The sequence below is a fragment of the Meles meles genome, chromosome 8 (assembly GCF_922984935.1).
Source record: "Meles meles chromosome 8, mMelMel3.1 paternal haplotype, whole genome shotgun sequence".
In the NCBI taxonomy this organism is placed as follows: Eukaryota; Metazoa; Chordata; class Mammalia; order Carnivora; family Mustelidae; genus Meles; species Meles meles.
The window spans coordinates 114,574,973-114,718,785 of record NC_060073.1 but is presented as its reverse complement, the minus strand read 5'-3'; the positions used below and the strand labels follow the sequence as shown (position 1 = coordinate 114,718,785).

The 143,813-nt window shown below is 42.8% G+C and overlaps 2 protein-coding genes and 1 pseudogene across 5 annotated transcripts; 2 read left to right on the top strand and 1 right to left on the bottom strand.

The window, feature by feature from the left end:
- Positions 1 to 1,314: 1,314 nt before the first annotated feature.
- On the top strand, positions 1,315 to 30,128 carry RAB39A (RAB39A, member RAS oncogene family). Of its 4 annotated transcripts, none has more exons than XM_046015585.1 (4): positions 1,315 to 2,365; positions 25,231 to 25,451; positions 25,625 to 25,779; positions 27,206 to 30,128. In XM_046015585.1, the coding sequence occupies exons 1-4, from the start codon at positions 2,139 to 2,141 to the stop codon at positions 27,362 to 27,364; spliced, it is 762 nt and encodes a 253-aa protein (XP_045871541.1). In that variant the 5' UTR covers positions 1,315 to 2,138; the 3' UTR covers positions 27,365 to 30,128. The 4 variants fall into 4 exon arrangements, 3 of the variants coding, with proteins under 3 accessions (XP_045871541.1, XP_045871542.1, XP_045871543.1); XR_006819979.1 differs by having other exon boundaries at positions 1,320 to 2,365; positions 25,625 to 26,153; positions 27,206 to 27,280; XM_046015586.1 differs by having other exon boundaries at positions 1,320 to 2,365; positions 25,625 to 27,343.
- A 21,598-nt stretch (positions 30,129 to 51,726) lies between these two features.
- On the top strand, positions 51,727 to 142,779 carry CUL5 (cullin 5). The gene is made up of 19 exons (XM_046016048.1): positions 51,727 to 52,151; positions 73,416 to 73,525; positions 89,989 to 90,088; positions 92,657 to 92,833; positions 94,538 to 94,679; positions 96,366 to 96,511; positions 96,596 to 96,676; positions 114,624 to 114,717; positions 116,426 to 116,556; positions 116,857 to 116,964; positions 119,792 to 119,856; positions 127,133 to 127,265; positions 128,089 to 128,220; positions 130,881 to 131,004; positions 132,171 to 132,346; positions 132,899 to 133,060; positions 133,810 to 133,928; positions 134,527 to 134,650; positions 139,230 to 142,779. Exons 1-19 carry the CDS (start codon positions 52,128 to 52,130, stop codon positions 139,422 to 139,424), a joined length of 2,343 nt encoding a protein of 780 aa, XP_045872004.1. The 5' UTR covers positions 51,727 to 52,127; the 3' UTR covers positions 139,425 to 142,779.
- LOC123950078 lies at positions 92,242 to 92,319 on the bottom strand (annotated as a pseudogene).
- Positions 142,780 to 143,813: the final 1,034 nt, after the last annotated feature.

Here is a 143,813-nt window from a genome sequence, read left to right as displayed (position 1 = left end):
AAGATGATTGTTAAACCTTCCTGATAGGCAGGAAAAGCAAAAGAGAAAGAATGAAGGGCAGTATGGCTGCTGGACCCTTATCAGAAAAGCCAGACTTTACCAAATCCCTACTCAAGTTTCATTGGTCAGAATTCTATCACCTGGCCATCCTTACCTGGAGACTAGAGTAGGATTCTGGATAGAAGATGGGTCACCCAATCGGCTTTTAAAATTTTTTTTTTTAATTTTAGATTTTATTTATTTGTCAGAGAGAGCACAAGCAGGGGGAGTGGCAGGCAGAGGGAGAAGCAGGCTCTCCCATGAGCAAGGAGCCTGATGTGGGACTCGATCCCAAGACCCTGGGGATCATGGCCTGAGCTGAAGACAGACACTTAACCAACTGAGCACCCAGTCGTCCCCCCAATCAGCTTTTAACAAAAGCCAGAGGGAGGTGAAGAAGAATGACAAGTAAAGATAGATTGCGGGGGGGGGGGGGGGGGGGGGGGGGGGGTGTGTTGATAGAAAGTTCCTGACAACCCATCAAAACCAGTTTCAGAGGGCACTTGGCTGGCTCAGTCATTGGAGCCTGGGACTCATCTCCAGGCTCTGAGTTCAAGCCTCAGGTTGGATGTAGAGATTACTCAAAAAAAAAAAAAAAAAAAAAAATTTTTTTTTTAAAACAATTTCATCAGGTATGGAGAAGGCTGTTGAAGACTAACTGGGTTGGTGAGAAATGACTACAGATGGTTCTTTCCTAATGTCTGAAAAGGAGAATAATGGAGGAAACAAAAATCTAAAGAAGCATAATGTAGAGCAGCCTTGTCTGGCTTTAGGATTATGATTACTTGAGCGTGTTTACAGGCTGAGGAGTCCAAGCGATTGGAGAGGAGATCAGAGCTATGAATAGCATGACAAAAAGATCAACTATAGGAAAAAAAGTGCAAAGTCCTCTGGGTGACAGGGTTAAATGCTATATGGAAAGCGACTTCTTTGTCTCCAAAACACGAAAGGAAATTAAGGATGAATAACAATAGTGTAGGTTTGGATGTGGGCTTGAAAAAAAGTGGAATTGTCAAAAGCTCTTACTTTGGCAAGAACACACTTTAAAACTGTTGTAAGTTTTAAACGCTAGACCCTGAATGCACTATTGCCCAGTTCTAAGAAGCGCACGAAGGACCGGTAAGATCGCATCGGAATTCAGGTGTGCTCCGTATCTGGCTCCCTGACCTGACTCCGCGAGGTAGACACCCCTTCACGGTCTTCGGATTTACAGAACGGAGACCCAGAAGAACGGGAGCTTTCGTGAGCGTCTCAACATTTAACTCTCCCCCATCCTGTCCTCCGGGCTGGAAGGCTCCCAGAGGATGGCGCGATCCCCGGCATTCTTCTCGCTCTTCTGTGGCTCTGAAAGCAGTGAGGCAGACACGCGGGGGCTGCAGGAGCCACGGCCAAAGCGCTTGCTGGAAGCATCCAGAACTTGCTCTGCAAATTTATTTCGATTCTGTTCTTCGCTCCTTCACCTTGAGCGCGTCGGAGGCGGCGCTGAGCAAGGCTACACTGCAGGACGCCGTCAGCTGGAACCTGCAGCAGTCCGGGAAGGGGCAGAGCTCCCAGGGCCGCTCCCGTCCACGGAAGAACACGCAGCAGCCGTGACCCCGGTTTCGGCCTCTGCGACTTACAGGAGCCCACCCCGACTCCGACAAGCCTGCCCTCTCCCCCCTCCCCGCAAGAAAACGATTCTCACTTTTCATTGGCGGAGTGGAGACCCTGCTTCATTTTCATTGGCTGCCGCTGCCGTCACGTCCTCTCACCACACCCACCTACCCGGCGGCGCCCAGTGAGCGTCGTGGGAGAAAGATTTACCGAGGGCTGCGGCGGGAGTCGCGCGCAGCCAGCCCGGGAGGTCCTCCCTCCCCGCCCCACTGCGCCGCGGCCCCCGCCCCGCCCCCTGGCCTGAGGCCCCGCCCCCGGCCCGGCCGGGTCCCGCCCCTCCCTCCAGAGAGGGCGGGGACCAGGCGGCGGCCGCAGTCGCAGGAATATGCTGGAAGCCGGCGGGCGGACGCCCGGGCGGTGCTGAACGGACAGTTCCCGCCGCCAAACTTGCCCCGCGGCGGCAGGGCGGGTGGGGCGGCCCCCAGGCCCGCGGGGGCACGTGAGCGATGGAGACCATCTGGATCTACCAGTTCCGCCTCATCGTGATCGGGGACTCCACGGTGGGCAAGTCGTGCCTCCTGCACCGCTTCACCCAGGGCCGCTTCCCCGGGCTGCGCTCCCCCGCCTGCGACCCCACGGTCGGCGTGGACTTCTTCTCCCGCCTGCTGGAGATCGAGCCGGGCAAGCGGATCAAGCTGCAGCTGTGGGACACGGCGGGGCAGGAGCGCTTCAGGTAGGGCCGCGGGGACCCCGGGGCACCCCGGGGACCGCCCCCGCCCGGCTCGGAGGAGGCTCCGGCCCTTCCCTCTCGAAAGTGCAAACACTCCATCCTCGCTTCCCCTTTGCCCCTCCTCTTCCAGGGACGACTTCCTCCTCCGCAATTTCTCACTTCTTTCTTTGGCGCCCATTTCCTGCGCCTTTCCTTTCCCGCCCGAACCGGGGGGGGGGTCCCCAGTCGCGGACCCCCTCTTGCCCCGCGCTCTCTGCCCCTGCGGGTGTTGGGATCCCCAGCTCTTCCGCACCCCTTCCCCTGCTGCCTGCTCCCCCAACTCGGCGCCCTTCGCTGCGCACACCCTGACCCGGCCCCCCCGCTTCCGAGCTCCCTTTCTGCACCCCGCTCTGTGCGGCCGGGGAGAACTGCAAAATGGGGTTCACACGTTGGGGACTGATCCCTCCGGCTCGACGGCGAGCGCCGCTCCAGCCCAGCCTGCCGCATGAGCTCACTGGGCACCGTACAGAGAGGGAGGGGGATGCGGTAATGGTTGGAACGCCTCACGGCACCGAATGTGGTCATCAGAAATGCTGGGCCATGTGACCCGTGGGAATGTGTCTTAGGTAGCAGCTGGATGGAACATCTGGGGCACAGGGGTTGGGGGGTTGTCCCTTGTTTCGTTTCGTAAGGGCTGGGTTGTCTTTAGAAGTTGGTCATCATTGGTGGTTTAGTGGAGAGGAGAGAGACACACTGAGATTTTTGTCACGAACTTTTCCTTTATGGTATTTATAATGGGTGCCTAACGTTCCAGGATACTAATACGTCGGAAAATGCGTTCTGAATAGAGAAAGAGGGATCCAAATGAAGAGTCTCAGTCTAAATGTTCACCGAGACCCTTGAAGGAACGGTTTTGCAAAGACAACTCAGGTTATGCAAATAAAAATTAAATGTAATTTGTTCTCATTTCCTGGTTGTTTAAGGCTGAACCGCATGATAAAGCATATTTTGAAGTTCTAGGAGTTGAGGACACTCTTTTTTCTTAGAGGAAGGTAGGAAATTTGATATATTGTAATGTTTTGGATTGTGGTTTTTTTTGTTTTTGTTGTTGTTTTTTTTTTTTTTTAAGATTGCACTGTCACCTGTAACTCACTTAAGCAAGCATTTTGCAATCTTTAGCAAGTACTCTGCTTGTGAAACGCAGTAGTCCATGAGGGGACTTCCCAAACATGGCTTCCCCTCACCAGCCCCAGCCGGTCCCTTTCCAATGAGATCAGCCTCTTCTGTGATAGAGGATGTTCCAACTTTTAAAGTTCTGGCTTCCATTACCAGCTACACGCGGATTCAGACAGATGATAAGTGAACCAACTGCTTAGCTTGCTTATACCTGAGTTTTCTCCTGTGTATGAAGTGGAAAGATGGTAAGACCAGCCTTTCAGAGAGACAGATGTTAAAACTTCCTGTTTGAATTAGAGTTCCATGAAGAATATTGTTTTTCCTTTTTGGGAATCCTTTTTTTTTAGTTAAAATAAGGTTTCAGACATCTGATTCCTCATCTGTAAAATAGGGTCATTATGATCTCTTAAGATTCCTTCCAGTTTTACCATTTGTTTTTAAGATTTTTATTTATTTATTTGACAGAAAACGGGAGAGGGAACACAAGCAGAGGGAGTGAGAGAGGGAGAAGCAGACTCCTCACTGAGCAGGGAGTCCCATTGGGGACTGTATCCCAGGACCCTGAGATCGAGACCCAGGCTGGAGGCAGAGGCTTAACGACTGAGCTACCGAGGCCCCCTCCAGTTTTACTGTTGTTAAGACTGATTGCAAATTCCTGTCCTTGGCATCTCAGTCCGAGATGAAACTTTAGATATTTTGTGGTCCAAAAAAAAAAAAAAAAGCATTTACTAATAGCTCTTGCTTTACCCTCTGAAATGAATATAATAAAACATATTCTTTATGCCTTAAACTCCTAAAAACTAGTGAGTTGCAACTACAAGAAACATAAGTAGTAAAATCTTACTGTATTAAATCATTTCCTAACAAGTTGCCCCTCAACTTATTGACAAGATAGTTAAGGATAATTAATTTGTTAGAGTTTAAAGCCCTTTCTGCTAAATAGATCATTGTTTTTTAATGCCTTTGGGCACATGTAAATAGTAATTCGTTGTATATACATTATTAAAAACCAGACAGTACCTCTCCCATAATAATACAAGGGCATTTAGGGAATGTTTACTGACAATGAGTCATGCTTTGTTTTGTCTGGCTCTTTACCAAAGATATATTCATAAATACATACGTATTTCAGTAGCTACCTCCAAATACTTGCTTTTCTGTTTAGCAGAATTTTTCACCATATAAAACAACCATTGTTAAATCATTCTGTATCTTTATCTAAGAAAAGCAGATACATTTTTGAATAGTAAATATCCTACACATTTTATTTCATAGCAAGGTAGTGGAGTTCGTGAAGATATTAGCCATATCATATCATTAGGAATTCATGGGAAATTTTATATTTGAAGGTTTATTATTGATTGGATACAAATTAGCCAAAAGGAATCTTCTCTTTTTCTTTTTTTAAGATTTTGTTTATTTATTTGACAGATCACAAGTAGGCAGAGAGGCAGGCAGAGAGAGAGGAGGAATTCCGCAGGCTCCCTGCTGAGTAGAGAGCCTGATGTAAGGCTCATCCCAGGACCCTGAGACCACAACCTGAGCCAAAGGCAAGAGGCTTTAACCCACTGAGCCACTCAGGCACCCCAAAAAGGAATCTTCTTTAGATAACTCAGGGTGTAGCTTGAAAGCGTTAAGAAAACAGAACAAAATAATGAGCTGATATTTATTGCCATACTTAGCCTTAGTTTTCTTCCCCCTAGCTTGAGATATAATCTACACATAAAGCCTTAATTTTTCAATGTTCAGATTAACACATGCTAGAAGACATAATTACTTGCAAAAAGTAAGAAGAAACAAAAAATCAAAGCAAAAATGGGCTTACAAAAATAACATGTTGAGTGTACCATAAATTGTAATATTCTTATTAACACTGTGTTAATGACAATAAATGTCAAATTACTGTATTAAGGAGAGTCAAAATTACAGTCCCTTCGTTAAAGATGAAAATTTATTTCTCTTGTGTGTAAAAGTCTCAAGGTAACTGGTCTGTGTTGGTAGAGGGCCTCTACTCTGAGCCATCAATCAGGTACCATTCTTTTGAATTTTCTGCCAGCCCTAAGATATTATCATCTTTGTGAGCACTGTGTTCTGGCACGAGGGAAGGGAAAAAAAAAACCAAAATTCTAAATCAAACAATGTCCCTTTTTTTTTTTTTTTAAAGTAGGCTCCATGCCTAATATAGGGCTTGAATTCACAACCCCAAGATCAAGAGTTGCACGCTCCAGCAACTGGGCCAGCCACCCAGGTGTCCCAGCAATGTTCCTCTTAACAAGTGAGACCACTGTGGTACAGATCATGTTAGCTCTAAGTTCGCTGAGAAGAAGTTAGTTACAAGACCACAGTTAGGCTGAGCCACCGTGTATGTGCCTGTGAAGACGGGAAGGTGGGTCTGGCCTTGTGGGTTTTGCAGGGAAACTAGCCAACACCACTTTCAAATTTTAATCATCACAGTGCACAAAGTTTAGCAGGAAAGGGGGCAAGAATATTCTATAACACAGTGTTAATAAAGATAAATATTAGAAGGTGCTAGAAGGGTGGGAAGCGTCAACTATAAGGATAAAAATGTTGAACTTCCCATGGAAAGCGCTTAAAGCAATATGAAGATAAAACGAGATAAAGAAATAGCTATGTTGGCTTGTAGACATAGGAAATTTCACAGCTTCAATCCAGATTTTGCTTTTTATTTCTTGTTGTCTGATCTTTGGGGTGTTATGGTTACAGCGAGTGATGATAAAGCTAGCTATAAAGAGAATAGGATCCTCCTGGTAGAGTGCTTCTCAGAGTGTGTCCTGCCGAACAGTTATCCCTTGTGATTCTTTTTAAAAAGGAATTCTGTGCCCAGGCAAATTTGGGAATCCCTGTACTCCATGTACCACTCTCTTAGAAACTGCTATCAAAGGCTCTCAGAAGTCATTCAGCAAAGAAGCCCGTTTAACTTTGATTAAACCATCATGTCTCAAATTTTATTTTTAAAATGGAAAAATTTACGCTAACTCGTGGTCGAAGGAGTGTAACCCCAGAGAGGCTCCACTGATGAGCTCCTGCAGTCACATCCTGGGAGCAGAACTCCTGAACTTCTGCTGGGTAGAGCGATGGCGGACCTTCTGATGTTCCTTGACCAGCTAATTAACAAAGGGCGTTAAGTAGTCAGTGCTGCTGAGGGGTAGCCCTGCCCTCCCCTGGCCCCCAGCATCTGCGGGTGGCCTCTACAACCCAGGGAACGTTCTGAGCCTCGCCCCCCCCTCCAAGTGCCTTGTCTTTTTTTCTGTAGCCCCTCTTCTCTGGATCTTTCCGCTTATTTTTCCGCTACGCCCTCCTGTCCGTCCCTCTCCGCTTTCTTCCCACCCTCTATCTTTCTCTGTCCTTCCTTCTCACCGCAGTGTCTCTTACTCGCATTTCATTTTCTCTGTCCAGCGGGCTCCCTTGCATCTCTGCTGCCTCCCTCCCTTCAAAATACGCAGTGAATAATGTTTAAATGTGGCTTAATTTGCCTCTGAAACCAATAATACATGATATGTTAATTCTTGAATTTAAATCTTAAAAAGATAAAAAAGATTAAAGTGGCTTAACTTATGCTTTTTGTTTTTAATTGTTTTTAAAGATTTTATTTATTTATTTACAGAGATCACAAGTAGGCAGAGAGGCAGGCAGAGAGAGAAGGGGAAAGTAGGCTCCCCACTGAGCAGAGAGCCGGATGTGGGACTCGATCCCACAACCCTGAGATCATGACCTGAGCGAAAGGCAGAGGTTTAACCCACTGAGCCACCCAGGCGCCCCTTTGTTTTTAATTTTTTTTTAAAGATTTTATTTATTTATTTGACAGAGAGAAATTACAAGTAGACAGAGAGGCAGGCAGAGAGAGAGAGAGGGAAGCAGGCTCGCTGCTGAGCAGAGAGCCCGATGCGGGACTCGATCCCAGGACCCTGAGATCATGACCTGAGCTGAAGGCAGCGGCTTAACCCACTGAGCCACCCAGGTGCCCCTGTTTTTAATTTTAAAAGGAAGCAAGATGAACCGTTGTTTCTCTTTAAGAGACTTTATTTATTTATTTATTTATTTAAATTTTATTTATTTATTTATTTATTTATTTATATGAGCTCTCAGGCGCGCCCATGAGTCGGGGGAGGGGCTGAGGGAGAGGGAGAGGGGGAGTCCTCAGGCAGACTCCCTGCTGAGGGAGGAGCCCCAGACGGGGCCTGATTCCCCGTCGCATGAGATGGTGATCTGAGCCAAAACCGAGAGCCAGATGCTTGACCCACTGAGCCGCCCCGGGTGCCCCTTAAGAGAACGTTTTGAATGCCCAAACTGAATTGCTTTATTTTGGTTTTGATTCCTTCCCTCTTGATTGCAGTTCATAGTCTTCAAGAGAAAAAGATTTTCCAATCCTGGATCGGTGGGTTCATGACGGCATGTGTCACGGAGCGGAAGTTGTCCGCAATTAAGTGCCGTAGTCATCACAGTCTCCTGTCGGTCCAGGTTTTTAGAAACAGTAAAAGCGACGCTCTGTTTGTGTTGAGTCATCAGATAAAATAATGTCTTGGTTAAAATTATTTGTGCTGTAGGGGTGCCTGGGTGGCTCAGGTCATGATCCTGGGATCCTGGAATGGGGCCCAGCATAGGGCTCTCTGCTTAGCAGGGATCCTGCTTCTCCCCCTCCCTCGGCCCCTCCCCCTCCCTCGGCCCCTCCCCCTCCCTCGGCCCGCCGGGCGATTATGCTCACTCCCACTCTCAAATAAATAAATCTTTTTTAAAACAATTAAAAATAAAAGTAAATGAAAACTGCTACCCCACACACTCTACCTGGCTTATCACAAAACATGTCATTAAGGTAAAAACCACTGTTTTGTGAAAGGAATGTAATAGATGTACTATTACTATGTAATAAAATACTGGTCTAACCTTCAAGAGTCCCTGAAAAACATGAAGCAAAGGTCAAAGCATGTTCTAAATATACAAGTATATTTCTAGTTTAAGCAAATGAAAGAGTTTCGAAATACAGGTGAGCAGTTCTGTACATAAGGGTGACTAAGCAAACATTGATGGCTAGCTCACATATTATTTTAGTTTGGCTTAAAATCTTAACAGTGTTCTCTTGAACATTCTGAAATGTCAAGTTTTTCTGTTTTTCTTCCTATGGTAGCGATTTAGGAACAACTTACTAAGTCCAATCACTGCTTTACTGGCGGCAAGTCTTTAAGACCATTGGCTGGTATCATTAGCAAGGGTAAAAGAAGCCATCAAAATAACTCAGTGCCAACAAAATGCTGAGGTAAAGGGGCAGAGACTTCTTCTTTTTTAAAGATTTTATTTATTTTACTTTATTATTATTTTTTATTAACACATAATGTATTTATTTCTGGGGTACAGGTCTGGGATTCATCAGTCTTACACAATTCACAGCACTCACCATAGCACATGCCCTCCCCAATGTCCATCACCCAGCCACCCCATTCCTCCCACCTCCCTCCACTCCAGCAACTCTCAGTTTGCTTCCTGAGACCAAGAGTCTCTGAAGGTTTGTCTCCCTCTCTGGTTTCGTTGTGTTTCATTTTTTCCTTCCTTACCCTAGGGTCCTCTGCCTTGTTTCTTAAAAACCACCTATCAGTAAGATTGAATGATGATTGTCTTTCTCTGATTGACTTATTTTGCTTAGCATAATACCCTCTAGTTCCATTCACGTCATTGCAAATGGCAAGATTTTGGGGTTTTTGATGGCTGCATAGTATTCCAATATATATATACACACCACATCTTCTTTATCCATTCATCTGTTGATGGACATCTGGGTTCTTTCCGTAGTCTGGCTATTGTGGACATTGCTGCTAATAACATTCGAGTGCACGTGCCCCTTCGGATCACTACATTTTCATCTTTGGGTTAAATACCCAGTAGTGCGATTGCTGGGTCGTAGGGTAGTTCTATTTTCAACTTCTTGAGGAACCTCCATGCTGTTTTCCAGAGCGGCTGCACCAGCAAGGGAGCTGAGACTCCTCTTAGGCTTGTTTCCATGTTACTTATGTGGTGAGTGAGTTGGAGGTCATGTGGGAAATATCTTGTCAGAGCCATGCTCAGAAGGTCACCAGTGACTTTTCTTGGCAAAATGTGATCTTTCTCTATGCCTGTTTTTTTTTTTTTATTCATTTTTTTTTTTTTTTTTTAGTTATCTCTACACCCAATGTGGGGCTCAAACTCACAGCCCCTGAGATCAAGAGCTGCACGCCCTTTCAACGTGGCCAGCCAGGAGCCTTACTAATACTTTTTTTCTCATTTTTATATGATTGGGTGTGGTTTCTTTTTAAATTATCTTGCTGTACTAAGAATGTTCAAGGTGGTTTTCCTTCTGATTTTTAAGTCTTTGTGAATATATTTCCTTTTTGTAGGACTTACTGGGTTACAGCCTCACGCAAGGCTTAGGGACACCCTTAGTAACAGATTCCTGCATCAGAAATACAAGAGAACGGGACCCAAACTGCACCCTCCCTGAGAAACGATTGAGAAAGCATACCCCAAACAGGAGTTAGATGATATGAAGAACTTAATGGCATGAGGAAGAAAAGATTATAATTTCTTAAATTCTAGGTACTGCCTCTTGTTTTCCTTCAGTGTAACATTTTGCAGAGTGATGTTAATAGGTGTAATTCGAGAAGAGGTTTCCTTGATCAAATAATTTGGGAAATGTTGGGCTGTTGCAGGATTTCTCAGAGTTCCTAATCTATGGATATAGTAATACATATTGTGAATCCCCAAGGTAGATGTGCTGTTTCCCTAACCCAGGGTCCTTTTACACAGAGCGTTTTATTTTATTTTTTTTAAGATTTTTATTTGTTTGTCAGAGAGAAGGAGAGAAAGCAAGCACCAGGAGGGGGAGCGGCGGGCAGAGGGAGAAGCAGGCTCCCCACTGAGCAGGGAGCCCAAGGCGGGACTCGATCCCAGGACCCCGAGATTATGGCCTGAGCTGAAGGCAGACACTTAACCGACTGAGCCATCCAGGCGCCTCTATGTAGAGCAGTTTAGGAACTGGTAGGTCAGTAGGTATCTGGAGCACTTTAGGAGACACTTAAAAAAAAGAAAAAAAGAAAGTATGGGCAATTCCTTAAATTTTAGGAATATATTGAGAATCTCTCCCAGTTTCTTTTTTCATGTGATTCTCCATGTCCCTTTTTGCTGGTGCTCCTGGGTATGATGTCATCCGATTTCCCCTTTAAAACTCTTGATGGTTTAGGAAAAATCCAGTACCCCTTCAGAGTCCCCCGGTTTGTGTCCCCTCAGTCAAAAATAAGAGGTGATCTTCCTGACTTATAGCCTTTTGTCACGCTTTCACTCAGATCACATGGGATCTTCGGCATTTGTTTTAAACACAGAACCTCCCAGTGGTAATCACTAGAGAAAATGGAAGAAAGGTAAAGGAGCAAATGGATGAAATGTCTTAATTTCAGATTGTTTAGGTACGAAAGAACTACCGTAGAAAGGCTGTGGGAAAGCGAATGTCAATGACATAGATATGAGGTGAAATTGAAGACTGATTTTGTTTTTGTTTTTGTTTTTTAATATTTTATTTATTTGACAGAGAGAAATCACAACTAGGCAGAGAGGCAGGCAGAGAGAGAGGAGGAAGCAGACTCCCCGCAGAGCAGAGAGCCCGATGCGGGGCTCGATCCCAGGACCCTGGGATCATGACCCGAGCCGAAGGCAGAGGCTTTAACCCACTGAGCCACCCAGGCGCCCCTGAAGACTGATTTTGATAGAGTAGATGGATAGACTGTGAAAAGAGGAATTACGAGTGAGAGAGAAGATGCCTTTAGCTGTATAGCAGACAACCATTGGCAGCAAAGAAAATTAGTGAGAAAGGGGGCCGGGGGACAGACACGTGAAAGAAGCCACAGAGGGGCCTCTAGGAGCTTAGCTGGTTAAGCGCCTGCCTCCAGTTCAGGTCATGGTCTCAGGGTCCTGGAATCGAGCCCCACATCAGGCTCCACATTCAGCAGGGAGTCTGGTGCTCCCTCTGCTCCCCCTGGTCATGTTCTCTCTCTCTCTCTCAAATAAATAAATAAAATCTTTAAAAAAAAAAAAAAGCTGCAGGGGTCAGGCACACGGTGGTCAGCATACTGGCCATTTTACCCGTAAATAACTGTAGCCACAGGACCGGGAGAGAACAGACGGGGTTCTGCTAACAGCAGACTCAGTTGTTAATACTACAGTTAATGTGCAGAACGGCTCTGACTTGCCCCAGAGGTTATAGCTCCTGGGTGGTTTGCTCGAGGACCCCGTTCTCTTAACTCTGCATTCTGAGCTCTTCCTGCTGCACTAGGCCTCCTGTTGTGATGGGAAAGACTTTTACTGCACACCGTGAAGTTTCTGTCCTGAAAAGTACTCTGTGGGCACACAGCCCCCTCCCCCCGACCCCCGTCTTCTCTGTACCCGCGTTAGTTCCCTCCTCCACCCAAACGGTAATCTTACAGCTGTGTTCAGAAAACAGGGGCGAAGTAGCTTTGCACACAGTAGCAGTACTGATCACTGGCAGCAGACAGCTGTGGCTGCGCGGGCCCTTCCCCCGCCTCCATGCAGGGCTCCGTGACTGCACTGCTGCGCTCGGCGGCAGGAACGAGCCCAGTCGCTGCTGTGGACAAGCCTGTATGACGTGTCCCCCTCGTTAGGCAAGGAGAGGCTTCGGGTCCCGGCCAGAGCTAGCTATCAGCAAATGCTGGCCCTGGTGTCCTCTGTTTTCATAAGTGCCACAAAGTAGCTTTCCAGTCCTTCAGCTCTGTCCCCTTTTGTCCTGGAGAAGTTGAAATCAACCAGGATGATTTTGTTGTGGAAATCCAGGCACTGAGTTAACTTAACTCTTTGTCCAGCACTAGATCTAGTAACAGACAGAAACATAAGTAGGAGAGGGGGGTGCCCGGGTGGCTCACTCAGTTAAGCATCCGACTCTTGGTTCCAGCTCAGGTCATGAGCTTGGGTCATGGGATCAAGGCCCGCATAGGGCTCTACGCTCAGGAGTCAGCTTGAGATTCTCTCTCTCTCTCTTTCTAAAATGAATAAATAGAATTTTTTCTAAAAATCAGTAAGCTATAGTCTCACTTTCAAAGTCCATGCTGTCCCTCGACGGTACAGACTATGCTGCTGGAACGAGGAAACTGCCTGAATCTGGCTCCATAAATTTTGCAGGGCTTTTTGCTCCTCCCATAATAGAGTGGACGATCAGGGTGGCTCTGCCTCAGGACCAGCTTCCAGGATTCTTCAGTCTTCGCCGTTTCCCAGTGAGCTGGAAGGAGGGGGAGGAAGCCAACTGCAAATGGCTTCTCCAAGGGGTTGGATGGCAGACTGCACACACTGCTTCTCCTGTCCCATTAATCTGGATTTCGTGACGTGACCATAGCGGACTGCAAGAGAGCTGGGGAACACGGTCTCTCCCAAAACTTGGGAGTTCTGCCAGGAAAGGAAGACAGGAAGAATGCACCCTGAAAGACAGTTGTCTTTCTCGGTGAGTTGTAGCTAGAAAGATAATAATCAAATTTTTGCAGTAAGGGCTGATAAGTACAAAAATAAGTTCCAGTGGCAGAACAAGGGGAGGAGCGAGAGCTCATTTCAAAGGATGGATCAATTCCAAAGAGGCTGGTCCTTGATGCTGGGACGTGAAGGATGTGTGAGTAGAGGGAGAAGTAACAAACGGACCAACTACAGTAGAGAAAGAAGTGGCTTCCGGTAATGATAGCAAATTGAACACCTGTATCCATTCTAGCCTTTTTTCCCTGAGCTCTCACTAAATGAGGATCGCTTTGTTTTGGAACCATAAACCCTCAGACAAGGAGAGTTAGGGAAGGAGACAACAGCACCAAAATTTTGGAAGCAGGAAAGCTGGCGGAGGGATGGTCAGTGGATTAGCAGATTCGAGAAAACGAACTTCTAAGCAACGGAAGGACAAAAGCTAACAACCAGCCCAATATATTCCGTCAAAGCACCAGAGACACAGGGGATGGTTGGCTCCAGACACTGCTGGAAGTAAGAGTGCGAAAATAAGAATCACAGATTGCCAGTCTGGTTAAGAAAGTTCGGGTTCTCACATCCCTACCACCGTTTCCACACACCGGGTAACATCCTCTCCCTCCACGTTGGCAAAAACCGGAAATTTATCCTTGGGAAAGAGTTAAGAGTCTTCAGTTGGAAGAACCAGGCAGAGTTGAAGTCAGGCTGACTTATTAAAAGTAAGGGCGTTTAGTGAATGCGTGCTAGTCGGACGCTAATTCAGTCTAGTTTTCTCCCCTCTCCCCTGCTCAGCTCCCAGAACACTGCCGTCAGCCAGTTCCCCCCACCTTCAAACATCGGTGAAACCATTTCTGTTCTGAAGGATCTGACCCGCCCCAAAGAAGAAACGTAAGATACCAACTTGAGAGATCTGCAACTAAGTGATCCAGCCTCCTTTTCTGGCCATGGTGCTTTTGGTCTCAGTGCAAGATTGCAAGAAATATTGGGGGGCCCCTGGGTGGCTCAGTCGGTTAAGCTTCTGCCTTCAGCTCAGGTCATGATCCCAGGCTGAGATCGAGTCCTGTATCGGGCTCCCTGCTCGGCAGGAAGCCTGCTTCTCCCTCTCCCTCTGCTGCTCCCCCGGCTCGTGTGCACTCTCTCTTTCTGTCAAATAAATAAAATCTTAAAAAAAAAAGATCAGCCCAGATTCTTTATCATTCTTCCCATTCCTATGAGGGGGGCTTGTTAACTACAGCAAGCCTGGTCTATCTTTACGAATACACAAGATAATTATAAACCTAGAAAAGGTTGTGCAGGAAAGAAGAAGTCACATTTACTTCTGGGCTTGGCAACGAGAAGAATGCCTGTGATAGACTAACACACATGCCAAGAAAGGATCTGCCTAGGGGCACCTGGGTGGCTCAGTGGATTAGGCCGCTGCCTTCGGCTCAGGTCATGATCTCAGGGTCCTGGGATCGAGCCCCGCATCGGGCTCTCTGCTCAGCAGAGAACCTGCTTGCTCCTCTCTCTCTGCCTGCCTCTCTGCCTACTTGTGATCTCTCTCTCTGTCAAATTAATAAATAAAATCTTTAAAAAAAAAAAAAAGGATCTGCCTAAAATTATAATGTCATGATACTGGCCGTTGGGGACTGGGGGAAAGTAAGGATGTGTGGTAAGTGCGCGTGTCACTTTGATGAAAACACGAGCTTAAGAAAAACGAGGGGCCCCTGGGGGCTCAGTCGGTGGAGCTGTTGACTCTTGGTTCCGGCTCAGGTCGTGATCTCAGTTGTGGGATTGAGCCCGGCATCAGGCTCTGCTCAGGGGGACTCTGCTTCTCTCCGTCTCCCTCCCTCTTCTCCCCACCCCCATCCGCGAGTGCGAGTGAGCTCTCTCTCTTGCTCGATCTCAAATAAATAAGTAAAATCTTTTTTAGAAAAAGAGGGAAAAGAACATGAATGTAATCTGTTCAAATGCCTTGAAAATGAGAGCCGCATAACTTCAGAGGCAGAGTGAAGTGAGAAAAGGCTGTACATCAGTTATAATTCCGCGATGTGGGGAGATACACAGAAGCACGTGAGACGGAGCAGCACAGAGAAAGTCGTGTGGAAACAGACATAAGTCACAAAAATGGTCGGAGAATTATAACCCAAGAAAAACTACTCTTTTTTTTAAAAGATTTTATTTATTTATTTGACAGAGAGATCACAAGTAGGCAGAGCAGCAGGCAGAAAGAGAGGAGGAAGCAGGCTCCTCGCTGAGCAGAGAGCCCGATGCGGGACTCGATCCCAGGACCCTGAGATCATGACCTGAGCCGAATGCAGAGGTTTAACCCACTGAGCCACCCAGTCACTCCGAAAAACTATTCTTTAGTTGTGTTAGATCACATAATGCTCTGTGTTATATGGAACATAAAATAATCCTGAGAAGATGGTCATCATCTTATTTTTATTTGGCAGAAGAATGCCAGAAAGCGTTGGACGTGCATGCTGAAGTCTTTTATACGTTTTCTGGTAACGCACTGATAGAAAATAAGCATCCTGTCATTATCACCTTGCAGACAATTAGCGAAGCTAGAAACAAACCATTCCCATTCATTTCCAAATAATCTCTTCCGATTTTCACACGTAACTTGTTCTACTTTCCAGAACCCACTGGAAGGTACATTTTGAATCACTCCCAACTGTAAAAGAGCAGTTCCTGAGAAAATGTGGATGATTTCACCTATATGCTTCTAAGTATATGCGGTTATTCAGCCCATTTCTCTCCTTTTGGCTTTACAAATCCCTGCTGTATAAATAGCAAAAGGAGAAAAGCTTTTTGGTATGTCTCTGTTCTTCCGTTTGCTCTGCATTTGCATGCCGCCTTGGCACAGCCTGACAGTAGGAACTTACCCGGCTGTGGATTTCCTTTACAAATACTGCTGGGACTGCTCGTGCCCCGTTCTGTGGTAGACACTGGGGGGACAGCAGTCCAGCAAAACCGACAGCAGTCCTTGCTTTCGTGAAGCTCATCTGCTAGTGGAGGAGTCGGTCCATAACCACATAAGCTGGAAAACTACATAGGGTGTCGGTGTTAAGTGCTGTGGAGGAAACTAGAAGGTAAGAGGTGAATAGAGCGTTCTAGGAGCTGGAAAGACCTCGCCGTCATCAAGCGACGATCTGTCAAAGAAGGAAAACTGAAGGTGGTCGTGGGAATTACATAGAGTCAGAGAGAGACTGTGGCTCGTTAGGTCTTGTCAGTAATGCAGATAGCTTCTGCAACCACACACTTGGTCGTTTATGCAGAGACCCTGGGAGTACACAAAGAAAAAGAGTTCGAATGTTTGCACGTATAAAGAAGGATATCCCAGAATCTCAGGGCAGAGAGGCGCCGGTAGCCTCAGTGATAGTAAAAGGAGAGGAGAAACTTGTGTTTTCGTCTCTTAAGGGCTGTCCTAAGAGCCCGAATCACAAAGCCAAGTGATTTTACCAAGTGAAGCAGGTAAATACAGTATCGACGCAGTGACTGTTTCCAGAAGGGCAGTGGGAACGTGATGTCACGGTAGAAGGCGCTCAGGAGGCTAATGCGTTCGTAGACTGCTTACAGGCAGCAGCGCTGGGCATCAGAGTCCACCTATCCTCTAAATGCCTACTTTACAGCGGGCGGAGCCACACGAAGGGCATTTCCAGGATGGAACATCTGGTTTATTTTATTTATTTTTTTCAGTATTCCAAGATTCATTGTTTACGCCCCACACCCAGTGCTCCGTGCAGTCCCTGCGCTCCTTAGTACCCACCACCGGGCTCACCCATCCCACCACCCTAGTTTGTTTTCCCTAAGTAAGTCAGCAAGTACTCTGTATCTTGTCGCTTTTTTAAGATGCCTGTGCACAACCAACAAAATTCACATTAATAGCATAAAAGGTTTAGATAGTCTGGCCACTTTCAGATAAAATTTTATATTGAGTAAACATAATAGGAATAATCGTGTGCATTCCAGGACCTGTGGACTTTTGTCCTAAATATGACAGCAGCATCTTGTTCTCAGTTTCCTCCAGGAAACTAGATAACTGTTTAATTTGAGATACTTGCATTTTTTAGAATCTCAGTCTCCCATGTCATGTGGGTCAGAAACCTTCCAGATTCCCCGAGGCTCCTCATTCACACTGGATTGCATCGCTCCCGTGTTAAGTACTTCTTTGGAAGTGTCAGCAACCCCCGGTGCTGTCGACATCACTTGTCTGCATCATGTTTTAGGAAAAAGAAAATTAAGAGGAAAATTAACATAAAATAGTGGGCCATTTTTCTTTTCTGAAGCAAAAATAGTGCAAGAATCAACCTTGCAGGGGCACCTGGCCGGTTCAGTCAGTTAAACGTCTGCCTTTGGCTCGGATCATGGTCTCAGGGTCCCGGGCTCGAACCCCGCATCGGGCTCCCTCCTCCATGAGGAGTCTGCTTCTCCCTCTCCGACTCCCCCTACTTGTGCTCTCTTGCTCTCTCTGTCTCTCAAATGGATAAATAAAATCTTAAAAAAAAAAAAAAAAAAGGAATGGTTGAAAGAAAATGTGGTATATACATGAAATTGAATAGTATTCGGCCATTAAAAAAAAGGAGATTCCGTCACAGGCGGCAACATGGGTGGCTCTGGAGGACTTTATGCAAAGTGAAAGTCACCGGTTACAGGACAAATACGGCATGGTTCTGCATCTGTGAGGCATCTGCAGTGATCAGATGCGTGGGACCAGAAAGAAGAGTGGGTCCCAGGGGCTGGGGGGAGGGAGAAGGAAGTGCGTTGCAGTTTGCTGGGTATGAAGTTTCGGTCATGCAAGATGAGAAAGTTCTAGAGATGTGGTGTACAGTCTTGTGCTTACACTTTAAAACAAGAGATGGACCTCTTATATTTTTACCAACTTCATAAAAGAACGAGTTTTGGCCTCCTGTGGATGTGGAAGGTTATAAAACGTTTGTGACTTTGTTTTGTCATTGTTCTCTTGCAAAATACATGTGGACTCTGTCTGTCTGGTCTTTGGTTGCCAGCACCAAAATGGGCTTGAAGAAATCTAAATCTTCACGAAATGGAAGTTTCTGGAAGCATGTCTGAGGCACAGAGACTTGACTGGAAGCTGAAAGGGCCAGACTTGGAATGAATCAGAAGATCCCAGGAGTTCTGGGCAACGAGAACCAGAGGAGGCCAGGGTGGTCCTCACCCTGCTGTCATCCTCTGTCACTTGGCAGCTCACCGCCATAAGAAGCCCCAAATGACCAGCCCCCAGTCTCAGCTAATTCCGTAGACGCATCCCAGCGTTCTCCTGTGAAAGCATTTCTCCCTGGGATACTAAAACCCTGACGTCAGCAGAGTTCAGAGTCACGGGGATTAGAAGCAACAAAAAATTGTAGTGACTCATTAAGTGTCATTGTGAAAGGCCCCATCATCCGACTTCCACACCTTTTGTCTCCCAAACCACAGCCTCTGTTTGTGAGGAAAACACCTCCTACTCTGTCCCTCGCGCGTTTAAAACACGCACGTTCCGAATCCTGCTGGAATCTTCCAAGCCGTTACCTCCTGAACGTAGGTGTAACAGTCTTAACCCGTTCCCCAGTTTTGCAGGGCCAGATGCCTCCCGATGACAGTGACACGGTACGACCAACGCATCCCGCGGCATCTGCCCATTTCCCTGTCTCTCCCTCTGCTAAGTGACATCACTGGTCTGCAGCACAGTGTGGGGTGTCACATCCATGCATAAGGGACCCTGAGTTCACAGATGGGGGTGCTGGCATGGTTTGAGCCCAGATTCCGTGTCTGTTGCAGTGGGGACGCATCGGTGTCCCCGCCATGGTGGTCGCCCCAGAGAAACATACCGTATCCAGTGTCAGTAGCTGCTGCAGAATTGACTTCTGACCAGTGACAGTCCAGGCAAGGGAAAGTCTTTGTCGAGCCCCATCACTGCCTCCATCTCTGTGCCCTGATCACTTTGAGTCTAAACTGGGGTGAAAATACGGACTGAAAATGACACGGCAGGGCATTTTGTTTCAGCGGTTATTAGGAACGCTCCCTGGAGGGGAGGGGGAGTGAGGACTCGCCTAGAACACCTGCATTCGCAGGCTGCAGACGGGCCAGTATACCTCGCGCCCAGCCCCCACCCTTAGCCTCTGCTTATGAATTGGTGTAGAGCCTCACCTGCCTCCTTCCATCTCCTTCTCTGGAAGAAGTACCACGAGACGGCCACCAATGGGAGGGGCTGTCTTTTCCTCGAAACTTCAAGTCCGCTGTTGAGTGGGGCTGACTGAGGCCGGCACGCCGCGCAGAGGCATCTATCTGTAAGGCAGACGTGAGCGTTCTCCCCTTCAGTTATAGGGAAATCCCGCTAAGGCGACAGGTTGAGAGGGTCCTGCAAAAGCCGGCGTGCTGTGTGTGTGAGCCTTGTTACTCTAGGACCCCCGTCCTGCCTGTATACATGCTTCTGCTTGGTGGCCATGTTCCAGCCTGCTGAAACAGGACCCCCAGCTCTCGGGGAGCACTCAGATTACACACTCGCCTGGTGTTCCAGGCAGTTAGTGTCTGTCAAAGCCAGGTTGTAAGTCAAGAACTAGTTCTCAAAAGCATAATGGCTCTTGACAAAGAGCAGAACGTTATTCCAAAATGCCACTCCTGTAATCGCCCGGTGGAACCTTCCCCAGGCTTGACAGAGCATCCCAGTCGGCTGTGGATACTTCTGGCAGGTGCCATCAGATCTGATGGACCATGGGCCATGCAGTCAGGCTCCGTGTATTGTACCTTGGGCCAGCTGAAGGGACTTCTCTTGCTTTCTGCCCTATTAAGCTGATAGCCTTTTGGGTCTCTGACTTAATGGGTCAGAGAATTACATTAAAATATTATACAAGTGTCCTCCACCATCCAAAAAGGCCCACCAAGTATTAAGCTTTTTTCTTCTTGATAGTGGGCATAAGATGCCGCAGTTCATCTTTGGAGAGGTTTTAACACCATTCCTCAGATTAAGGGACCACCCTCGCCCAAGAAACTTCACAGAAATTACTGACTGCTGTATTTTCATGGGATTTATACTTGGGACACATCTATCTGTCTATATTTAATTTATCCGCTCTTCTCTAGCCACTGACATGCTCAAGAATCTCAGCAACCTTGGTATGAGAATAGAACACACTGCTAATAGCTCTCAATATTGGGCACCTTTCTTTTTTTTTTGCACTGCTGGTATCTCTTTCCCTCAAACGTCCTCATTCTCTCTGCCACTTCTCCCGTTTCTCCAGTGGCCGTGTTCATGGCTGTACCAGATCAACCACTTACCTCCTCACTAAGAATGGGCGCCAGGCACTTGAGAATCACTGGATATTCGGGGACGTGGCACCTGCTTACCTTTCACAATTAGCAAACCGATATCCCGAACTCAGAAAGTGGAAGGAGGTGGAGAAGGGTGGTATGCAAGAGTTACTAACCTTGAACACGGTTCATTCTGCCTACCAACCTGAGAAATAGACTCTGACCAAGCGACCGCCATTTTTCCTTCAATGGAAGTGTCCAATAAGAGGAGCGAAGTGTTCCTCCAGTTCTCTTTTGTGGGGAGAAAGAGGTTGAAAGGGAAATCCTATTTCTTCCTATAGTAGAAGTCTAAGTGTGAGGGAATGGAGAGAAGAGTTTCTCCCGGTACCAGCAGTATTCCTTGGTGGTGTTGAATGTCTACTTGGGATTGGTTGTAATTAATTCATGGGGACACCAGCCTGCCTGGTTGAGTGATTTTCCTGGAAACATTCAGCGGCGTGCTGGACTGCTCCAGATAGAAATTTTCCCCGATGAGTGTAGCCGTGGGGGAGGAGCTTGGGAATTTAGATATTTCTAAGAGACCAATAATAGTGATGTCTCACAGAACAACAAAAGAGGTAAAAATAGGAGGGTGTTCATGTAATGGGTAGAGAGTAACAGAGTTCCTCAGCAGATTAAAAATGTGGATACAGTTTTAAAATTGTCACTGAACATGGGCTGCAGAGTGTGAGATTTTGATCAAAAGTAGGGCGTAAATTCACAGATTTGGAAGTGGTGAATTTCTGATAATGGAAAGGAAGTAGATGAGAAAGGAAGAATGGGGGGGGGGTGGTTCTTTAGAAACGAGGAGAGGAAGTCGAGTAGCCGAGGTGACAGCAGACAGTCCATCCAGTGACAGGAGCAGAACGACAGGAATTGAGATGGAAAGCAAAGCAAAGCACTACTGTCTTCAGCACCTGGAGAATGACCTCGCACTTGGCTGATGACAACAGATGACTGCGCCAGATGGCATATGCCTCAAAGGAGCAGAGAAGTTTTGGTTTTTTGGGGTTTTTCTTTCTGGTTTTGTTTTGTTCTGTTCTGTTCTGTTTTTTTATGACACGGGCTGGGAGAGAATTATCTGGAAGTGGCATTGGGGAAGCAGAAACCATCTCCTCCAGATTCTATAGAAAGAGCAACTCAGTCATGCTGCAGGGAAGCCGTGTGGTCAGGAAATGAAATTACATACAGCAGGTGTCAGTAAAGGCAAGGAGGAGGGGAAAACATCCTGCCAGGAGACGAGTCTTTGAATATGGGATAGCAGTCACTCATAATGTAGCTTTCAGGTGTATAAGACCCAGTAGGTTTCTTTAATACTCGAAACCAAACTGGGGTGCCGGCCTTGGGGCTCGATCCTGGGACCCTGGCATCATGACCTGAGCCGAAGGCAGACACTCAACCGACTGAGCCACCTAGGCACCCCAAAAATAAAATCTTTTTATTTATTTATTTATTTATTTGACAGACAGATCACAAGTAGGCTGAGAGGCAGGAAGAGAGAGAGGAGGAAGCAGGTTCCTGCTGAGTAGAGAGCTTGATGTGGGGCTTGATCCCAGAACCCTGGGATCATGACCTGAGCTGAAGGCAGAGGTTTTAACCCACTGAGCCACCCAGGTGCCCCCCAAAAATAAAATCTTAAAAAAAAATCAGATCTTCCACTTGGGAGGGACAAGGATCTGCTGAGTACTTGTGTCCCTGAAGCTGTCCCCCATGATACCAGCATCGTGCTGGATTCAGCAGGCGCCGTATCCCCTTCCCAGTCTTGCCGGAGGGTAACCTCATAACTCTTAATTTTTCTTGTAACACACCTGGGACAAGATTGGAATCCATTCCTTTTTCTCTCCCTTCGTTCTCTTCTTTCCTTCCTTTCACTTCCCCCCTCCCCTAATATTTTTTCCCTTTCTTTAAATCATCCATTCATTCAGTGAAACTTTCAAAGCCCAGAAGGAAAGTGTTAAAGTAACCTGCAGCAAGATGTTGTTGCTTACAGAGAGCTGCTGCTCATCATCAATCTGCAGTTCTTTATGGGGAGGCCGACCTACGGAGTTCTTCTAGGAACTGTACCCTGCTTCCTGTAACACTTGTGAGAACTTTGGAGACCTCACTATGACCCAAGAGAGCAGGTGCAAAGAAAGATAGTTGCTCCTCATCTCCCTTCTGTAAGACCTGCCTTTCAAGTTCCAGTTTTCAGTCTATAGACTTGACTCTTCCCCTTAATAATTGACAGCAGGGTTGCCTAGTTGTTTTAGGGGAGACCTGTCCCCCCGGGACAACCATATCTGAATCTGAAACCTAACCGGATCAGAATTCTAAACCTAATATCTATGCCCACACATAGAAGCTGAAGATCAAGTTATTATATAGAAAATGACAGGGGTGTCTGGATGGCTCAGTGGGTTAAGCCTCTGCCTTCGGCTCAGGTTATGATCTCAGGGTCCTGTGATCGAGCCCCACACCCGGCTCTCTGCTAGGCGGGGAGCCTGCTTCCCCCTCTCTCTCTGCCTGCCTCTCTGCCTGCTTGTGATCTCTCTCTCTCTCTCTGTCAAATAGATAAATAAAATCTTTTTTAAAAAATGACAGATGTCATATTGAGACCATTTATTCCAACTAACCATTACTAAGGGCTGTTTTATACTGTACATGGTATCTATTTTGCTATAATTTCATGCTATAGAATAACTTGCCAGCTGTATTCCCAATGTGTTTGCAAAATTAAATACAAAGGGCTAGAAAACATGGCATTTCCCACAGTGTAAGACATGCCTCTGCCTAATACAAAAGCAGTTCAGCACTGAGTGTTCAACCCCAAAAGTATGTCTTTATAAACTAAACTAATGGTAGATTAAATAGGGGGATAAAAGTAATGCAGAATTGGTGATGGGTAAATTAAAGCTTTCGGTCTAATAACGTAGCCTTAACTACGTTTCTTTTAAGGCCCTGCACGTCTGCCTAAATTCACACATATAAAGATAACTAACAAAACAGTAACAAGTTATCCTTCAATTTTTTTTTAAGTTCAGCAACTTAAATGAACTACATTTGAAGCCTGCCAAAGTTGGTGGGAGATTTTTTCTTATTGTCAGTGGCTGTGTAGTGCAGTAGTCCTTGAGAATCTCTCTACTAAGAATTCTGAAGAGGGGGTGCCTGGATGACCCAGTCAGTTAAACATCCCATTCCTGATTTCAGTTGAGGTCGTGATCTCAGAGTTATGAGATCGAGCCCCACATCAGGGGAGTCTGCTGGGGATTCTCTCCCACTCTTTCTGCCCCTCTTCCTGCTCTCTCGCCAACTCTCTCTCTCCAAGGTAAAAAAACAAAACAAAACAAACAAACAAACAAAAAAACTGGGGCCCCTGGATAGCTCAGTCGGTTGAGCGTCTGCCTTCAGCTCAGGTCATGATCCCAGGGTCTTGGGATTAAGTCCCAAGTTGGGACTTAGTGGGGAGCCTGCTTCTCCCTCTGCCTCTGCCTGTGGCTCCCCCTGCTTGTACACTCTCTCTGTCAAATAGATAAAATCTTAAAAAAAAAAAAAAAAAAAAGAATCCTGAGGAGAAGCAGGGAAGCAAACAAAAGGGAAAGAAAAAAGAGGTGAAGTACTTTCTTCACACTCCCACAACAAATGGTGTTTGGGGTATTGGGTCACTGAACTGAGCTGTGATTTCAGCAGTAAGGGTCATGAAGGTACACAAGAGATGGAGAGAGTACCAGGTGCCCTACGGACCCCCCCACAAAGATCTTTGGGGGTCGGATGAGCTTCATTGAGGATCATCTCGATGTTCAAGATCGTTGACTGTTCAGAAACTGAGACACGGACCATCTTTGCTTCGTACAACACTTAACACTTTCCCTCCCCGTGAAGATTAATCAGTCCAGTATAACAAATAGTAAGTGACATCTGTCATTTGCCAGGCAGTATGATTGTTGGATACTTGAGAAAAGATGACCCTCAAGAGCCTTGAGTTGAGGGGGAGACATACCAGCCAATCCAATCAGCACATGGTGGAAACGGATATAATCATAATGGCGATATGCCAGAGGCTCAATGGAATTAGAAGAAGATTGCCTAAGAGAGGTGGAGAACAGAGCCCAGGAGCAGGGAAGGCTTCTCATATATATGATTTTTGAACTTGTTCTTGAAGGAGAAATAGCAGTTATCTAGGCAGAAAGGGTAGCAGACAAAAAATAACATGTAAAGGCAAGAAATAGAAGAAAGAGTATGGCCTTGCCACCTTGCCTCATGGTTCGATCAGGAAATAAACAGCACATTTGAAGCGTTAACTAAAAGTTTAATGAAGTGGGAAGTGACCATGTCTGGAAGTATGGACAAGGTGAAGGACGTCAACAAAGGATGGTGAGGCATTCGGAGTTAGCAATGACGAGAAGCCATTCATCACCTGGCCTAAAGAGACAGGAAGAAGAATGGGATTTCCCGAACCCAGTGGCATCCATTAGAAAGGCGCTTCCCGATGGGAGCCATGACCAGAAACAGGAACACAGCTGCTCCTCAGCCATGGTCTGTCCGAGACAGAAGAGTGGACACCCAACCTCTTTCCTCTGGTCTCCAGCTGGTGCTTCCATGGGCTGGACCTCACTGCAACTGGGCAACTTCACCAAATCTTTCTATATTCCTATTTTTAATCCCAGTAATGTAATAATTACTCTTACCAGATACTTGAACATAAAAACGAATCATTGTAAGTGCAAGATGACATACGATGTAAGTCCTTTTGTCCGTTTAAGAATAACCACACTTCAGTGTTCTGTCCTTGGATGAAACCAGGTCGCCTGTTAGTTTCAGAGCATTTTTGTCCACTTAAGACACTTCCTGTTTGATTTCTAAGTTCAGGTTATGTCACATTGAGCTACCTTCACCTTTTATTACGGTGCTACATTGGAAGGGGAGAAGCAGAACGTGTCCTTTGACAACCCGTTTTTCTCCTTATTTTCCAGATCGATAACGCGATCTTACTACCGCAACTCAGTTGGTGGGTTTTTGGTGTTTGACATCACCAACCGACGATCTTTCGAACACGTGAAAGACTGGTTGGAGGAGGCAAAAATGCACGTGCAGCCGTTTCGGATTGTGTTCCTGCTGGTGGGGCACAAGTGTGACTTGGCTTCGCGACGTCAGGTGACGAGGGAAGAAGCCGAAAACCTGTCGGCAGACTGTGGTATGAAGTATATAGAAACCTCCGCCAAAGATGCCACAAATGTGGAGGAATCCTTCACGATCTTGACGAGAGACATTTATGAGCTCATTAAAAGGGGGGAAATTTGTATTCAGGATGGCTGGGAAGGGGTTAAAAGTGGTTTTGTTCCAAATACTGTGCATTCTTCCGAGGAGGCGGTGAAGCCCAGAAAAGAGTGCTTCTGCTGACTTCAGACAGGCCAAAGAACGACGGTGGAGAGACTGGGGGTCATCTCAGGATAAGCACCGACATTAACGGCAGAACGGTCACGAGAAAGAGATTCCCGCCCGCCTTCGCTCTCCTTTGGAAGGTATTTAATTCCGATCGCTATGCTTCCCTGCTACACTACCACACTGGGTGTTTGGCTCAGTTATCAGGCAACACAGATAACTTTTTCTTGAAACTTGAGCGTCTACAGAATTATTCCCATTCCCACTTTGTTAGTGTATAGCTCACTTTAATGTCCACATATATCCATATTACTCCTTTTTCTTGACAGTCAGTAACGGGTTTGGGGGGGATATACAGTCCGACCAGAAAGATTGTATCGGGCCTTGCATTCTCATGAGTTAATGTGTTGATACGGAAGCGTAAAGTGGATTTCAGCGTGCGCTGTTGGCTTACAAAGCAAACAGTCTCCGACGTGTCTTCAGCTGGGACTAAAATAACACTTCCTTGGATAAGGTACCGCGTTTTTAACCGTTCTGTGAAATGTTTATCCTCCCTTGATTTGCCTAAACGTAAGAAAATAAGTTTTATACTCCATTTTGTTGTCTGATTTACTGCTCCCGATAATCTTATGTTTTATAAAGATAGATCTAAGGATCCAAGCAGAATATTTTATTGCAAATATTTATAAAAATAAAAACAAAGGACCATTCATCAGCTTATGTTTTGATGTTATAGTGTATTGTCCTTGTTTAGATAAGAAAAACAAATTTATTTGTGTACAGGCATTTTCAAAGAAAGTAAATGCAATTTGCCTTGAACTATTGTCAAAACTATTGATATAAGTAAATGTGGAAGGTTTTTAGTAATCGCTTTGTTGTCCACATAAGTTTCTGAATTTCCCTATTTCTGGTACAAGATAATCATAGGAAAGATTTCTGGACAAAGAAGATTGGTTAGATGTTTGATATATTTAGCATTCATATTGTATTTCAGTAAAATTAAAGATAAAATAATGAGTTAGGGCTGCAAAATGACTTCTGAGTCTTCTAATTTTTAATTTATTGATTAAATTCTCCTCCTGGAAGGGACATTGTGATCACAAACTCATATTTTATAACCTACATTTCCATTCTCTTAACCCTCCCTCATCACCGAGGGGCACCAAATGCAGCCCCCTTCCTGAAGTCTTGGTTTTACTGGTAAAATAGTATCTCCATTTGTTTGAAAACCAAAGTGATATGGTGGAAAGAATATTTAACGAGAAACCAGAAAACCGGGGTCCTAAGCTTGCCGTTTCCGTACCAGTAGGGCATAAGTGAGTCATTTAACCTCACTGCATGTCAGTGCTCTCCACTGTAAAATGAGGCTAATAAACCCCATTTGTTTTGCTTCGTGGGATTATTTTGAGAATCAAGTGCATCGTGTGAAAAAGCTCCGTAAGTAGAGAAAGCATTTTGCAAAGATGAGCCTGGTATCAGCTGCTCCTGGGCATACTATTATTATATGTACAGCGGATGAGAGTTTTGTTTTCTCATGTTCTTTCCTTTCATCCCCACCTTCTGCAGAGGGCGCAGAAGAAGGTGCATGCTTTCGTGGACCCGGGGGGCGTCTCTTGGTTTCGTGTATGCCCTCCGCCCTCTTGCTCTGAAACACCGCTCCTCCACTGTGGAAATGATAGGGAGGGAAATCCCGGGAGACTTAATTCAATCAGAAGTCGTGTTTGAATGTGGGTTTTGTGCATCTTTGAAGTAGGTATTTAATTATATTTTAAATACTTGTACATTTTCTAGGTTCGTGGAAGTATTTCTAGTAGTGCTTATGGAGAGAAAAATATAAATTATGACATCACTGTAAGATCGTGAAGACTTCTATTGTCAACATTTTCTTGATACCCTTGTATTAATGTCACTCGAGGGAGTTCAAACTGTAATTGATCAGATGAGAAGAGCTGTTCCCCCAAACGTGAAGTCATCTGTTTTCACTGCGACAGTTGTAAATCTTGGAAACTGAGTATCTAGCAACAATTTAAAGTACAGGGCCCCTGTGCCTACTTGTAAAGCTAAACAGCTAAACTATAAAATATGATTTAACTTTCAGTGGACACCCTTTATTAGACTAACGTTAGGGTAAGACTAATAATCAGCCTAGAAGGTACGATGCGTTCCAAGATTTAGAATAGAGCCACAGAGTCAGAAGAAGCAAATGGAAATGCAGGGCCCCCCAAAACTGATACTTCACCAAGGTCGCACAAAAGCAGAAGCAAGCCTAGAACTCTGCCTGGTCAGGGTTCCTTCCGTATCCCTGCTGTGTCAGGGGTGTGTGCACGTGTGTGCGTGTGTGGCAAAGCAAAGCGAAAATATGATCTAGCTGAGTCTACAAAATACTAACTGGGCCATAACCATCTGAACTTATGGAAGAATTGTTTGTGGTGCGCCAATACTAAAATGAACAGTAACGACAAAGATCGGAGTCCTTTTTTTTTTTTTTTTAAAGATTTTATTTATTTATTTGACAGGCAGAGATCACAAGTAGGCAGACAGGCAGGCAGGTGGGGGGGGGGGGAGCAGGCTCCCTGCTGAGCAGACAGCAGGACACGGGGCTCAGTCCCAGGACCGTGGGATCATGACCTGGGCCAAAGGCAGAGGCTTTAACCCACTGAGGCACCCAGGCGCCCCAAAGATTGGAGTTCTTATGCAAACTTGCCAAATGTCTGTATAACCTTAGCCAGATATTTTTTCCATATATATATAGATAGATATAGATATATAAAATAACTGACCTATTTTCTTACACATTATTATGGAGAAGATGGATAATGACGCCAAAATGATAAAAATAGTTGCTCCAGGCAAAACATTTGGACTGTCTTACAAGTCAGACATACTTGAATCAGATATACTTGAAATTATTTAATTTAAAATTTACTTAATTTAAATATAAACCTATTTAAATTTAAAATTCAGAACTAATGGATGATGTAGCTAACATTTTAAATAAACATGATAAAGAAGAAATGAAAAAGCCTCTGATCGTATAATACACTGGTCCCTGACACTTTTCGGCTTGAGTTGCATTCACCCTTTCAGTGCCTGGGTAAATGGGATGGCTTGTTAAATGGTAAGCTTAAGCCAAAATGATTTTGTAAACGGAATGCTTCTAAATGTGGCCTTTGTACACGTAAGAGGAGCAATCAAGATTTCTTTGAGAGTTTACACTAGGTTTCCAAAAGCCTCAAAGTCCTCCATGATTTTTTTTAGCGGCAACCAAAGTAGCCTTTATTATTGTTAAGATAACTACCAATCTATTTATCCAACTTTACAGCATCCAGAAACTGAATCTGTGGATTAATAAAATCCTTTAAAGAGTGCTTTTTTTTTTAAGATTTTATTTATTTATTTGACAGACAGAGATCACAAGTAGCCAGAGAGGCAGGCAGAGAGAGAAAGGAGGAAGCAGGCTCCCCGCTGAGCAGAGAGCCCGATGGGGCTCTTGATGGGAGGACCCTGAGATCGTGACCTGAGCCGAAGGCAGAGGCTTAACGCACTGAGCCACCCAGGCGCCCCTAAAGAGTGCTTTTGATTTCATATTCCTTGGTTCCTTCATGTACAAAAGCTTCCACTGATTTCAAAGTGTGCACTGTGTTTGAATAATTTCCTTAGGTCTGACAGAGTCACAAGGATTTGAAAGCCTGAAGACCCACTGCAGAAGCGAATTCATTTGTTCCCCAGTAACTGCCTGGAGAGATTTAGTTGGAAATGCACAGGAAACATGTAAATCTTTGGGGGGGTGGGGAGAAGAAGAAGAAGAAAGACTATAAAGGCTTTAAAGTGAGATCCCTTGAATGTTAATATAGAATACACTCCCAACAAGAAGCTCACTCTTGGAAATTCCACAGCTGATAAATAGCCATCTCTCTTTCAAAATCTTTCTAAATCTTGGTGTTTTCACCAAACTTTCCTGAGTAACCGATCCTCACCTGATCTTAACTAACACTTTTCTCCTGAACTTGGAGGAACTGCTGCATGACTTGGTATTTCCAAAATCCCAATCGCCGACCGAAGTAGACACGTGAGTGCTGAGCTGTGACAATCTGTAACAATCATTGCAGACTCTGATTCACTTATTACGCATAACGATGGTAGAGAGTAAATGAAGAGAAAAAACTTTTGAAGATTATATTTTAAATGAGTGCTCCTTGTTGTTACTCTCTGGAAAAATTTGTTTGTCTTTTTTTAAATAGTGCCTAAAACATTGTCTTATCGGTGTGCTCTTCGGTGACTAGTAATTAATGATTGTTATGTTGAATTAATCCTATTAAATGTGGATTCCATATACATGGTTTAAATTTCTACATTCCACAGAGAAACAAACATGCTTGGCTACAATCATCTCTTGCCAGTTCTTTTTAGAATGAAGCCAATGGAAGAAGGACATGGTCTACATTTTTTCAAAGTGTGTTATTAGTGTTATTTGATTTTAAATAACGAATAAAAAGAATGAGAATGAGAACTTGGTTGTCATTACCCACCTTTAGTGGTTCTTTCCAAACAGAAGCAACAATTTAATGTATTAAATTGTGTCCGTGTGTGTGTGTGTGTGTGTGTTTGCAAATGAAATGCAAATAAGAATGAGATCTGAAATCCCATAGAACACCCTGGTCGAGTGTGGGGCAGAACCCCATAATCAATCATTTATATATGTACAGCAAAACACATGAATAGTTACACTAAAAAATGTCTGTAAACAACCTGTCCTCCATTGAGATCAGACTTTTTTGCTACCAAATGAGTTTTCAAGAGCATTGTAGATTTTCAGAGCTTCTTGGGTTTCAGAATTTCAAAAAAGGATCATGGTCTTTAATTATGCCTTAACAGATAACACAGAATTTGTGACTTTTTTGTCCTTATTTCCTCTTTTTCATACTTCAGCCTAGCATATAGCCAGAGCTCATCAAATTTTGAGTCGAGCTAATCACACAGAAAAAGATTTCATAGGTTCTGCGCAGATAACCAGTTACACGTGTAAAATAATTAGAACACTTGGCACATAGTAAGTACTCAATAAATGTCGCCTTTTATTTTTGTTGTTAGTAATATTCTTACAACCACTGAATTGCTGAGAAGCCAGTTTTAATTCCCATGATGGCCAGAAATTAATTGTTGATAATGGCAGTCACACAGATCACTGCCAAGGGTCATGACTCTCTGTAATGGTCTGATTCTTAGAATCAGGGGAGAGCGCTTTAGCAGGACAAGCAGAAGATGATACAGTTCTCGGGGACGGCTGGTGTTCCCCGATAGCATCTCGCCCAACGAACAGGTGCTCAAATGAGTGTGGCCATTGTGTCTCGACCAAGATGCTAGAAACAGTCATCACCAGAGAGTTAGTGCGTGTGCCCGGTGCGGTAAGGACCCTGGGCCAAAAAGGATTGGGCTTCTTCGTTATGTATAAAATGATTCTCCATAGCACTGTTTTGTTTTTTTTTTAAAGGTATTTTGTAAATAGTTTAACTGACACAGAATTCATGTACTGCATAATTCACCCATTAAAGATGTATAATTAGATGGTTTTTCAGATACTCCGAAATGTGCAACCATCACCACAATCAATTTCAGAACATTTTTGTCGCCTCAAAAAGGAAACCCAACACCCTTTAGCTATCGCTCCCAACACCCATCCCAACTCACACTACCTGAGTCTTTTTTTTTTTTTTTTTTTTTTTTACACTACCTGAGTCTTAACCACTGAATCTACTTTGTGTCTCTGTTTGCCTATACTGGACATTTTATATAAAGGAATCATAATATGTCACCTTTCGTGACGGCTTCCTTCAGTTGGCATGTTTTTCGGTAGTACACTTATTTATCTTTTTATTTTTATAGTTAGCTCTATGCCCAAAGTGGGGCTTGAACCCGCGACTCTTAGGTCGAGAGTTGCATGCTCTACCAACTGAGGCAGCCAGACACCCAGTACCACTAATTTAATAAAAGAATCCCCACTGTGTAAAAAGTATTAGTTTATTGTACAAAATTTGGGCAATATAGAAATAGAAGAGGGGCGCCTGGGTGGCTCAGTTCGTTAAGCGTCCACCTCTTGGTTTCAGCTCAGGTCCTGCTCTCAGGGTAGTGGGATCCATTCCCATGTCAAGCTCCGTCCGTGCTCAGTGAGGAGTCTGCTTGTCCCTCTTCCTCTTCCCCTCCCCCCACTCACGCTTTCTCTCTTTCTCTAAAATAAATTAATACAATCTTTTTAAAAAAAGGAAAGAAAAAAAGAAGACAGGAAAATCACCATTAGACCCATCACCTGAAAAATGATTATTTCAAAATTTAATCTATTTCCTCTTTGTAATAATGCAACCATGTTGTAAAACGGAAAAAAATCTAACAATAGAGATATAAAGTGGAAAGTGAAAATTTCCTTTTACCCTCTCCAACTCCATTTCCCCGTAAGAGACAATCACGGTTCACAATTTTATGTTTATCTTTCATGTCTTTTTCCTATGTATTTGCACATAAAATACACACATGATGGGTGAGCGACCCCACAAATGAGATCAGTTATAACGTTGCTCTGTAACTTGCTTTTTGCACATGATAGGAAACCTCTTCCATTTTGATACAGACTGATCTTGACGGCTTCATAGCATGTCATATATTGTGGGAAATGAACCACTCTTGATAATAGATGCTTAGATTGTTTCCAGTTTTTTGCTACTGTAAATAATGTTGCAATAAACGTATTAGTGAACTTATTTTGGGGGAAAATGTGTGAGTAATTTTGTCTGATATATTCCCAGAAGTGTGCTGGTTCAGAGGTCATTGCACATTTTTTTTTAAAGATTTTATTTATTTATTTGACAGGGAACACAAGTAGTCAGAGAGGCAGGCAGAGAGAGGGAGAGGGAAACAGGCTTCCCGCTGAGCAGAGAGCCGGATGTGGGGCTCGATCCTAGGACCCTGAGACCATGACTTGAGCTGAAGGCAGAGGCTTAACCCACTGAGCCACCCAGGTGCCCCTAGGATTTATGTCTTGATTACGAACTTCTTCCCTAGCCCCAAATTCTAAAACAGTGGCATACATTTTGCTTTTTATGTTTACACTTTTTAAAGTTTTTAAAATTTTTTTACAAACATAATGTATTTTTAGCCCCAGGGGTACAGGTCTGTGAATCGCCAGGTTTACACACATCACAGCACTCAAGATAGCACATACCCTCCCCAATGTTTATGTTTACACTTTTATATCAGAATTTGTTTATACATGGTGTGACATAGGAATTTTTCCTGAATAGTCCATTGTTCTAATGCCGTGCATTCCTTTCTCCAAACATTTGAATTAACGTCTTTATCACAAAAGATTTACTTATCTATGGATTAGCTCTCTGTATCTGTGTAGAATCTGTTTCCAGACTTCAGTTCCACTCATTGTCTATTGTTGAGCTAATGCCACACTTTTATCTGTTGAAGTTTTTTATTAATTTATTTTAGTTTAGTTTTTTAAGTGGGCTCCAAGCCCAGCACAGAGCCCAGCATGGGCTCAAACTCAGCACCCTGAAATCAAGACCTGAGCTGAGATCAAAAGTTGGATGTTTAACCAACTGAGCCAGCCAGGCCCCGCGGGCTTAAGATTTTTTTTTTTAATATTTTATTTATTTGACAGAAATCATCACAACTAGGCAGAGAGGCAGGCAGAGAGAGAGGAGGAAGCAGGCTCCCTGCGGAGCAGAGAGCCCGATGTGGGGCTCGATCCCAGGAGCCTGGGATCATGACCTGAGCCGAAGGCAGTGGCTTTAACCCACTGAGCCACCCAGGCTTAAGCCCCTGGCTTAAGATTTTAAGTAATTTTCTGCACCCCACAAGGGGCTCGAACTCACGATTTCCAGATCAAGAGTCGCATGCTATGGGCGCCTGGGTGGTTCAGTCAGTTGAGCGCCTGCCTTCTGCTCGGGTGGTGATCCTGGGGTCCTGGGTTCAAGCCCCACATTGGGCTCCCTGCTCAGTGGGGAGTCTGCTTGTCCTTCTCCCTCTGTCTCTCCCCTCTGGGCTCTCTCTCTCTCTCTCTCCCCATCACTCTCTCTCAAATAAATAAATAAAATCTTAAAAAAAAAAAAAATCACAGGCTGCACTGACCATGCCAGCCAGTCACCCTGAATCATTTACTGAAGTTTTAAAACACAATGTCAGAATGACTAGCCCAATTACTCCAAGCCCCTCCCATGCCCATCAGCACACAGACTGTGGCCTCTAAATACTATTTCCCCTTCAAAATAAAAGGCACCAGGGCTCTTTGGTGGACATGGCTGCTTCTCAGTCTGGGGCCAGAACTGAACACAATGAGCCCGTACATCTTGTCACACCAGAAGGCAAGGAAACAACCCAAGAATACTACGGACACACCAAAAGAACACAGAAGCAAACCTGGAAAGGCTAAAGCTGGGACAATATGAGCATCAAAATGAAAAATAGTGGAGTAAAAGAGCATTAAATATTTTTAAATCAATGAGTTCAAATGACAGTAAGAAAACTCATATTTCTGGGGCCCCTGGGTGGCTCAGTCAGTTAAGCATCTGACTCTTCCAAGATGGAAAAGGTTCAGTGTAATTATCCTGCAGTGGGTGGCTGGTTGGTCTTGGGGGATCCCCAAGACCACACCCAGTAGAACATGCCACATCTGTCTTGTAAAGGAGTGTTGTTGTGCTTGACGGAACGGAAGGAATCCAGCTCATGAAGGCGAGTCGCGGGCGCGTAGACCCTTGGTGCTTCATGGCTGGCTCTTCACCTCTCCCAGCGCCCAGCTTTAGGCCAGAGCTGTTTTTAAAAAGGCACGGAGGGGCGCCTGGGTGGGTCAGTGGGTTAAGCCTCTGCTTTCGGCTCAGGTCATGATCTCAGGGTCCTGGGATCGAGCCCCGAATCAGGCTCTCTGCTCAGCGGGGAGCCTGCTTCCCCCTTGCTCTGCCTATTTATGATCTCCCTCTCTCTCTCTGTCAAATAAATAAGATATTTTTAAAAAATAAAATGAAAAGACACAGAGCAGCACCCGTGGCTCCATCAGTTACAGCCTACCCGTGGTTTGGGCTCAGGTCACGATCTCATGGATTGTGAGATCGCGTCCCATGTGCCACTCCGTGCTCAGCGGGGAGTTGGCTTGAGATTCTCTCTCTCTCTCTCCAATGAATAAATACAATCTTTTAAAAAATATATAAAATAATGATAAAATAAGAAGGCACGCAATTCTCTGCTATTGACGGGATGACTTTGATCAGGAACCCGCACGGCTACTTGTGATTCTCCCACTGGGTCTCACCATAGACTCTGCAGTGTCTTTCCTGACCACTAACGGTGGAAGGTCTGGTGATTTTTGGTCCAAGTGGTAGGGCCACTTGCTCCGTGGTTTGGACGCACTATGGAGCCCTTTCCTCTTCTGCAAATGTGGAGTAGGGGTGCGAGCACTGTTCTCTGCTGGGGACCAAGCTGTCTTCAGGACTTGAGGTCCACCAGCCTTTGTAGTTCCTTCTTCACGGGAAGATGCAACCGTCTGTTCTCTAATTTGGAGAGAGCGTCTCAGCACGCAGCTGGTCACCGACCCTCACAGATTCTACAGTTCCACTTGGGCAAGCTCTCTGAGCGTTCTAGCCCTTTCTTCTACCATCAGTCCCAGCAGTTCTAGCATCCCAACTTCTTAGCGGGACATGACTTCTTCTCCGTTTCTGGAGGGCGTCCTAAGAGAAAGTTGCCACCATTTCCTCAGGTTCTTGCCAGAGCATGAAATCCAAGATCCTGTGAAAAGGCTCCCAAATCAGTAAAATTTCCCTTATCCACCCCTGTGTCCTGTTGCTCAAGCACGTCAAGAAGCCAGTAGCCTGCGCAGCCCCCCAGCCCATGCCTGCCCCTACGTGCAGTCTTAAAGCTCCTTTTGGGATATAGTCTCTTTTCTCCCTTATCTGGCCCCCACACTCCTGACTGGGTCACATTGTGATCTAACCCTGGTTCAGGTGTGGAGGAGAAGCACATGTTGCCTCGTGTGAAAACAAAACAAGACAAACTCCTCTGCGTTATCATCAAGCCGAGGGAGAAGCGCTGGTTCTTAGTGGTGAGGGGTGGGCTCAGAGAACTCTGATGATTCAGGACAAGATTCTAGGTCATCATGTCTGAGGACAAGATGTCCTCAGTCCATGTGTCAGGCTCCCCTTCTTTTTCAATCAGGACCCTGACCTTGGCATGGAAGACCTGCCCCATAGGTCGTTGAATTCTCTCTGGAGCTCGGCTACTCTGATGAGTAAGTCCGGGGCCTGGTGTTGGCGTACCCTACCCTCCCGCTGTCGGAGAGGACAGCCTCTGTGTGAGCTCTCAGGGACACCTTCTGAATTTCACAGGTAGTCTGCAAGTGGCCGTTCATGCTCTCAGATTGTCATCATCGTTCTCTTGTACTTGGCGACAGCTACCCAACACCCTCTTGCTCATAGTTACTACCGTCACCTTCTTATAGTTAATCTCTATGACTCAGACACCTGGCAGAGTGCGCAGCCTCTATGAAATAATTCCTTCCAGCCTCTATGAAATAATGCACCGCTAGGCAAAGTGCGAATGATCTGTGACGGGTGGGGTCCTCATCCTACTAGGAGGAAGGGATTCAGTTCTAAAACCCCATTTTATTTTATTTTTTAAATTTTATTTATTTGAGAGAGAGAGCATGAGGGGGTGAGGGGCAGAGGAAGAAGCCGGCTCCCTGCTGAGCAGAGGGCCAGATGTGGGACTTGATCCCGGGACTCCAGGATCATGACCTGAGCCGAAGGCAGTTGCTTAACCAACTGAGCCACCCAGGTGCCCTAAAACCCCTGCTTGTCTATGGAACCCTCCTTCCAGTGACCACTGTCCCAGGACGGATTTTCCAGGAAGCTGACTCTGAAGACAGAGTTAGGTGGAGATGGCCCGGACTTTTATTCTCTTTGTTGAGAAGTTGTAGGAGCTGGGCCTCCCAGAAGAGGCGTGGCCTTGGGTGAAGGGGTTCCCTATAGCAGTCAGAACATTGCCAGCAGACAGCAGAGCTGGGACAACACGCCTTTCATGGAAGGGTGATCAGGGTGGGGTATCTCAGAAGCTTACAAGCTAGAGCGTCAACTGTATGGGTTGTGTTGATTCAGTAAGGAAGAAGTAACCATCAGGGGAAATTGAATATTAAATAATAATATCAAGATGTGTTGATTTTTTTTAGTGCAATACTGGTTTACTGTCTTGTTTTTAGATGGAACCCTTACCTTTTACAGATGCATACTAAGATGTTGATGCCAGGCTATCTGGAATTTGCTTCAAAATAATAGATTGGAGGGGCGCCTGGGTGGCTCAGTGGGTTAAGCCTCTGCCTTTGGCTCAAGTCATGATCTCAGGGTCCTGGAATCGAGTCCCGCATAGGGCTCTCTGCTCGGCAGGGAGCCTGCTTCCTCCTCTCTCTCTCTCTGCCTGCCTCCCTGCCTACTTGTGATCTCTCTCTGTCAAATAAATAAATAAAATCTTTAAAAAAATAATAGATTGGAATTGTATGTGGGACAAGAGCGATTATGAATGGTGTGGACGGAAGACAAAATAATGGGCTGCCCCCAAAGATGTCCATGTTCTGATCTCCAAGGGGAAAATGAATGTTACAGGTGTTACAGATCTGGATTAGTGGGAAGGTGATCCGGGATTTTCCAGGTGAGCCCCATGTAATCACAAGAGTCCTTATAAGAGGGAGGCAAGAGGGTCAAAGCCAAAAAAGACAACAGCCATGTGCCAGTGGGGGCAAGCAGAGTCAAAGAGAGAGAGATGTCTGGGCTAGGCGGAGGAGAGAGCCAACGGCCCAGAAGGCAGGCAGCTGCTAGTGGGCAGGAGAGGCAAGATTGCTTCCTGGAACCTTCAGAAGAAATGCAGCCCTGCCGACACCTTGATTTTGGACTTTCAACCTCCAGAACAATAAGGGAATAAATCTGTATTGTTTTAAGCAACTAAATTTCTGGTGATTTGTTCCAACAGCCACATGAATCTAATACTGTAGGCATATGGGGTTCCACTGTGATTTTTTTTACTTTTGTGGAATTTCTTTTTTTTTTAATTTTATCTACTTATTATTTGAAAGGGAGATTCAGAGAATGAGTGGGAGGATGGGCAGAGGGAGAAGCAGACTCCCTGTAGAGCCGGGAGCCCAACATAGGTCTCGATCCCAGGACCATGGGATCATGACCTGAGCCGAAGGCAGATGCTTATCCAGCAGAGTCACCCAACTGCCCCTACTTTTGTGAAATTTCTTTTTTTTTTTTAAGACTTCATTTGACAGAGAGAGAGATCACAAGTAGGCAGAGCAGAAGGCAGAGAGAGAGAGGGAAGCAGGCTCCCTGCTGAGCGGAGAGCCCAGTGCGGGGCTGGATTTGGGGCTCGATCCCAGGACCCTGAGACCATCATCTGAGCCAAAGGCAGAGGCTTAACCCACTGAGCCACCCAGGCACCCCTTTTGTGAAATTTCTTATGTTAAAAAGGTGTTCTGAAAAAAATCAAAGAAACCTGGCATTGAGAAAGTAAAGCAGGGGCACATGGGTGACTCAGATATTAAGCGTCTGCCTTAAGCTCAGGTCACAGTCTCGGGGTACTGGAATCAAGCTGTGCATCGGGCTCCCTGCTTGGCAGGAAACCTGGTTTCTTCTCCCTCTCCCACTCCCCTGCTTGTGTCCCCTCTCTCGTCGTGTCTCTCTCTGTCAAATAAATAAATAAATAAAATCTTAGGAAAAAAAAAAGAAAGAAAAGAAAAAGTAAAGGTTGATTGGTGGACAGGAGGTTGGTGGACAAAGAGGCAAATCTGTAGTTTTGATGTTGATGTGACACGAGGGCCCCTGGCTGGCTCCGTTGTTCAAGCCTGAGATTCTTGATCTCAGAGTTTTGAGTTCGAGCCCCACGTTGGGTGTAGAGATTACGAAAATAAATAAACTTAAAAAATATATTGATGTGACTTTGTTGCCTAGTCTTGTGAAGCCTGGGATGTCTTAATTTCATAAGTTGTAAGTAGCTTATTAAGCAAAATAAAGCAGACATATCCTTTGTGCTCCAGCGACCTGATTCCTTTGGCACAGAAAAATACTCTGACAGTTTACTTCGAGTTTAATTCAGTTAGGAAATTGAGTTTCATATTGAAAGTCTGTAAATTCTATTACTAAGATATTATTTTCATAATTCATCCTTATCTTGTAAACTGTCGAAACAAAGAATTTAAAAATAAATTGGATAAGGCTTTTGAATGATAGTAGCTTGAGTAGAATTACTATTACAGAATTTTAAAATAAAGTTCTAATTAGAGGAGGTATCCAAGTGATAGCATGAATAAAAATGTTATAATTGGCCAACAGCTGCTGATTTGTTTCTTCCACTTAGCGCTAATTAGGCAAGATAAAGTTGCTTGTTTTTTCTGGTACCGGGAAAGTGAATAATTGTATGTGTAATTATAGATAATGAAAGAAGTATTAGAAGTATTAGCGTGTGTGTGTGTGTGTTTCTGTGTGTGTGTGTGTGTGTGTCCCTGTGTGTTTTGAAATCCCCCTTAAGCCCCAAATCAACCTCATCTCAGAGGGCAGCTCCTGCCCCTCTAGTTAACTGATGTACCACTAGGGGGAGCGCGTGAGACGGAGCTTTGATCACTCCCCATCCCAGAGGCTGCAAATCCAACAGTGGTCGCTGGACCATACAGGAATGCCCAGATTTAAAATCTCTGGCTTGTCTTCTTTTTCCAAGAAGGCAAGTTTCTACCTGCTGGGGAACTATTCAGTGGGACAGGAAGGGAAAGAGGATGAGGTTGACTTGGGCGCTGGAACAAGCAAGTCCAGCAGAAATGTCAGAGAACTTAGACTCATCCGAAAGTTAACTGGTCCTCCCCTACGTGTCAAGAGTTAGGGTGTATCCTGGGAGTAAGGAGAGACCCACAGACGTGATGGGGAGCAAAGAAGGTGTAGATTCTGAGTCTTTGGTGAGGCAGCCTCAGGGAAGATAAGAAGAATCCTGTCTAGAAGGGAAGGTTGAATCCCACAGTTCAAGCAAAATGTGCCTCGAGCATATTTCCGTTGATATTTTTCTGTGAAACCATCCTTCAGACAAGAAGGAGCATTAAATCCCAAATCTGAAGACTTGGATGTAGTGACAGCCACCAAGACTAGTTGATATGGTGGAAGATAATTTGACTCCAAGCACGTTCATAGGATGCAAGTTAGTCAACCCAACAAGTTAGTTAAAATATCCATTCGTTCCAGAAATCATATACCCAATCATTGGTTTTTCAAGAATTGACAATTCTGGGGCCTCACAGTGTTGTTTTGCAATCTTTCATCTTTAGATACTTTTTCTGTTTTTCAGGATTTGGGGGTTATTTTCCATTATATAAATAGAATATCATAAGTCCCATATTATTTAATTCATCCTTGTTTTAAAAATACAGTTAAAGGGGTGCCTGGGTGGCTCAGTGGGTTAAAGCCTCTGCTTTCGGCTCAGGTCATGATCCCAGGGTCTTGGGATCAAGCCCCACATCGGGCTCTCTGCTCAGCAGGGAGCCTGCTTCCCTTCCTCTCTCTCTGCCTGCCTCTCTGACTGCTTGTGGTCTCTGTCTGTCAAATAAATAAATAAAATCTTTAAAAAAAATACAGTTAAAGCCTAAGCTTCAGGTGTTGATTAACAATTGTTAAAGAAGAAGCTGGAAAGAACAGGTGACAGTTCATCAGTTGCTTTGAAAACGTGAGCCTCAAACTAGTTACAAAGATTTGTTCCCTAGGGAGTGCTTGGGTGGCTCATTTGATTGGGCATCTGCCTGCAGCTTAGGTCATTATCCCAGGGTACTGGGATCAAGTCCCACATGGGCTCCCTGCTCAGTGTGGAGTCAGTTTCTCCTTCTGCTCCTTCCCTGCTCGTGCTCTCTCTCTCTCTCTCTCTCTCTCTCTTTCAAATGAATAAATAAAATCTTAAAAAATTAAAATTTGTTTCCCAGGGACACCTGGGTGTCTCAGTCAGTTAAGTGTCTGCCTTTGCCTCAGGTCACGATCCCACAGTCCGGGGATCGAGTCCCACAACAGGCTCCTTGCTTAGCAGGGAGCCTGCTTCTCCTTCTGCCTGCCACTCCCCCTGCTTGTGCTGTCTCTCTCTGACAAATAAATAGAATATTTTAAAAAAAATGTGTTCCCCAGAATTCTCAGTACTTCAGTTAAGCCTGTCTTTCTCCCTAGGTTCCCTGCGCCTCCTAACATGGATCAAGAGAGTTCCTGGGGCGCCTGGCTGGCTCAGTTAGTGTAGTGTGCAATTCTAGATCTCGGGGTTGTGAGTTCAAGTCCCTCATTGGGTGTAGAGATTACTTAAACATCTTAAAAGAGAGAGAGAGAGAATTCCCGAGAATCATCTGGACTTGAATGGAGCAGGAGTGCCCTTCCCCAGCTCCCATACTTTCAACTGTAGCCGAGAAGGGACACTAGAACTGTGTGTTTCTGGCAAGATCCCCACCCAGCCCTACTGCCTGACACCCCCTCCCCGCCGCCCACGTACCTGCTCTTACACTATTAAAGTCAATCTCATTATGCCTTTAGCCTTGTTAGGCCTGTGTCCACAAGAAGTCCCAACACCTAGTCTACCCCTCAATACTTCCCCCATCTGATTCCATCTCCCATTTCCCCAACAGCCAAGCCTCTGGACAGGCAGTAAAACCCTCTGTATCCTCAAACTCTTCTCTTTACTTTCTTATTCTCGGTGAGGCTTGCTTTAGCCCTGACGTCACTGCTTTTCCTGCATTTCTCTCACAAGATGGTCGAAGTACCACAGGACCTGGAGCTCGTGTGCTGGTCTTTGCTTCCCACTCCCATTTCCAAATCCTCCTCTCCCCGCTTTCCTAGAAGCACTCAGTTTTGAGTCGGGTGTCAGTGGGCTGTCCATCCATTAACCCTCCTTGTCGCCATCACGTATCAACCTCCTAGGTCATACGCACTCATTGCTTTATCAGTTTAAGCCCTGACACTATCATTCTCTCCAACGTGACTTCTGTCATAATTCTTAGTGATTTCAATATTGACATAGAAAATTATTAATACGCTGGTGTTTTCATAACTGCTAAGAGCCTGAGCTCCTGTAACAAATCCAGTCATCGCGAACTAGGGAGCAAGGAGAATAAGACAGGGAAGGCAGAAAAGTTTCTGCAAAGGTGTGGCATGAAGGTCACTACCGTGAACATGGGAGACTCAAGTCCGCTGAGATCTCTGGGAAGCATCCTTAGTGCCCCCCAACATGATCTACCAAAGGACCAGCGTCTGGGTCACTTACTCACCGGCTTCTGACCCTCCTGGCTGACGGCTGTCCCTTGAAGCGTTGTCTTCCCCATCCTTGGTACGTTTGCCTGGGAACCCAGCAAGCTCCTGGGGGCTTGGAGAAGACCGTGAAGTGGAAGCAGAGAAGAGAGGTGTCATCTTCAGGTGGGAAGCTATTGGGGGAGACCAGAACGCTCTCACCGTGGCTGCTGCGGAAATCAGAAGTGGGTTAAGGGATGTGTCTGGAATCCCAAAAGCATCAGGAATGCCAGGCTTCTCGGGTCCCCAGCTTCCTCTCTCTCACAGGGATCCAGTCCTCCCCCCTGACCTCAGCTCCCCTCTCCCGCAGCTGCGGACAGTCTGAGCTCCATGTCACTCTCCAGCCACCTCCTATCTCTCCTATCAACTCAGTCCCCTGTCGTGTCTTGACCCCAATAATGCTTAGGCTCTCACTCTTCTGTCTGGTCCTTCTGTCTTTTCAGTCCTTCTGTCTTTCACTGTTCTCTACCCTCCCGCTTCAGCTGTAACCCCGCGGTCACACTCACTCCTCACAGGTACGCACACCTTCCTCCATCATCGTCCCGCAGCACCACCCCAGCCCCGGTTCCTTCCCCTTCCATACCTCTTCACTGCCTGTGTCCGAGCGGCTGAACGCAGCTCACGAGCTGTGAGACCCTGGGCACGTCACCGCCCCCAGCTGAGTCTCTGTCTCCTTAACCATGCCGAGCAGTCTCAGCTAGAGTCCGGGACCAAGCGTCTCAAGGGCATCCCTGGGGCCACCTCGGAGTCAGATGCCCTTCCTCAGCCCCATTTGCCTTCCCTCCACCGTAAATCACAACGTCCCATCTTTTTTTCTCACAAGGTCAGCTTTCCAACTGGAGCAGCAGAGCCATCAGAAGAGAACGTTCACTGCCATCGGCCCATCTATGTGTCGTGGTGCCCCCCTCTCCCGCTGTGGGACCGTCCCAGCTCCTGGCCAAGGCCATGTCCACTCCTCATCAGGACGATGGTTCCTTCCATCCTCTGATCACCGTTTTTCCCTCCTCCCGGGTCATTCACAGCCGCCAGATGCGAAGACGGAATGATGCTTCAGTTCTCCACAGGGAGGGAAGGATTCCACTTTACAAGTGGCTTTGTAAAGCGCACGGTGCCCACGTGGACTGCTGGGCGCATCAGCTCTCGTTGTCGCACGTGACCAGTGCTTCCGTGGGCCGCACATCCTGCTTCACGTGCTTTATCAGACCTAATCTTTAGTTTTTAATTTTTCTTAAAGATTTTATTCATCTGAGAGAGAGGCTGTGTGTGCTCGCCCATGCGTGTGAGCAGGGCAGGGGCAGAGGGAGAGGGACAAGCAGACTCTGCTGAGTGGGGAGCCCAGCATGGGGCTCGATCCCACAACCCTGAGCTCATGACCTGAGCCAAAACAAGAGTCAGAGGCTTAACTGCTGGAGCCACCCAGGTGCCCCCATATTGAATCTTTTTTTTTTTTAAGATTTTATTTCTTTATTTGACAGAGAGAGAGATCACAAGTAGGCAGAGAGGCAGGCAGAGAGAGAGAGAGGAGGAAGCAGGCTCCCCGTGGAGCAGAGAGCCCGATGTGGGGCTCGATCCCAGGACCCTGAGATCATGACCTGAGCCGAAGGCAGCGGCTCAATCCACTGAGCCACCCAGGCGCCCCCCCCCCATATTGAATCTTTAAAATAACTCCATGAAAGAGAAAGAAACCTTTGTGATGCAGATGCTATTTTTTAAAGGATTCTATTGATTTATTTGAGAGAGAGAGAGCACGAGAGCCGAGAGCTGGGAGGGGCAGAGGGAGAAGCAGTCTCCTTCGTGCTGAGCAGGGAGTCTGACCCGGGGAGTCGATGCTGGGACCCCAGGTTCGTGGCTGTAGCCGACGGCAGATGCTTAACGAACTGAGCCACTCGGGCACCTGCAGACGCTGCTTTTATCCCAGCTTTACAGGTCAGTAAGCGAAGGCTCAGCTGAGGTAACTCGTACACACAGGGTCTCACTGTTCATGAGTGGCTGGACCCGCTCTTAAGCACTGCCCTGGTGTTCTCAACCACGAGGACATGTAAAAATCACCCCCAAGTGCATGCCTGGGGGAAAAGGCAGATTTGGGACTATGTACTGATCACTGGGGTCAGGATCTTTGCAGGGTGGAGCTCTGAGCTCTGCCTTTTTATCATGCACTCTGGGGTTTTCTGATGCACGGGCTACACGGCGGTGCTGGGGAGACTCCTGTGTGCTCTCTTTACTGGAGACTCAGAACTCAGAGCGGGAGAACAAAGCAGACCTCTTTCAAAGGTGGGAGACACGAAACGATACTCCCAGCCCCTGGTGTACGTTTTAACGTGGCGTTTAACTTTTCTTAAATGAGCAGGTGATTTGAAGAATATTCTAAACGAGAGGCTCCTGCATGGCTCAGTCTGTTAAGGGCCTGACTCTCGATTTCAGCTCAGGTATTGATCTCAGGATCGTGGGATCGAGCCCCACATAGGGCTCCACGCTCAGGAGGGCGTCCGCTTGAGCTGCTCTCTCCTCTCTGCTCACCCCCACCCCGCCAAAATAGATACATAAATCTTTATTTTAAGGAAAAAAGTCCCCAGATAGATGTTTGTGACTTTCTTTTCTGTGTTGACTTAAAATGGATTTCAGTGAGGATAAAAATACTTAAACGTGGGGGCACCTGGGTGGCTCAGTTGGTTAAGGGTTTGCCTTCTGCTCGGGTCATGATCTCAGGGTCCTGGGATCGAGCCCCACATCGGGCTCTCTGCTCAGCGGGGAGCCTGCTTCCCCCTCTCTCTGCCTACTTGTGATCTCTCTCTCTCTCTGTCAAATAAATAAATAAAGTCTTTTTTTAAAAAAGAGTCATTGTTGAAAAAAAACAATCATTCAGCACTCCAAATTGGGTCCACGCTCTCTAATGTATAGTGGGATCCTTGCAATATAGCCGGTGGTGACTGGTTCTTCTGTCTGTTCCAGCCCACCACGTCTGTAGAGCGCACGATTCCGGAGGTGTGGGTTCTGCTACTGTCACAAAGTGGCTTGTGAAAGGTGACAGTGTGGATGTGGAGTGAAATGAACAGACCCAGATCGTGTTGAGAGCCAGACTTCAGAAGATGGGCTGAAACACTGATCGTAGGGGGTGGGCGAAAAGGAGGAAGGAGGAAGGATGCCGAGGGTTTTGACCATAGCAGCTGGGTGGAGGACAGCGCGTTACACTGAGAGGGTAGAGCCCTGGGGAGGTGAGAGAGGCACGGGAAAAGGTGTGGAGACGGCAGTTCAAGAACAGAGACGAGCATCAGAAGTTCTGATTTGCACGTTGGCAAAGGTAAAGGCATCAGACACATGAGGAAACTGACCTTACTTGGGCGCTGGCGATGGGGAGAGCAGGCCAGCTCCCAAAACCAGAGTGCCAGAGGACGGTTTTGCCTGGAAGAGTAGATAAGTTGTACACGGGGTGATTTGACAGCTTGGGCTGCTTTCATGAGTCGGGGAGTCTCAGCCCGTCCGCCAAACAAGAAATGTTTGTCTCGGGGCTCCTGGGTGGCTCAGTGGGTTAAAGCCTCTGCCTTCAGCTCAGGTCATGATCCCGGGGTCCTGGGATCGAGCCCCGCATCGGGTTCTCTGCTCAGCGGGAAGCCTGCTTCCTCCTCTCTCTCTCCCTGCCTCTCTGCCTGCTTGTGATCTCTGTCTGTCAAGTAAATAAATAAAATCTTTAAAAAAAAAAGAAAGAAATGTTTGTCTCCATGTCTAGCTAGTTGCAGGGGTATAAACAGGTCAACTTATCATTGTGGGACAAAGAATAAGAATTGTGTGGGTTTGTGTCTGGCCTTGTCACAGGTAAATGAGTTTTATGAGAATTATTAGAAAGAATGGGCAGTTTAAGGTATATGGAGAAGGGTGGTTCTTTGTAGGAAGCCACCTCTGGAAAGCAAAATGTTGGGGGGATTAACCACCACCATGTTCTGGGAGCACAGGGCTCAGGTAAAGTTCATCCTATCAACACATCATCCTTGAGATGTTTACGAGATCCGAAGTGGAGATGGCCAGCATGTGGTTGGATGTACGAGTCAAGAATCCAAGGGAGAGGTTCAAAGCTGGAAAGATATACATTTTTTAATGAAATGCAGTTAATTAACATATAATGTATTACCAGCTTCAAACATAGAAGTCAGCAATTCATCAGTCTCACAAAACACCCAGTGCTCATTACCTCACGTGCCCCCACAATGCCCATTCCCCCAGTCACCCCCCTCTCTCTACCCCCGTCTCCTCCAGCAACACTGTTTGTTTCCTAGGATTAAGAGTCTCTTATGGTTTGTCTCCCTCTCTGATTTCATCTTGTTTTATTTTTTCCTCCCTTCCCCTAGGATCCTCTGATTTGTTTCTTGTATTCCACACATGAGTGAGCTCATATGATAATTACTAGAAAGATCTTTCGGAAGTTCTCAGCATTATAGGTGATATTGAGCACCAGAGGATTTGACGAGATCACCACAGGAGATGCATACAGAGAAGAGCCCAGAAGGACGACAACCAGGCAGGTGTGGTGGAGAGGAAGGGGCTAGCCATGGCAAGAGAGACAGACCCGCGGAGTCGGAAATAAGTAGGAGAATTTGGTGTCATGGAGGCCAAGTGAGGAAGGGGCTCCGGGACAGGGAAGGTAGATGGTGAGTTGGAGAGGGGCTGAGCAGCGAGATCAGGGTAGTGACCATCGGAACTGGAGAGAGTCAAAGGAGGGTTCTTTTCTTTTAAGAAGAAATGCTGAGGAACAGGTTTTTGGTTTTTTGTTTGTTTGTTTTACTAGGGGTGGGAATGATGAAGGAGAGAAGGGAACACCTGACTACAGGAGAGGTGGACGTCTTCTGGAAGAAGCAAGTCCTTGGGGTGGAACCCAGATCACAAGCTGGAGCTCAGGGGCCCCGCTGGAGCCGGGGTCTGGCCAGGGCAGTGCGATCAGGGCCACGAACTCCAAACGGGGGGTGGCGGTTTGAAGATGGGGCGCGGGGAGAGAAGACAGCTGCCGTTCACGTTTGTCGTGAGGTACGGACAGAGGGAGCGCACTGGGGCTCTGACATGCCCGGGGTGTACCAGGGAACGGGGGGAAGAGGAGCCCCCGGAGCCCACTGGGTAGTGTTCAGTGCTCATCTGAGGTCTGAGTCTGTGGGTTTAGACAAAAGGGTGGCTTTTCTCCAGTGATGTCTCGCAACTTGGGCATAGGCGTGGAAAAGATGGAAAGGTTTACACAAAGTTGTGACTAGATTCCTTATGTTTGATGGACGGGGAAAGGGACGGGGTTGGGGGAGACACCTGCAAGAAAAGTGACTATGTGACATGTACACAGTGGGCTGTGGAGATTCTACTCCTGACCTGGTCCCACCTCAGGATGGTTCTCCGTGGCTTCAGGCAGCCGCGGGGTTTGCATTTCTACCCACCCCTCTCCCTCCGCCCCAGGCACCTGTCTGGTCCAGGGCCCCCACTTTCTGGAGCTTGGAAGTGTTTGGGGGCCATGGAAGAGGGGGTCATCCATTTTAAGTAGTGCCGTGGGCTGGACACAGACCGAAGGTTCAGACGACGCTATGGCGAAGGCAGCAGCTCCCTCTGACACAGCCTCCCTGAGAAAGACAGCTAACAGATGGCTCAGCACTCGATGTGTGACATTCCTTGGCAGAGCAAAGAAAGATCTTCTGGCTTAGGGATAAGAATAGAAATTGTTATAGAGCTATGGTGAGAGTCAAGTCTGGGTTAGGCTTAGGGTTGGCTCCCATGGGTCTTACTGGTGCTGAGCGGTGGGGCAGGCTCTTGAGGGGAACTCTTTTTCTCCTGGTGCTGTGCAGACATCTGGGGAGCCCGGTGGCCGTTCCCCACCTCTTGGGTCTGTTTCTCTCCTCCCTCTCTTGGTCCAAAATCTTGTAAACCTTTGGTGTCCCTCTAGGTTTTCACCAATTCTCTTATCAATCAGCTTATTGATTAAACTTCACATACTATTGTTTTTATGTGCAGAAGCTTTTTGGTTTTTGCTTCTTACTGATCAAAAGTTTTGACTCTAGGGGCGCCTGGGTGGCTCAGTGGATTAAGCTGCTGCCTTCGGCTCAGGTCATGATCTCAGGGTCCTGGGATCGAGCCCCGCATCCGGTTCTTTGCTCCGCAGCGAGCCTGCTTCCTCCTCTCTCTCTGCCTGCCTCTCTGCCTACTTGTGATCTCTCTCTCTGTCAAATAAATAAATAAAATCTTAAAAAAAAAGTTTTAACTCTATAACTGTTACGTTTAAAAGGGACTGTAAGATCCTATTTTTGAAGGAATAATCCTAAACACTCTGGGGGCAATGGATGCGTTAGGGCCTGCCAATAATTGTTTGAATGTCTGTCAAGAAGTATGGAAAAAAAAGGGATGCCTGGGTGGCTCAGTCAGATAAGCGTCTGTCTTCGGCTCAGGTCATGATTCCAGTTGGGAGCCTGATGCCTGATGCTCAGTTGGGAGCCTGCTTCTCCCTCTGCCTGCCTCTCCCCTCTGCTTCCGCATGCTCACTCACTTTCGTGCATTCTCCCTTTCTCTCTCTCTGACAAATAAGCACATAAATAATCTTTAATTTTAAAAAAAAAGTATGAAGAAAATAAGCAGGAACGTATTTTTCAGTAATTTATTTCATACAGCTGAGTATAAGTAGTGTAAGAGTATAAGCAGTATGCCATCATTTGTGGGCAGAGAAAAAAGAATATATCCGTGAAGGCTCACACAGGCACAGAATGTCTTAGGGATTCACGAAAAATTGGTAACGGTGGTTGTCTCTGCCTGAGGGAGGAGGAGTTGGCTGGGGGACCGTGGAGGAAGGGAGGGTGATTAAAAAAACATTTCCTCCAATGTTTAATTGTGAAAAATTTCAAACATATAGACAAGCTGAAATGTTTTACATATTGAACACCAGTAAATCCACCACCTAGAGTCTGTCATTAACATTTTACTATACTTGCTTGGTCAACCTGTCCGGGCAACCATCAATCCATGTTATATGTATATATATTTTTAAGATTTTATTTATTTATTTGAGAGAGAAAGGGAGAGCATGAAAGAGAGAGAGAGAGAGAGACAGCACAGAAGGGGGAGGGGCAGAGGGAGAGAGAAAAGCAGGCTCCCTGCTGAGCAGGGAGACCCATGTGGGGCTCCATCCCAGGACACCAAGATCAGGACCTGAGCCCAAGGTTGTTGCTTAACCGACTGAGCCACCCAGGCGCCCCAAACCATGTTAACTTTGATACATTTCAAAGTAAACTGTAAACATAACTTCACTTACTCCTTAAGTCTTCAGCATGAATACCATTAATTAAAATACAAACTGTTCACTAATTTTTTTCTTTTGAATGCAATGGAAAAACCTTAAGTGCACACAGTTGAGTTTTGACGAATGCATACACCTGAGTAGCCCACATACCTACCACAGGATAGCACATGACTCCAGAAAGGGAAAGGAGGCTTCCTTGTAGCTGTGTTCCTTGTAGCACATTCTGAATTTTGTACTACATGCTTGAGATCTCTATTTTAAGATCAATGAAATATTTAAGCATTTAAAATATTCAAACGGTTTTCTAATGATGGGCTATCAAATCGAAATGGGAAGAGGAAGACAGTGGAAAGGAGGGAACGCTAGGTAGCTAGGAAGTGGTAGAGTCCAAGGTAAGACAAGCTCACGGGAAACTTGGGGACAGCTTGTCCACCTGTGGCCGGGACAAGTGAGGGGAGGATGAATCCCCTGTTACCGGGATGTCTGCAGCTGACTTTTCGAGAGCCGTCCTAGGGTTCATGCTGTGGACGTGGGAATGGTGGCAGTTCCGGTATTCGTCTCCCTCCCTGCCATATGCTCTGAAGTCCACAGTGCAGTCTTCCTTTACGCTATTTATCACAACTGCAATTAAGCAACCTTTTAAAAAGACTTTTTTTTGCAAGATTTTTTTAAAGTAGACTCCGGGCTCGAACTCACAACCCCAAGATCAAGAGTCGCACGCTCCCCTGACTGAGCCAGCCAGGAGCCCCCAATTAAGTAACATTTGATTTGTGTAACTACACAATATGCAGATCCTTTATGAGACGATAAGCTTCAAGATGACCGGGGTCTTCTCTGCCTCATTTAACCCTACATCTCCGGCGCCTCGTACATCATAGGCACTCAAACAACTATGAAATGCTTAATTGGATTCTTAAGCAGTGTCAGCCATTAATTAATGCAATTACTTTATCAGTTTGTCATTTTACTTTTCTTAAGCTGCACTGGGTTAACCATAATATAATCAATTTACACCTTCAATCAGGCAGAGGGGTTGGCCTGGACCTGATGAGAAAACCCAGTTTCCCTGGAAAACGGAACTGTAATTACATCAAGTTTGTCCTGGACGAGGCCTTTTCTCCCACCCAGTTGAGTGACACTGGCCGGATGACTCTACGAGCCAGATAACCTCAGCTAACTGGCAGTCAGCCCCCTGCTAACACTCCGCCAGGACCCCTGGGCACAGTGGCTGAGTCCTCCGTCTATCATGCAGCCACCGTTTCACCATGCCTAGATCACTCTAATAAATCATTTGTAAAGCAGGGACGCCTCGGTTGCTTGGCTGTGGCGTCCATTTAAGGAGGTATTAGGGAAGCTCCTTACCCTTCTGCTTCTGTTTACTATTTACACAGGAGAGGGAGCACGTGAAGAGGGGAGTTTGATCACACCAGGCCTCTGCTCAGAAGCCCACCGTGATTGCCCATCTCCCCCAGAATGACACCGCGTCCTTAATTACAGTGGTCCCCAAGGCCCAGAATGAATGATCTTAGTGAGTTCTCCTTCCCGTCTCTGCTGTCCACACACCAACCTTCTCCCTGCTCTTCCCACACTCTGGGCAACCTGCCACCCCTGGGCTGGAAGGCTCCTCCACAGCCTGCTGGCCTTTCCTCACATGACATCTTCTCAGTGAGGCCTGCTGGGGACACTCTGTGCAAAGTTGCAAACTTCATGCCCCTTCCTGGCTGCATTTTCCTCCAGAGGCTTTATTATTTTTTCCCCCTAAAATATGAATGTAGGGCACCCAGGTGGCTCAGAGTGTGAAGCATCTGCCTTTGGCTCAGTTCATGATCCAGGGTCCTGGGATGGAATCCCTCCCCCCCGCTCATGCTTTCTCTTTCTCAAATGAAATCTTTTTAAAAAATACTATGAATGTAGGAATGAATACTGTTTTACACACGCATCATACAGTAGCAGGTACACTGTAGGTTCTATTGTGAGTTGCATTCTCTCCCCGCGTCCCCGCCCCCCGCCAGTGGCTAGTTGTCTGAAGAGCTAAAGCTTGAGGGTTTACGGTGGGTACCTTCTAGGATCATGTGCCTTCAGGAAAGCCAAGATTAATATCCATTCCCTGGACAACCTTGCATGGATTATTTACGCGCTAGGCAGTCCGGGCTGGAAATATTAATAGTTAGCACTTTTGCGCCTCCACTGATTCATGCAGTCATTCAACAAACATTTATTGGACGCCTTCGATGTGCCAGTTCTTACTGACTGAGCGGCCGGACCCCAGCCGACCTGGTGCAAGCGTCTCCTTCGGGATCCCGGCGCTCCCTGCACACTGGGTTCCGGACTTGGGGTGGGGGCGGGGGCGTGGGGAACCAGGGAAAATATCCCGTCCCGCCAGCAGAGGGCGTGCTCACGCCCTCTCCGCCGCCTCCCGACCCGCCGAGGCGTCCCGGCTCCCACGCTCGCTCCCGAGCGCGCCCCCGCCCGCCGCGTCACGTGACGCGGCCACGGAACCTGAGCTGCCCGGCCTAAGCCGAGCTAAATTCGTTGTCGGTGGCCGCCGCGGGTGCAACCACAAAGGCTAATCCGAAAGAGTGGGGAGGCTCGCGGAGTCGATGCTTCCTCTTCCAATTCAGGTCGGCTCCCGCTACCTCCTCCCCGTCCGCCACTGCCGACTCCCCGAGCGTGTGCATGAGCTCTTCGGTGTGGGGAAGCTCCGGTGACCATGTAGGGGGGAAGAGCGAGGAAGCTCCAGGTGCCCGGGACGAGGTCAGCGCCTTAGGCACGCCTCCGCGGCGCCCAGCACACCCCCGGTGCGGGCCGGCGGGCCGCTCGGCCCTGCTGGGAAGCCGGGCCTCCGCCTGTGGCCTGGCCCGGAGCGCCGCGAAATCTCGCGCCGTCTCGCGAGAGGCGAAGTTGCAGGAACATGGCGACATCTAATCTGTTAAAGGTAAGACCCTCCGTCCCGTGCGGCTCGGGCTCCGCGCCCGCCGGCTGTGGCGTTTCGGGAGCGGCCCGGCCCGGGCTCGGCGGCCGGGTGTGGGGAGTGCTCGGGGGTTGTCCGCCGCGGGGGAGGCCGGGGAGGCGGCCGCCGAGGACCGGAACGCGGGTCTGTGGCCTTGGGGTCGGGAGGCTCCGGCTGTCCGTCCCGCCGGCCGGCGCGGGGTGTGCAGGGCCTGGCCGAGGGCAGGCGGCGAGCGCGGCTGGCGGGGGAGCCGCCGTGGCCCGGGGCGGCGGGCGCGTGGTGCTGCGGTGCGCCGACCCGCCGGGGCCGCGGCACTCTCCGGGTCTCCGTGGCGGCCAGAGTCCAAGACGCAGGAACGGGAAATCCGAGAAGATGCTGCCCAGTCGGCCTCCGCGGCCCGACTGACCCCCGCCTTCTCCTCATCTCCCTCGGCCCCGTCTTGTGTGCACGAAATACCGGCTCAGACGGCAAGCGGTGCCTTCCACCCCGCTCGCGCCCTCCCGCTTCTGCGCGCTGCACCTTCGCTCCGGTCCTCGCGCTCCTGAGTTCCTATTTCTCCTGTTTTTCCTTGGGAAACTGCTCCGCAGCCCCGGGGCAGCTCGCAGTCCGACGTCTGCCGAGGAAGCGCTCCCGGCGCTTATTCCCGAGCTCCGCAGAGTTACGGGATCCAGGACAAGGGTTAGAGTTAGTTTTGGTTCCGTGGGATGGCGAGGGAGATGGAGGCAGCAGTCCCTGCCCTCGGAAAGTTGGGAGGAGGAGGAGGAACACATGGCACTGGCATGATAGAAAAGAATGGAAAAGACGGTGAAATACACGGGAACCTCGCGTATGTCTTCTTTACGTCACCGATAACAACTGCCTAACGGGTGGGACTGTCTTGGGAAGTGTGGACCAAATTTTACTAATCTAAGAGGTAATACATATTCTTTTAAAAGGGAGAGGGACCTGGAAGGAAACTCAGTCTGCCGCTTAGAAGCTGTGTGACTTTGGGCAAGTTTCTTAACTTCTCCGTGCCCGGGTTTCCTTATCAATAATATGGCATTATCAATAGCATCCATCTCGTAGGAGCTTTGTTGAGGTCGCGTCAGTGTATGTAAAATGCTTTAAACGGTGACTGGCACTGAATTAGTACAGGACACACGTATGTAGCCAGAGTTACTAGTGCTGCTGTTTCTGGGAGAAAACGAATTCATGGGAATGGAGTAAGCCATCCTACTCTTCTCTTAGAACAGGATAGCAAAGTTCTAATGAACTCAGAAAGAAAACTTGTTTACCTTCTGAAGACTCCTGTTGGCGCTTCCCACATGTTTACATGAACAGTAGCTAATGTTACTCATCGAAGGGACTTAAGAAGTAATCGGGTTTGTGATTCTGTTTGTTTTTGACTTGATTACTTGGATGTAAAGCAAGGTCTTATTCCCCTAAGAATTCTTTCAGAAAAGAGCATACCCTTTTTTTCCGCTCTCTGTGAAACCTTACAAAAGATTGTTTGGAGAAGCCACACATTTTAAGCTACTTCAGTAAAATAATAGTGTGCTTACTGTATGGAGATTGTGAATCTGCATAGACAATATACACCTAGAGTATGAGAAAACTGCTTGAATGTATAGAAAATGGGTATTTGGGACTTAGGTTAAAAAGTTCACAAGCATTTGGAAAGTTCTGTAACTCAGACAACTTTTATAAATTAAGTGAAGGTGATAATGCTTTGAAAAAGTAGGTAAATGACTTATTCACTCTAGTGAACATGAAGACAGATGCCTAGGATACACTGGAAAATTTTCAGTGAAATTGTTTTATGAAGTGTTGTAAAGGGGGGAGAAAGAATTTCTGAATGTTATTTTACATAATAAGTGATTTTATTTTATTTTTTTAAATTTATTTATTCATTTGACAGAGATACAAAGAGAGAGGGAACATAAGGAGGGGGAGTGGGAGAGGAGAAGCAGGCTCCCTGCTCCTGATGTGGGGCAGACACTTAACAACTGAGCCACCCAAGTGCCCCCATAATATGTGATTTTAAATACCCACAACTAACATCATATAATGGATGTTATAAATAGACACTTGATTTTTCTATCTGTATCACCAAAAGTCTGTGTTCAAGTTGGCCAGAAAAATTCTTTTTTTTTTTTTTTTCTTCTTCTTTTCTTTCCATATTGGAAGTAGGGGGGGTTTGTCTCATGTTCATACTTGAAGAAGTAGCTAATTAAGAAGTAGAAAGTTTGGGGCGCCTGGGTGGCTCAGTGGGTTAAGCCGCTGCCTTCGGCTCAGGTCATGATCTCAGGGTCCTGGGATTGAGTCTGCATTGGGCTCTCTGCTCAGCAGGGAGCCTGCTTCCCTCTCTCTCTCTGCCTGCCTCTCTGCCTACTTATGATCTCTATCTGTCAAATAAATAAATACAATCTTAAAAAAAAAAAAGTAGAAAGTTTGTTGTCTTGGAGACTTGTAGTGAGACTGCCACGGTAGACCCATAACATAATTCATGGGGTCATCTTTAAATTCAAGTCTGGTGGTACCTTGAGTAAAGATCAAGATGAGTGGGGTGTGGCCATATTAGCCTCATTTGCTCTCTTGACAGGACTAATAGACAAGTTCATGACAAAAATGCCTTAGACATTGTGCAAATAGGTTTCATCAGAGTATATTTGACAGAATTATCATGTCTTGTGGTTAGAATGGAGAAACGTGGGCTAGATGAGAACACAGTTAGAATTGGATTCATTAAACAGCTGCACATGAGGAAGTATAAGTGATAAATCATCCACCCTGAAGTGTCCTGCAGTGTCCTGCTGGAAGAATAAGCTTTCTTCCAATTTGCCAGTAACTTGGGTGGAGTTAAGTTTATTGAGTTTGTGGATGGCAGTTTGGAGGGAAAGCTAATATGTTACGAAAGATTACAAGATTCAGAACTTTGATAGGAAACTTACAAGTGAGAGGCAGAGCCATAAAAACGACCTATGTTTTTAATATTGGAATTTGATAGAAGGATTGTGTATTTAAGGCAGGTGGACTGTGGCTGGATTTTGGAAATCTAATACGCAAAAACGTGTGTTGTATTTTTTTGTCGTACACAGTTACCAGTTGCTTGGGGGGTTATAGCTCTCCAAACCTTTCCATATTACTACTTTAAGGTTTTTTGTTTTTTTTTTAAACATGGAATTCTGGTTCTTTTGCTTTGGCGGTATCTAGGCCCTCAGTCTGTTTTCTTCATTTCTAGTTGAGTATCCTATCCCAGTTGTTTAAATCTTGCTTTGCCGGGCCTCACCCTGTTTAGTTCTTGGACTGTTCCTGTGTGTAGTCATGTGGAGGGCTCTCGCCACACACTTTCCCAGTTGCCCCCGTATTCTCTTTTTTGAGGCACCTTCTGTGTTCTTCATGGCTCGTTCTTCAGCCTTCATTTCGCCTCCAGGACCTGGCAGCACATTCCCTGTTACTGTTTAAGTCCCCTTGTTCTGGCTTCTGTGGAGGGAAAAAGTTCATGTATCTCCTCTCATAAAACTTCGGCTCCTTTTCCTCTTGCCATTCATGTCCCTGGTTGTTTGAAAGGCAGCCCCCCACTTGCTTCCTGTATAGTTCTTCACCTTCTTGCTTAACTTACTGTGACTCCCCTCCCCTTATCTCCACTACTTACAGCGATGCTGCCAGTCTGGACAGCAGGGGTGGCTTCCTGATTGCAAAATGAGATTTTTCTCCGATATTATTGATCACTAGCTCTGCTTCCCTTTTGATTTCTAAGAGATTCTCTCTGTATGTCCTCTCTCTCAGATCATGGGTGTTTTTCACTGACCTCCCTCCTGTCCTCCCCAGTGTGATTATTTCTCAGGAGTTAATCTTCAGCCCTATTCTATCTTTGTACTTCTGTTTCTGGGGCAGTCCTAACTCCCATGATTTCACTATTTTTATCTCTTAACTCTGATCTGAGCTCTGGACCAAAACACAGTTCTGACCATATCAGTTTCCTGCTCAAATACCTTTGATGGTTCAAATTCTTTGATATCTTTCCAGTTGGGTCTTCTCCCTAGTATCTCCCTGCTTCCCCTGCCCCCGCCTGCTCCCTTTCCTCTCTGTCCCCCTCTCCCTCTTTCTCTCTCTCACACACCCCTACCTCTACCTGGCTGGATCCTTGTTGGATCACTAGGATATCACTATCTCCATATTGGCCTATTAAAATCTATTTAGTCACTGAGATCGGCCCAGATTCCCCCTTTCTTCTTAGTGCTGTCGTTTGAGATTGTTGCCTGCTGTGCACAGCCAGACCAGGGCATCACTTCCTTTTAGCACTTGCTTTATGTCTTATATATTATAAGTTAGACAACGAGAGAGGGAACACAAGCAGGGGGAGTGGGGAGGAAGAAGCAGGCTTCCCGCTGAGCAGGGAGCCTGATGTGGGGCTCGATTCCAGGACCCTGGGTCATGACTGAGCCACACAGGCGCCCCAACATTGCTTTTATGTATATTCAGGATCTGACTCGTGGGTTGGTCATGGATGAGGGGCATTTGTACTGAGGACACCATGTTCATTGGAACCTTAACAGGGGGTAAGTCTCTGGAAAATCAATTCATCCAGTGAGTATTCAGCATTTTCTAATCCCACTTGGTGATTTAGGCAAATTCCTGCCCTTACGTATATTTTTTGTGGGGAGGAGAGGCAAAAAACATATAAGCAAATAACTAGGTCAGATATGCTATGAAGAAAAACAATCAGGGAAAGGGTAGGAATTGATGTTATGTTGGTAGACTGTTGGGGACGGTCTCTTAAGGAGGTGACGTTGGACGTGAGACCTGAATGAAGCGAGGACACATGCCACGTATATATTTTGGAGAAGACTTCCAGGTGGAGGGAACAGGAACGGCCGGCATAAAGGCGTTTTGAGTCAGGAACATGCTCGGCAAGGAACTGTGCAGGTGATCGCCAAGTTGTGCATGTTGTCTGTGAACATTTAAGGGTGCACAACTGCGTGATTCTTTTTAATCTCTATTTGAACCCAGGTGAGAGCCTTATTTACAGCCCTCCTTGTCAGTTTTCATTGAGTTGAGGGGAATCGCCTTCCACATGGGCGTGTGAGAGGCACGTGATCCTTAGGGCCGCCTGCCCTCCCTCCAGTGTCCCGTCCTTGAGACGTGGTTACGTTGGACATGGCCTAGGGAGACAAGGAACTCAGGCTTCTGCATGTTGGTGCACTGAGTTACCGTAAGTCTGTGCTAAATGTCAGTGTGAGCGTTGTTCTGTTCTGGGAAGGTAGATGAGCAAGTACCATAATCTGGAGATGACACGTGTTGATGCTACTGACAGGAAGTGACCGTTTAGGTTAAACTTTGAGAGATCAGTCGTTTATCAGCGGATTAGAAAAGGGCAATTTTAGACTGCAGGAGGGTATGGAGAGGACACTAGATAACCATCTGGAGGACAGAGAAGAGAGATAGACAAAGACAGGTGTTTCTTACCGGCTGTTTGGTAGGCATACTGGAGGACCCAGTTGTGTCACAGAAAGCCATGTGACTCGTGCCTCTGTATAGTAGGTGTGGAGTGAATTGGCGCCCGATGGACTGTATGCGAGTAAACAGGTGACAGCTTGGGTTAAAACCTTGGTCAGGATACATGTAGTACAGCTCCTGTCTGGCGTATTTGATCTTTGTAATGGGTTTGTTCATCTTACAAACATGTAGGCATTTACTCTGTGCGGGATACTATTCTAAGTGTAACACAGCAGTGAATATGACCGACGAGGTCACTAGTCTGTGGAGCTTCCTTCTATTCAGACGTGTGAGTACTGTCAGCAAAGAAGTAACACATTGGGTAGTTTGTGTAGAAACGAGAGCTGTGATGGAAACAGTATAATCAGGAGTGCTCAGAAAATGGGGGCATATTTTATGGATTTACAACAAAATAGTTCTATCTTTTCCCCCTAAATACTGCTCTCAACTCTGTTCTGTTGAATTTTCCTTCCCTGCTACTTGATGACATTTCAACCCTATCTCCTAGCTTTCTGGGTTTTTTAAAAAAGTCCTGTTGGTCTAAATTAAAAATTTCAATGTCAAAGCCAGGTTAAATCTATGTGCTTAAGCCTTTGGCTTCAGATCTGCAGAGAGGAATGGGCGAAAGGCAGTTTTCTTAGGTTGCTTTAGGAAGGCCTCTGGGAGGTGACCTTGACGCGAGGCCTGGATGATCGGCATTCTGTTCTAGGCGGAGGTCTTGAGGTGCTGTGGTGAGCTCGGCTAATTTGAGGAACACGTTTGAAAGGGTGGTGTGGCTGGAATATAGTGGGAATTGACAGGATTCAGATATATACTGGAGCTTTGTGGTTCTTTTGGTTAATGGGGATTGCAGATGTGGTTTTAAAATCACATAACTGGGAGTCCTAGTGGCTCATAGACCGTGTAGGAACCCACACATTCCAATAGTCATATGATTTACACGGAAGACCTGAAATACACAAAGTAATTAGATACAATTCATAATCAGGATAGGAACTTCACAGAGGGAACAAATAGAAATCTTAAATAACCTCCTTGTGTCGTAGTCAGAATGTTGCGGGAGTGAAAGTGTGCAGGTAATCAGAGTAATTGCTACTAACTGTGTCCACGTCTTTATTTCTTGTCTTGCCTCAACTTGTCCTTTAACTTTTCTTGTACCTTTGTCATCATGAGGATGTTACAAGAATTATGCATGGTATTAATAACTGCATTCTCTGTTTTCTTCCAAATGCAACTTAAGATTGTTTGGGGTTCTTTTAGTAATCTCTACACCAATTGTGGGGCTTGAACTTGCAACCCCGAGATCAAGAGTCGCACACTCCACTGACTGAGCAAACCAGGTGCCCCCAAATACAACATTTGATGTCATTATAAGTTGTTGTCATAGGATTGCTTCTACAGTTGATCTCGTGTGTTTTGTCCCATGTATTATGTAGGGATTTCTGGACATTTCAGGGCAAACCAATAGGTCAGTATTTGTGTTATTTTGTTGTAAAGTGAGTAATTTAAAAATGATTCTAAGTAGATTTTGCAAGCTAGTGGACTTTTCTGTTTCTGTTTACTCTCCTGTGTTTAAGCATTACTGTTTTTTTAAAAGATTTTATTTATTTATTTGACAGAGATCACATTTTATATGTGCACACAAGGAATTATGTACTACCTTTTTCTTGGGATTAAATAAAATGGAATTGTTGCAGATGAACTCATTGTTTGAAAAACCACTCTTGAATTTCAATAGAAAGTGTGCAGAACTTTTTAAATAACACATTCCAGAGAGAGCTATGTGGCATTTTTCATTACTGCCCTATAACATCTCCCCCCCCGGCCCCAAACACATTACAAAAAATTGAACTTTTATTCTGTAATTTGCTTTCTTCCTAGTGCATGCTTGTTTTTCTTTCAGACAATCACCATGGATATGGGTAAGAGATTGTAGGATTTGACCATCAGTTTGTTTTAGAACTGATCATTCTGTTAGGGGATACTTTTTCAATATAGCTAAGTGTATTTTATTGGTTCTGGTTAACCAACATGTTATATTAAGAGATCTTGATTTATTTTTTTTTAAGATTTTATTTTTATTTATTTATTTGATAGATCACAAGTAGGCAGAAAGGCGGGGGGTGGGGGGTGGGGGGGTGGAAGCAGGCTCCCCGCTGAGCAGAGAGCCTGATGCAGGGCTCGATCCCTGGGTCCTGGGATCATGACCTGAGCTGAAGGCAGAGGCTTATTGAGCCACCCAGGCGCCCCTCCTGATTTCTTTATATCGATTAGAGTAGGAAAGGGAGCTAAGCCTTTGTTCACCTATTTTTCTTTATTCCAACTTTTTTTTTCCTTACTGTTTTCTTTTTTTTTTTTTTAAGATTTTATTTATTTATTTGAGAGAGAGGCAGTGAGAGAGAGCATGAGTGAGGAGAAGGTCAGAGGGAGAAGCAGACTCCCTGTGGTGCTGGGAGTCCTATGTGGGACTTGATCCCGGGACTCCAGGATCATGACCTGAGCCGGAGGCAGTCGTCTAACCAACTGAGCCACCCAGGCGTCCCTTCCTTACTGTTTTCATCCTTTCCCTCCTCTAATTCTTTCTGAGAAACTTGACACTAATTTTTTTTTTTCCTCAGTCTTGTGGGAGAGACAAAAGTAAAGAATGATTTACTTTTTTTATCTTATTTAAAATAAGGAGGAACAGTGAACACAAGGGGAATGAAATGAGGCCAAGAGTTAGAACTTCAGCATTTGATTTTATTGGGTAGTACCTCCCAAACTGATCTTGACCACTTCCAAATCACTTAACTCAAATGCATTCCTTCCCTGGCATTTCTTCTGTGGTTGGCGCTCTGTCAGTCACTCACGTCAGAAATCTGAGAGCCGTGTTGCATTATCCAGTAGGCAGAGCAAACATGTGCTTAGGGGTACCCTACTCCCATTTAAAAAAATGAGGAAAAAAATATGGGTTATATATGATTTAAAAAAAAAAAAACTGTTTTGGACCTCTGTGTTTTAGAATTTCGTATCGTTTGTGTTTTGAATTATACTGGGGAGTACCAGTGAGGGAGCAACTGATAAGTCATTTCAGAGATTAGTGCCTTAATACTGCTTTTGTCAAGTCGTTTTCAACTTTCTCTCATTCCTCCATCTGACTACCACCAAATCTGTTACTGTAGGAGAATTAGAAGCAATAGTAGTTACCGTGGGAGTCCCTAATGCAATAAATATAGCCAGCACCTTTATTATATTTAATTATTCAGTCCATGTCTCTCAAACATTTTACATGTCTTATTAAATCCCGTAACAGCCCTTGCACATAGATAACTGTGTTAAATCCATCTTACTTAGATGAAACTGAAGCACAGAGAGTTTAAGTAACTTACTCATGGTCACACAGTTGGTAAATGGCTAAGGCATAATTCCTTCCTTATAAAACTGCTTCGTGAACATCTCACCAGTAGCCCCTTGCCTCCGTGTAGGGCTTCATCGTGTGTTGCTTATGTGGACTGTTGGGGCTTCCTGTTGGACTGTGTGCTAGTTTTTCCTATTGAATTTCTAGAAGATCATTTAGAAGTTAAATGTAATCATACCAGTAGCCAGTGGCTGTGTTTTCCCCCCATCCAAAGAATTTTATTTAGTGTGTTACAATCTGTTACTGACATTTATTTTGCTTAGATTAAATGCTTTCTTACTTTCTAACACAAAAAGGTGTTCCAATCTCATCTCTGCCCTAACTTTGGAATTAGCATTTTCTCTAAGGAGCCTTTTCATGGAATACGGTATTGAGAAATCAGGATCTGGATGCTAGGGATGCTAATTGCTATTGGGGTGTTGCTTCTCCCAGGCTCTCCCATTGGGCTGAGCTAGGACACACACACCCTGTGCTAATTTCTGTGCATTATCGAAACCAGTGAGTTCACCCCAGTCCTCCCAATTCCAAAAGACTCATTTTTTAAAAAAAAAAGGTTTTATTTGTTTACTTGACACAGGCAGAGAGAGATCACAAGTAAGCAGAGAGAGAGAAGGGGAAGCAGGCTCCCCGCTGAGCAGAGAGCCCGATGTGGGGCTCGATCCCAGGACCCTGAGACCATGACCTGAGCCGAAGGCAGACTCCGAACTGACTGAGCCACCCAGACACCCCTCAGAGGACTCATTTCTATCCTTTTCCCTTTCCATATAATGTGACTTCTTTCTCTGACAGTGAGAAATCTCATTGATACTGGCTTTTGGGCTGAGTTATTCAGGAAGGAAGGAAAGAAGAGAGAAAGCCATTACAACATTTTTAATATGTATAGACATGACACTAGCTATAAATTCCTTAAACTCAGAATACTTTAACAATTAAAGGATAGTTACCAATTAAATACAACGCTAAAAACTCAGTAATTTTTAAATGAACAACACTAGGGGCGCCTGGGTGGCTCAGTGGGTTAAGCCGCTGCCTTCGGCTCAGGTCATGATCTCAGGGTCCTGGGATCAAGTCCTGCATTGGGCTCTCTGCTCGGCAGGGAGCCTGCTTTCCCCTCTCTCTCTGCCTGCTTCTCTGTCTACTTGTGATCTCTCTCTACTTGTGATCTCTCTCTGTCAAATAAATAAAATCTTAAAAAAATAAATAAATAAATGAACAGCACTAGCGGGACAATTTTTCAAGCAAGGTTTACTGAAATATGACCTATATACAGAAATGCCTATAAATCACAAATGTATAGCTGGATACATTTTTAATAAAGGAAACATACCTGTGTAACCAGCACCATATCTAGAAATAGAATATATTTTTAAAATAAATTCTTATTTTTTATTAACATATAATGTATTTTAGCCCCAGGGGGATGGGTCTGTGAATCGCCAGGTTTACACACTTCACAGTAGAAATAGAATAATAACAAATATTAGAAATTAGAAAGCCCCCTGTCTTCTTGCCCTGTTCTAGTCTCTAGTTTGGAGCCCCTGCCCCAGGCTAATCACTATGCTGATTTGTAATAACTGTAGATGTGCTTTATTTTCCATGAGCTAGTGTGTACTCTTGGGACTCTTGCTCAACATAATGTCTGTGAGCTTCCTCTCTATTACCGCTTGTTAAATTTAAAAAAAAAAAATTTTTTTTTTAAAAATTTATTTATTTGACAGAGAGAGATCACAAGTAAACAGAGAGGTAGGCAGAGAGAGAGGGAAGCAGGCTCGCCGCTGAGCAGAGAGCCCAATGCGGGACTCGATCCCAGGACCCTGAGATCATGACCTGAGCCTAAGGCAGCGGCTTAACCCACTGAGCCACCCAGGCGCCCCACCGCTTGTTAAATTTTTGTTGCTGTGGAGTATACCGCTCTTATTCATCCTGTTGTTGGACATTTGGGCTGATAATAGTTTTTTTACTATTGAGAATAGAGATACGATGTACTTTCTTGAACAGGTCCTTGATAGATGTATGTATGCTGCTCAGTTGGGAGTATACCCAGAAGTGAAATTGGTGCGTCACATGTTATATGTATATCTAACCTTCATTGATACCCTATGTAGTTTCCTAAAATAGCTGTACCAGTTTATGACCACCAGAAGGATGAGCGTTCTGGTTTTTCTAAATTTTATCTAATACTTGGTATTGTCATTTTTTTTTTTCTATTTTAGCCTTTTTGGTGTATGTAGTGATATTTCATTGTGGTTTTAATATGTATTTCCCTGATGATTAATGACAGTGGGTGCTTTTTTGTATGGTTATTGGCCATTTAGATATTGGCTTTGTAGAGGGTGCATTCAAGTGTTGTGCCAGGGGATTGGATTCGATTGTTTTTCCTCTCTTACTGATTTTTAGGAATCTCTACATGTTTTGGATAAGAGCCTTTCTTGGATATATGTATTAGAAATAACTTCTTCCACTCTGCGGGTAGCTTTTTCACCTCCTTAATGGTATCTTTTAAGGAATAAAACTTATTATTTTTTTTAAGATTTTATTTATTTGAAAGAGAGAAAAAGATCACAAGTAGGCAGAGAGGCAGGCAGAGAGAGAGGAGGAAGCAGAGAGCCCGATGTGGGGCTGGGGCTTGATCCCAGGACCCTGAGATCATGACTTAGGCCAAAGGCAGAGGCTTAACCCACTGAGCCACCCAGGTGCCCCCAAATGTTATTATTTTTAATATTGTACAATTTATCAAAATTTTTCTTTATGTTTGGTGTTTGGTTATAAGGTCATACAAATGATCCAGACTCTACTTGTGTTAATATCTTATTTCATTTTTTAGAACAAAAACAAAATTAAGAATTTATTATACTTTTGAGCCTCAAAAATATATTCTGGGACCCTTCCAGGAGTCTGTTAACCGCAATTCAAGAAATACTGTATTAGAGGGCGCCTGGGTGGCTCAGTGGGTTAAGCCTCTGCCTTCAGCTCAGGTCATGATCTCAGGGTCCTAGGATCGAGTCCCACATCGGACTCTCTGCTCAGCAGGGAGCCTGTTCCTCCTCTCTCTCTCTCTGCCTTCCTCTCTGCCTACTTGTGATCTCTCTCTGCCAAATAAATAAATAAAATCTTAAAAAAAAATACTGTATTAGAATGTGAGTTCCTTGAAGACTTTTTTCATTTGTAAGTCCCAGTGACTAGCATAATTCTTCAAGTACAGTAGGCACTCAAGATACGTGTTGAATGAATAAATGGAACAAATGAATGATGAAAAAGCCCCCAAATAAGTTCAGACTCTTTCACCAATGCCATTGCTTCTGTGGTTGTCTTTTTCCTTAAAGCTAGTTGTTGGGGTTTCTAAAAATTAGGCACTATCAGAATTTGTTAAAAAAATTTTTCCTCTATAAAAGAAACCTAGGGGCGCCTGGGTGGCTCAGTGGTTTAAGCCTCTGCCTTCGGCTCAGGTCATGATCTCAGGGTCCTGGGGTCGAGCCCTGCATCGGGCTCTCTGCTCAGTGAGGAGCCTGTTTCTCCCTCTCTCTCTCCTTCTCTCTCTGCCTGCCTCTCCGCCTACTTGTGACCTCTCTCTCTGTCAAATAAATAAATAAAATATTTAAAAAAAAAAAGAAACCTAAAGGTTTTTTTTTATTATCATTTTTTAAAGATTTTATTTATTTATTTGACAGAGATCACAAGTAGGCAGAGAGGCAGGTGGGGGTAGGGAGTGGGGGAGGAAGGCTCCCCACTGAGCAGAGAGCCTGATGTGAGGCTCGATCCCAGGACTGTGAGATCGTGACCCAAGCGGAAGGCAGAGGCTTAACCCACTGAGACACCCAGGTGCCCCAAAACCTAAAGGTTTTAAAGGGAAGTATAGTTTGAAATTTCTCATTTCACTGATAAAAAGATGTTTAGCTTTTTGGAAAAGTGTTCTCTTCTGCACCATGTTTAATGACAAATACATCTTTCATGTAGTGGTGCTCCTGCCCTGTGGTTTTTCAATAATTGCCACTGAATTTTTATAATCATAGATTTTTTTACCCTGCAATTTAAGAAAAAAAAATGAAATTAAGTCGGGGTTGGATTCTGGCCGATAGGTTGCAAGTCCCTCAGTTACTCATTTAGGAAAGACCTGAGGAGTAGTTAAGAATAAGTCTCTCCCGGGGGCGCCTGGGTGGCTCAGTGGATTAAGCCGCTGCTTTCGGCTCGGGTCATGATCTCGGGGTCCTGGGATCGAGTCCCACATCAGGCTCTCTGCTCAGCAGGGAGCCTGCTTCCCTCTCACTCTCTCTGCCTGCCTCTCTGCCTACTTGTGATCTCTGTCTGTCAAGTAAATAAATGAAATCTTTAAAAAAAAAAAAAAAAAAAGAATAAGTCTCTCCCAAGGGCACCTGCCTGGCTCATTCAGAAGAGCATGCGACTTGATCCTCAGGGTCTTGAGTTCAAGCCCCATGTTGGGTGTTGAGATTATACTGAACTTAAATAATAGAAGTTATAAATAGCTGAACTCAGATTTATTAACAGTTATTGGATATTCAGACTACCCATTGAAATGTAAAGGAAGCTATTTAGAGATAAGCAAAGGAAATCCTCTTTTGTATCACAGTTATCACATGTAAAAAATTTATTAACTGTAACCCCAAATTAGCTAAGTGCATATATTTGCAATGAAAGAAATAGTACAAAATATTGTAAGGGAATGATTAAAAAAACAATAAAAATATAATGAAAAGTTTTTTTAAATTTCACCCTTCTGTAATGTCAGTGGCAAGCATCCTACTCTGATCACCCCTGCTGTTTTTCTAACTTATTTTAATGTTCTTAGCCCAGTAATCTAGCTCCACTAAGGCCTTTAATTCATTGATTCTACCACCTTATTGTATAGTATCTTAGATCTGTGAGTTGATAATTTTTATCAAGTTAGGAAACATTTTGGCTTTTATTTCTTTGGATATCAACCCCCTCTGCCCAAGACTCTGGTTATATGTAAGTTAGGTTGTTTAATGTTGTTCCATAGCTCTCTGATAATCATCTTTAGAATTCTTTTGTTTCTGTAATGTTCAGGCATGCTTCTGTTGTCTTGAACTTGTGACGTATATAACAGCTGGTTTAATGTCATGCTTTACTGAAAACTCTCATTCATGTTATTTCTGGGGCAGTGTGTTGATGGGTTTTTCTCTTCATGATGGGTTGTATTTTCCTTCTTTGCCTACTTGGTAATTTTTGATTGGATGCTAGACATTGTGAGTTTTATGTTTTGGGGCCCGAATTTTTCAAATATACTTTAAATATTTCTGGATTTGGCTTTGACATAATTAAGGTGCTTGGAATCAGCTTGATCTTCTTGTTCTTGCTTTTGGGTTTTCCTAGTGGGTCTGGAACAACATTCAGAGTAGGAGTACTTCGGGTCCACTGTAGATGCATTGCCTTTCTGAGGACTCTCCCTAATGTGAAGGAGCACTTGTGCCCCGCCTGGTAGGAACACAAACTCTTTTCAAAAGCCCTTTATGAGCCCTGCAGATTGTTCTGTCTGCTCCTTTCTAATGGACTTTTCCCCAGTCTCTGATAGTTTCCTCACACACATGTGCAAGTCAGAATTCAGTCAAGGGCTCAAGGGGACTTCTTTGTATATCTCCGTGCCACCGATTTTTGTCACCTTGTACTTTCTAAACTCTGGCTCCTAAGTGAAATACCCAGGCTGTTTGGATTCCCCTGCTTGTGCTGAGGCTTGGAAACTGTCTCCAGGCAGTCCGTTGGGCATTTGTAGGGCTCGCCTCTGATGGTTTTCTTGGGAAGTACTGTCTCGTGCTGCCCATGGCTCTCTAGTTGTTGAAGCAGGAGGGGAAAACCTGGCTGTTGTTACTCCATCATGGTTGGAAGAAGCCTCTGTCTCTTATCATCTGGATGTCTTTTCTCTCAGTCTTCTGGGCATGAATTCTACGTTCAGTCGTTGTAATCACTCCCTTGAATACACTTTGACTCCCTTGCTCCTCTCATTTCACTTGGGAAAAACCACAACCCTAGTTAAATCCTCTCTTCACCTTTCAGTGCCAGCAGCCGTGTGAATGTTGCAGGTGAAAAAGACACCTCCGTGCTATTTTCTCTTCAAATCCACCACCGGAGTCTATAAGTGAGCCCAGTCACACGACCACAGTCATTGATTCTGCTTCTCTAGGTACATGTTCATATCTTCTCTTAAAAGTCTAACTCCTCCTCCCCCATCTTCCAAGGCATTTTCCTTTTTTTCTACATCACTGAGAAACTGAAGCCATCAAAAATGAAGTTTGCAGAGTGGCACTTGGATCATCTCCCTTCCCGCCAGCGTCTGCGCACTTCGCCTTCCCCTCTCACTGTGTGGTCATTTCCTCCACTTGTGCGCTGTAGGCCCTTTCCCTTCCCTACCCAGGGCAAATGAAATTCAAATTCAAATTCTCTAGCGGTTTTCCTCCTTTTCTCCCACATCTTCAATAGTTTATCCTAGAACGGGCCCATCCGTGTAAAAGCATACTGTATTTATCGCATCGTAAAAAAAAATTTGGACTCCCTCTCCCCATTTCAGCTCCCCTGCCATTTCTGTGCTCTTGTACAACAAAAGTGCCAAGAGTTGTCCGTACTTTTCCGATTTTCCTTCTCTTTCTCTCTCAGTTCCTCTGCAGTCAAAAGTCAGGCTTTTGTCCTTAGTGCTCTGCGAAATGTTTTTCTGTGATGAATGTGAAGTCTCTGACTTCCATGCTGCTATTTCAGGAGTCCTCCTACATCATCTTTCAGGAGCACGAGCTGCACTTGATCACCCCCCTTTCTCGATGCTTTATTCCTGTGGTTTTCAGAACACCAGAGCCTTGATTTTTGTGCCACCTCTGTAGTTGCTCCTTCTGTCTCCTTTCTTGGTTCTTATTCTTCTTCCCACCCCTTAATGTTGGATGCCTCGGGCTGTGGGCCTGGGTCTTCTCTCTTACGTTCACCACCTTGGTCCAGTAACAAGTTTGAAAACCCATCTGTACTCCAGTGACTTCTGCATTTTAATTTCCTGACCAGACCTTTCTTTTGGTTGGATTTGCTTATGAAACTGTGTATTGAATGTCTTCAAAGGGCTGTTGTGTAGATGTGTCAAACATAGCCTGTCTGAAACCAAATGCCAGGGCTTTCCTGCTGAGCCTGTTCCGTGTGCAGTGTTTCCCATCCCAGTTGACGGCAGTGCCATGCTTCTTGGACATGTCCGATGACAACTCAGAGAATTCAGTAATGCGTTTGATGTCCTTGACCCCAGGGAAGATGATCCATGGGTTAGGGGAGTACAGTGCCTAACCGCCGGTGGAGAGAGTACTCTTCCTGAAGGCCGTGGGGCAAGGGCAGGTTTCATGGGATGTTAGAAGAGGCAATAGAGAAACAGGGCCTACCTGGTTAGGACGTTGGAGAATCTTTACGAGGCAAGTAGGCGCCCTTCTCAGAAGTAAAATAAGCTATTAGGGAGGGCACGTATTGCATGGAGCACTGGGTGTTGTGCAAAAACAATGAATACTGTTTTGCTGGAAAAAAAATTAATTAATTAATTAGTACAAAAAAAAAAGGTAAAATAAGCTAACTAAAGCCGGGTTGGGGGACTATGATTGCTGTTAGGGTTCCTTGGTAGTGAGGTTTTCCCCACAAGTGCAGGCCGACTTAGGTTTGGATTTGTGACATGGACTGGGCTCCTGGAGTGGACTTCATTTGTGGGTCTTGGTACATCAGGCAGAAGTCCTGCTTTACTCCGTGCTCTCACCCCACGTGCATACTGTTGGGAAGTCCGCTTTAGTACCGCCTTTCAAACTGAAAATGTAGCTACTGCTGCACTTGGTCTCACCTTGCCTCCTCAACTTACACTCAGCTTTAGCTCTTGCCTCTTATGCTGTATTTCTTTTTTTTTTTTTTTTAATTTATTTGACAGACAGAGATCACAAGTAGGCAGAGAGTCAGGCAGAGAGAGAGAGAGAGAGGAGGAAGCAGGCTCCCACTGAGCAGGGAGCCCGATCCCAGGACACTGGGATCATGACTAGAGCCGAAGGCAGAGGCTTTAACCCACTGAGCCACCCAGGCGCCCCTATGATGTATTTCTAACATTGCAATCAGGAAGGTTTTTAGGTGTAAATCAGTCATGTCACTGCTTGCTCAGAATCTTCTCATTGTTCCTCATCTCACTTATAATAGAAGCCACAGTCTTTATGATGGCCTTCAGGACCCTGCACGATCCAGACCTCTTTTGCTTCTGTTACTTTCCCTGCTCTCTCATCTGTCCTTACTCTGCTCTACCTTGAATACATCAAGCATGTTTCTACCTTAGGGTCTTCCCGGTGGCTGCTTCCTCTGCCTAGAATACTCCACCCCAGATATCCCTCACGACCAGCTCCCCACTGGCCTCCCCAGAGCCCCTTTGTGTGTTTGAGAAGAAGGAAGCCTGTGAGGGCAGTAGTTAGGCTGAAAGGAGTGAAGGACAGAGTTGGGAAGGGTTACGGCAGATATTGAAATCTTGGTGAAAAAGAGCCAGTGGGTGAGATAATCCTAGATATACCAGCAGTTGGTGAGTTCGGCCTACTATAAATCTGAGTAATAATGAGAAAAAGTAGAAGAGACTTTGTAGCGAATTAATGGAGATGAGGCGGCCTTCAGTTAGCTAGTGGAAACGTTCATAAATCAGGGTTCATAATTTGAAGGTTCCTTCACATATTGCTAATGCCTGCTCTTTTGTAGGTAGGAGAGTTGGTTTGCTGCTGCGTACTTAGGATGTGATGATATGCTCTTCAGTTTAACAGAGAAGAGGCCAAGAAATTGCTCGAGCAACTTTTTTGTACTATAAAAGAAGAACAGAAAACATCCAGTTACTGAATTCCTCCTTTAATTCAGTGTTAGAGGAAAATGTTTCTGAAGTTAGTCTTGTCTGTTTCATCAAACAGAAGAACCAAATGTGTTTCCTGTTATTTCGCGATAGCTAATAGATTCCAGAGTCTAAGCAGTATTTAATTTTCCTAAAACACCTGTTTGTTCCAGTCCTCTGTATCTTTTAGACTTTTTAATTGCAAGATTTATACTATGTTTAATTTTATGAATTGCCAAAAATGCTAAGAGAAATAGGCTTAGTTGGCATTATAAAGTATCCTCTAGTTAAGGGGATATATAATGATTCTCCATGTCATAGTCAAGAAAACCTTCTCTGGTTCTTTCAAATTTGTTTATTTGCATGCTCCTCACTCAGAGGGAACAGTAGGAAAAGTGAAGTCAGTCATAAGGTTAGTGCACAAATTTTATGCCATGGAATCACAAATCTGACTCTGAATTTCTCCATAGCCAACACTTAAGGGCAAAGTTACCTGCATGATTTACTAAAGTCTACAAGGTAAAAACAAACTAGTTGTTCATGGCAAAAGCGTAACTAATCCCAGTACAAAATCTTGAATGAATATCACTCACAGGTGCTTGTAATAAGAATGTTGTGATTAGGGGCGCCTGGGTGGCTCAGTGGGTTAAACCTCTGCCTTCGGCTCAGGTCATGATCCCAGGGTCCTGGGATCGAGCCCCACATCAGGCTCTCTGCTCGGCAGGGAGCCTGCTTCCCTTCCTCTCTCTGCCTGCCTCTCTGCCAGCTTGTGATCTCTGTCTGTCAAATAAATTAAAAAAAAAAAAAAAAAGAATGTTGTGATTAGAGTAGGTACCTGGGGCAAGACAGTACAGTAACTTTTAGGCTCATCAGTGTTCTTGGATATAGGATGTGAGCATGATCTGACTGTGACATCTGTCACCTCTCTGATCAGCAGAGTTGATGTGGCTGATCTGGCTGCCTAGGTGAGTGTCCCCTCTTTCCCTCACCAGTTGATGTGTGTCCCTTCAGAAGCTGCACGCTTGGTTGAAGAGGATGACCCTCCCTAGTAGGGGAGGATCGTTCTCTGGTCAAGGGCATTTGAGTGGCTGTACTCCCCTGCTAGGACCTCCAGACAAGCTCTCAGGGTCCATTTGTAGGAGAGCATAGGGTGGTCAGGCTTGCAAGACTCCAGACACATTCAAACGCAGCCCTGCATGGGACCATGTGCCTTTCTTAAGTTTTTTTTTTTCTTTTTTTTAAGATTTTATTTATTTATTTGACAGACAGTGATCACAAGTAGGCAGAGAAGCAGGCAGAGAGAGAGAGAGAGAGAGAGAGGAGGAAGCAGGCTCCCTGCTGAGCAGAGAGCCCCATGCGGGGCTCGATCCCAGGACCCTGAGATCATGACCTGAACCGAAGGCAGAGGCTTTAACCCACTGAGCCACCCAGGCACCCCTGCCTTTCTTAAGTTTAAAAGAAAACAAAGTGTCCATGGATATAAGAAGCATCACTTGCTTTCACAAGAGTTTGTCAGTCAGTGGTTCTTAACCTGTTTTTGATCATAGACCTTCTAATATTTTTATGTAGTTTTATCACGAGTTTGCTGAATATGCTGATTCTGAACTCAAAGAGATTTGATCCAGGAAGTCTGAGTTAAGTTTTAGAAACTTATATGTGAAACTGCCACCCTAGGTGATTCTGGTGTATGTTCTTGTTAGACCACATGCTGGGTTATAATTTTAGGGAGTTTGCAGATTCCAGGTAGTCAGTCTAGAACCTTATCTGATACAAGTCAACATCATCTTTAAGAACATTACATTAAAAAAAAAGAAAATTACATATAGTAAAAATGATAATAAGTTCCACATGTGTGTTTGGAAATTTTTCTTAGCATGTTAGGAAGTGAATGACTTGTGTGGAAATTTATTAATGAAAGCAAGTCATGTGTCCACAGTGGTAATAACTGAACACGAATAGCCTCTCTCTCCTAGTAATGTAAAGAATTGATGACCATTTTCTTAATGTCCAATCACTTCACATTCGTGGGATAAACCATGTGTGATTATGAAGTATCATTCTTTTAATATGCCACTTGCTTAATTAGCTGACATTTATTTAAGATTTTTGCACCCATGTCCTTGTTGAATTTGTCTAGAGTTTCCATTTCTTATGCTCTTCTCTCCAGTTTGGTGTCAGGGTTTTGTTAGTATTTTAAAAAGGGGGTGGGTATTTTTCGTGTGTGTGTGTGTGTGTGTGTGTGTGTGTGTGTGTGTGTGTTGCTATTGTTTGTTTTTCTCAGTTTTTAGAATTTACATAGACTCTCAGTGTACTTTTTGTGGGGAATTTAGGGCAACTATAAAATTAGAAGGGACAGTCTCCATATACAAGACCATCCTCACTTCAGATACAAGCTACAAGTTTGGAGGGTTCCCAAAACCACCCCGAGACTCAATAATTCATTAGAAAGATTCCTACATCTTACAGACTCATGGATCATGGTATGGCTTCTTATGGAGCAAGATTATAGATTCAGATTTGCCAAAGAGAGAGACATACTGGGCAGAGTGTAGGAGGGTTCCAAGCACAGAACTTTCCCCGTCTTCACCCCTATAGTCAGATCACGTATCTCTCTTGGCCTTACTGTGTGACCATGTGTATGGGGTACTGCTAGCCAGAAAAGCTCATCCAGCCTTTAGTATCAAGTTTATTTTAGATTTTTATTTTTAAGTAATCTCTACACCCACCATGGGGCTCAAAATCACCACTCTTGAGTTTAAGAGTTCTACCTACTGATCCAGCCAGAATTTTCCAGAGTTTTTGTTTGTTTGTTTGTTTCAAGATTTTATTTATTTATTTGTCAGAGAGAGAGCGAGTGAACGCACAAGCAGGGGAAGTGGCAGGCAGAGAGAGAAGCAGGCTCCCTGATGCAAGGAGCCTGATGCAGACTCTGTCCCAGGACCCTGGGATTATGACCTGGGCCCAGGACAGATGCTTAACTGACTGAGGCACCCAGACATCCCTTTCCGGAGTTTTTACTGGGGCTTCTTTATGTAGGTGTGACTGATTGATTGCTTGTGGATAATCTTAGTCTCCATTTTGGTTAACCCAAAACCACCTCCCAAAGTTACATCCAAAGTTGGTGGGTTGGTGAGCCCCAACCCTAAGGACTCTATGGATATGGCCAGTTCCTTCCCTAAATCACGTTTGTTAGATTACCTAGTTTGACCCAAGGTTACTGGGCAAACAACAACTCTCTTATCAGACACACACTCTGAGACCCCAGAGATTACCTACCAGAAGTCAAGGACAAAGACCAGACCTTCTCCTTGGGCATGGCCAAATTCTTTATATGTTTGTACAGTTAATTTTCTTTTTTATGGTGTCTTCCTGTGATTTCTTGAAATCAGATTAGTTTACAGGGATTCCATTACGGAAAACCGATTGTTTTAAATTTCAGACCTTGCATATCTCTAGTTAACTCTTAAAAGACAAAAATAACAGACACTTTTGATGTAACTGGATTTAAATTAAACTACTCTTTGTCTTTTTTTTTTTTTTTTTGAAGAATAAAGGTTCACTTCAATTTGAAGACAAATGGGATTTCATGCGCCCGATTGTTTTGAAGCTTTTACGCCAGGAATCTGTTACAAAACAGCAGTGGTTTGATCTGTTTTCGTAAGTAATCCATTAACTCTTAACTTTTTAGTAACGTAAAGGAAATTTTGGTGATGCATTTCTATATCCAAATGGAATGCTCACTTTAGACTGGACTGTTTACCTGTTTATAATTATTATTACTCCAAGCCCTTTTCTGTAGTCAGTGATTTGCTGGGGGTGGGGGTGGTACGCTATCGTACACAGCTGTGGCTTACTACAGCAAAAGCATACAATACAAAAGTAGCAAAAAGGAAAGGCACATCAGATAAAGACTGGGGGAAAACAGGCACAGGCTTCCCAGAGTACTTATAGAATCGTATAGAACCTTGTCTCTCCAGCAGTGGGATCGACAACCAGTATGATAGGTTGTCTACCTGAGAAACTCTCGTAGACTCCGTAATCAGAGTTTTTATTGGGGACTGGTCACATAGGTAGCCTCTGCTTGGCATGTACCCAAATTCCAGATTCTCAGAAAGATCAGGTGTTCAGTGTAAACCATATAGCTTGTACATTTAAGGCATGGTTAGGAAAAGTTTTATATCACGGTAGGATACTGTTGACCATTTCACTCATTATCAGTAGGATACAGTGGGGCAAGGCAAGACCAATCTGTAGTACTGATCTCAGGTCTTTTAGAGGTCCTAGATTTAGCTAGTAAAAATAAATCCCACCAACCATGAAGTTTATTTTAGGAAACCAGGTGGTTTTCTCCCTTCCTTCCTTTCTTTCTTTCTGATTTTATTTATTCATTTGAGAGAGCACAAACAGGGGGAGAGGCAGAAGGAGGGAGAATCTGGCTCCCCGCTGAGCTGGGAGCCTGACACGGGGACTCGATCCCAGGACTCTGGGATCATGACCTGAGCTGCAGGCAAATGCTTAGCCATCTGACCCACCCAGGCGCCCCTCTCCTTCGCTTTCTATAGGAACCTTTTTTACATGGCCTGAGGCAGCAGTTCAGGCACAGCACAACTCTGGCCCCTAAGCTGAAGCACACCCAAAAGCTTTCCAGGGTTAAAGCAGTGTCATGATCCTCAGAGCACATCCACGAAGAAGGCACATGTGGTAGCTGAGAAACAAAAAGGTTACAGTTGTTAGGGTGCTGCAGGCGAAACAGGTCAGGTTGGTCAGGTAGTACCTGTTCACAAGGCTCCCAGTTTCCCTCCTCCCATAGGACCGTTCGCTCTAGAGTTCTTGTTCCTTTTCTGTTCATTCAGTTCAGGCCTTGATTTCAGATGAACTGCCTGAAGGAAGTTAGTTCTAAATGGTTTCATTTATTCCATGACACCAGTTGATTTGCCTCGCTAGTGTGGATGCTGTTTAGAAGGGTTCTGTGTAGAAAGTGTAGGAGTTGGGCTGCTCCCTGCTGTCTCCAAGCGCTGTCAGGTTTGATTTCAGAGTACTCACAGCAGCATGGAAAGCCAGTGGTGGGAGTTTTCCTTCAGGAAGACAGCAAAGCTTTGAAGAATAATTCTGAAAAAAACAAAAATCTTTAATGTCTTCCTCCTCCCCTGTGCCTTCTCAGGTGCTGTGTTTTGTTTTTTCTTTCTTGTAAAACCAGTGTGTCCCGTTCAGTAATGAAAACTTTTCAGTTTTTTTTTCCCCAAACATGTGGACTTGCAAGAGGAGGGAATGCTTATTTACAAAAAATTTGTTTAAAAAAAAAAATATATATATATATATATATATATATATATATTTATTTATTTATTTATCATTTCAAACCCCTTAACTAGGAAGATGTATTGTGTTTGGTCTGAATGAAGTCTCAGATGTTCAGAAATTTGTGAAGTAGTTTGTGTCACCTCTCATAGCTTTTGTCCTGATCGTTTATCTAGTGAGCAGCCCAGAAAAGCTCCTCTCCTTTCTGGAGACAGCTGGGTTTAACACCCAAGTTGCTTATTGAGATGTATGCACAAGGACGGTGAGGCGAAGGTGGGGGAAGTAGAGTGAGGTTATTATTAATCCATTGTTGAGAACAGAACATGCGTCAGTCACAGTGAGACCTCGCTGAGAGGGCGTCAGGGAGCCCAATTGTGAGAGGTGGGTCATTGCCTTCCCCCTGGTAGCTTTCGGCAGTCACCACAGGTTAGAATGCTGCTAGTGTCTGTATCCAGTAACTAGAGCCAGTCAGCGGCTTGACTTGAGATTGCACCATCAAAGATCACGCCCTTTTTTGGAGGCATCTGGAAGTCATGCCGGTGGTCCAGCCAGAATCCAGGGTGTTTGCAGTTTATAGCTCCACAAAGGGTGCTGAAACCTGCAGCGCCTTCAGGTCCAAGTCCTGTTCACTGAGCATATGCTTGCTTGAGTTCAGCATAGCTTATGTTGAGCTGGAATCAGCCAGTAACAGACAGTATCAGGTTTCAGCTCAGAGTCAGATCCAGGCAAATAAGATTTGTGTATTCAGGAGTCTAAAAAAGAGAGCAACTTTTCTTCTGCAGCCGTAAAGCTGAGATGGCTACAGACATTCGTGTTCCAAGTCCAGATTGACTCGCTCAAGAACATGCACATCAGGCTGGAAAATCATCAGCCTCTAAGGGTCAGAAATCTGATTTTGCAGGAACTCAGTGGCAACTAAGAACTACTTTTTAAAACTCCAAAAGTGTTTTTCTGTCTAAAGATTTCCTTTGTTTCTATGTTGTCTCCTTTTCTTAGACATACCAATAGGTAAAAATAATACCTTTACAGAGACATTTTCTGTTCCAGTATTCAAACGCTTTAAATTCCAATCCCCTTACCAGCAGCTTAGACACAGAAGTTGCGTCTGCTAGTGTTTTGGGGGGACAACCTTTGCTGCTAGCTACGATCCCGGTAGCATTTATGAAAGTACAAGCATATAACATTTTACATCTTTTTTGATCATACATCCAGATGCCAGAGGCACAATCTTTTAAACCTCGCTTTTCTTCCCACTATAGATTATTCAAAACCCTAACAGCATTGACAACATTAATGCTAGAGTTGCTGGGAGATCCTGGCTGGTATGCAAGGAGCCTGGAAGAATTGCTTCAGTAGCAGCCTTTGGGCTGAAGAAACAGCTGGAGTGGTTTCCTTTCCCTGCAAGCACCCCACCCCCAGCATTTTCTCCCCTGGCTTATCTAAAGCTTTCTCCAGGATCTGACTTAACTATTATTTCCTCATGGCTGCGGGCAGGGGTGGTGGAGAATAATGCCAGCATTTGACATTTTTGGTTCACTCATAGCTTAACTTTGGGCCTTTTCTCTTCCCAGTTGGAGGCAGGAGCAAAACCAGAGGTGTTAGCCAGGCTGTGCTTTTTCTCCTGTCACTCGAGTCAGTCAGCCTGGCTAAAAGCAGCCCGGGGACTGAGCGAGCCCACTCTCTGGGGATTAGAGCTATTGTTTTCAGCTTTCCTAGGTAACTCTTCTCTCTTAAAACACATGCACTCAGCTCCCGTTTTGTATCATGGATGACTTTGTAGCCACCCAAACAGCAAAGGTTCATCATCCAGTCACTTCATCACTTCGTACCCTCACCATGTTTCAGTGAGTCCCAGCTGTGCTAGTGAATCCCACTTGTGACACCAGTTGCGTCAGCAGTCTCATGACCACCTCGAGTTTCGGTGATTGCTGGGAATACTCACAGGACTCAGACATAGTTGTATTCATGGCTGTGATTTAATACAGTAAAATGCAACAAATATGTGGGGGGCAAATCCAGGGGAAACCAGGTGCATGTTTCCAAGCATCCTTTCCCATTGGAGTTACACAGGAGACACTTAGTTCTCTAGCAGCTGATGGTGACAGCACAGGTGAAAGTCTTTCTACAGGGAAGCGCATTAAAGACAAGTGTCCAGGTTTTAACTCAGCTGTTGCATAGATAGCCTCTGCCTTGACATGAACTGAAGTCCCAGATGCCTAGATGACAAGCAGGAGTTCGATATAAATCAGCTTGTTTACCTAAACATTTAGGCACAGTGAGCGATTCTCAGCAGGAAAAGGTGAGAACCTTTGCAAAATCCAAATTTCCAGATACCAGTCAAGGGCCAGCCTTACAAGCACGTCTTCCTGAGGATAGCCGTTGCAGACCTGCTCTAACTTTTCTGTGTATGCTTTAGTGGAATTCTGTGTCAGGACTTGTAGATGTGTGATTGAATAATCCATACACATTAAGCTGTTCTCATTTTTCTCATTATGGCATAATAAAAATATAATTTCCTAAATAGTAAGAACATATTAACTTCTATGCATGATTCTGTCTTTTGAAAAATTAAAGTTCAGTAAACAGCTAAGCTCTTTTAGAAATACATAGCATTCATGTATACTATTTTTCTTAAATTACTTGATTAAACTATTTTATGAATAATATGTTAACTCTGGTGGGGTTTTGTTTTGTTTCTGTCAATTTGTGTTGATTATATCATTTATCTTCTAGAATGATGCTTGTTTTCTGAGCACTCCTGACTGGGGGAAGTGTAGTGTGATGGTGTTCCCTGCTTACTGTGCGTTTCTAAGCAGAAATAGTCAGTATCTTTGTACTTGCTCTAGTTATTGGTCTCATCACATCATTTTTAAAAATCCTTGATTTCCTTGGAGTTACCCAAGGCAGCTCAATATGTAGTCCTTTTGGGTTAAAGGATTCTTGGATATCTTAACATGGTATCACCAAAATTGCAAGACCTATATTAATTAAAACCCTTTTGAGTTTTAGGGCCACTTGGGTGGCTTAGTGGGTTGAGCGTCCAACTCTTGGTTTTCGTTCAGGTCATAATCTCATGGTTGTGAGATTGAGCCCCATTATTGGGCTCTGTGCTCAGTGGGGAGTCTGCTTCCCCCTTCTCCCTCCCTCCTTGCCCCTCCCACCATGCACACACTCTCTCTAAAATAAATCTTTAAAAAATAGATTGTAAGAAAAACCCTTCAAATTTTAGCCTGTTTGATTATGTAAATTAATAATATTTAGGTTGCTTATATCTTTCTAAATTTGAGGTACTAAAATATTGTCATTAAACTCTATTGACTATTTGCTTCTTTTTTATCTCAGATCCTTCTTTCTCAATAAGAGTGCGTTGGCATTTTAGGTTGTTGTAAAAGATTGTCTAGCATATTGCGGGATGTCTGTCACCTCTGGCCTTCACCCTCAGACACTCTAGTATTGGACACTCCCTGTGTACCCCCACCCCTCATTAGTGAAATAAACAGACAAAAGCTCTGGTACCTTTCCAAGCGAGCTTCCGTGGGGATGGTATGTCCCTCAGTTGAGAACTACTCCTCTAGATCCATATTTGGTTTGACTCTGGTTAATGAAATTGAAGGCAGAATTAAATCACAAATTATTTTCAACTTGTGAGACCTTATTTTTATTTTTATTTTATTTGTTTATGTATTTATTTTAAGTAGGCTCACACCCAGTCTGGAACCTACCATGGGGCTTGAACTCATGATCCTGTGATCAAGACCTGAGCTGAGATCATGAGTTGGGCATTTAAACTGACTGAGCCACCCAGGGACCCCAAGACCTTATTTTTTAAGAAAATTCATCTTCACTATAAATTTTTTTTTAAGATTTTATTTATTTGAGAGAGAGATCGTGTGCATTAGTGGTGGAGAGGCGAAGGGACAAGCAGACTCCCTGCTGAGTGAGGAGCCCAATGTGGGGCTCAGTCCTATGACCTGAGCCCAAGGCAGGTGTTTAACCGACTGAGCCACCCAGGTGCCTTTTTAGCATAAATTATCTTAAAAGCTATTTTTCTTGTGGGTGCCTGGGTGATGCACTCAGTTGACTATCTGACTCTGGGATGTCCTGGGATGGAGTCCAAGTCAGACTCTGCACTCTGGGGAGACTGCTTGAGAATTCTCTCTCGCGCGCGCGCGCGCCCTCTGCCCATCCCCCTGCTTGCACATACTCTCTTTTTCCATAAAACAAATAAATCTAAAAAACTTTACTAAAAAAGCTGTTTTTCTTGTTCCTGAGTTGGTTTTCTCCTCTCTTGTCTGCCTCATCTCCATTATGTAAGCAGACTTCTTGTTGTGTGCACCTTAAATGGTGGTTTTTTTCAGAGTGCGATGTTTTCCTTTTACCTGTGTTCTCCTATCTGCAGAAGCAATCCCAGTTATTCTGAGTCAAACTTCTAAACTTCAAAGGTCTCTTGCTGTTCCTACGTGTCTGTCTCTTAACTTCTGCAAGTACTCCATATTTAGAATGACAAAAATGTGTTGTTCATAGCTTCAAACCAAAAATCTGAAAGCTACCATCAACTTCCTGTTTCTTCCTCCTCATATTCAGTTGATTCCTAGGTTTCATAGGTTTTTATTAACTATCTCTTGAATCGGCCTTCTTTCGATCCCGTCTTCTTCCCCTGCCACCACTTCTCTGAACGATTACAGTAGTCTTCCGCCTCCCTGTCTTTGTTGTGTCTCCACGTATCGTTTGTCCATTGCTTCATGACAGATTACTTTCAAGGTTAGCAGCTTGAAACGCTGCACACTTACCGCATCACTGTTAGAGGGTCAGGAAGCCCGATGGGCCCGTCTAGCCCAGGGTCTCTCGTGAGCTTGCAGCGAAGCTGAGCAGCGGGTGTAGGCCTCGACCCGGCAGGGCTGAGCGAGCTTTCTGGTTGCTCACAGGAGTGTTGGCCAGGGTCAGTTCTTCCCTAGCTGCTCAGTTCCTTACCATGTGGGTCCCTCCTTGAAGCAGTTTACGTGTGGCAGAGTGAGAGAGGGCCTCCCAAGACAGAGCTCAGGGTTTCTGTCATAGTTTTGGTAGTGACAGACCAGCACATGTGTCGTGTTTTATTACTCGGACAGGTGCTTGTACTCTGTAGGAGGGAACGGTACATGGGTATGAACACCAGGAAACCGGGGTCATCGAGGGCCGTCTTAGAGGCTGTACTTCAGAGTTTTAGAGCAAATAAATGATGCAGGGTTTAGAAAGAACTCTTGAAAAACTCCAGTTTATGGCATAGAGCTTACATTGAAAATGAAAGAGAAGCTAAAGAAGAGCTCTTTGAAATACAGGATGAAGGGTTAAAACAGAAAGAAGACCAAATCAGTGATTTGAAAAATAAAACCAGAGTTCTCCCTAGATGTAGAGCAAAAACAAGGTATGGGAGATAAAATAGAAATAAAGAGATAGGGAAGGTAGATCTAGAATTGGGTAAACATGTACCAGAAGGAGAGAACAGAAATAGCAGAGGAGAAGATATAGTCCAAAAATACGAGGTGGAAACTCCCTGGTGGAAACTCTTGTCCCTTCTCACCCATCTCCTCAAGTCTTAATATTGAAAGTGCTAGAAAACATGCTGAGATATATCCTTAGGGAGTTTCAGAATTCCAAGGATAAAGAAAATACCCTAGTTTTCTTGCAGTGAAGAAAACAGTTAACTCTCGAACAAAACAGTCTGTCTTTAGCACTTTTCGTTGGCCAAATTGGATGTAGGAGGTTGATGAAGTATTTTCTTAAATATTTGAAGGGAAGTTATCCTAAACCTAGTATTCTGCAGTTAAGTTTGTAATCAAGTTTAACACAACATAAGTGTATTTTCAGATAGGTAAGGCTTTAGAAGATCTAAGGATCCTACAGGAATGAAATGTATCATTTCTTCTATTACCAACATTGGTCATTAAGAAATTGAGTGTTGTTAAGCTTGACGGAAGGAGCTGCTCCTAAACTAGGAATTCTGGCCTTAAGATGAATGTAAGCAGAAAATGGTCTGTTTGGATGGACATGATCCATCCCAAACTCTAAGAAAGTGGAAACCAAACATTTTAGCTGATAAAACTTGTTCCCCAGAAACCAGCTATGAGGTAGAAGAACACCAACACAGTGCTCCAGACTGAGTGTGGCAGCCTCATACAACCATTTAGGGTAATTTAAGAAATCTTGAATCAAAAATTCAACAGCTAAGGAGAGAAACCAACAAAAGTAGGAGGAAATAAAATGAAAATTGACCTCAAAAAACAAATAGGAAAGGTCAAAATCATGTTAGAAATTAATAATCTCAGTAGGTGAAGGAAAAACAGAGATGAATATTTCTTAAAGGGTACCTGGGTGGCTCAGTGGGTTAAAGCCTCTCTCTGCCTTCGACTCAGGTCATGATCCCAGAGTCCTGAGATCGAGCCCTACATAGGGCTCTCTGCTCAGCAGGGAGCCTCCTTCCTCCTCTCTCTCTGCCTGCCTTTCTGCCTACTTGAGATCTCTGTCAAATAAATAAATTTTAAAAATCTTTTTTAAAAATTGTGCTTTTTTTTTTAAAGTTTTTATTTATTTATTTGACAGAGAGAGACACAGAGAGAGAGGGAACACAGCAGGGGGAGTGGGAGAAGGAGAAGCAGACCTCCCACTGAGCAGGGAGCCTGATGTGGGGCTCAATCCCAGAACCCTGGGATCATGACCTGAGCCGACAGCAGACGCTCAATGACTGAGCCACCTAGGCCCCCAAAATAACCAGTTTTAATAAGTATCATATAATGTATATGAGACTTGGGAAAAGCAGGACTGACTGGAATCAGGGATTCTAATATCTTCAGGATGTTCTCCATCTCATTTTTGTTTCTCTGAGTATAGCCTGGGTCTCTGTGTTCATACTTTTAGAGCTTCATAATGAGAAGGCAAAGAAAGGGCCTTTACTTGTGCAGGTCTGGTTTGAAAAATCCCAGGGCACAACTCTCTCAGGCCTACCCCCTTAACGTAGTCAGTGTGGTCTTGGGGCAATATGATTGGTTTGGCTTATGTCAGGTACCTGTACCTATTAATAGAACATGTAAGGGGGTGTGAGCAAATAAAAATAGTACAACTCCTTCGACAGGGTTAGATACTCCCCATTTTGTATGTTTCCACCATAACATATCTCCATATGATAGAATATATCGTTATTGTCTATTTATTTGTTATGTCTGTTTTCTACATCAGACTATATGTTCTTACATTAGAGGCTGAACACCGGTACTACATTTTCTTTAAAATTTTTTAATTTTTTGGGGGCGCCTGGGTGGCTCAGTGGGTTAAGCCTCTGCCTTCGGCTCAGGTCATGATTCCAGGGTCCTGGGATCGAGCCCCACATCGGGCTCTCTGCTCAGCAGGGAGCCTACTTCCTCCTCTCTCTCTGCCTGTTTCTCTGCCTACTTGTGATTTCTGTCTGTCAAATTAAAAAAAAAAAAATCTTAAAATTTTTTAATTTTTTTATAAACATAAAATGTATTATTAGCCCTAGGGGTACAGGTCTGTGAATTGTCAAGCTTACACACGTCACAGCACTCACCATAGCACGTACCCTCCTCAATGTCCATAACTCCACCACCCTCTTCCTACACCCCTCCCCCCAGCCCTTCTCAGTTTGTTTTGTAACATTAAGAGTCTCTTTTGTTTTGTCTCCCTCCCGATCCCATCTCGTTTCATTTATTCTTTTCCTATCCCCCCCTCCCCGTTGCATCTCCACTTCCTCATATCAGGGAGATCATATGATAATTGTCTTTCTCTGACTTGTTTCACTAAGCATGATACCCTCTAGTTCCATCCACGTCGTCGCAGATGGCAAGATTTCATTTCTTTTGATGGCTGCATAGTATTCCATTGTATATATACCACATCTTCTTTATCCGTTCATCTGTTGATGGACATGTAGGTTCTTTCCAGAGTTTGGCTATTGTGGACATTGCTGCTATGAACATTTGTGTACACGTGCCCCTCTGTTAAGTCATTTGCAGGTATTTCAGCAGTAGACATCATCCCAATAGTGATGATATGTTGAGACCTTCTTTAAAATTGGGACTAAGACAAAGAGTCTATTCTCACACTTTGTTTCTTTTTCCCCTAGATTTTGAAATTTGTTGCCATGGTATTATAAGTAGTATATTTATATTGTATATGTGGATATATCTTGTTATTTCATCCCGAATCCTACTATTTTTCTTTAATCTGTTCTTTAAGGAATTGATCCATTTTATTGGTCTTTTCATGTAAGCAAGTTTAAAAAATTACTTTGATAAGACACATCATATCAAAACTTGTTCGATCCACATAAGCAGGGCTTAGGTATTAAGGAGTTTATAGCCTTTAATGCATATGTTAGAAAAAAAGGTTGAAAGTGAGTGATCTGAGTGCTCATTTCAAGAAATGAGGACAAAGCTAGCTAGCTGGCACATTAAAACTAAGTAAAGTACAAGGAAGGAAAGATAATAGCCAAAATTGATGAAATACAAAATAATTGTACAACAGAGAAAAGGAAAAGGCAAACATGAGTTCTTTGGGAAGAATAATATTCAATTTATTTTCATTCAAATCCATAATTTGCTTTTTTTAAAGTGGGCTGCATGCTGGGCGTAGAGCCCAGTGCAGGGCTTGAACTCAAAACCCTGAGATCAAGACATGAGCTGAGATCAAGAATCAGACACTTAACTGACTTAGCAAACCAGGCGCCCCCTTAATTTGTTTCTTTATTAATGTCTTCTTTCTGGTTACTTTGAATTTTTTTTTTTTCTGGTTTCTTTTAAGATGAATTCTTAGTTCTTTTATCTTTTTGTTCCAAATGAAAGCATTCAGGGCTATACATACTTTTTCTTAATACTGCTTTTACTGTTACCACAGGTTTTACAGTATGAAATGTTTTCCTTTTTATTGCCCTCTCGATTGTTGGGAAATTGTTTTGTGTTGTTTAACCCATGCCTTACCTAGGGACTTAATTTCTAATAATGATGTCTTCTTTGCTCACTTATTTATTTATGGATTATGATCAAGAGAAATAGCCTGTAAAAATTTCTTTAAAAATTTTATATGGGTGCAAATGCTCTTAGGAGAAAAACTATCATTTTGTAATTTTTTTTTATTTTTTACTTTTTAAACAGATTTTATTTATTAGCGAGAGCATGCATGAGCAGGGGCAGCGGGAGAGGAAGAAGCAGACTCCCTGCTGAGCAGGGTGCCCAACAAAGACACAGGGCCTGATCCTGGGACTTTGGGTTGTGACCTGAGCTGAAGGCAAACACTTATAACCCTGACCACCTAGGGGTCTCTGTCGATTGTATTTTTAAATTCCTCTTTGTCCTTAATTTTTTTGGTCTAGCTTTTCAGATGGTAAGAGATCTTGGGGTAGACGCTGCTGACTAACACCCATTCCTGGCTTTATGTGCTTTGTGTACTTTCCGTGTAGCTGCTTATTGTAATATTCACTTCTACGGCTTCCCTTGCTGTTTTGTTACCATGTGACACAGTTCCAACAAATAGGTTTACAGGAGGGCTTCTGAGATAGGTTTTGCTTTTCAGATGAATTAAACTAACGTGCCTGGCGCAGTCCTCCTTTTGGAGGCTAACGTGCTAAAGTGGCAGAGTGGGGAGAGACACATGCTTTTCTCAGTTTCTTCCCAGACACTAGCCGCTGCCTACCTCTAGACTTCTAGTTATTTAAGAAAAATAACATCATAGTTGGAGCCTCTGTTAATTGAATTTTATGTTTTAGCTAAATGCATCCGAACTGATATAAATGAAGATGTTCTCTAAGTATTCTGTTATATTTGTATCAAGTTCTTTCATTCCTAATTATTAATGTAACACAGAAGTAATGTAAATAGTTGGATCTATCTTCATAAATAATGCTTTTTATCATTACATAATATTTCTTTTCTCTAGTTCTTTTGACCTTAAGTTCCTCCTCGGATGATACTAATATTGTCATCCTGCTTTAGTTTGGTTTGTGTTTGCTTAGTATCCCTTAAGGCACACTGTCTTTTTTTTCTTTTTAATTGTACATTACATAAAATGTACCACTTTAACCAATTCAGTGGCATTTTACAGTTTATTGGCATTGGGAACATTCACAGTGTAGTGCCAACATCATCATTATCCATCTTTTGGGATGTCTGCATCGTCCCACACAGAAGATCTAAGCTCTTTGCCACTGTGAGTTTGTCTATTCTAGATACCTCGTATAAGTGGTCCTTTTGATGGACATACTGTCTTTTAATGGGATAATTTATTGAGTTCATATTTAATGCTACAACTGATTTTCTTGTTTTATTACTTCTCTAACTTTATCACTTAGTAGATATTCTTGTTTCTTCATTTTTTGTTTTTTGTTATTTTTGTTAATCTGAAAGTTCACTTCCATTAGTGGTTCCGTTCCTGTTTCTCAATCTGCATCAGAGGCAAACAGTGTTACTATTACTCAAAAGCAAAATACCTGTTTTTTATACCAGGGTTACACTTTTCTCTTTTACCTTCTTTGTACCCTTCTTTGTACCCAACCCTTCTCTCTGTTGCCTTAAAACCTTTGAAAAACCATGGGGCGCCTGGGTGGTTCAGTGGGTTAAGCCTCTGCCTTCGGCTCAGGTCATGGTCCCGGGGTCCTGGGATCGAGCCCCGCATCGGGCTCTCTGCTCAGCAGGGAGCCTGCTTCCTCCTCTTTCTCTGCCTGCCTCTCTGCTTACCTGTGATCACTGTCTGTTAAATTAAAAAATAAATAAATTTAAAAAAAAAAAACACCTTTGAAAAACCTTCACTTTTTTGCTTTCCCACCCTCCCCCCTCCCTGATTTTTCTAATATAGTTAAGTAGTTAAAAAGAAATTCTCTTACAACATGTCCTTTTTTTTAAAAAAGCACTTTGGTTGGGGTGACTGGGTGGCTCAGTTGATTTAGCATCTACCTTTGGCTCAGGGCATCTCGGCGTCCTGGGATTGAGCCCCGCCTCAGGCTCCCTGCTCAGTGGGGAGCCTGCTTTTCCTTCTGCCTGCTCCCCCCACCCTGCTCCTGCTTGCTTGCTTGCTCCCTCTCATGCTCTTTCTCTCAAATAAAATCTTTAAAAAAAAAAATAAAAGCACTTTGGTCTTGTATTCCAAGGGAGTGTATTTTTAACCGTTCAGATTTAAATGCATACATTTATTGCTTGCTATTACTCCTTCCCTTTATATTAAAATGCCATTTGATATAACAGATTAAAGTACAGGACCTAGAACTACATACACCTATTATGGGTAAATACCAGAAGCAATGCTGAATGAAAAAAAATCACTCGAAAAAACAATTATTTGATACAATTTCATTCTTTCTTTCTTTTTTATTGAGAGGGAGAGAAGGGAGGAGAGGTAGAGAAAGAATCCTTTTCTTTTTTTCCCCCTTTAAACATTTTATTTATTTGACAGACCACACGCAGGGGGAATGGCAAGGAGAGGGAGAAGCAAGCTCCCCGCAGAGCAGGGAGCCCGAAGCGCCTTTGATCCCAGGGATTCCAGGACCTTGAGATCATGACCTGAACCTAAGGCAGAGGCTTAACCCACTGAGCCACCGAGGCGGCCACCAGGAGAGAGAGAATCTTAACCAGGCTCCACACCCATCTCAAGAGTCTGACGCTTTCCGAGTGAGCCACCCTGTCACCCATGTTAGATACAATTTCTGTGAAGTTCAGAAATTCTCATAGTCCGTTGTAAAACTTGAAAAATAATAACAGGTTCGGTCTGCTTCTGGGTAGGGTGTAAGAGAGTAGGATCAGGGAGAGGAGCACAGAGGTATTACCATAGGGTGTTTATTAACCCGTGACTATGGGGTATTACCGTAATCCGTTCCTCAGGTATGTTACTATAAAATGTGTCAAATGTGTGTGAAGATTGACCAGGAGACTTGACAAGGTTTTTTATGCGATGGTGAGTAGTATTGTGTTTTGAGTAAGATTGAGTATAGTGAGGGCATTCTTTCCTGATGTAGCAACACCTCGGAGTACCTGGAGGTTGAGAAAAGGGGGCGGGAGATGTGCTAAGTCACTCATGAGTGTAACTCCCTGGGGGGATTCATCCCACCTTCCTCTCCGCGCCATGCCCTCTTGCCTTACGGGATTCAAGCCGCCTTTTAACCCTTTTGATGTGCATACCCAACGGTACTTGGAGTGTGGCATGACTTCCAGGGTGGCCCTATTTCAAAGTGGCATCAGACTCCTCTGCTGCACGACTTTTGCCCCAAAACCCCCATTAACAGCATTACCAGGTTTTCTTAGAACTGCCTGACGACCTGACACTCTTCATACCCGGCCGTCCTTTCTGTTCTGCCCTACACCAATCACACTGGTTTTGTGGCTTCTCATAGTACACTTCCCGTTTTCCCTCACCTCCATTTCCCTCCATAAATCTCTTGCCTGTCTAATCCCCTCCACTTCAGGCCAGCCCTACACGGACCTGAATCACTCTGCAAAGTGCCTGCCACATGGTGAGTGGTCAGTGCCTATGGGGGGGGGGGTTGTTGTTTGTTTTAAGATTTTATTTATGTGAGATAGCGCATGAGGGGGAGAAGGTCAGAGGGAGAAGCAGACTCCCCATGCAGCTGGGAGCCCGATGCGGGACTCGATCCCAAGACTCCAGGATCATGACCTGAGCTGAAGGCAGTCGCTTAACCCACTGAGCCACCCAGGTGCCCAGCCTGTGTTTGTTAAAGTGAGAGGTGGTGGTGATGGGGACTCCGATAGTTGTAGTGGATGCCCATGTCCAAGCTGGAGAGAGGTTTAGGGGATGGACACAGCACAGCAGGACTGTGACTGAACGTGGTGTGGGGCGGGGAAAGGGTTAGTCCGCGCCATTTCTTGCTTACCCCCCCCCCCCCCCCACGCAGAGCATGCCGATTTGCTTGAATTCACTGTCTGCGGCATGGTGATCCACAGTTTTGTACTCACGCTCCTGCTTCTTCATGAAATCTCCTCCCACGCCCTCATACCTTTGCCTGGCAAACTCCTGCTTGTTCTTTGAGATGATGCTCAGGAAACCAACTCTATCAGGGAACCTCCCTCCCCTTTCCCTCATTGCCTCTCAGCCTCTCCCTTCAGCTCTCACCCTGCCTGGGTTCCAGAATCATCTTGTGTTTCTATGCATGGGAGCTATACACTGAATTACAGGCAGCCTGTTTTTGTGTCGTGTTCTTCTAACCTCTGGTTCTTCTTCTAACCTCTGGATTCCTTTAGTCATGAGCTGAGATTGCAGGGTGTCAGCTGCCTGCTATGTAGTTCACTCACAGGTCGGTGGGAAGCCATTGGAGCTTTTATACAGAGAGTGAGTAGGATGTGATTTGTTTCAGAGCCTCACTTTGGCTACTGTTTGTGGAAAGGTTGGTTTGGAGAAGTGCAGGAGTAAATGTGGGGAAATGGTTTTGTGAGTCCCACCTGCCTGGCTCCTCTGGATGCCAGCCGAGCTGTCCCACTTTCACCTTATACTAGCTTTGTAACTTAGGAATGTTCCTTAACCTTTATTTGCCTCAGTCTCCCCATCTGTAAAATGGTGATAAAAATATAGTATTCCCTTCAGAGTTGCAGTGAAGGTTAAATGAATTAAAACAGCTTAGAATAGGTGTGCCTGGGTGGCTCAGTGGTTAAGCGTCTGCCTTCGGCTCGGGTCATGATTCCAGGGTCCTGGGATCGAGCTCCACATCAGGCTCTCCGCTCCTCGGGAAACCCGCTTCTCCCTCTCCCACTTTTCCTGCTTGTGTTCCTGCTCTTGCGCTCTCCCTTTGTGTCAAGAAAATAAATAAAATCCTTAAAAAATAAAAAAAAAACCCAACAGCTTCGAATAGTAACTGGCACATAGTAAGCAATCACATGTTGTGTATTGTGCTGTTATTCAGCAAATATTTGTGTTCGCTGCGTAAAGGCAGTGAGCAGAGATACCACTCTTCAGCTGAAAGTTCAATTTAACCAGAGACAAAAGCAAGTTCAAATGAATAATATGCAGACAGAACTTTGAGTTACAACCATGTCCCTGAGAATCCGGACTTAAACTATTTGGCTGTTGTTAACAATGTTACAATTCTAGAGATCTCTTATTTTGATTTCTTTGGCATTTTTTTTATAGCAAGGGTCCCATTAGGTCCTGCATGAGTCACTGGGGAGCATTTTTTAAATAAAAGCATTCTCGATAATAAGACTCTATCCTTTTGTTAGGGGTTCCCCTACTCTGTAACTTGGTAATGAAGAAATTAATTTTTGAACATGTTGTATTACTGTTAAATAAATATCTATACTGTCAACCCCATAAGTTCAGAGGTTTTCTATCTCAGTTTAGGAGAGCTTTTGTTTTTGTTTTGTGTTTTAAATAAAGGAGAGACAGTAGTAATTCATGTGTAAATATAACAAATATATGGGGGAAGTTAAGAGATTTGCTGATATTTAAATGACTGATTCTTTTTAAAGAGAAGAGTTTACATATATCGTAAAAAATTAAAATAATGTAAAGAAATAAAATAATTTGTACTTTACATGAGAAACTAATTGATAGTGGTTAACCATGGGGTGTGGGATTTAAAGATGGAAGGATGCTTTTATAATTAAAGATAAACAATAAGTAGAGATTTAAGGAGGAAAACAATGACAAAGAAAGTAAAATAAAATTAGAAACAAATTTGTGTGTTAGATAACAAAGAACTTGTGGTTCTTATGGATGGATTCTCCACCCTTAGCTGGTACAGCATGGTCGGAGGAAACTGTTCCTACAGAACTTGCTGGGAGTTTTGTCTTTGTTCTTGGTCTAGTGTTCATTGCTGTTTACCTGCTTTATTTTTACAGGGATGTGCATGCGGTCTGTCTCTGGGATGATAAAGGTCCAGCAAAAATTCATCAGGCTTTAAAAGAAGATATTCTTGAGTTTATCAAGCAAGCACAGGCAGTAAGTTCTGTATCTTAGATTAAGTTTAAGATTTAGAGAATATCCTATTTTCTGATGTAGGACTTCCAGAAATAATTTTAAAATATCACATTGACTTCTGACATTTGCTAATTAAATTTTTTTAAAGTTTATTTGTGTAAGCAATCTCTACACCCAACATGGGACTGAGTCACCCAGGTGCCCGTATTTTATTCTTTTTGATGCAGTTGTAAATGGGATTCTTTAAAAAATTTTTCTTTTTGATAGTTTAAGTATATAGAAATGCAACAGATTTTTGTATATTGATTTTGTGTCATGCGTCTTTACTAAATTCGTTTTTCTCACAGTTTTTTGGTAAACTCATCATGATTTTCTCTCTCTTATGTTATCTGCAAATAATGATGGTTTCACTTTTTTTTTTTTTTTTAAATTCTTCCTTTTTGACTTGGATGTCTTTTTTCTTGTCTGATTGCTGTTGCTGATTACAGCACAGTGCTGTGTTGCATCGAAGTGGTGGGAGTAGCGTTCTTGTCCCGTCGCTGGTCTTAGACTTTCATTTTAGCTGAGGTTTGTCATCTATTGCTTTTATTATGTTGAGGTACACCCCCTTTATCCCACTTTTTAAGAGTTTTTATTGTAAATAGATGTTGCATTTTGTCAAGTGCTCTTTCTGCATCTATTTGTGATGATCAAATGCTTTTTTTACTTTGCTTTGTTGCTGTGGTGTTTCACATGGATTCGCTTGGAGATGTTGAACTGACCAAGCTTGTATCCCTGGCATAAATCCCACTTGCTCATGGTATATGGTCTTCAATGTACTGTTGAGTTGGTTTCCTAATATTTTGTTGAGTAGTTTTGCATCTGTGTTCTTTAGGGATATTGACCTATAGTTTTCTTCTTTTGTGCCATCCTTATCTGATTTTGGTATCAGGGTAATACTGACTTCTTAAATGAGTTTGGAAGTGTTTGCTCCTTTTCTGTTTTTCAGAAGAGTTTGAGAAGGATTGGTATTACTTCTCTTTAAATGTTTGATAGAATTCACCATCATTGCCATTTGGTCCTGGAGTATAGTTTGTTGGGAGGTTTTTCGTTACTGATTCAATCTCCTTGCTGGTAATTGGTCTGTTCAGGTTTTATGTTTCGTCATTATTTAGTCTTAGTAGATAGTATATTTCATGGAATTTTTCTGTTTCTTCTATGTTGTCAAATATGTTGCTGGATAATTGTTTATAGGTGTCTCTTACGAACCTTTGTTTTTTTGTTTGTTTGTTTGTAAGTTAGGCTCCACACCCAAAGTGGGGCTTGAATTCACAAACCTGAGATCAAGAGTTGTATGCTTGGGGTGCCTGGGTGGTTCAGTTGATGAAGCATCTGACTTTGAGTCAGGTCATGATCCCATGGTCCTGGGATTAAGCCCCGCATTGCATTCCCTGTTCAGCGGGGAAGTCTGCATCTCCCTCTCCCTCTGCCCCCTCCTCAACTCATACTCTTTGTTTTTTCTCTCAAATAAATAAAATCTTTAAAAAAAAAAAAGAAAGAAAGAGAAAGAGTTGCGTACTCTACCAGCTGAGGCAGCCAGGAGCCCCCGTCCTTTGTATTTCTGTGTTAGCAGTTGTAATGTCTCCTATTTAATTTCTGATATTGTTTGAGTCCTCTCTTCTTTTTTTCTTGGTGACTATGGACAGGTTTTTTATGAACTTCTTTTGGGATATAGGTATTTATAGCAGCATTTTTCATGATAACCGATGGCTGGAAACAACCCACAAGTCCATCAGTGGACACAATAGATAAACAAAGTGTGGTGTATCTATAAAATGGTATGGTGTATTGATACATCCTAGGCTTGAGAGACCCTTGAAACTGTAAAATGAAAGACGCCAATTTTAAATGTCTATATTTTATAGGGGCACCTGGGTGCCTTAGTCGGTTAAGCTTCTGATTCTTGATCTCAGCCCAGGTCTTGATCTCAGGGTAGGATCAAGCCCTGGGAAGGGCTCTGCACTAAGCTAATGGTGGGCTTAGTATTTCTTCTGTCCCTCTGCCCCTGCTCAGGTACATGTGCTCCCTCTGTCCCTCCCTGCACCCCCCCCCAATAAATAAATAAATAAATAAACTCTTAGAACAAAAATGTCTGCATATTACATGTTTCCATTCATGTGAAAGTCTAGAACAAGCAAGTGTATAAACACTGAAAGTGAATTAGCGGTTGCTTAGTAACAAACTATAGAAATGATCCCTGAAAGTATAGTCTTGAATTAGCGGTTGCTTAGGGCCAGGGAGGGGATGGATGGGAATGGTAGTTATAGGAGGATAAAAAGGTGATAGCTTAAGGGATATAGGGTTTTAGGAGGTTTTTTTATTGTGATATAGTTGACATAAAACATTTCTTTAGTTTCATGTGTACATGATGATTTTATGTATGTACCAACGTGATTGTCACTGCAAGTCTTTGTGAACGTGTTTTCATTTCTCTTGGATATAATATAGTTTGTACAATAAATGTATTTATAGCATGAATAGGTTCTGTTATTCTTTCAAGCACCTACCTGTATATATTTCAAGTTCATACAATTCTTTTTTTTTTTTCAGCGAGTACTGAGCCATCAAGACGATACAGCTTTGCTAAAGGCATACATTGTTGAATGGCGAAAATTCTTTACACAGTGCGATATTTTACCAAAGCCTTTTTGTCAGCTGGAGATTACTTTAATGGGTAAACAGGGCAGCAATAAAAAATCAACTGTAGAAGACAGTATTGTTCGAAAAGTAAGTTAATTTTATCCACTTTTGACCCTAATATTCTTCAGAAAGAGGGTGATTTTACAACTTTAGAAAGTAATTCAGACTTTAAGTCGTTTTTCTACTTGTGTTTTTCTACTGTGTCCTCACACACTACCACCTTGCTTCTCCTTTTCCTGGTACTGTCTTCAGCATTCTGTTTCCTTCTTCTCCTTTGTACTGTTTCCTTCCTGTAGATTACTTTTTTTCCTCTTTCAAAAGTCTCTCATTAGGTTACCTTCTTGTATCTTTGTGGTTAGTTGTGGCTAAACTGTTATTTTCATGATCTCCTTTTTACTTGATTAGGGTTATCATGAACTTATTATGTACTGCGTTTATTTCCATATATTTGCGCGGTTTCTAGTTAGAAGCTCTGTCCAGTAACTCCTCTTTAGTGGAAAGAACTCAGCTTTGAAAGTGGAATCTCAGGTTTTCTTTTCAACTCTTCAATCAGTAATGACCTAAACTCTCTGTCCTCATTTCTCATATGATTTCATGCTTCTGAGAATGAAGTGGAAACGTAGATTTGAAAAGTAAAAAAGTGAAAAATGCCTCATGAACTTTAAGCAACTTGCTACTTGCTGTGTTGGTTTTGTCAACAGAGCAGGTGTTCAGATAGTGGCGCAGGCATTCCTGCCCTTCCCCAGCTCTAAACTTCGTGCTGATGTGGATAGGGATGTTGTGAATTTAGACACCCGTGGTCCTCTGGTGGCAGAAATGACTGCAGTGTGAGGCATTATCCCCCTCCCCACAAAAAAAGAAAAAGAAAACACTTCTAGATGCTTTTTAATTTGCAGTTCCGTAATCTCGTCCTCTTTTTTCTGTTTTTCTTTTAATTTATACCATTCCCTGCTGATTACAGGAATCAGCGTCACTTAATGATTAAGAGCATAGATTCTGGGACCATACCTGCTGGATTCACATCCCAGTGTTTCCATTTATGAGCTGTGTAAGTGTGGGGAAGCTAGCTTTCCTCTCAGCACCCCACTACATTTCTAAGAAGGGGGATAACAGTACCTCTTTATCGGTTTGAGGATTAAATGAGTTTTGTGTGCGAAGTCCTTAGAGCAGTCCTGGGGGCGCAGTGACTGCCACATACCTGCTTATGTCATCACGTGTGTGGGTGCTGTTGTCGCTAATACAGTTTCTGTATCTGACACGGTTTCTTGGAATGATCGTACACGTGGATGTGCAGATAAACACCATCATTTAAACTGAACGTCTGTCAGCTGGATTTGTCTTTCTTCTTACGGTCCAGTACCACGCAGGTTTTCATTTGGTGCTTTTTGCATTTATTATGTGTTTATACAAACAGGTACGTGAGCATTCCAAACACCAGTAGTACCGAAATTTAACCCTCTAACTGTAGGAGAGGTAACCTTTTCCATGTTTTGCTATATTTAATTTTTACAACAACCACTTGAAATTTGTATTATTATCTGTCCTATTTTACAGGGGGAAACCTAGTAAATGAGTAGCAGAGCTGAAGTTCAAGTCCAGTTACATTGGTTTTGAAATTTGTGCTGACAGTTACCATGTGTTTCTTACCAAACTTAAATACACTAGTTCCCTCAAGCGTTCAAGTGAATGTAAACTAAAGAATTAGATTTCCTTTTTTAGTGTTTATAGTTAAATTTTCTTGTGTCTGCTATATTAATAATCAAGATGATTGCATATTTCTTTTTTTCCTAGCTCATGCTTGATACATGGAATGAGTCCATCTTTTCAAATATAAAAAACAGACTCCAAGATAGTGCAATGAAGCTGGTACATGCAGAAAGATTAGGAGAAGCTTTTGATTCTCAGCTGGTCATTGGAGTAAGAGAGTCCTATGGTATGTTCTGAACTTTTATGATCATAACTTCTTTATGAAAATTCCGAGACCATTACAGAACAGTACATTTGCAGTTATGTGTGCTGTCCAATGGTCACCTCTTCTTTTAGTGCCAGGTGCTTTTAAGAGCCCGGAGAAGGTATTAAATCTCTCCAAGAAAATACAGAAAATCCATATTCGTGTGGTTAATACTGGTTTTGTCCATCTCACTCATTTCTTGGCTGTTGAATCCTTTTAGTGACCTAAATTAGAGAAATGTAGATTTGAATCAGTAGCTCAGAAAAGGTGGTCACTGGTTTTGTACTTACATTTTCAGGAAGTACTTTTATTCCATGTACACATTTCTCTGTGAACGTTTCCATTTCTGACCATGATATTCTCATTTGCTCTGTAAATCAGATACACTATTTCCCCTGAGAATACTCGTCCTCCAGCTTTCCTTGTAGGTCATCCTCACCCTGTTTGCTGGCGGAGGCCTTTCCTGATTCCCAGACTGGGTCTGGCCCCTCTTGCACTGCTTCCTGGTCCTGGTGACTCCCTGTCATCACACTTTAGTTTAGCTAACTGTGTTGACACTGTAGCTTTACTGAACGTGGAACGTGGGCACAGAGTATGCCTCAGTAGGAATTTGTTGTATTAATGAACCTTCAGCTATCTCTGATTGGCTCTCTCTGTTGCCCCCGTATTTCTTTAGGTATCAAAGTCTGTAGGCTTGTTAGCTGTGTTGTTGAAATTTATTCCTTCTGATTTCAACTACCACCGTTTATACTGTGTAAACTCTGCTGTGTTGTTGAAATTTATTCCTTCTGATTTCAACTACCACCATTTATACTGTGTAAACTCTGCTTCTGGACTTTGGAAACGGTCTTCTAGTCATCTTACCGCTGTCATTTAACCCATAAACTGTTCACAAGATTAATTTTTTTTTTTAAAGATTTTATTTTATTTATTTGACAGAGAGAGAGATCACAAGTAGGCAGAGAGGCAGGCAGAGAGAGAGGAGGAAGCAGGCTCCCTGGAGCAGAGAGCCCGATGCGGGGCTCGATCCCAGGACCCTGAGATCATGACCTGAGCCGAAGAAAGTGGCTTAATCTACTGAGCCACCCAGGCGCCCCCACAAGATTAATTTTTTTTTTTTCACAAGATTAATTTTTAAGTACTCTTTTGTTAGTATTTTTCTTACCATTCAGTGGCACACGACGCTGAAATCAGGTCACTTAGCCTGAGAGCTGCGGCTCTCCATAGCTACTCCTAACTTCCCATTCCACCTTGCTTTCCTCTCAGACAACCTGGTCGTTTTACCTTAAGTTGGCCTTGTGATTTTGTACTTCTCAATATTTACTTGCTATACTAGCTTCTGTGTAAGTTCTAGTTTTTCCTTAAGACTCATCTCAAATCCCATCCTGGCTATGACTGATTTCTTGATCATCTCGTTGGAAGTCACTCTCCCCCCATTCAGAAATACCGTAGCCCATGTTGCACTATACTATCACTTTAGTGCCTTGTGCTGTTACCTTTATAAGTCTCTTACAGAGAAGGATTTTCTCTTGCATGATTTATGTTCTCTTGAGCATTATCACAGTGCCTTGCACATAATGACTCCTTACTATTTGTTACTTTGTTTATTGTACTCAAAATACTGATTTGAAACATAATTAGAGTAAAATTTTATTTTCTGTTTTTCAGTTAACCTTTGTTCTAATCCTGAGGATAAGCTTCAAATTTATAGGGACAATTTTGAGAAGGCATACTTGGATTCAACAGAGAGATTTTATAGAACACAGGCACCCTCGTATTTACAACAAAATGGTGTGCAGAATTATATGAAATATGTAAGTCAGAACTTAGTATATGTGATAATTTGAGCTCTTCTCTTGATATTCTTAAAAAATGATTGCTATTTTGCTTCTGGGCAGGCAGATGCTAAATTAAAAGAAGAGGAAAAGCGAGCACTACGTTATTTAGAAACCAGACGGGAGTGTAACTCTGTTGAAGCAGTAAGTAACTGTGTGATTGTGTGTTCTTGGAGATTATTTCCAGTACGGTGGCCCAGGGATAGCAAATACGTGATCGGAGTGTTCTTACTCACGCCTCGCACGCCTCCGAGCGATGTGACTGACCCAGTGAGTCCTCTCGCCCGTGTGCCCGAGCACAGCCGGCCGAGTGCCTCATGCGGAACTCGGTCATCCTTCTTTGGAGCTGATGTGCAAGAGGAGATCTATTTGCCATCCCTGCCCTAGACTTTACTGCATTTAATGTACTGAGTTTTTTAAACCGTCTCCTTGTATTATGTAGTATGTGTATCTGTAGTTAACCATTTCAGTGATTTTCATGTTGCAATTAACATACACTCGGTAGAGATACAGTTGTTTCTTGTTATTCACAGTGATTATGTTCCGTAAAGTGGCTGTGAACTCTGAATTAGTACCAGTCGAATCATTACTTCTATGGGATTTTTCTTCTTGTTATGGGAGGATGTTTTCAAACTTGTCATGAGGTAAAAATATTACTTGATCAGGGAACATCAGTCTTTATATTGTTATTTCGTTTTTCTTTATACTTTAAGTTCCTTAAAAAACAAAACGAAACTGATCAGAGGTAGTAGCCTTGTTACAATATCTATCCTAAGTGTTTTCTTACAGAGAATGACCTAAATGTGCTGTAGTCAGGAAAACGAGTCAGGCTTGCCAAGAGTCTGAGAAATGACTCACGTATAGCAATTGTTTCTTCTAATTCCCTTCAGCCTTTGCAGCTTAGGGATTTAGATTTACGTTCAGGGAGGCGACGTTCCTGTTTGCCTGTGACCATTTTTCAACTCTGGATGGATTTATTTATTTCTTTGTTTATTTGCTTCTGACTATTCTTTGGCTCTTCCATCTTGAATGATAGTCGTGTTTATGCCTTGTTCAGAAAACAGGTTGAGTTGGAATTCCCTCCTCCCCCCCTTTTTTCAGTTTGTCTTGCTTTGCGTAACTTATAGTATACTTCCTCTTCTAGTGGCTAAAATAACTTTGATATTGGCTAGAAAAGGGGGCTACTTTCATGGTTGTTTATAGAAATTCTCTGTAGAAATTTAAAGCCAGGCTTGGACTTCATCCAGAACGCAGGGAAAGGCCATTGAGTGTTTTTTAAGCAAGTGTGCCATGCTCGGAGTTATCCCTCGGAGGGCGGGGGGTGTTAGTCTGGTGACGGAATGAAAGATGAATTGGACTGGGGAAGAGAGAAGAGGAGAAGGTAGCGGGTTTTTGCAGTGATTCATGCAGGGGCTTAGGAGTACCACATAGGATTATAGCAACGGGATGTAGCTGAGAAGAGGAGAGTGAAAAGACTTCCCAGAGGTGGAACGTGGGGTCATGTGGGTGGGACTGGATGTTCAAGGGAATGGAGTAGCAGTGTTTCCGGCAGTGTTTCCAAGGCTTTGGCCTGGGGGCTGTCTCAGCTCTAGGGAGGTCGGGTGGAAGAGGAAGTCCCAGTCCCAAGGGAGGAATAGGAGTTAGTGTAAGGAGTTTGAGTTGATCCATGTGCCCACAGCATCTGGGTGGGGGTGTTGCAGTTTCAGTAAGATAGAATTGTTGTTTTTCTCCTATAGTTTATACAACTTACTGTTGTATCACATCCATATGAAGATAGATGGCTGACTAAGAATAAGAGAAAGCAAGAAAAAGAGGATGAGAAATGGTAGAGATAATCGAATACACGTGACAGTTGGTATAGCACATGTAAGCTTCCCTTTCTACTTCATTTATTTTTACTTTTTTAAGATTTTTATTTATTACTTGAGCGAGAGTGAAAGCAGGAGAGATCACAGAAGGAGAGGGAGAAGCAGACTTGCCGCCGAGCGGACAGCCCAATGCAGGGCTTGATGCCAGGACCCTGTGATCACGACCCCAGCCCAAGGCAGACCCTTAACCAACTGAGCCACCCAAGAGCCCCTCCCTTTTGACTTTAGAATGTGCGCACGCAGAAAAAGTTAAAATAGATGATGTGAATTTGCTTTTCCACAGTTACCAAATTGTGGGAGCATTTCATCAAGCTGAATGACTTTAGGGCTCTGAAGATAAGTTTTTTTGTTACTGTTTTCAACAGAAATACCCTAAGTGTAATACAGCATGCTTTCAAAGAAACTGTACTTTATTTGGAATGTAGGAGGTCTTTTTGTGTGGTTTATTTTTATTTTGTTTTGACTTTCTGCTTATTTTTAAAAATTAACTCTTGACTCAAGTATTAAGATATAAACAGGAAAGTGTACAGAAATCTTAGGTATGCATTCTTAGAAAGTGAGTATACCAATAAAATCACCATAACAAAAATTACTAGCAATTCAGAAATCATCCATCATGCTCCCTCCGAATTACTCTTACAGTCTTTTTCTTCAAAGGTTATCATTCTCTTAACTTTTTTTTTTTTTTTAAGATTTTATTTATTTATTTGACAGAGAGAGATCACAGGTAGGCAGAGAGGCAGGCAGAGAGAGTGAGAGGGAAGCAGGCTCCCTGCCGAGCAGAGAGCCCGATGCGGGACTCGATCCCAGGACCCCGAAATCATGACCTGAGCCGAAGGCAGCGGCTTAAACCACTGAGCCACCCAGGCGCCCCTCATTCTCTTAACTTTTAACAACATGAACTAATACGCAGTTTGCACAGCAATATTTAGTTCAGAGGAGAAATCAAGTACCAAAACTGTAGGATTAATTATAACATTGGGAATTTCAGATTTAATGAAGATGCTTTACTGTTTATATACCTCAGTGAGCTAAGGCCTTTATACTGTGTATATAACCTTTATTATATATATTTGTTGATTTACAGTTTCTGTTTTCAGAGAGAAATGATACATGTTAAAATGAAGTATATTGTGATGGAAAGAATAATAAACCAAAAAAGTCACCAAGTACGGATAAATAAAGTATCAACAGCATTATTTGAATACTTAGTAAGAAACAAGTCACTTTCCATACCATACCCTATTCAGAACCGACTTATAGTCTTGGATTCTCAGAAAAATTATTGGCCATCAGAACATGCAGTGGTGGGGCGCCCGGGTGGCTCAGTTGAGCGACTGCCTTCTGCTCGGGTCATGATCTTGGAGTCCTGGGATCGAGTCCTGCATCGGGCTCCTAGCTCCACAGGGAATCTGCTCCTCCCTCTGACTTTCTCCCCTCTCATGATCTCTCTCACTCTTTCTCTCTCTCAAATAAAAATAAAAGAGCATGCAATGGTATATACTTACCTGTTAGACTCTTTTTATTAATGGAGGGTAGTTACGGTATAGGGAAGATATATTTCACTGTTACAGTCCCTTCATAGGGGGCTATACTGTAACTGTAATGCACATCAGAATTTAAGGTTAAAATCTATGTTTTTTGGCATTTATGTTTTTCTCTGTAAATTAGCAAATTATTATGGTTAATCAGTTATCTTCTCTGTATTTAGTTAGTATAAATCAATACCAAGTTTTTAAACTTGACCAGTTTTTAATATAGGCAGAAGAACAAGTTTTTGGACCTGTATTGTGTATAGTAGAGAAAATCTCACCTACGTAGTACCCAGTTGTGAGGCCAAGCCTCCTACAGGTCATATGTACATTTTAGGTAACGTTACTTTCACACTAAGCAGCTCACTGGATGCTTTCCTTGTTTATCCGAGTTCTGTTATCTTGGGTTTTCCAAGCAGCTGAGTACATCATTTGCAAATAATGATGCTTTTGCCTTTCTCATACTAATATTTCCTGTTTCCTTCAGTAGACTAAATCTGTTAATCGTTTTGGGGAAAAATGTTAAATATGGGGGATCCTGCTTCTTCAGTCTTTGATGGGAATGCTTCCACATTTTCATCATTAAACATGGTATTGGATTTTGGCATAATTTATGCACTTTGTTATGTTGAGAAACTATTCATTTGTTCTTCTTCTATAAAGAATATAATCAGAAATGTATATACTTTAGTCCCAAAGCCAGTATCTTATTTAATGGAGAAACACTAGAGTCATTTCCACCGAGATCTTGAACAATGCTAGGATGCCCACTATTTCTGCTGCTGTTTAACATTGTATGATAGGTATTAGCCTCCGCAGTTAGACTAGAGAAATCAGTTGGAGGCATGAGAATGGGTGAGCAGAAGTAAAACCCTCAGTTTGGAGATGATATGATAGTATATTTGGAAAACTCCAGACAATCAATGATAAATTAACTCAAACAATAAAGCAATTCAGAAAAGTAGTTAAGATTTAAAATTAACATACAGAAACCAATAGTCTTCTTATACACAAATAATAAACAGGATATGATATTAAGGAAAACACTACTTATGGTAATAACAAAGAAAATTAAATTCTTGGGATTAAATTTAACAAGAAACTACCAAACCTGTAAGAGGAAAACTTTTTAAACGTCGAAAAAACACAAGAAGCGACTTGAAAAAATGGAAAGACATCCCTTGTTCTTAAATTCTGTGACTTAGAGTTATAAAGATTTCAGTTCTTCCCTAAAGAGCTTGTAAATTCACTGTAGTGCCATTGAAAATACTAACAACTATTTAATAAAGTTAAGACAAGTTGATGTGAAAATTTGTGTGGAAAAATAAACATGTACAAATAGCCAGGAAAATACTGCAAAAGAAGAACTGTGTGGGGAAAGCCCCACCAGACATTCAGACATCCTCCATTAACTAGTGTGGTAACTACGCATGGATGGATAGTGGACCAGTGGGATGAAGTTGACACCAGAATTCTGTGTGACAGAGGTTGGATCTCAGATCGCTGGGTGTAAAGATAGCCTTAAAGATACACTTAGAAGATGGTGAAAGGAAAGCACAGTAGCCTTTTGGAAAAAGATGATATTGTGTATTACAGCTTTTGGAAGAATAAACACTAAATGGGTCAAGACTGAAACGCTAAACATGAAATCATATAGGTACAAGAATGATTCCTTTTTTAACCTTGGTGTAGGGGAAGGCTTTTTAACATGACTCAGAATTCAGAGCCAATAAAAGGAGAGATCGATGAATTTGACTACATTTTTAAAATTGCAGAAAGAACCATAAACAAAGTCAAAAGAGAACTGACATTCTGGGAAAAAATATTTGCAACATATATCACAGAGAAAGGCCTATTAGCCCTGCTGTATAAAGAACTTTTAAAAATTGAGGAATGAGGGTGCCTGCGTGGCTCAGTCATTAAGCATCTCCCTTCAGCTCAGATCATGCTCCCGGGGTCCTGGGATGGAATCCCATGTGGGGCTCCCTGCTCAGCGGTGACCCTGCTTCTCCCTCTCCCCCTGCTTGTGTTCCCTCTCTTACTATGTCTTTCTCTGTCAAATAAATAAAATCTTTTAAATTAAAAAATAAAGTAAATAAAAATTGAAGAACAGAAATGGGTAAGTACCCGATAGAAAAATGTTGGGAAAAGATACAGACACATGACACAAATATGTACCTAATACTGGCCATCAAACATTTGGAAGAGGCTCAAACTCATTCTTTTTTTTTTTTTTTTTTTTTAAGATTTTATTTATTTATTTGACAGACAGAGATCACAAGTAGGCAGAGAGGCAGGCAAAGAGAGAGGGGGAAGCAGGCTCCCCCCTGAGCAGGGAGCCCGATGCGGGGTTTGATCCCAAGACCCTGGGATCACGACCTGAGCCAAAGGCAGAGGCTTAACCCACTGAGCCACCCAAGCGTCCGCTCAAACTCATTCTTACAGAAGAGTTTCACCTTACAAACATGAAGGGAAATTGACGATCACTGTTAGGCATATATCACGGTAATAACAGTTGCAGACAAGCTCCATTAATGGATATTAAAATTAATGGCTAAAAGTGTGAGGTAAAATGGAGTACGTTAACAGTTTCAAAATATATTCCCCAAGATATTTACTAAGGGAAAAATCAATGGAGAAACCCAAAAGACACTATCTTAATCAAGTAATTAAAGTTAACATCACCAATAATAGAGACATACTGACATGGTTGTATCTCTGCACTGAGAATACCTCATTCCTTTGGTATTCTGATCCAAAATGCATAACCTTATTCTAATGAGAAAAGATTTAACAGTCTCAAATTGGAGGACAAGTCTACACAGTAACTAACTACTCTTTTTTAAAACTCTCAAGATCAGGGTGCGTGGGGGGTTCAGTTGGTTAAGCCACTGCCTCCCGCTCAGGTCATGAGTCCCACATCAGGATTCCAGCTCTGCAGGGAGTCTGCTTCTCCCTCTGACCTTCTTTCCTCTCATGCTCGCTCGCTCTCTTTGTTTTTTTTTTTTTTTTTAAAGATTTTATTTATTTATTTGACAGAGATCACAAGTAGGCAGAGAGGCAGGCAGAGAGATAGGAGGAGGCAGGCTCCCCGCTGAGCAGAGAGCCCGATATGGGGCTCAATCCCAGGACCCTGGGATCATGACCTGAACTGAAGGCAGAGACACGGTCTCCTGTTTTTTAATGGATAAACATTTTTGCCCCAAAGGGATTTTGACATATCCTATATAGCCAATAAAAATTACTCCCAAGGGGCGCCTGGGTGGCTCAGTCGTTAAGTGTCTGCCTTCAGTTTGGGTCATGATCCCGGAGTGCTGGGATCAAGCCCCACATCGGGCTCCCTGCTTGGTGGGAAGCCTGCTTCTCCCTTTCCTGCTCCCCCTGCTTGTGTTCCCTCTCTCTCTCTCTGTCAAATAAATAAATAAAATCTTAAAAAAATCCCAAGATTTTCCTCTCATAATTTTTTTTAGTTTTGTTTTGTTTTGAGGGAGCGAGAGTAAGCTGCAGCATGGGAGAGGCAGAGGGAGAGAGAATCATAAACAGGCTCCACTCTGAGCGCAGAGCCTGATGCGGGGGTCGATCTCACAACCCTGATACCATGACCTGAGCCGAACTCAAGAGTCGGATGCTTAATACACCGAGCCACCTAGGTGCCCCTCCTCTAAGTTGCTTATATGTAAAATGTTTAGATGTTAAATTTATTATGTAATGACAATAATATCTTTAGGATCCTTTTACAGATTTTTACTTAAAATTGCATGTCATTAATATAGTAGATTATGACAGATGAATCCATGGAAAGTTAGTCATGCTGTCAGTTGTTTAAATATTACAACGTGAAGATGTCAGTAAGCAAAAGGTGGGAAAAAAGTGGAGAGCTGATAAACGATTTTTTTCTGATGCCTGGACTGTGTGTTGGAAAGTTTTGGAAGTTAGTCTGAAAAGTAGAGGGCAGATTTCAGTCTCATTGTGGAGAACATTTGAAATTTAGATTAATTTTTTTTTAAAGATTTTATTTATTTATTTGACAGAGAGAGAGATCACAAGTAGGCAGAGAGGCAGGCAGAGAGAGAGGAGGAAGCAGGCTCCCCGCGGAGCAGAGAGCCCGATGCGGGGCTCGATCCCAGGACCCTGAGATCATGACCTGAGCTGAAGGCAGCGGCTTAACCCACTGAGCCACCCAGGTGCCCCTCTAGATTAATATTTTTGAATATATTTTGAACTGACATCTCCAGGCCAGGGGTTTTCAATAAAGGTAACATCTACCTCTAGGAAATAGTGTATAAATTTATGGAGGCTTTTTTCAGTTGTCACAGAGATTGATTTTTAGTGAATGAGGTCAGGAATGCTAGCTACATGACTCAGTGCTCTCCCTGTCCCACATAAACAGAAATTAGATCATGTCCCAGAAGGACTGAGTCACTGGTCCCACTGGCCACACAGGTCAGTGAAAGCCTTGTTTATGCCCAAGTCTAAAACTGAGTTGTATTTTACTTATAAGCCAAAATATTTTTACATGATATTAACAATATACTGTATTTTCCAGTGATGATACTGTTGTGTAGGTTGGGGAAAGGTAATATTTTTATTGCCGTGGGCTTTGGACATATTTTTACTGCAGAAGCTTTTGTCGCCCACAGTGGTGCCAGTATGCACCACTGCGACAATATGTGGTCGCCGGTGTTTCTGCCGCACCACATTCCTAGTCGTCCCCTTCCTGGTGATGCCACACACAGGTGCAGGCGGCTGACTCTTTCCTTATACCTTCCCGTTCGGCAGTGACCGCGTCTTTACAGGTTGAAATACAGAGTGACTCATTATAAAGAACTGCTGATTTCCGCTGTGTTGTAATTAGAGATGTACATCAGTGTTCTTGAAGTAATAATGTCGGTAAATTTCAGCTAACGGTTTGCTCTCGAAAGGAGTGTTGGGTCTGAAGGGTGTGAGAACAGTGCTTCGGTGGTGGAGAGCCTTGGCCATCTGTGACTAGCGGATCCAAGCTGCGCTTTGGGGGGTTCATCTGCCAGCGCGGGTATGACAGGGCTGAAAGAGACAAGAGACTTGCTTTTAGTTGTCACTAAAGGGGTTCAGCTATGTACATGATGATAAACGAATGGAAAGGAAGGGCTGTAAGAGGCATTTTGAAGAAATCATTAAATGACATTTTATTTATTTGTTTTTAACTAAGCTCAGCGCCCAGCACGGGGCTTGAACTCATGATCTTGAGAATCAAGAGTCATGTGGTCTACTGACGGAGCCAGCCAGGTGCTCCCTAAAAGACATTTTCTTTTCTTTTTTTATTTAAAAGATTTTATTTATTCACTTGACAGAGATCACAAGTAGGCAGAGAGACAGGCAGGCAGAGAGAGAGGAGGAAGGAGGCTCCCTGCAGAGCAGAGAGCCTGATGCAGGACTTGATCCCAGGACCCTGAGATTATGACCTGAGCCAAAGGCAGAGGCTTAACCCCTTGAGCCACCCAGGCGCCCCCCCAAAAGACATTTTAATGGCCTGTAGGATGATTGAAAGATTTGAGCCTGGGTTCTTGGAATAATCAGAGGAGAGAGTCAGAGGGGAGCTAATTGTGAGAGGCCTCTCCATTTCTTGAAAGATTGTATACTTACAAGAGCTGAAGGGCTTCTGAGGAGTTTTAAGTTAGAATTTGGGGGAGGGGAGTGTGTATAAATAATAATCACCCTCCTTGTACAGCACTTTGTAAGAGGTAATGAGAAGTCATTGTCTTTGGTATTCCTGAGTAATGATGAGTTCCAGCCTGTCGCCTGGCTCCAAACTAGTGCTTTCTCCACTGGACTACTTTCCTTCCCGGCCGTGGGGTGTGGGTCAAAATAGATAATCTAAGCTTGTGTGTGTTTGCTGGTGAACGTGCCCCAGATTTATGAGGAATGGGATCCTAGAGCGAGAGATTACAATCCTTTCATTGCTTTTTCTTCATTAAGTCTTTTGACCTATGTTTAGGGAGCGCTCATTCACTCAGTAAATATGAATCTGGTCTCTGTTAGTGGTGAGGTGGGTAGAAAGGGTACACCGTAACAAAACAAAGTCCTTGCTCTTACAGAGTTAACATTTGGATAAGGGAAGACCGAGAAAGACTAGTAAACAAACAAAAAAAATGATTTTTTGAAAATTTTTATTCAGTTTATTTAAACCAAAGACAAAAGCCCCCTGCCTCTTGGGACCACCAAGCTCTCCTCTGTATCTCTCCTCTCTCTTTTTTGTAAGATTCCATGTATGAGAGAGATCATATGGTATTTGTTGTTTTCTGCCTTATTTCACTCAGCATAATGCTCTCACAGTGCATCCAAGTCACTGCAAATGACAAGACCTCATTCTTGTTACCGGCTGGATAATACTCCATTGTGGATATGTCTCACAGTATCTTTACCTTTTCACCCACTGGCAGATGCTTAGGTCGTTTCTGTATCTTGTTTATCATAAATGAGCAGTGAACAAGGGGCTACATTATCTTTTCAAGTTAGTTTTTTATTTTCTTTGCATAAATACCCAGCAATTTGGAATTGCTGGATCATATGGTAGTTCTGTTTTTAATTTTTCAAGTAACCTCCATGCCGTTTTCCACAGCGGCTGCACCATTTTACTTCCCACCAGCAGTGCCCAGGGATTCCCTCTTTACAGCATCCTGGCCAGCACTTGTTATTTCTTGCCTTCTTGATACTCGCCATTCTGGCAGGTGTGAGGTGATCATGTGGGTTTGATTTGCATTTCCTGGTGATGAGTGACATCACGTTTTCATGTGTCTGTTGGCCGTCTGTGTGTCTTCTCTGGAAAACGTCTGTGCAGATCTTCTGCCCATTTTTCGGTCAGATTATTTACTGTTGGCTACTGAGTTGTAGGAGTTCTTTGTACATGTTGGGTATCACCTAACACTGGGTTTTCTTCTAGGACTTCTTGGACTTCTGGTCTTCTCGGACTTCTGGCTGAGATTGCGTTGCATTTGTGTGTTTTGGTAGTGTGGACATTTTAATGCTCTTTTCTTCCTTGTTTCATCCGTGTCCTAGAATTTTCAGTGCACAGTACTTTAACTTCCTTGGTTAAATTTATTCCTCTATATTTCACTCTTTTTGATGGAGTTGTAAATGGGATTATTTTCTTAATTCTCTTTGTGTTAGTTTGTTATTAGTGTAAAGAAATCTAACAGATTTTGTATATTGAATTTATATCCTGTAGCATCACTGAATTTGTTTATTCTGACAGTTTTTTGGTGGCATCTTTATGGTTTTCTGTATAAAATATACTGTTACCTGTAAATTGTGGAGTTTTACTTCTTCCTTTCGTTCAGCGCTGTCTCAGCTCTTGTCTGTCTCTCAAATCTTTATGCTTGTACAAGGAGCCAATTATATTTCTATTGGGCCTAAGGAAGTATGTACCAAGTCCTTTCGGTGTCCCAGTGTAAGTGATTCTTCATAAAATAGACGAGTGCCATAGAGAATGAATTGGCGCCGGTAACGCTCTTACTGTCGCTTTTGCTTTATGGAATATGGTCAGGGAATATCTTTTCAGAAGTGATATTGGAGCTGAGACCTAAATGATAAGGGTCTAGCCGTGTAAAGATCTGGGATAGAGCTTTGCAGGTGGAGGGAAGAGCGAGTGTAAAGGCTGTGAATCAGGAAGGAGTTTAGCTTGTTTTAGGAACAAAGGAAGGTTAACATGGCCACAGTGTGGTGGGTGAGGGGAGGAGAGCGATCCAGCTGGAGGGATGGGGAGCAGGAGCCCAGTGCAGTGGGCGGCTGTTGAAGGGTTTTAAGCAGAGAGAGCTGGCGTGATCTGATTGTCATACCCCAGAAGAGCATTTGGGTTGCAGTGGGGTATTTGGATTATAAACTGTAATTGAGGTGAGAGGTGTCGATGGCATTGGAGATGGATACAGAAGTGGAGGGATTCAGGGCGCGTTTCAGAGGGAGAACTAGTAGGTTGATGCTAACTAGTAGGTAGATGCTGTCATTGTTTCTCCTTTATAGGTAAAGACACTGAGGTTCAGAGACCGCAGCAGGTTGGCCTCAGTCCGCTGGGACACGGTGAAGCTGGCTTCTAATGAAGTCCAGTTCTGGGTCTTGAGTTCCTGAGGATGATGGTAAGCACTGTGGGGGTGAATAAAGAAGAGAGCGACGTTTAATACATGATTTTGAACACGGGATTGACCTTACACATGCCTAGTTCGTCTGCACTCTTGGTGGCAGGGAGCAGGAACCCATCTCAAACAAAAAAAGGCAGATGTGTTAGTTTGTGTCAAATCCTGTGTGGAAAATTCAAGGCTAAGACTGAAATGAAGGATGTGTGGGTTTAGGAACTTGGAACGTTGGGAGAGCTTTCTGCATATGTGTTTCTCTACTCTTGGCTCTGCTGCCTTCGGCAGCCCTTAGTCTTTTGGTGGTTGTTGTTAGAATGGGGAGCATGATTGCCGCCAGCCTGTCCTCCAGTGTGTGGGACCTGAACCAAGGTAAGAGTCTGGCTCCAAGGTTTTAAGTAGCCTGGCTCTACTTGACCCAGCTCGAATTGAGGGCCTACGCTTGGATCTCACGCTTTCTGTGTGTGTCTTTGCCCACGTGTGTGTGCGTGCTTCAGTGGCAGTGTGCATGTGTCTGAAGTATGTGTCTAAACCATAGAATTTGGCTTCTCCAGAGGACAGCCCTTAGAGCAGTTGAGCTCTTTGCTGTTTAGTGGAGAACCTGAAAAGTCATTCAGTCCAAAACTTAGCCCAGAGCCTAAGTGCTGCATGAGAAGCCCAGAGGCCCACGGTTCTGGTTTTGCTGCTAGGAGATCCACGTAGCTCCGCTCACATCCAGTGATGCACACGATCCTCATGAGCTCCGCTGTCGTTGGCCCGTCCCGTAGCACATGAGCAGCTGCGTCTGTGTGAAACCCCGCGAGGCTTCGAGCTGTCTGCTGAAGACACACGACGGGCAGGAAAAGGTGAAACATAGTAAGAAAATGGGAGAAAAAAACTTAAACTAAAATAACTTTTTAACAGTTTTTCTTTCTTTCTTTCTTTTTAAGATGTTATTTATTTATTTGACAGACAGAGATCACAAGTAGGCAGAGAAGCAGGCAGAGAGAGAGAAGGAAGCAGGCTCCGTGTTAGGCAGAGAGCCCGAAGCGGGGCTCGATCCCAGGACCCTGAGACCATGACCTGAGCTGAAGGCAGAAGCTTAACCCTCTGAGCCACCCAGGTGCCCCTTTAAAACTTTTTCTGTGGCTGTTCGTATTTTAGGTGTTTGTCCTATATACCTTGGCATTCCCTGAGGGCTTTCAGTTCATATTTATTATGCACTTAAAACATGCTAGGCCTTGAGTGAGTTGGGCGTAACACTGGAGATCTGGTTCTAGTCTTCAGAGTGACAGTAAGACAAAATGGATTGGTCATGCAGCAGGTGATGGGATGGAGAATGGATTGGTGGTGGCTGGTCTCCATCTTGTCTCGGTGACACAGCGCTGACGGGGAGGCAGTGTGTTCTAGGAGTCAGGGGCATACTTGTGGAATGAGATGAGGATTTGAATCCCTTTGTAGCCTTTTGACTAGCAGTGTGCTCTTCGGCGAGTTACTCAGCCTTTGTCGTCCTGTTTGCTTAACTGTGAGGTGGGGTGACGCCCGCATGTGTTGTCAGAGTCTAATAAAACACTGCGCCTGGCACCGTGGATTTTACTGTTAGGGCTCGGGTTTGGAGAAAGTTGCTGATTCTCAGATAGGAACTATCTGACTGTCGATACAAACCATTGATTAAAAAAACTGAATTAGCAGCAAGGTCATAAGTCATAGATTATTAACCTTAAAGTACATATTGTTAACTTTTAGTATCTTAGTATATTAAGGGTGATTTCGAAAAAGTCAAGGTGAGTAAGTGTGAGTTTTCATTGCTCTGTATAGTTCCTGTGTAAATAGTTTAGAAATGAAGGAAGTACCACTAGTTACTATGGTAAAATAAAGAAATCTGAACCAAGCCAGAAAGGCCAAGGGAAATTAATTTTGAGAATAACCTGCCATGCATAGAATAAACTTAATTCTTAAATACGGTACAGATATCTTTGTATGGTTAAAGACCTTCTAATGATAAAGTCTTAAGGGAGAAACCTAGGATAATTTTTAGTTCATCTCCTATTTTATAGTTGAGCTAAAGCAAGTTATTACTTGTACAGATTTAAATAACTAATGAAAATTAGAACCATTCTTGTTGCTTTGTAATAAATTTCAGTGAAGTAGAATTAATTGTGCAAAAAGAAGACACTGCTCCGTCCGTTAGCCTTCCTGTCGCACCTGTCATCTTCAGAACTACACATCCACTCGTTCAGCAAGTACTGAGTGCCTGCTGTGTTTTATGGCAGGCGTCATCTTTGGAGAGTTTTGCTATAGAGGAAGGTAAAACATCAAGCACATTGATAGTTAAAGTGTTTCACCTTGCAGACCTCTGGGGAGAGATTTCTATGGATTTAGAAGTTGTGCTCATCTCAGGCAAAAATACAGGACTTGATGACATGTGGCAAAAAGTTTTTTTCTTCACGGAAGCTAGCAAAGGAGACAGAAAGGGAATACAAGGTGAGAGAGATGGCTTATCACTACCCTTTTCCTTCGAGACTTGTTTTTCAAAGAACAAGTATATATGTAGGGTTGACTGTCTATGTAGTGTTTTGGTAAATGGTGGGAAAAAAACATGAAAGAGTGACATGGTCTCTGCCCTCACAGAACTGACCTCCTGTTGAAAACAAGACTCGTTTGTAGCAAGGGGAAAACCACCGTGCAGTCTCCCTTTCTACTGTTTGCCCACATGAGATAGTTCTCTAAAGGCTTTTTCATCTCACAAGGATTTAGGCCTTAATTAATCTCTTTATTTAAAAAATAAAAGCCTGGTTTTAGTAATATTCAAATATTTACAAAATTGGAGGTAATAGTACAATGAACCCCCGCCCCCGTAGCCAGCCTCCGGTTTCAGCCGCAATCATCGTTCTGTACTGTTCGCTTGTTCCTTGACTGTTTCCTTTCTTTTCCTTTTCTCTTTTCCCTTCCCTTTCCTTCTTTTCTTCCTTTTATCATTTCAAAGAAATTTATGACGTTCTGTATATTTTACCCTATATGACACAGAAATGTATTGTAACATTATTTTCAATGCCTGTATTTTATCATAGATATTTAGTAAATACACCTAACCTATCCCCTAATGATGGGCATTTTCATTATTGTTATTATTATAGTTGATTCCTTGTGAATATTACTTCCTTAACACTTTTACGTACACATGGGGCATTCTCTTGGAATGGAATTTACTGGAAATGAAATTGCTGAAGCCAAGGGTATGCACCTTTTACAAATCTCTACATAACACCAAACCAATCTTCAGAAATGCAGTAATTCTTACTCCCATCAGCAATGTGCCTGTTTATCTTTGCTGATCTGGATTTTGTCACTCTATTAATTGTAACAATCTCCTACTATCGTAGATTTTAAAAAAAATTTATGTGCATTTAAAAATTATTGAGGCTAGACATCTGTATTCTTCTTATGGACCATTTATATTTCTTCTTTTGTGAATTCAGGCTAATTTTTCATAAGCATCATTTTCATTATTCAGAAACCCTAGTATCATTATTTCTTATATCTGATGTTCAAGACTCTTCATAATTCGGCCCTAACCTATTTTCCTAACTTAATACTCTCCGGCAAGAGTCATTCTACTCCAATAAGTAGTTTCTCATTCTTTTTTTTTTTTTTTAAGATTTTTATTTATTTATTTGACATACAGAGATCACAAGTAGGCAGAGAGGCAGACAGAGAGAAAGGAAGGGAAGCAGGCTCCCCACTGAGCAGAGAGCCTGATGCGGGGCTCGATCCCAGGACCCTGAGATCATGACCTGAGCCGAAGGCAGAGGCTTTAGCCCACTGAGCCACCCAGGCGCTCCTAGTTTCTCATTCTTAAACTTCTTCCTATTCATTTTTTTTTCTTGGATTCACTTTTTTTTTTTTTTTAAAGATTTTATTTATTTATTTGACAGATGGAGATCACAGGTAGGCAGAGAGGCAGGCGGGCGGGTGGGGGGTGGCAGGGAGCAGGCTCCCTGCTGAGCAGAGAGCCTGATGCGGGGCTCCATCCCAGGACCCTGGGATCATGCCCTGAGCTGAAGGCAGGCACTTAACCCACTGAGCCACCCAGGTGCCCCTCTTGGATTCACTTTTAAGAATTTTTTTTACTTGTTTTCTTAATGTTTTACTTTCTCCTTTTCCTTTGTAAATTCTTCAGAATCCTTATAGTCCCTCTTGTGGTATCACCGCAAGCTCTGTAGGCTTCCGTCAATTTCCTCTTCCTGAACTTCCACTGTACCCACTGTGTCTGCCGCTGGGTTTAGTAGCAAATTATAGTCTGCTTTGTTCTGTTGTGTATCAGGCACACACTGTGGCTGGGGCTGTGAATACACAGCTGTGAGTGAACATAGTCTCGGTCCTTGTGAAATTCATAGTATCCTAATGAGGCATGTATTTCCATATCTTTGTCTTTAGGGAGTTGAACTTCTTCTAGTCTGCCTCTGTTATATGGGAATTATACATAGATTTTGAGATGTGTACTTACATGCCCCTAGCTGGGCTATAAGATTATTTTGTTTTCTTTTCTTTTTTTAGATTTTATTTATTTATTTGACAGAGATCACAAGTAGGTGGGGAAGCAGGCTCCCCTGAGCATAGAGCCCGATGAAGGGCTCGATCCCAGGACCCTGAGATCATGACCTGAGCCGAAGGCAGAGGCTTTAACCCACTGAGCCACCCAGGTGCCCCAGGTTCTTCGATGATCTTGTCCTCTCCTTTTAATCCTCATTTTAACCCACAATAAGAAAGGCATTTTATTTTGTGGTTTAGTATACACTCTGCTTATTTGCATGTATCGGAAACAAAAGTTCTACAAAGTATTATTCACTGTTACTGTGTATGACACTCTGCTTTTTTCTATTGTTAAAGAAAGCTGATTACAGCCATTAACACATTTCAGAACAACAGTTCAAAACACACACTGGATTTTTGGAATTTGCAGAAGTTGAACTACTACCCCATCACACAGCTGTGACTTTTCAGTGAAAGAGAAGCTGGGATGAAGGGACAGAGGCTCGGGGCTCATTCTGACTACGCTCGCTCGCTCTCTTCCCACTTCGTTCTGTGTAGTTAGATTCCCCTGCTGTGAGTCTGGACTCGCTGCTGTGGGCAGGAATGCACAGTCGTGCATGGTCCAGAGCGGCTACCACAGGAGGTTTCCCGGGAGTTGGGACAGACTTTACCACCTTGGCAAGAGAGAAATTTCTCAATCACTTCTTGTGTGTATTGTTTCTCTTAGGAAATCGACATCCATGGGTTTTAAAATTGTTAGCATAGTTCTCAAACAGGGACCTGAAAAAAACCTTTTTATTGCAGAAATTTATAAACATTTAAAAAGTAGGCAGAATAGTATAATAAATCCCCGTTACCTAAATTTAGTTTCACTGATTATCAACATTATGTCCAATCCAAGTAGAACTTTTGAGAAAGAACTTTCAAGACATACACAGTTCCCTTCCTTAGTACACACAGATGATCTTTATTTCAGAAGGTGTATGTCAGCCTTCATGTACGTTCTGTGCTTGAGTGCTCACAGCCTGGTCCTTTTACTTGATGCCTGCAAGAGGAGTAAGGAATTCTGTGACATGAGGGAGCAGGGGTGGGGTGGGGTGGGTTCTGTGCAGGACTGCCGGAACCCCAGACCCGTGTTCCTGAGTATGCAGCCGCCTTGTTGACCAGCCTGCTCTCAGGGGAGCCGACATTCATTGCATTTATCTTCTGTGGAAAACCTTTGATTCTTTGTTCCCTACCCTACCTATGGAACAGAAATCCCAAACCATAGATTTTGCTTTATGATCTGCCTACCTGTCTAGTTTTCTCTTCTGCTCTCTGTCTCTTCCCTACCATATTCAGCTGCTTCTTACTGCTAAAATACTCAGTCCATTTTGGGCTTGTGATTATTTTGCAAGATTCGGTTTAGATTTCGTCTTATAGGTGAGAGCTCTTTAACTACCCCAGAAGTATGTCGTCCTCTGCCTGTTTTTCGTTTGTTGGGCATGAGTGTGTGTGTGTGGTGTTGCCACTTAACTGAGTTGTATTTATTAGTTTAAGTTTGCATTCTTCTCTACCCTTAATTAGACGGTGCTCCTCCTCCAAGGCGGGGGCTATCTCTTAGTCTTCTTTGTCTCCTGACCACTTCTCTGCTTCCTGCACATAGTAGGCATCCAGTGATGGTTTGTTGAATGACTGTATTTAGAGTTTTAGACTCTGATTTTAACACATGTTCTCTCCAGAAAAGAATTCATCAGAGTTTTGGGTTGTTTTTTTTTTTTTTTTTTTTTTTTTTTTCTCATTTTGTTTTGTATATTTTTCAGTTTTTTTCCCTCCCCTCCCTGGGGACATCTGTGTAAATTTCTAAAGAGGACTTAAGTTCTGTAGCCTTTTTCTTGGGGTAAAAATACCTTGGTAAGCTAGTATAGAGTGCTCATCTTCAGTGCTCCTGCAGCAAAGGTAAGTAAGGTCTGCGTTCATTATGCTTCATTTTCTTGCTGTTGTTGAACAGTGTGTTTTTTATGGAGCTTAAAAAGCAAACTGGGGTGGAGTAGGTTTGTGCTTATAATAGCCTTGACCAATTTCTGATATATTTCAGCTCATGGAATGCTGTGTAAATGCCCTGGTGACATCCTTTAAGGAGACTATCTTAGCAGAGTGCCAAGGCATGATCAAGCGAAATGAAACTGAAAGTAGGTAAAACATCACATAAAGTTCTCATAATCTTTTAAGAGGGTATCTTTGAAGCAGATTACTTTTAATAAGCTGCTGTTAGATCATCCTTTCCTACGTAGGTATATTTGTAACAGTAAACTGTGCTTAAAGAGAATGATAAAATACTTAACACAGCAGTACTGCAAAGAAGGTTATAAATTTACGTTTTAAACATTCCACCCTTAGGTATCAACATTTGTTTGTAGAAAATGGTAGTGGGTTTCAGTTTGTTCTCAGATGTAGGGCTCTGCTTTTAAGGACTAATTAAAATGACAAACATCTGGGAGAGACTAGAACTAGGTGTTTGGCTTCTGTGTGGAATTTTGTGGCGAATATTTTTAGAAAGTAATAGGGCACTCCTTGTTAATGACCTCCCTCCCGCTTCCCTAAAATATGTTACAATTTAAGGTTTCTGCAAGTGTACTTTTTTATTACTGACAGGTTTTCTTAATACAGATACATTTTGTGAGATTGCGAGTACATTATAACCAATGTGGTAAAAACTCGGACGCATATTAATACAGATACATTTGGGAGGTTGCGAGTACATTATGACCAATGTGGTAAAAACTCGGACGCATTCCTCTCCAGGTTTCACTGCGTATGAGTGCAAGGTCCTGCTTAGTTGCATTTAAAGTGTGCATTTTGGTCAGTTAGGTTCGTACACTTGTAGTTTTATAGTAGAAAGCTCATTGGCATAGACGAAATCTTAGAATGTGTGTATGCCAGGTTAAATAGATCTGTGCTGGGCTCCAGTGGGCTCCCTTCAGAAGGATATGTAGTGGTAGCCGGTTCTGTGCAGTGGGATTTTGTGAAGGTCAGTTACATGGTATAACAGGAGAAAGTGCTTTTATAAACTGAGAAATTCCTTATGAATACAGTTTTATATTATCTCTGATACACTTTTATAATCACCTGGAATAACATGGTTGTTGTTTTGCCACTTGATGTGGTGCTGTATATTTAATATTGCATTTACTTATGAAATATACTACCCTTTTGTGTACTTTTGTACTATTTAGGTTTAAAAATATTCCATTCTCATATGATCTCATTGATATGGGGAATTTAAGAAACAAGGCAGAGGATCATAGGGGAAGAGAAGAAAAAATGAAACAAGGTGAAACCAGAGAGGGAGACAAACCATTAGAGACTCTTAATTAGGAAACAAACAGGGTTGCTGGAGGGGTTGTGGGGTGAGGGCCTGGGGTAACTGGATGATGGACTTTGGGGAAGGTATGTGTTGTAATGAGCACCGGGTATTCTGTAATACTGATGGATCACAGACCTGTGCCCCTGAAACAAATAATACATTATATGTTAATTAATTGAATTTAAATGTAAGAAAAAAATTAAATAAAAAATAAATAAATAAAAATATTCCATTGAGTTGAAGGTCATATAATTCACCTTTTAAGAGGAGTTAGGTTTTATGGTGTGTGATCACTTTTAATTAGAGTTTCTTTTAAAAATAACTTTTGTCAGAGCAGGTGGATCAGTAAGTTATAGTACTTGGTAAGAAAAACTCCTAATTATACCCACAGAATACTGCTAAGATTTTCAATTTCCAACTAATATTTCTCCAGACTTTTACTATCCTAGGAATTCTAGACCCAAGATACAAATCAAAGAGAAAATGTATTTTGATGGATGAGATGATGATTTGAGTGTGTTCTATCGTTTCAGAATTACATTTGATGTTTTCGCTGATGGACAAAGTTCCCAATGGGATAGAGCCCATGTTGAAGGACTTGGAGGAACATATTGTTAGTGCTGGCCTGGCAGATATGGTAGCAGCTGCTGAAACCATTACTACGGTGAGTGTCCTCGGTGGCTAGGGGGCATGTTTGTTCGCGTTGTTCCTTAAATGCGAGATTGGGTACTTAAAATAGTAACTGATGACACAACGGTAATGTTGGAGCGTCTTTTAATATCAAGACAATAATTTTTCAGAGAATTTCTTAAATTTTTAATTAAAAATTATTAAAATTTATTAAAGTTAAAATTATTAAATTATTAAAATTTTTAAAAATATTAAAATTTTGTTTATATTTTCTCATTTTTTGGTGTTTTCTTCTTTAAAAACCTCAATTGAGTAGAAAACATTTTATTTTCAGGATTCTGAGAAATACGTTGAGCAGTTACTTACATTATTTAATAGATTTAGTAAACTCGTCAAAGAAGCTTTTCAAGATGATCCGCGATTTCTTACTGCAAGAGATAAGGTATGTGTTCTTGTATAGTAACAGTATTGTCATAATTTACTTTAAAAAGGAACTTATACCATTACACTACTAAATTATAAACTCAAAACATAGCAACTCTGATTTTTTATCAGTGGAGGACAACCGTTTTTATTGTATTTGGTTTGTTATATGGTTTTCTAAGAACTGAGTATGCTTGTGAACTAGAATCTAGCTGGGAAATTTGTCTTCATTTTTTTGAGATTTTAAAAAAATATTGAATTCCTATTGATCCATCCTTTAAGACCTGCCTCAAAGTATACTTCTCCCGGACCTTCCGTGATGCCCTGCCTCCCCCTGCCTCGCCCACACCCTGTCCTCTAGCACAGTTTGTTCTTCTGTCCTCTGCCCTTTTCATAGGACTCCTGGGGATCAGGTCCCATTTATCTCACTTCCCTTGCCCCTTTCTCCTGTCCTTACTAGTATGGGATAATAATGAAACAGGGTAGTATCCTTCAGGTTTTCACTTTTTGACTTTGTTTTGTTTTGTTTTAATTTAAAGAGAGAGAATGTGCGTGGGGGCCGGGGCGGAGAGGGAGAGAGAGAATCCCAAGCAGACTCCCCACTGAGCGCATAGCTCTACACAGGGCTCCATCCCACGACCCTGAGATTACAACCTGAGCCGAAATCAAGAGTTGGATGCTTAACTGACTAAACCCCAGGGTTTTATCTTTTTAAATGTCAAAAATGTCATTAATCTATCACTAGAAGTTAGCGTCATTTTTTTCACTTTGATCTACCTTTCTTATTTCTTATTTCTTATTTTTTTTCTTTCTGTAACTCTAAAAAGACCATCAACTTTCTCCAGTAGGGTTTTTCCCTCCATTTTTAGGTGGGCAGATAGGTAGAGAGAGAGAGAGGGTAAGAATGGCTTTAAGGGAGGGTAGAGGTGTAGTTGCGTTAGTTCGAAATATTAAATGGAGTGGCCAGCAAAAGCTTTGTTGAGGGGGCATCTGAATCAGGATTGAAAGTAAGAAAGTCATATGGCTGTCTGAGAGAAGAGTATCCAGCAAAAGGGACAGCTTAAAAAGCTGTGAGGCAGGAATTTACCTGTCATATTCCAGGAACAGGAGGAAAAAAGGTCAGTGTGGCCCGAGTGGATGGAGTGAGGGGAGAGGAGTAGGAAATGAAGTCAGAGATAACAGGAGGCCAGATCACGGAAGACCCTGCGCTAGGGAAGGAAGTTTGGTTTTCACCCCGAGGAGGATCGAAAGTCCTTAGAAGGTTTTGAACAGAATGGATATGACCTATGTTTTAACAGGGTCACTTGGTTGCTGCAAAAAGAATCGACTGGAGGGGGGCAGGAGAAGAAGTAAGAACATTGGCTAAGAACCTATTTAAGTAATTCATAAACTTAAGTAAATTCATAAATTCATAAATAAAAATTCATAAATTCATAAATAATTCATAAAGTAAGATGGAGGCTGGGCCCGGAACGATAGTTGTTAGAGGCAGGCAGAATTGGTCGGATACTGATTATGACAACAGACTGCACGAGATTTGCCAATGAATCCGACGTAGAACGTGGTAGAAAGAGACCAGTCAGGGATGACATTTAAATTTTTGTTCTGACTGCTTAGAAGCACATGCTTGCTGGATGGGAGGACGGTAGGAGAGGCAGGTTTGGGGAGGGACGGTCATTAGATTAGGAGCTCAGTTTTGGACAGGTTAACTTTGCAACGTTCATTAAACATCTGTGTGGCAGCGTCAAGTGTGGCGTGTAAGGGAGAGAACAGACCTGAATAATGACTTTGGGAGCTTTAACACACGGGTGGCATTTAAAGTGCTGACACCGGCCATGACCGCCAGTGTAATGGGTGAGGATGGAAAAGACAGGAGATCCAGGGTCTGGCCTGGCGCACTGTCAGTTTTGTTACGAGGAAGATGAAGAACCAGCTTTCGTGAGGAGAGAGCAGAGTGAGTGGAATGAGCGGGAGAGTACAGTGTCGTAAACAACACGTGGAATAGCACTTCCAGGGCCAGGGCGTGCGTGCTGCTTTAACGTGCTGCTGCCACGGCGCCTGGGGGGCTCGGGCAGTGAAGCGGCCGCCTTCGGCTCAGGTCATGATGCCAGGGTCCTGGGCTCCCTGCTCAGTGGAGCATCTGCTTCTCCCTCTCCTCCCTGCTCACGCTCTCTCTCTCAAGTAAATAAAAATGAAAAATAAATAAAATGCTGCTCTGTCTTGTAAGATGGGGGTTAAGCATTGTCTTCTGCACGGAGGTTGTGAGTGACTTTGGCAAGAACGAGTGGGTTGAGCAGTGCTACCAAAGCCGGGCTGTGGGGAGGGTTTTTCCAGTAGGACTGGCAGCAGAGAAACTGGAGACCGTGCGTTAGGTAATTCGTGCAGGAAGTTTTTAGCTTAGGGGGATAAATGATGCAGGAGCTGGAGGTGAGCCAAGGCAAGAGAGAATGTTTAGATTTAAATAATGATCTATTTGTGTACCTTTGTGTGGACGGGGAAAGATGATAATAGAGATGAGAGGGAATTCTGTTCACCTCGGTTTTATTAGCATCATAGGGAGTCCCATCCTCTCGGAAAGACGGAAAGTCTCCGTGGGGAGGAAATGGGGGAGGCTGAAGGGAAAGACAATGTGTGAAGTGTGTTCTGGGGAAGTGTGCACAGAGAGAATGGGATGGCCGTCAGGCAGCACTGAGACCCTACCTGAGAATACTGACAGTCCTGACGTGAGAGGGAACATGCTGAAGTCATGGCTTGAAAAATTCTGTCAGGCCACAGACACCGTTAAAATACCAAACTATATTTTAAATATTAAAAATAATGTTCATTTCATTGTAAATTCTTTGCAGGCATATAAAGCAGTTGTTAATGATGCTACCATATTTAAACTTGAATTACCTTTGAAGCAGAAAGGGTAAGTTTTTAAAAATCATGTTTAAAATTCTTAACTTTTTTATAGAGTGTATTAGACATTATTGGGTATGTGTGGTGTCCTGTCTCCCTAAAATCTATTAGGTTTGATTTTTGCTGCTGCTTCCTTTTTACTTTTATGATTTTTACTGCCTTTGAATATTAAAAACTCTTAGTTTTTAATTTCATATTATCTCCCATGGTGACCAAAAAATATTGATCTTATTTATTTAAGTGGAAAAATGTTCTTAATCTTTTAGAATCTCTTTGTGATTTTTTTCTCCTTTTAATTTCTAAAGTTACTTTACTACTTGTAAAAACATAGACTATAACTCAATTCACCATACTGAAAGAGGAAAGCCAATTTTAATGTAAATATTTATATTGCCATTTTAAAAAAATCCAAAATATAATGAATTAAATGGATACATTAATAAATTAAATTTACAAATTGGTAAAGCAGAGCTAGTTATGGTACCTTAGAGTAGTACTAAGCACTAAGGTTCATTGGAAAAATGTTTTGATATACTTTCTAGCTAAGAATTGCTATTATAGGGGCACCTGGGTGGTTCCAAAGGTTAAGTGTCTGCCTTTGGCTCAGGTAATGATCCCAGGGTCCTGGGATTGAGCTCTGCTTTGGGCTCCCTGCTCAGCAGAGAGCCTGCTTCTCTCTCTGTCTGCCGCTCCTCTGCTTGTGTTCCCTCTTTCTTTCTCTTTCTCTCTGACAAATAAAATCTTTTTTAAGTGTTGTTGTTTTTTAAGATTTTTTGAAGTTCTTTTTTTTTTTTTTTAAAGATTTATACGAGACAGCGTGTGCATGTACATGTGCTTGAAGGGTGGGGGGCAGAGGAGGAGAGACTCAAGCAGACTCCCTGCTGAGGACTTCCGGTGTGTTCATCCTCCCTGACAATGACCTCGGCTACTCCGTGAGCCCTCCCCCTGCTTCCTTCCCATGCAGCCGTCGTTCTGATTATTGCAGCCGATTACTTTTGCCGGCTCCAGGACTTCATATAAATGGAATCATACCTTATGTACTTTTGTGTGTAAAGTTTCTCTCAGTGCAGTGCAGTGTTTTGTGATTCATCCGTGTTTTTGCACATCACGGTGGTTGGGTTTCCCTGGTGTTTGTACTGCTTTACCCTCCCATGAGTGCCAGTGGATTCGCATTTTTACCAACATTTAGTGTTATTTTAATTTCAGTCATTCTAGATGTGCGTAGTGATCATCTCGGTGTGGTTGTAATTCCATTTCCCTTAAGACTTACTTGGTGTTGAGCACTTTTTCTTGTACTATTTGGCTTTCTTGTATTTTACTTAAGTATCTGTTCCACTCTTTTGCCTGTTTTGTTTTGTTTTTTTCCCCACAGCATTATTCCTTTTCATTACGGAGCTATAACAATTCTTAGATATTCTGTATATAGACTCTGAGAGATACATGCTTTTCTTTTATGGTTTTTGCTTTTTTATGTTTTGTCCAGGAAAGCTTTGTCTGTTTCTACCCCTATGACACGAAGATAATCTTTTTTGTTTCTTCTAGAAGCTTTAGAATTTTAGCTTAAGGTCCATCTTAAATAAATGATTATTTATATTGTAAGTAGGGGGTTAAATTTAATGATTTTTTTTCCTTTTCCATATGGATAGCAACTGGTTTCATCACCATTTGTTGGAAATATCTACCATCCCCACTGCATTGCTTCAGTGCATTTTATAAAACATCAAGTGACTTAAAAATATGTGTGTTATTTCTGGGCTATTTTATTCCATTTTTTTATTTGGATATCCTTAGGCCTTTACTACATAGTCCTAATGAATACAGTTCTATGGTAACCCAAGTAGTTTAATTTTGTTCTTTTTTTTCCATGAACTCTTTTCATGTTCTAGTATTTTGTTAGTATATAGAAATACAGTTGATTTTTGTATATTGATTCTATATCCTGTTAGCTTGTCAAAGCTATTCCAGTAGTTGTTTTGTAGATTTCTTAAGAGTTTTCTGTGTAAATAATCATGTAATCTGTGAATACTGTTTTACTCCTTTCTGATCTTCATGCCTCTTAGTTCTTTTTCTTGCCTTGCTACATGGTTGAGTCATAAGTACCGTGTTGAATAGAAGTGGTAAAAGTGGGTGTCCCTGTCCTTTTTGTCAAGTTTGGGGGAGCCTTTAATATTTATCACTAGGTACAAAGTTAGCTGAGGGTTTTTCATATATGCCCTTAATTAGGTTGCTTTTTATTTCTAGCTTGTTAAAAGTTTTGGTAATGAATGGGTGTTGACTTTTATTAAATGCTTTTTCTGTGTTGAAACGATCATAGGGTTTTTCCTCTATATTCTTCTGATGTGGTAAATATATTGTGGGGTTTTTTTTGTTGTTGTTTTTTAAAGATTTTACTTATTTATTTGACTTTTATTAAATGCTTTTTCTGTGTTGAAACGATCATAGGGTTTTTCCTCTCTATTCTTCTGATGTGGTAAATATATTGTGGGGTTTTTTGTTGTTGTTGTTTAAAGATTTTATTTATTTGTCAAAAAAAAAATTCTTTATTGATTGATTTGTAAAATCAAAAGATTTTACTTATTTATCTTTGACAAATAAATCTCCCACAGGCAGAGGAGAGGGAGGCTTCTCACTGAGCAAGGAGCCTGAGGCAGGACTTGATCCCAGAACACTGGGATTGTGACCTGAGCAGAAGGTGGACTCTTAACCAGTTGAGCCAGCCGAGGATCCCAGTACATTGGTTTTTCTTAAAAAATCACATTTAACCAAGGCTGAATTGCTAGGATAAACTCTGCTTGGTTGTGATGCATATTACTCTTTTTCTATATCCTGCATTCAGTTTGCTGATAATGTTGGTTAGATTTTTTTTTTTTTTTTTCATCTATATTCATGAAGGATTTGACCTCTTTCTTTTCTGGTCTTTGTGCCCTATATAATTTTCATTTTTATCATGTCTTAGTCATTTTCTGGTATTAGGATTATGTTGGCTTTGTAAGGAGGATTGGTAGTTATTTCCTCCGTTTGTATGTTCTAAAAGAATGAGTGTAATTGGTATTACTTCTTCCTTACATGTTTGATAGAATTCATAAGTGAAGTCGTCCGGGTCTGGGGTTTTCTTTATGTGCAGATATTGATTCCAGGTTCAGCCTCTTCAGATTTCTTAAGTAACCTAGTTTTAGTTGTGGCCAGGTGTGTTTTTTGAGGACCTTGTTCATTCTAAGTTGTCAGACTTACATTAGAGCCTCATTAAGATGAGAATTAACATTTACAAGGAAACAAGGCCAGACACCATAGCTGTAAATGAGTGTGTGTATCTCTAAGTTTGTCCACTGAGAGGACCTAGCCACAGTGACACCCCAAAAGCAATGAACACAACTAGCACCAGATCTAGTCCACTAAATATTATTGTCCACTGAAAGAAGTTAGGGCTGTGTGAAAAATGGCTGATTCTACCAGAGGTAGACTTCTTCTTGACCAAACTGCAACCCAGCCCCTGGTTGAATTAAAGTGATTGGCCTCCTCCAGAACAGAACAGAGCTTGAACCCGCTCCTAATGGGAGCTGACATCATCTGGTGCCTCCGTGATGCTTTACATGTAGTGCCCAGTAATCAGGATGACGTTACCAGGCTTGTGAAGGCGGAGACACTTACGCTCAATGAAGAGAAAAACCATTTTAGAAACAGACTGTCAGATGATCCCAATATTGGAGTTGGCAGATAAGGACTTTAAAATAATTAAGATCAGTAGCTTAACCACAGTGATATACCACTCACCCCCACTAGAATGGCTAAAATTGAAAAGACACAAGTATTGGTGAGGATGTGGAGAGCTTGGATTCATTTATAGTTCTTCGATGCAGCCACTTTGGAAATAGTTTGGTAGTTCTTCAAGAAGTTAAATATAGAGTTACCATATCACCTAGCAGTTCCACTACTGGGACAAATGTACACACTCTCAAAAATTTGTGCATGAATGCTTGTAGCAGCATTAGTCTTAATAGCCTTCCCCAAAAGGAAACAACCCGAATGCCCATTGTCTGATGAATGGGTAAGCAGCATGCGGTATATTGGTGCAGTGCGATATCATCCAGCCATAAAACAGAATGAATTCTGATACATGCTACAGCATGAATGGAAGCCCTGAGAATATGCCAAGTGAAATTGGCTACATACAAAAGAACACATTTTCTATTGTTCCACTTACATGAGGTATCTAAGGTAGGCAAATTCAGTGATATAAAAAATAAAATTGACAATAACAGGGATGAGGGTGGGGGAGTGCAGAGTTACTGTTTAGTGGGTGTAGGGTTGCTGTTTCGGACAGTGAGAAAGTTCTGCACACAGATCATATTTGCAGAACATTGTGAATGTACTTAATGCCCCTAAATTGTAAACTTAAAAATGGTTAAAATTGTAACTCTTTTTACCACAATAAAAAAGGAAAGTATTTTTTTAAAGAAATGAACTACCAGTATGTGTTATGATAAGGATGAATCTTAAGAACATTATTCTAAGTAAAAGAATTCAGTCACAAAAGACCACATATTGTATGGTTCCCTTTATTGAGATGTTCAGAAGAAGGAAATCCGTAAAGAGAGAAGGTAGATGACTTGTAGCCAGGGACCAGGACGGGGGGAGATAGCTGAAGAATGACATTCGACTGGTGATGAGTATGGGGTTTCTTTTGGGGATAATGAAAATGTTTTAAAATTTCACTGTGATAGGGTGCACAGGTGGCTCAGTCGGTTAAGCGTCTGCCTTCAGCTCAGGTCACGACCCCAGGGTTCTGGGATCGAGCCCTGCTTTGGGCTCCCTGCTCAGTGGGGAGCCTGCTTCTCCCTTGGCCTCCCGCCCTCTCTCATGAATAAAGAAAATCTTCAAATAAAATTTTTTTTTAAATTTCATTATGGGGACGCCTGGTTGGCTCAGTTGGTTAAGCGGCTGCCTTCGGCTCAGGAAGGGAGCCTGGCAGGGAGGCTTGCTTGCTTGGCAGGGAGCCTGCTTCTCCCTCTGCCTCTGCCTGCCACTCTGTCTGCCTGTGCTTGCTCTCTCGCTCTCTCTCTCTCTCTGACAAATAATAAAATCTTAAAAAAAAAATATATATATATATATATAAAAAATTTCATTATGATGATGGTTGCACAAGTTTGTAGATATACTTAAAAAACATTGAATAGGTACTTTAAATGGATGAACTGCATGGTATGTGAATTATATCTTAGTAATAATAAGTTTAAATAGATAAGAAATAATTCATATTAATGGACAGATAGGTGGAAAATGTTACCTGAGAAAAGGTAAAATATGTGTAGCAATCTGTAAGTGGAATTCTAGAGAACAGAAAAGGGGGACATAGCAATATTTGAAGAGCAGTTGACCAGAAATTTCCAAATTTCAAATTTTTCCAAATTTCAAACTGGTCATCCAGTTTCAGAAACACCTTCCCCAAGTCTGCCGTGTGGAAGCTGGAGATCAGCTCTGGGTTCTCTCCTTCACATCTGCTCTCCTCTACACCTGAGCCCTCTGGTGGAAGTACCAGTTACTATTTGCCCTTTCCACTTCCCTGGTTTTTCCTCCCTGCTTTGCAAAGAAAGGCGCTCCTCTCTCATTATAGTGCTGTGTGTTTCCTTGAAACATAAAAGGCCTCCAAGATGCAGAAGAAGGGAATATTTTGAAACATTGGGATTGATGTACAGAGGATGAATTTCTGACAACTAGGTGTCAGGCCCTTTTGCAAGTCACATGGTTTCCATAATTCGATGCATTACTAAAAATGACCTTTTTTGTTAGATCCGTATGGACTTTTTTTTTTTAATATTTTATTTATTTGACAGAGAGAAATCACAACTAGGCAGAGAGGCAGGCAGAGAGAGAGGAGGAAGCAGGCTCCCTGCGGAGCAGAGAGCCGGACGTGGGGCTCGATCCCAGGACCCTAGGATCATGACCTGAGCCGAAGGCAGAGGCTTTAACCCACTGAGCCACCCAGGCGCCCCCCCGTATGGACTTTTTAAGCATATAACTCAGGAGGTTCTCAACGAGTGGTGTAACATCAGAAAACCTTCTTCCACTCCCATCTGCTTACTTATGTGAATAATATTTTTTCAGGACAGATGTACAGGTATAAAAATAAAAAGTAGAAAAAAAAAGTAATAAAATTGTGGTTTCTAGATTTGTTAAGTAGGAGGGAAAAAGTCTCATCTACCTCATTAAAATATTGTGTATGTTTTATACACACAGACACAACATAATTATGTTGTTTTGGTAAGTTGTGTACTTTTTAAAAAAATTATTTTTATTAACATATAATGTATTATTAGCCCAGGGGTACAGGTCAGTGGCTCGTCAGGCTGACACACTTCACAGCACTCACCATAGCACATGCCCTCCCCGATGTCCATCACCCAGCCACCCGTAACTTACGTACTTAAAACAGTTTGAATAACTCCGTTCTGGGACACTTGAGTTTTGTATACACAAATTTTAGAATGTTGAATTTTAATTTATTTACATTCATAATTTAGAGAAGCCAGATAAAGAATAAATGCAGGACTTCCAAGCATAAAAATACAGTACATCCAGAATTATTTAAAAAAAAATACACTACATTGGCTTTAAAATTTTGTTTTAAAGATTTTATTTATTTGACAGACAGCGAGAGAGGGAACACAAGCGGGGAAAGTGGGAGAGGGAGAGGAAGCAGTAGACTTCCCGCTGAGCAGGGAGTCTAATGCGGGGCTCGATCCTAGGACCCTGGGATCCGAGCCGAAGTCAGATGCTTAACTGACTGAACCACCCAGGCGCCCTGGCTTTTAAATTTTGTTAGCAAAGTAAAATAGAGACGCAGGTTTTTCATTGTTTCAGAAAAGTTTGCTTACTTTTCTAAAATGGATGATGGGAGGTATCACATAACTGTGGAATTTAGGTTACTTTGGATACATTCCAAAGTTCTAAATGCTAACTTACAAAATATACACAATGTTTTCAAAAGTATTTAGGAAGTTAGTACCTGAATAAAAATTTTTAAAGATGATTGGCAAGGCCAGCACTCAGGGCGGGGCAGGCTGGTACCTGGGGTACAGAATGTGGGTCTCACTCAGCATCCTGCAGGTATGCCTGTGGGGAATTAGGTAAGCGCCTCTTCGAGTTAGGCACCCTCCTTGTCTTGCTCATCCTCGTCTCAGCCCTGATCACTGGGTTTACACAGCATAAGGAATATGTGAAAAATTGGCTTTAGGAAAAATATTTGCAGATATTCACTTTTCCTCAGCTGCTTTTAATTTGTTTTTTAGGGTGGGATTAAAAACTCAGCCTGAATCAAAATGCCCCGAGTTGCTTGCCAATTACTGTGACATGTTGCTAAGAAAAACACCGTTAAGCAAAAAACTAACCTCCGAAGAGATTGAAGCAAAGCTTAAAGAAGTGGTACATATTTTTTTTTTAATTTCAGCCATTTTAATTACCTGACTTTGAATTTGTGTTGTGCTTACGAGACTGTGTGTGGTAGCAGCTAATGTTGTGAAATTTTACAGTGTAAGATCTCTAGAGGGCAGTTATTTCTGTTCCTAGGAATTTGTATTCTGTAGCTTCTAGAAAGGGGAAATAGTGTTTAATTCTTCCCCCTTGCCTGATTCTTGTGAAGGAATTCAGTGCTACCTTCTATTAAAGGACAAAGAAAGGGAAAATTGAGCTGATGATGTTTGGAATGACAGTAGAGAAACCCGCGGGTTGTCCTTTCTTTCTTTTTGTGAGAGCTCAAAATAGAGAACTAGAAATGAATGAGTGTAGATAAGAATTAATTGGTTTCATTTTTGTCTCCTGGTTGTTAGAGTCATTTGCTATAAGCCCTGGAATACAAGGAAGGAAAAAAGTAAGAAGATAGAAAATATAGACAAGAAGGCTTAAGAGATTAGTGTCAGATTGAAGTAAAAAGGCTATACAGAAGAGAAATTTGGGGGAGAACCCTTAATTTTGATGTAAAGTTTTACATTATTTGTTAAATCTGAAAAGTTGATGTTTATAGGAACTGAAAGGTTATTTGATTAAAGTCTCAAATTTGCTAGCTTTTAAAGTAGCTAAGTAGGGTCCTGGGACTGGTCATTTTTCTGAGATGGGCGGTTCGGTAGGCTTCTGTCTATACACGTTTATGTAAATTTCTGGATTTTGACATTGGGAGTGTGGAAGGGTCTCAGTGAGAGAGTTGGCTAAGAATATACATGAATTGAAAGTAACTTTGTTTTCCGTACAGCTGCTGGTACTTAAATACGTACAAAATAAAGACGTTTTTATGAGATACCACAAAGCTCATTTGACACGACGTCTTATATTAGACATTTCTGCTGATAGTGAAATTGAAGAGAATATGGTAGAGTGGCTAAGAGTAAGTAAATTTATGTATATATATTAATATAACACAAGGTTCTTATGTGTGCTTAAGTAATACATTTTGGTGATGTTAGTGTCAAAGAAGTAGGGGACATTTTATAAGAGCATGGCATCGATTATATAAAATAAAGTGATATCTAATAAAGTTTATTTTCTTAATAAAGACTTTTAGTGAGACAGTTTTGCTCTTGGTTTGCTTATGATGTTTTGCACTTTGGTATTTCCACTTTGATTTGAATTGACCTTATTAAATGGGCTATGGGACAAATCATTGCATTTTTAAGGTGTTTTCAGTAAAGGGATGTTTGTAAATAATGACTTTTATATAGCTAAAAGAACCAATACGTAAGAGATGATGGCTTATTTTGGGTAATAATGCTGATTTAATTTTTAAATTCTCATATCAAAGTATTTTAAGTTTGTTCCTGTCCGTTCAGTTAAATGGGATTTGAGTTATATTACAATGAATGTCTTCTATTCATTTATATGATGTTAATATGATTATATTATATAAGATGATATAGTATAAAGTTTTTATTTGTATTTATCTATATATAAAATATATATTAATAATATTAATAAAGCTTTGTATTTTATATATATATTTCACAATATGCGTTTATATATTGCCCTGCCTTGCATACTACAGGATAGTAAAAATTACTCTGTAGACTGACAGTGTGCAAAATGATCTTAATGTTAACAATTAGTGGGAAAAATTATTGTTTTGTGACTCTGAGAAATTTCTGTTAAAACATTAAAAACTCTCTCCTACCTAGTAAAAAAATTTATAAAGTGAGTATGTATTTAGTACATTGTAATTTAAGACATAAGAAACTTTCAGAACTAAAGTACTGTTTCTCTGTAAAAATTTTAAGATTAGTTAGAAAAATATTTGCAATTCATATGTCCAATGCTGTATCTAGAATACATAAAGAACTCTTACAACTCCCCAGTAAAAAGACAGCTAAAGTACAAGTGGGCACAGAATTAAAGCAGACATTTCTTCCCGGAAGATACCCACATGGCCAATGCACGTATCGGAGATGTTGGATGTCATTAGGGAAACACAAGTCAAAACCGTAGTGAGATAGTTTTTTTGCTTTACTCCTGCTTTTCTCCCACTTACCTTTACTCCCACCGCGATAGCTAAAATTAAAAAGAAAACAAGTGTTGGCACAGAAGAGAAGTTGGAACCTTACACGCAGCTGGTGAGACTATAAATCAGGGCAGCCTCGGGGGAGAACTGCTGGCTCGTTCTTAGAAGCTGGACATCGAGTCAGCCCAGCAGTTCTCCTCCTAAGTAATGGCGCTCAAGAGAAATGAAAGCATATGAGCACACGAGAACCTTGTCTGTGAATGTTCACAGCGGCATTCCAGATAAGAACCACAACATGCAAACAACCCACAATGTCGATCAGCTGATAGTGGATAAACCCAATGTGGTTTAATCGTACAATGGGACGATACTTAGTAGTGACAAGAAAAGCAGTCCTGACACACACTGCAACACGAGGGAACTTGGAGAACACTGCTGAGTGAAAGAATTGAGTCACAAAGACCATTTGGGAAATGATTCCACTAAAACAAAATGTCCACAGTGGCCAAATCCACAGAGACACTGTAAATACACTAAAACCTACTTAATTGTACACTCCAAAAGAGTGAGTGTTGTGGTAGATGAGTTGTATCTCCGGGAAGCTGTCCTGTAAATGAAGAGTAGTTTGAGCAGCCCCGGCCTTCGTGGTGTCATGTGACTTAGAATGAGCATTTTCGTGTGCCTCGGAGAGTCGTCAGACACACACCCCCCCACCCCACCCTCCCCACCCGCCGCCGTGAGCCTGGGTCAGCTTCCAGCCTGTTGTCGTTCCGGCTCTCAGTGTTGTGAAAGTGTTTGCTGGTGTCACTTCTCCTGGGGCCTCTTGGTTTTTTTTTATTACTGCTCCTTTCCCACTTAATGTTGATAATTTACCTTCAGTAAATTAACCTTGAGGTAAATTCCCTTAAGTTCCTCTGCCTGTATACTTAGTGTACTCGGTGTTTGGCAAGTTGGCCTCAGTCAGCTCTTCTAGAATGCCATTTATGTTCTAGTAGATTATTTTCATTCCCAGCTGTATTTTTATTTCTGTGGTGTCCTTTTATCATTGTCATCGCCCACGTAGCTCTCTTGATCAATTTCTCTTCGCCATTTTTGGTTATCCATTTTTATAAAATGTCAAGTGGATTTATCCCTAGCAACGGTGCAACAAAACCATATGCCTTGCTTTCTGTGGATAAACCGGGCTAACAGATGACTAAGATTTTGAAAAAAAGTGTCATTGGTCACTGATGAGAATAAATTTTGTCCTTTCACACTTAATACATGGTGATAACGGAGAGTTGACGTATGTTGTTGAGGGACTAGTGTTACTGAACTCTACTGTGGTGACTGATTCATGTCGATTGGAATCATGCAGAGAAAGCCTGGGTGACCTGTACTGTCATTTCGTTTTTAAGAATCAAATTTAATACATATTAGAATATAAATATTCTAATAAAGGGGAATGATTTCATCTTAAAGCATCTAAGACTTAGTTTTCCGTTTAAAGTTTTTCCTAATAGTATATCAGATTGTATATTATTATTCATTACCTCTTCTGTCTTTGCCTTTCATAGGAAGTTGGTATGCCAGCAGATTATGTAAACAAGCTTGCTAGAATGTTTCAGGACATAAAAGTATCTGAAGATTTGAACCAAGCTTTTAAGGAAATGCACAAAAACAATAAATTGGCTTTACCAGGTATTATTTTATAATTATGTGTGTGTGTATGTATATATACATATATATACATATATATGTACATATATATACCTTTTTAAAGAGAATATTTTTGTTTTCCAGTATATTAAAAATGAACCCTAGCTGTAACAGATACAAAGATGTTACAAAGTCCACATTCCTTGAAGACATCCAGCAAAACAGAATTTAACAGAATTTAGATTTGCTAATCCTTATTTTTATGTATGTATGTATTTTTTTAATTATTTTTAAATTATTTTTTAAGATTCATTTATTTATTTTAGAGAGAGAGCATGAGCAAGAAGGGCAGAGGGAAAGAGAGAGAGAATCTCAGGCTGACTCTCTGTTGAGCTCAGAGCCCAACATGGGGCTCAGTTTCATGACCCTGAGGTCATGACCTGAGCTGAAACCTAGAGTTGGATGCTCAATTGACTGTGCCACCAAAGCGCTCCTATTTTTTATTTCTTCAAAATAGCCCCAACTCACTGCCTGAACTTTACATGTTTCAGATCCCATCACGTGAAGAGACTAACTTACTTCTTTTTTATTTTAAGATTTTATTTATTTACTTTTAAGTAGGCTCCACACCCAGCAATAATGAACCCATGACCCTGAGATCAAGACCTTAGCTGAGACCAAGAGTTGGATGCTTCACCAACTGAGCCACCCAGGCATCTCCCCCGCCCTTTTTTTTAGAGATTATATTTATTTATTTGAGAGAGAGAGAACACCAGCAGCAGGGTGGGGGAGGGGAGAAGCAGACTCTCACCTGAGCAGGGAGCCCAACGCAGAGCTCAATCCCAGGACCCTGGGACCATGACCTGAGCAGAAGGCAGAGGCTTAACTGACTGAGCCTCCCAGGTGCCCCTCCCTCCCATTTTTTTTTTTTTTTTTTTTAATTTTTACATAGTCTCTATAGCCAGCGTGGTGTTCAGATTTATAACCCCAAGATCAAGAGTTGCATGTTCCCTCAACTGAGCCAGCCAGGTGCCCCTCTAATCCTTACTATAATTATTTTTTTTTCTAAAAGGACACTTTTAACAAAATCTTTAGGGTTTTGTTTAGTTTTCACCAATGCTTACCCAGTGTTTATGTATTTGTTTCTTTTTAATTTTATACATTTTCAAGATTATTTATTTCATATTTTCTGATATTCTTGCCTATAGCTGATTCAGTTAATATAAAAATTCTGAATGCTGGGGCCTGGTCAAGGAGCTCTGAGAAAGTCTTTGTCTCACTTCCTACTGAACTGGAAGATTTGATACCTGAAGTAGAAGAATTCTACAAAAAAAATCATAGTGGTCGAAAATTACATTGGCATCATCTCATGTCAAATGGAATTGTAAGTAGTTGCTGTGTGTCTTCTGATACTGGTTTGACTGAAAGTACCAGGGTTCCAAATAAGAGTTGCTGAAACAGAGAGATGTTTGTTTATTTTGTACATGCAAGTTTGAATGGGTCTGGGATCCAGTCCACGGAGTTGTAGGAGGTGGGCTTCTGGTTGTAGCAGCTCACTTCCAGTACCGCTCTTGTCTGCAGTCCAGTGTGATCCCCACTGTGGCTGTCTTCCAGCCCAGCAGGGAGGGAGAGAAGAGGGTATGCCTTACTTCAGGAGCAGCTCCTAGAAGTTGCCCCATCATTTCCACTCACATCTCATTGGGCAGAACGGGCTGCATGACCACACTGTCCCAGGGAGAGCTGGAATTTGAGCCTTTATTCTGGGCAGTCAGTAAGGTCTGCTAAAATTTTGATTACTGTGTAAGAAAGGAAGAGTGGGTATTGGAAGACAGCTAGCAGTCTTTTTCATGTTACTCTCATGTAAGGGAGAGTATGGTAGGGAGATGGTAATCATTCTGAAGAGAGTCTCATCTTGGTCTTATTTTGTCTGTCACAGATAACATTTAAGAATGAAGTAGGTCAATATGATTTGGAGGTCACAACGTTTCAACTGGCTGTGTTGTTTGCATGGAACCAAAGACCCAGAGAGAAAATCAGCTTTGAAAATCTAAAACTTGCAACTGAACTCCCTGATGCTGAGCTTAGAAGGACTTTATGGGTTTGTTTTATGTTTTTTGTTTTTAAAGTTGTATCTAGTCACAAGGCAGGAAATATTTGATGACTTGCTTACAATAAATTTTTGAATTCATCACACTCTGAAAATGACCTTTAACCCAGAAATAATACACTTATGAGAGATATTAGTGCACTAATGAGGTATTTGTGGTAAGAAAGAAATTGGAAAATAAGCAAATTACCGAGATGGCAAAAGACAAGAAAGAAAGAAAAAAAAAGTGAGAAAGATTGAGTTGGTGTTAAACGTTACCTGTGAGGAGTGTGACCAGAGATTTCATACTGAGAATGTGTTCAAAGATTTTATCATGACCAAAAATGTAAGAATTAGAAAACTTTGGTCTTTTTGAGAGCCTGCAAAATGTCCTTGTGGAGTCTCGCGCCCACAACTACATTTTACCCTTACTCCACAGACCTCTTGAAAGTTCCAGAAAGTAATTGTCTAGAGGGAAAGATCTGGCAAGTTGCTTTTGCCGTGATCGCCTCTGACCAATCCCTCTGGTCTCTTGTCCTGCTGTAAAGAGATCATGTATTGCTTCCTTGCTCATAAACAACTCCTGCTCCTGTCCTTTTCCCAGTGAACATTTACACTCTTACGTTCATTGAGGTACCACGTAAAAGTTGAATTGTGATTTTGTGCTTATAATTTGTTCTCACCTCTTTTAGTCACGTTGAAGAATTGCTCTTTGTGTTCCATACTGTTAATAGATTTTGTTTTCTTTTTATTCCACATAGTCTTTAGTAGCTTTCCCAAAGCTCAAGCGGCAAGTTCTATTGTATGAACCTCAAGTCAACTCGCCCAAAGACTTCACAGAAGGCACCCTCTTCTCAGTGAACCAGGAGTTCAGTTTAATGTAAGGTTGACATTGGTCGATGTAAAATACAAACACCTTGTTTGAATTTTTGTGTTTTATTGTTAGCACAATAATTATTTTCCTTACATTATATTTAAAACAACATTCTAGGATTATGCCATCTAGTTGTTTATTAAACATGGTAATGAACTAGAGATGCTGCTTATTTGTCAAGGACACATTTTGTTGTGTGATTATGTTGCTTTCCATCTTTAAATATCCTGTTGAACTCTAAAGAAGCTTCATTCACACAAAGCATTTTTTCCCCTAAGATCCACTTAGATGATAACGCTGAACAACAGCCCATATATCTTCCAACTGTCTAAGCGCGTTCGTGGCAGTATAAAGTATATTAGCTCTGTTATTACAGGGAATGCTGTGACCCATACATAATTAGCTGAGCTTTTGTTGTGTTTCAGGAAAATCAGATGCTTCATTGTAAATAAAGCTGTATGTTGATTATTTGTTACTTTTCCTTTAGACAGTTCTGGAGTATAATTTTCAGAATTTTTCTAAATCTTTTTTTCTCAGACATTGCTATAGTATGATGTCAAAAGGCCTTCAACTGTAAAATACGTGATTCACTGTTTTTTTGCAGAAAAAATGCTAAAGTTCAGAAAAGGGGTAAAATCAACTTGATTGGACGCTTGCAGCTCACTACAGAAAGGATGAGAGAAGAAGAGAATGAAGGAATAGTTCAACTAAGAATACTTAGAACCCAGGTTTGTATAAGGCAGAGTGTCTATACTTTGAAAAACTTTTGTTCTTTTTTTAATCTTCAATTTTTTTTAAATTTAAAAGCATGTAGGCATTCAAACTGTTTGTAATAAAGAGCTAATTTTCATTTTGCTGGAAGTTAAAAATTGTATTGCTGGCGTTCTCATAGCTGCTGAAAGAGGCGTCTTTGATGGCCTCTGGTAGATTGTATTGGTTGGGCAAAACCTTGGTTTTGAGTTGTGTCTCCCTTTGATCACAACTGACTAAACGTGTGTCCACAATAAGTTATAATTCCAGGATTGAAGTATTTAAACTCTTATTTAATTTTAAGACATATAATTCCATTGTAATATGAAATTAGGGAACACTTTTGAAAACTTTTTTTTTTTTTTTTTAAGTTTTGTTTGTTTATTTTTAGCGGCCTCCACACCCAGTGTGTGAGGCTCGATTTCCTGACCCCAAGATCAAGAATCTCAACCCCTTCTGACTGGGCCAGCCAGGTGCCTCTGATTCACAAACTATAAAGCTAGGGTTGTGGTCCCTTCTGAACATGATAAAGAACACTTACGGCTAACTGATGTGTGACCATTTTAACTTTAGAGATATTCTTATTAGGGATGCCTGGGTGGATCAGTCAGGCCTGTGTGTTGGGCCCAGGTCATAATCCCAGGGTCCTAGGATCGAGTCCCACATTGGGTTCCTTGCTCAGCGGTGAGCCTGCTTCTCCCTCTGCCTGTCCCTGCTTGTGCTCAGTCTCTGTCTATCTCCATCTCTGACAAATAAGTAAAAATCTTAAAAATAATAATAAAACCAACCACTTTCACTGTTTTTATTTAATGTTTGAAACTGCTGGCCAATTCAATAAAATATGAAACAAGAGTAAGATTAAAATAGTTTATTACTTCTAGATCATCTAGTATGATAAGGGAGCAGAGAAAAGATGAATAAAAATCTATTGCTTTTCTATTTAGCAATAAATAAATTTTTAAAACTTAAGAGAAAGGGGCACTTGGGTGACCCAGTTGGTTGAGCATCCGACTTGATTTTGGTTCAGTCATGATAGCTGGGTTGTGAGATGGAGCCCCATGTTTTGCTCCCCGTTCAGCAGAGAGTGTGGGTGAGATTCTCTCTCTCTGCCCCTGCCCCCACTTGTATGCTCTCCCTGTCTGTCAAATAAATAAATAAATAAATCAAATCTTTAAAAAAAAAAAAGGAAAAAATAAAAGAAGAAACCATAGAATTCATAGGCACTTCTTTAAAAAGAATTTGTGGCCCTTTACTGAGAGTCAAAAGGAGATTTGAGTAAATAGAAAGATCTTGCTCTTTTTCTCTTACTAAAATGTTTAATTGAGGTGTAATGTCCATGTAGAATGCACATTTCAGAGGTTGTCAGTGAGTTTTGGTAAGTGTACATACCTGTGTGACCATCACCTCGGTTAAGATACAGAAGGTTTCTGTCAGTCCAGCCAGCCCCACTCTGACCTACCAGATTCCTCTCACCACTTCCTAGTTGTGCCTGTTCCAAGTCTCCACAGAGCCAGAACTGGACCGTGAACGTACACATGCTGTCTAGCTTCTTTTTTTTTTTTTTTACATTATTTTATTTATTTATTTGACAGAGACAGATCACAAGTAGGCAGAGAGGCAGGCAGAGAGAGAGGAGGAAGCAGGCTCCCTGCTGAGCAGAGAGCTGGATGCAGGGCTTGATCCCAGGACCCTGAGATCATGACCTGAGCCGAAGGCAGAGGCTTTAACCCACTGAGCCACCCAGGTGCCCTGTTTAGCTTCTTTTGCTCAGCCTGCAGTAACCACATTCTTCAAAGTTAAGGCTGAATTGCTTAAGGAGTCAATTTTCCCAATATGAAAAGTTGCCTGGGAATATTTTGGGAATTTTACAGATTCTCAGTTTTTTGAGAAAGAACAAATAAGAATGTTTGAGATCCTTTTTTTTTTTTTTTAAAGATTTTATTTATTTATTTGACAGAGATCACAAGTGGGCAGAGAGGCAGGCAGCGAGAGAGAGAGGAGGAAGCAGGCTCCCCGCTGCGCAGAGAGCCCGATGCGGGGCTTGATCCCAAGACCCTGAGATCATGACCCGAGCCGAAGGCAGAGGCCTAATCCACTGAGCCACCCAGGCGCCCCGAGAATGTTTGAGATCCTTAAAAATAAAAGAATAAGGTGTAGGTAGAACTTGCTGTGGCAAACGTGAACACTTATGAAAATAAAACTGTAATAGGCGGATAGGTGGAGGAAGGTAGCTCAGAATTGAACCTACTGTATAAGTACAGACGAACTTTGGAATAAAGGAAATAATTCCCATGGGCATGAAAAGGAAGTTCAGTAAGAGATTCTGGGGAGTTTCACATTTGGGGTGAAAATCAGGTTATAGTCCGAGTTTTTGGCTACACCAGGATAAATTCCAGATGGATTAGAGTTGAGCAGGTGTCGTCGTTCTATAGGATGTGCAGAGAAAATGAAGTTTTTCTGCTTTGTCTTAAACTGGTGGCTAATGACATGCATTCCAGCGACCCGGCTGTCCCTTTAGGTAGTGCTCATCCTTTCTCATTTCTCCGTGGTCTTCCTCCCCCCCAGCCCCACTCTGTGCTGTTTCACAGATGGCGTCTGGAAGGATCAAGAGTGAGAGGAATTCACTTGACCTCGTAGTGATAGTGAAAGGATCATCCTATCCTTGTAACGGGGTCCTGGGTTCTTGCATTTTTGGGGCGGCGCTTCATCTGTCAGCTGCGGGAACCTGACTTCCTTGCTATCTGCTGCTGCTGTCTGTAGCAGTGAGCTCTGGTTCCCTTTCAGCAGTCGGTAAGGACCACCTGGGTTCTTCCCTGCTCTGACTGCCGGTCTTCTGTTCTCAGGGAGCTCTGCAGCTCTCTTGACTCTGCCCCATCTCCCATGTGGCCCCTTGGCCTGGGTGCCCTCTGTCACTCACCTGCTGCTGCGGGATTACTCTCGCCTGGCACTAAAGGCTTTCGGGGGTTTTGTTAGCTCTGCGCCCCTTCTGCGTCACGTGGGAACCAGAGGAGGGTCGGGAGTGCCTGCTCTTTCCATCCCGCCAGGCCCCGTCATCCAGTGACGTCTGAGTAGTAAGCGCAGACCAGGGCCAGCGCGCCCGTGCTCTGTTTCTCCTTGTCCCTCCTCGAACACAGCCCCCTCCCTCACCTCTGCCAGAGATTGAGACAGGTGCATTCAGTTCTCCTTCTTGGCTCCCACATCAGATCTTCACGCGCCTGAAGGCTTCCCCCTTCCTTCTTTCTTTCTGCAACCTTGACATAAGCCCCTCACCGAGACCCTGGCATCTGGACACATTGAGAATGGGAGGACTTTGCTGACCTCCCTGTGGCGAGGGAAGGATCCTCATGTCTCTTCCGGGGAAGTGGAAGAGTCGTTTCTCTTGCCTAACAGTATCTGGCACTCAAAGTCCGTTACATCTCCACCAAAGCAGACAGATGCCTTTGGGTTGCTAAAGACAGAGTTCATATGGGAAAAGCAAAAGAGAGAATATATAATAATTTTTGAGTTATCCGTATTACAAGCTTAATAGTAATTAAATCATCAACAACTATTTATAAAATTGACTTAGGGGAGGGGTGCCTGAGTGGCTCAGTGGGCTGGAGCCTCTGCCTTCCGCTCAGGTCATGATCTCAGGGTCCTGGGATCAAGTCCCGTGTCGGGCTCTCTGCTCCGCCGGGAGTCTGCTTCCTCTCTGCCTGCCTCTCTGCCTGCTTGTGATCTCTGTCTGTCAAATAAATAAATAAATAAAATCTTTAAAAAAAAATTGACTTAGGGGAACAGTGCTTACTTCCTATAGGAAGTCAGAATATTTCATTGAATCAGTAACCTGAAGGTAATATTTATAGCAAATACAATTTATTATTCTGATAGTTACTGATGTTTAAAAGTAGACACCAGGGCACCTGGATGGCTCAGTGGGTTAAGCCTCTGCCTTCGGCTCAGGTCATGATCTCAGGGTCCTGGGATCAAGCCCCGCATCAGGCTCTCTGCTCAGCTGGGAGCCTGCCCCCCCCCACCTGTCTCTCTGCCTACTTGTGATCTCTCTCTCTCTGTCAAATAAATAAATAAATAAAATCTTAAAAAAAAAACAACAAAAAACTAGACACCAGCTGGCATGAGCTTCTGTACACAAATAACTCTGCCTACAATGGAAAAGGGAGTATAAGGGGTTTGTTGTATCTTAATTGACACTTAGCATAACACCAGGTTATATACATACTGTGTTCACAGGTCAGAGAAATTTTTGAAATGTGCATAGTGTGGAAAAAGTAATAGAAGGAAGCATCCCAAAACATAAGGTGTGGTTTTCTGCAGAGAGGTGGTTATGGCAATTTTGCTTTTCCTCATTTTTCAAAATCTTTACAATCAGATTTTCTTTTATAGTGAGTGAAAAAAAAAGGATTTTTATTTAAGTAAAAGCTGCTGGTCTCAAGATTAATCTATAGGTTAGTCTTTTGGATGGATGTTGGAAAGAATGAAATACATAAAAAGCCATGTTTTATTGTTTTACTTAAAATTTAATCTATTAATGTCCTTTCATTTGTATTTTTCTTTTAGGAAGCTATCATACAAATAATGAAGATGAGAAAGAAAATTAGTAACGCTCAGCTGCAGACTGAATTAGTAGAAATTTTGAAAAACATGTTTTTGCCACAAAAGAAAATGATAAAAGAGCAAATAGAGTGGCTAATAGAGCACAAATACATCCGAAGAGACGAGTCCGACATCAACACTTTCATATACATGGCGTAATCTTGAGTATCATGGACAACATTAAGAACCCAAATTTCAGAGTGCTTGGGCAGAAAGTTATAACAGTTTGTGCTGGAGGAGGGTTTATTTGGACTTTGATTACATAAATATTAAAATCTCTGCCTTACCTGACAAAACAACTCTATTTTGCCAATCACATTAGCTAGCATGATGGCATCCCCTTCATGTTGCACACTCTGTAACAGCATGCTGTTTTGTAGAGAAACTTGCATTCATGAAGAGCCCCCGATGAACTTGTAAAAGTAAACTTGATTTATATCCACCGGAAGAAATAGTTGGGAAGGGTGAGGGCGGGGTTCTTGTTGCTTTTTTTTTTTTTTCTCTTTTTTTTTTTCCCTCTCTTACAAAAATGTACTTGCGCAAGGAAGGATCTTCAGATATTCGTGCACTGAATAATGCTGTTATGTTTTGTTTTTTAAAATGCAATTAAAACTAGAAATAGCACTCTTGGTTTCTTTTGATGAAAAGAGGGAGCTGGTCTACACAACGTTGGGGGAGGGCAGATGTAGGTGAGAAGATAAGTATTTAGTAGTATAACACTATATGTTCACGCCCTGCTTCAGTGTAGTAACTGGATTTAATGGTGACCTGAAAATGATACCAGATTTTTCCAGTTCATCTACGTTGGCTTTCTTTAAGCAGGACACTGCTACTTCAGTTGTTTGTTGTCAAATAAGGAGTTTTAAAATCTTACTTGGCTGGAGAGCTTGTTTTGAAAAACTGAAGCTTATATTAATTTGTTGCTCCAATTGCTTAAAAAAAAATGTATGGAGACAGGTCATTTCAGCTGCAGAGTCAAAATAGCAAAACAGATGTTAAGTGTGTTCACCAACACACTTAATGTTTGTATACCTAATTTTATTATGCCAAATTTATTATCTCCAAATTTAAAAACAAGGCAGAGATCTACTCTCATATAATACAGTCACGTACCTGATCTCTTGATCTGTAGCGTAGAAATCCTTCAGAAATTTAAAGTCTCGTGATTAGGGATTTATAGCCTCAGGTTTCTGGAAAGGAAGACATTCTGTTTTAGAAAGGAGTGAGTGTCCACTGCAGAGGGGAGGACAAGAACCACAACGCAAGACCTGAAAAGTATAAGCAGAATCGTTGCAGTCCTAATACGAGCAGGAAACTTGCCAAATATATGTACATATATAGTTCTATATTTTAAAAATAAACGTTTTTAAAATGTTCAGAAGGCAACATTTACCCTGTTCCTTTCAGTCGATCCAAAGTAGCAACTTCCTGGTTGCCAGCAAGTGAATGCGCAGAGGGCTGCGAGGACACGGGCAGCTCCGTGGAGAAAAGCGCATTCCCCGTGGGCAAAGAGTGGCTCCACGTGGACTTTTATTCATTATGCTGCATGTTCCAAGTTTTTTGGCAAATACTTTTCTATCTTGTTTGATACTAAGTCATACTTTAAACCTCTGATTTTGGAAATAGTAGGAAGCAGAGGCTGAGCTTTGGAAGGTGCACGGTAGACAGTGTTATGCAAGGTGCTCCCAGAAGCGTTCCGTGGAATCTCTCCCCAGTCCCAAGAGGGGTTGTGAGCCGCCTGCTGAAAGGAAGGAGCGCAAATTCCAAACATCGAAGGTGTCGCTGGATACATTCACATGCCTGTTCTGAAACTCATAGGAAATTGGAATTCTGTTTCTAATTTAAAATCGTGCATTTAGCTCTGGGGGCAGCATATGTCTGTTATCAGACCGAGTGTATCGTGGTGAACTAAACTAAATTGATGACTGCGGATGACGGATGCATTTGAAATTAAAAGAAAAAATAATTTGTAATAATTGTGGCCCTCATGTTTTACAGATAGTTCAGGATCAGGCATCTTTGCTTGTCCCGTATAAGAATGCCCATGGGAAAACAGTAGAAGGGAGAACTACAGGTCATTTTTTTTAAAGTTTCAGATTTGTTGCTTTAAACCATAATTGTTCTCAGAACGTGTTTGGAATTTCTCATCTTTTTGGTCATTTAATTTAAGAATGAGAGCCATGATGTTTTGATTTATAAAGGAAAATTTAATGCAAAAGTGGGTAATTCTAAATCCATGGCAAAGTTTTCTATTAAATTTTATAAATTTTTTAATAGCTAATTATGTCCTAATTGTATTTTGGGAAATTGAACAGCAGCAAATATTGTAGACTTAACAGTTTTCATCTTTTTCTTTTTTCTTTTTGTTATGTATAAAAAAGTTTAACCACTTTTTGACATTTATGAAAACAGTTTAGTTGACAAGGTGCCTATACCATTGTTAAGTTTTCTTGAAATGTGTCTTGGCAGTAGATTTGCTAATTAAAAAAAAGAATCTGATAAAACCTTACCAGCAGTCAGCAAAAGGTATAGAATCACAATGAGTATCCTTTATGAGGTCCCTTCTCTCTGATTGCACTTAAAAGTCGTGCTGTCTGAGCAGGGATGAACACTGACATAGTGCAGGGAGAAGAATCCACGCCACCAGGAGTAGGGCAATGGGATGTACCACAGGTTAATTTAAGCTATGAACACTAATGTAAAAGATGGAGCCATCTGGAAAATACTAACCTTTGTTGTCCTCATTGCTAGAGTAAGTAGATATGAAGCAAAATTTACAAAGTAAAAAGAGCAATTTTAAGGCTTACAATGAGATAAATATTAGGACATTAGTGTTCCAGTGATTTAATGAGGATTTTGAAATAAATTATGAAGTCTTCCAATTTTTACATTTATTGGAGGGGTCCCTTGCATTGTCAACCTGTTTTAAGTCTCTTACGCTTATTTTGTGCGTAAATGTTACAATTTCCAAAAATGAAATGTTAGCTTTCTTGTTTTTACTTTTTATTGAATTTAATATAAAGTATGACCAGAGTAGTTACAAAGCATTTTGCATTATTTGCAGTAGGATGTCATTAGCCTGGCTCACAGGGCAAATTTTAAAAATTCAATTTGGGTGAAAGATTTGCTAGTTTTCCAGAAAGATTTGCTGTCTTAAACTCAAGCTGGTTTTTTCTATTGTCATGTAAATGACTGGGATGCTATCTTATAAACTCTTCCAAGGTCATGTTTGTGAAATCCACATTACATGAGAGCTTTCCTGTCATCTACACTATATATGTCGTCTGGAGTGTTGAACAAATTTGCGTTCCGAAGTTGTACTCTATCTTCGTATGGTATATACGATTTTGAATGTGTGCCACTACATACTGAGATGATAATGCTGTACAATTTTAAATGGTAGCAGTTTCTGTATGCAGTAGGCTGAAATATTTTGATGAACTGCTTAATTTTTGGATTTTATTTTTTAAGTTGTATAATTTATTTTCTTGCAAAATAAAAATGTAATATAAAAGCTTTCACCTATCCAGAAAATGTTGATGTTCTACTATTAAGTAGTTTTTAAGAGTTAAATTTGTGTAATAAGTATATTTATACATTTCATGGTGACCTAGTAAATCTTAACCTTAGGAGTCAGAAACCTGAAAAGTAACCCACTAATTTCTTTCAGATTTCAAATTTTAGTCCATAGTGAAAGCTGTCAGGAATGTAGCATTCTCGGTGATAACAGCCTCAAGTTACCATGCCTGGAAAAGAGAGACTATTTCAGACCTGAAAGTGACTAATGCATTCCTTCATCAGGTTAGACAGCCCATGTCATAACCTCAACTTGAATTTTATATCAGATAAAAGTAAAAAAATACATATATAAAACAAATGATGACATGTTTTGTGTTTTTTTGAAAATTGGTGAAATATTTCTATTTCGAAGCTAGGGATAGTTTAGCAAGATGGTCGTGAGGATGGACAGTGTCTCACAAAGGACCATAGACTGGGTGGCTTACCAACAACAGAAATCGGTTCCTCACAGTCACGGAGGCTGGAGGTCCAAGGAGGAAGGTGCGGGCGAGGTTGGCTCTGGCGCGGCTCCTCTTCCATGGTCCGCCGCTGCCTCCTGGTTGTGTCCTCAGTGGAGGAGGGAGGGCTGAGAGGACTCCCAGGGTCTGTTTTATAAAGGCACTGGTCTTATTCTGGAAGACCCTGCTTCCTGAACTAATCACCTCGCCAGGCCAACGCCCCACCTCCAAATACCATCCCTTTGGGGATTAGGTTTCAGCCTATGATTTGAGGGGGAGACATAGACCTGTTGTACTTCATAATGACCCTGGGCTCAGCTTGGGACTTGAACAGGGATTGGGGCGGTGGGGAGTGGATGGGAAAGGATTCACTTAAACCTAGAGATAGATTTACCATCGAAGTAAGCTTCTGGGCCCCTTACTTGCTCAGGCACCCCCCTCAGAGCCCTAGGAGTTTTGGGTCGGCAAACCTCACCCCACTTCATGTTATTACACTGGGCAGCTTGGTTTGGGGGGACTTTTTGTTTTGTTT

Excerpts from the sequence above, each read along its gene's own strand:
- RAB39A (XM_046015585.1), top strand. The coding sequence starts at position 2,139 with ATGGAGACCATCTGGATCTACCAGTTCCGCCTCATCGTGATCGGGGAC. Across the intron at positions 25,452-25,624 it reads AAACCTGTCGGCAGACTGTG|GCGGTGAAGCCCAGAAAAGA; the intron begins GTATGAAGTATA and ends TCTTCCGAGGAG. Across the intron at positions 25,780-27,205 it reads CCTTCGCTCTCCTTTGGAAG|AGGGCGCAGAAGAAGGTGCA; the intron begins GTATTTAATTCC and ends CACCTTCTGCAG.
- CUL5 (XM_046016048.1), top strand. The coding sequence starts at position 52,128 with ATGGCGACATCTAATCTGTTAAAG. Across the intron at positions 96,677-114,623 it reads AGTGTAACTCTGTTGAAGCA|CTCATGGAATGCTGTGTAAA; the intron begins GTAAGTAACTGT and ends GATATATTTCAG. Across the intron at positions 134,651-139,229 it reads TAAGAATACTTAGAACCCAG|GAAGCTATCATACAAATAAT; the intron begins GTTTGTATAAGG and ends TTTTTCTTTTAG.